The following is a 103,919-nucleotide window of genomic DNA, read 5'->3' as shown; positions in this document are numbered from 1 at the left end:
AGGCAAGAGGAACTCTGTGAGTTCAAAGCCAACCCTGTCTACATAGTAAGTTCCAGGCAGGCCAGAGCCACAATAGTGAGAGCCTGACTCAAAATAAAACAAAAGGGCCCATATCTGGGGAATAATCTCTTTATTCTTTATTAGAAGAGATTGCTATTGGAGAGGGGGATTTAATAAGGAGCTCCTACTAAGGAGAGGAGCCAGTGTGGGGCATTAGTAGTAACTGGGACCCCAGAGACTTAAAGGTGCCCTTAGCTACTAGAGTTGTATCCCAGAAGCACGGGCTAGGTGTGAGCCTTTCGAGGAAGGCAGTAGAGTCTGGTTGGCTTCCAGCTTAAAAGTAGACAACATGATATAGTTAGGGCACTCACCCCTGCTTGCTCTCATTGCTCCTTCCAAGTGGACAGATCATTGCACAGCCCCGGGACCATCTACCTACAGGGTTACCCTAGTCCCAAGCCATGTCCATGGCAGAAACAGCTGCTGACACAGCAGAGGAGGCTGAGTCAGAGGCGTGTGGCTGAACCCCAAACACTGAGAGGTATTCGTGACTCTTTGTCTCTGGCCTAGGGAAGAGTTTGTCCCTGGAAAATACTGATGTCAGCCTATGAGAGGCCAGGGACCTTTGTAATATGTTGAGACTCAGAGTCATCTGAGAAATTTGTCTCAGACCTGAATTCTTCCGGCTCCATGCTCATTCCTCTGCTGGCCCTAAGAACACAAATGCCTTCTGGGGGGGGTCTGGAAAGTCCCATGCAGGGTTTTGGATAGAAAGGCAGTCCAAAGTTGGTTCCCAAGTCTGATGGGGGTGTATAAAGATGGAAGTCCAGGAAACAGAAGAGGTCTCAGGATTCCCCCTCCATTAGGATACAGGCTGGGGAGAGAAGACTTTAAGATAACCCCGGCTCATGTTCCCGAGAGGTTGCAGCAGAGCCAAGAGGATGGTCACAGTTTTATCATTCAAACTGTCATCAGGAGGCCACCGCAGCCCTTCCTTCAGGCAGTACTGAGGCCTCAAAGTGTTGGAGAAGGAAACCACATGGCTCAGGTGTACGGCTCCTCAGCATCTGCACAAAGGGCTCCATACGACAGAGACATCTGAACATCCATGTGCACTCCTGTACTAGTCACAGCAGCAAGAACATGGGACCAGCCTCAATGTCCGTCAGCAGAGGGATGGATAATGAAAATGCGTCATATATACAAGATGGAATTTCACACAGACATCAAGAAAAGTGAAATTTGCAGAAAACTGGTCGGAACTAGAAATAATTTATATTGTCAAATGACCCCGGCTCAAGTGGACAAAAATTCTCTGTCCTCTGTCCTATGTGACTCCTGTATAATAAGAATGCAGGAGCAGATGTAGGCTATGAAAGTAGTCAGGAGACCACGAGAGAGGAGCCGTGGGTGCTGAGAGGGGAAGGCAAAAGTCACACATGACAAGAGAAGGGAAGGGAGGCTACTGAGGAAGGTATGGGCATGTGGGGAGGGTGTGGAGGAAGCTGGGGGAGAAACAACAAAACAAATTCTGTTTGAAAATGAAACTTAACACTTTGTGAGCTAATAAACAAGTTTTTAATTAAAAAAACAAAAACAAAAACCAAACCAGGGCCGGGCGTGGTGGCGCAAGCCTTTAATCCCAGCTCTCCGGAGGCAGAGGCAGGCTGATCACTCTGAGTTCAAGGCCAGCCTGGTCTACAAAGTGAGTCCAGGATAGCCAAGGCTAACATAGAGAGACCCTGTCTCAAAAAACAAAAAATTAAAAAAATATAAATAAATAAAACCAAACCACCATCCCCCTTACTCCTCTCCACCTGAGGCAGTCAGGAACGCTGGCCCCTAGCCCTGGTGCAGGAGGTGCAGATGAGCTGGCCCTGAGGGCCTGAGGGCATGAAAGCCAGAGGACTGACCCTACCACCACCACAGCAGCATTGGGCAGGCGATAACCAGGACAGTGCTGGAGACCTCGCCCTGGTGGTGCAGGTGGCCGATTCAGGAGAGCCGAGCAGCTCAGCTACCATCCAGGCCCAGATCCAGAGCTTTGAGTTGGCCAACCCCAAAATCTACATCACCTGTGAACTGTTGACACACATAAAAGGGCCATCCCTGCTAATTCAAAGCTTGGGGATCACCAGGATTAGGGCAACAACAGGGTAACTGGGAAGAGTCTTGGTGAGGTGTGACAGAAGCCAGAGGCCTCAAACCAGACTGACTCACTGCAATGAACCTTTGCAAGCAAAGATGTGTGGACAGAGGGGTGTACTGTGGGACACGCTGTGACACACTACAGCTTCCACGATGAGATGTTCTCTATGCTTTGTTTTGTTTGTTTTTATTTTATTTTTTTTATTCTCTTGGCGGGGGGAGGTTGCGAGGGCAGAGGATGGAGACAAAGGGTCAGGCAGATGAGTGGGACTGGGGTGCGTGATGTGAAACTCACGTATACAAAAGTTGAAAAAAAAAATAAAGCCAAATGTTTCTCCTCAGTGTTTGAGACTTCAATAGGTCTAATTCTCGAGATGCCTCCTATAGGAATTTCTCTTTATAAGGAGTCAGGTTTCCCATGTAAAAAGAGAAATCGAAGGTAGGCATGGTTCTGATTGAGTGACACATCTGTCTCTAGGGAAACAGGTCTAGAAATACCTTCTGAGGGTGGGGCTAATGTCTGCCTTACAGATACGTATGTAGCTATGGAGGTAGAGCTAGGATCATAGTGAGGCCCTGAGAGTGGGCACCGAGTTCTTTGCCCCCTTTCTTTTTCTTTGCAGTACTGAGGATTGAACCTAGGACATTGTGAATGCTGGGCAAGTGCTCTACCACTAAACTATACTCCTACACTCCTTTTTGAGACAGGGTCCTTGCTAAGGAAGGCCTTAAACCCATGATCCTTCTGCCTGGTATGCTGAGTACCTGGGGTTACAGGCATGTAATCCTTGACAGCCCCAGCTTGCTGGCACCTGGACCCTGCGTGGTACCCTATGTGGCCCTGACCAGGCAGCTTGCTCTCTCTTCTGGAACTTAAAGTAACAAAGGGTTCTGCTCATGTCTGCCCAATGTCTTTGTTGTGTCCACCATCAAAAGACGCTTTAAGCTCTATAAGACAATTGACCGACGCTGTGGGCAAGATGTCACAGGATGGTGTGACTATGACCGCTGACTTGCACGGTGCCATCGGGGACAGCTCTTGGCTCCTAACTGGGTCCAGACCACTGTGACAGGGCTGTTGAAAGACTACAGCCTCCACTACAGCCTGCTGGCCAGCTGCTGGTTTGGCCAATGATTTCTAAGTCTTTCATCAGTGTGGGCATGTCCAAAGGGAGCGGCACTGATTGGCTGAACTCCAAGACCAGTTTGGGGGGTTGGGCACCTCAGGGCCAGTTCACAAGGCATGTTCTGAGCCAGGCCTTCTGGAATGCTTCAAAGTTAGCACTTCTGTGACTAGCAGAACCCTGGCTGCTTTCAGGGATCCCATGAGAAAAAGGTATTGTTATCCTGGATGGCAGAAAAACCGTACCTGGCATTCTTGTCATTGTTGCTGTGCATGGGAGCTGACAGCCTACTGTGACTGGCAGCCATGGTGTGACTGGCCCTGCAGAGACCAGAAGGAGTGAGCGCTTCCACTAGTCAAAGGAGAAAGAACAGAAATGGCTTCAGGCCTAGTGGAGCCTCCTAAAATGAGCAGGGAGCAGGTATTTGGGTGAGAGACTGTAATAAAGGCTTTGTCTTTATTTTATTTCCCACCCTGAGACAAGAGGCACAAACACTTGATAACAATATAAGCCCTGGGGCGCTGTGAGCCCAGTTAATGCCAACGTCATTTTCCACATCTTCTCTTTTCTTTTCTTATCTTTCTTTCTTTCTTTTTTTGTTGTGTTATTTTTTGTTTGTTTTTTGAGACAGGGTTTCTCTGTGTAGCCTTTGGCTGTCCTGGACTCATGCTGTAGACCAGGCTGGCCTCAAACTCACAGGGATCTATCTGCCTCTGCCTCCCGAGTGCTGGGATTAAAGGCGTGCGCCACCACCGCCCGGCCTTCTTTGTTTTTTTATATGTGTGTGTATGTATACACACAGTAGGTAGGCATGGTATATATGTGTGCATGCCTGTATACAAATGTGTGCCCAAGCATGCACATACAGAGGCCCCAAAAGTTAACCCCTCATATCCTTTTCCTGTTGCTCTCCACTTCATTTTTTAAGACAGGGTCTCTCGTTGAACCTGGAGCTCACCATTTCAGCCGCACGGGCTGACAAGGTGATTCACTTGTCTCTGCACTGCCCCCCAATACAAGGGTTACAGTACGTGCTGCCACTCTTACTGGTAGCCACTTTACTGCCACTTTTCCTGGGTGCTGGAGATACACACTTTCCTCTGCCAGCACTTCACCCACTGAGCCATGTTCCCACATCTTGAAGTATACTTGTGCCAGGCACAAAGGGTGCTCAACACATTTTACCTTGTTATCCCACAAACAGCCTGTGGGAGGGGGATTACTACATCCATTGCATAGAAAAAGAAACGGAAAAAAGAAAAAGAAAAAGAAACAACAACACCGAGACATCGGGTATTTGTCTAAGTAGTACAGTGAGTTACTAGCCACCTGAGTCCTGAGTTTACTCTGTAACATGAAGATGCTTGAGGGTCTCTAAACAAATGAATATCTTTTTTGGACTGAACATAGAACAGGCAAGGGCAGTGGCTGTGGGAAAATGGTGGCTCAGCCTTCTTCCTTGTGAGGAGAAAGCCTAAGGCAAGAAGGTTATAACCATGCATGGCCCAAAGGAGTCCAAAAACCAAAGAGCAAGGTGTGCTTGCCAGCTGGGGCCTCTGGGACCACAGAGTGCCTGCCCCACCCCATCTCAGACCATGCTTCCTGTACCACAGAGGCTGGGGACATGTGAGGATGGGAGAAAGAGGTATGTATCTCTGACAGCAAGGTCTGCCACCCATATCCAGCCAGTCCTGCGGTGGGCAAGAACTCTCAGGCAGGACAAAGGACACACCAAGCTCAGCAGGCTGCAAGTGGAGAGTGCCTTCCTCTGACCCTTATGACACAAGAGAGAGAAGCGGGGGGGGGGGGGAGAGAGAATGGGGAATGTACTGTTCAGAGGACCTGAGTTCAAGTCCCAGCATCCATGGTCTAGCTGCTTACAGTCACATGTAACCTGTAGCTCCAGGGCATGGGACACGCTCTTCTGGTCTCCTTGGTTGCCTGCACCCATGTTTCTTCCTTCCTCCCTTCCTTTCTTCCTCTTTCTTTCTTTTCTTTCGTTATCAGAGTCAGACTAGGTTGACCTTGAACTCTTGATCCTCCTGTCTCAGTCTCCCAAATGCTGGGAGTACACCAGGCTCAGCCAAAAATAAGTGGGTTAAGCTATATAGAGAGGTGTACAATTAAATTCCTCTTTTAACTCCCCAAAGATCTTCTGAGGCCAGTGAGATAAAGGTGCTTACAGCCAAGCCTAAGGACCTGAGTTCAATCCCCATGCCCCACATGGAAGAAGAGACCCAACTACACACACACACACACACACACACACACAGAGAGAGAGAGAGAGAGAGAGAGAGAGAGAGAGAGAGAGAGAGAGAGAGAGAGAGAGAGAGAGAGGCACTCACAAGCATGATTATGCATGCATGAACACACAATAAATAACAATGTAACAAAGCATTTTCTCCAACATGGAGTAGGAGGGATTTGTGACCTCCAACCCCTAACTAAAGAGCTATGGATGCTTGATGGCTTCTAGGGACAGAGGGAGGGAGGGAGGGAGGAAGGGAAGGAGGGAGAGTTTTCTCTGAGGGTGTGGCTGGGTCCTGTTAGGTCAGCCACTCTCTGGTGGATAGCCCCATACCTCAGAGCATCTGAGCAGCACAAATTGGAGTTGATGGGTGACTTTAAAGGACACAAAGTTGAACAGGGTTGAGAGATGAAGATGGATCTGAGAAGAGTTAGGTAGAGGAGTTGTGGGTAAACATGATCAAAATATGTTGCTACATTTCTCAAAAAATTTATTTTCAAAAACTTTAAAGATTTACTATATTTCTTACAAAAGAAACAAAAAACAAAAAAAAAAGCAGGTTTTCCTGTATCCTGTTGTACCATCTCATTGACGATGGATGCTCATTGGGCTGCTTCTGCTTTTAACATGGTGTCCCCAGTCCAGACACAGAATTCCTTTATCTGGTGACTGTCCTATACGGAGCAGATTGGACTCAGGCTCCAGATAGGGAGCAACTGATTGAGGAAGAATGGGATGGGGTGGGGGTGGGGGGCAAGAGAGAGGGGAGCTAATACATCCCAGAGAACCTAGTAAGGCCAGGATTCTGGACTCTTTGTCTGTTTGTTTGTTTGTTTGGGAGAGGTAGTGATTTGGGAACTGTGGTGGGTTCTGGGATGTTGAGACAGAGGTAGGGGGTGGCTCTGAGTCACACTTGTGACTTCACTTGCCTTCACTCAGGCAAGCTCCCCAGGCAGGTTGGGCTGGCCAGTTGAAGGGCTTCTGTCACCCTCCTGGGCTGGGTTTGTTCCTGACACACCGCTGAGGAGCAGCACCTCTCTCTGGTAGGGCAGTGCTAAGGTCCCTCCCTTCCTTTAGAGAATCGGTTGTTCTGAATCATAGGCCAACACCCCAGGGCAGGCAAAAACTATTTCTTCCTCTTCCTTGGGCCTCACAGACGACTAAGGTATGCAGCACTGTGCCAAGGGTGCAGGTCTGAGGATTCATCAGGAGCTGGCTGTGGAGCCTGAGCATCCCTGGCCTTCCCAAAGCCCACCTGCATGCCGAGATTTTTCTCCCTACTTCCCTCATGCCCTTCTGTCAGGGCACCTGGGTTTCGAGTAAGTGCCCATTGCCCTGGACCAGGCTCCCAGCTAAGCACATGGTCTGTGCACTCTCTGTGCAGCAGTTTGTCAGCTTAGCTTGCCCGAGGCTTCATCCTGCTTCCTGATCTCATGATGTTCCTGACCTCCAGGGTCCTAGGCCAAATTCAGGGACCTCTGTGTCAGTGTCATCTGTTCCTCCCTCCCTTTCTTTCTTCTTTTTCTTTTTCCTTTCCTTCCTTCCTTCCCTCCCCCATGTCTTCTTTCCTTTTCTTCAGAGCCTCAGACAGCCCAGGCTGGTCCCACATTCACTATGCCTGAGAATGATAATAGAATGACCTTGAACGTCTGACCCTCCAGCCTCTGCCTCCTAAGTGCTGGGATCAAAGGCATAGGCTATTATATACCTAGTTCATATAGTGCTAGGAATTGAACCCAGGGCTTCCTGTATGCTAGCCAAAAGCTCAACCAACTGAGCTACCTCCCCATCATGCCCCTGCCAATATCTCAATGTCTTTAGTTCTATTCCAAGTGCATCAGCATTGGCCAGACATTCCCTTGACACCACTCTGTTCCCTCAGAGGAGTCCACACTGGCCATGGTAAAGGGTCTCAAGATGAACCCACATACACATATGCTGATGGGAGTGTGATGGATGGCCTCACCATCTGTCTCAGTTAAGGTCTCTATTGCTGCGAAGAGACACCATGACCACGGCCACTCTTATAAAGGAAAACATTTCACTGGGGCTGGCTGACACTTTCAGAGGGTTAGTCCGTCATCATCACGGCGGGAAGCATGACAGCGCACAGGGAAACATGGTGCTGGAAAAGGACTGAGAGCTCTACATCTGGATCCTCAACAGTAGGAAGAGAAATGCCGCAATGGGTCTGGCTTGAGCGGCTGAGACCACAAAGCCCACCCCCAGTGACACATTTCCTCCAACAAAGCCACGCCTACTCCAACAAGGCCACACCTCTAAATAGTGCTACTCCCTATGAGCCTACATTGAAACCACCATATCATCATCATCATCACCCCAGTTTCCACAGCCACCTCCCTATCCAGCCTGGCTCCCTGGGCTCCAATAGCTTAAATACAGCAGCACATGGGGAATTTGCTTGAGGCTGATTGAATGGACTTGTCACTCTATGGGTGTGAAATGTTGGGGGAACTACCCTCAGCTCTGTGTGAGTTCTAGAAAACAATCTGTAGAAATGAAAATAGTTGCTCCCATCTGGAAGAATCGGGGTGGGGGAGACAGTCAAATGCTCTTTTTCTATTTCTGTAAGTATAAATATAATTTCTTTTTCCTCTTTCAAAAAAAAGCAGGAATGCTAAAAAAAAAGGAATCCACAGCTGGAGAACGTCCACTGCCACAGTCAGTGGCGGGATGTACAGTCCTTCATGAAGGACATACACCGTGTGTGTGACTTCCTTGCCAATCCCAGGGCAGGGTGGCCATTGGAGGTAGACTCAGATAAAAGTGTGAGCATGAGGAAAAAACAAAACAAAACCAACCAAGGCTTGGATCACTCTAGATACACCTGCTGCTACCTTTTAGCGTTTACCCAGCAAGTGTCTTGCCTGCCTGCTGAGAATGTTCTGTATTACAGTGGTGATCTGAGGACTATTGCAAATGCTCTCTCAATAAAAGGGCCCCATCCCAAGCCTGGCCAGTCCCAGGCCTGCCTGGCGGGCATTCCCAGGACTCACAGGCCCAGTCTTGATGAGGTTTTGACCAACTTTGGCTGCCCAGCAGAGATGTACCTGGGGTCCCTGCCTAGGGCAGAGGGGGTGGGCTCTGTCTGGGGGTTGAACAGATGATGCACATGTCTTCCCTCTTCTCCCAACCCTGGTTCTTTTCTGCTCTGTCACAGAGCCTCGTGCGGCCGCCAAGGATCAAAGACTTTCCCCTCATGCTCCCCTGTCAGCATCAGTTTTCCAGAACTCGTGTTCTGTAACGCCCCAGATGCCCGTGGCTGGGTGTGTATATCCTGCCTGCTCCCCACCAATTGCACCTGCCTCATTTTATGAGCTCTGAGCCCTATAATGTAAGGTACTGTTCTATTCCCAAAAGGCGGCGGGGGCTTGCAGCATTTGGCTCCCAGGTAGAGAAAGAATTCATTCCCCTACTTGGTGAGCTGTTTGTTTACCTACTTCTTCCCAGGAGCTGCCCAAACCTGGGTCTGAAAAGGTTCTGCTAACAGATGCTCTTGGGGCTCCCTGCGCTCTGCACCCCACACTAAACACTACTACATTATGTGTCTGACTGATAGCTATCTCCTGCACCCCATGACAAGCTTAAAAAGGTTGAGGTCAGCGGGGCGGTGGTGGGGCACGCCTTTAGTCCCAGCACTCGGAAGGCAGAGGCAGGTGGATCAATGTGAGTTCGAGGCCAGCCTGGTCTACAAAGTGAGTCCAGGACAGCCAAGGCTACACAGAGAAACCCTGTCTCGAAAAACCAAAAAAAAAAGGCAGAGGTCTACCTTGCTCCTAAGGCACCCTGTTGGGCAGCACCAATGCAGGGCAGGCCCAGAGATTCCATTATAGGAGACTCAGAAACAGGACCTTCACTGTGCAGGCAACCTTCAACTCAATCCAATTGTTGGACTGTTCAGCCACCTGTACCATTTGCTACGACCTGAGTGCTTGTCCCTTCCCCCACTTGCACGGTGAAGGTTGATCCCCAAGGGGACAGTAACAAGAGGTAAAGTATAAACTAACTCAGACACCACCCTTAATGGCTTGCTCTACAGTGGCCAGGAAGTGCTTTGTAAGTGCAAAGAAGGCTGTAGCCAGGTCCCTGTCACCTTGCACTTCCTATACCTTTTGGAGTGCTACTCACTCAAGGAACAGGGGCCTTTACTCAAACACCCCCCTCCCTCCCTCTATGCTGATTCTGACTCCACCAGACAATGCCCTGCCTTAGGAGCCTGGCAATGACCACCTTGGTGTTGGAGGACCATGTCTCTCTGGTCCTAGAAGACATGATACCAAACAAGGCAAGGCAAAGAAGAAGAAAAGCATACTGAAAGCCTTTGGCCTTGGAGGAAGCCGAGCACACAGCATCCACTGAGCCTGTCAAAGGATATAGCTTTCCAAGAACCAAGCACCACTTTCACTCTTCAAATTGTGGGGTTTGTGCAACAGGCCCAGAAGCAATAGAGACAGAGCCTTCTAGCTCCAAGAAGCCTAGTCACCTGTCATGTGGCTAGGGCACATTATCACACACTATCAGCCTGGGTGGTAGGCTAATAGCAGAAAAAAAAAATGGCTCTGGATATTATGAAACATGAACCTGGCCAAGTGTCTACTGCAGCACTGGGTGATCAGAGGGCCTTGTAATTCCAGTTTCCTGTTGTGAGCTGCCTTGTAATGCCAAAGCAGCTGTGACAGCCTTTAAGCTATCCACCCAGCAGGGGCCCTTAACCTTCACACCCTGCAACAAAAGCGGTAGCTGTGGGCAACTGTTGATAAGGGAAATCCTTTGGGGAAAGGGCTCACTGAAGGCCCCCCAAAGGCCCCCCCAAGACCCCACTCTAATCTCAGGCCTGCAAACAGCTTCTCTATCCATAGTGGGGATGGTGGTCTTCCAACTTCCTTGAGCTCCCAGATGGAAAATGAAAGATCCAGAGCCCCCATTGGTGGAGCACTTGTTCACAGTCTGAGATGACCACCAAGGTGGGGGTGGTCTTCTGGGAGCATCAGTAGGTCTTAACCAAGTGCCTGAAGCTTTACAGGACGGAGCCAGTCTGGTTTAAAGCTGAAGTCCACCGCTCAGCGTGGACTCAGACAGCTGCATACCCCTTCTGAGCCTGTGACACCATCGGTAAACCAGAAGTTACTTTCCTCTAGACCCCGAAACCAAATTGTACCTGCTATTGTTTGTTGGTTGTTCCTGCTCCACAGACACTTCCCTGAACATGTCCCTCTCCCCAGACCTGTTCCCTCCCAACTTCTCACAAAAGGGAGGTGACCTCTTCCTGGCTCATGCCACACAACTATTCTAACGCCTCAATTTCTGCTTCGGAGAAAGATGCCTTAGGTCGCCATATAGTTTGACAAGAACCCCAGATCCCCCCTAGACCCTCCTGGTTCTAGGAAGACTTGAGGGCCACTGCAGTGGATTGCTGACTGACTAGAGCTGAGCTTTCATGTCTTTCTAGATCCTCCAACTATGGCCCCTGGAGTTTTATAAATATGAATCACCTGGATCACCAGCAAGCGGCCCAGTGCAGCCTGGGAAAGCTCTGCTGAGAGTAAAGACATTGCCAGGGGACAGTCTAGCACTTCCTTTGTTGTTAGGCTCAAACTAACCTGAGGCCCTCTGTTTGAATCATTGGGCTAAAGATTTGGGCAGTCTGTATTAAGAAAGAAAATGGTAGGTGGGTATGGGTAGAGTAGGTCAGGTGAGCATTAAGCTCCAGGAAAGATGAGAGGGTCACCAAGTCCTCCCTCAGCACTCAGAGACTTCCCCCTCATCCTATGGGGACCGGAACTGAGGAACTTTCCCAAGTGTAGCGAGGACTTAGCAACCAAAGTTTGAAATAAACCAATCAAGACCCTCAAAGTTAGACAAACACCTTGTGCGGTCAGCACGTTTGTAGGTTTTTCTGGTTAGTATGCACTTCTTTAGATACTGCTAAACAGCTTCGACTGGATTTGCTAGCTGGTCATCTTATTCTATCCAGCAGGTGGTGGCTTTCCGTGGCCAGCTTGCTTGGCTTGTCTTCACTACAGATTCCTTAGGAGGAACAGTCACACTCTCTCAGGATCCATCAGGGCTAACAAGTTGTAAGTTGTTCAGGGTGCGGGAATTGGGGGAAGAGGCCAGTATGTTTAGAGATCTTTGGGGGACCTGGGACCTGGGGACTTGGAGGGGGCACCCACTCACAGGCAACCAAAGCTGACAGTATGGAGAGGCTCACAATAGAACAGATGGTCTTCCTACTTCAAACCTCTTGTTTTTTCCCATAAGCAGTTGCTCCAACCAGCTCATGGGCATGGAGTTTTGCTTTTGAAAAATATGTTCAGAAATGTACTTCTTGTAGAAAACGGGAAAGAAAGAAAGAAAAAAAAAACTGTGCAGAGGGTGCAGAGTATTGGCAGCTGGGGTAGGGTGGAGTCAATCAAGTTCAGAATCTGAGCTGGAGGTTGAGAGAGCCCGTTCCCCTCACAGCCAGGGCCAGAGTTTAGCTTTAGCATGTATAAAGAAAGGGTAAGCATTGCCATGACATGAATGGCAGTTACCTGGGTGTGCTACTTGCTTAAAATTAAAGGCAAAAATAAAACGTAAAATTGTGGTACAGGAAGAGGAAAACCCCACAAACAACTTGGCAGTCAAAGAGTCAAAGACACAGAACGGGGCGATGTCTGCCCCATCCGCAGAATTGCGGGAATCTTCCCTGGTAATGTCTGTCTCATGGATGTTACTTGTCCCTACACTATCACCAGGCAGTCTCCCAGGCTCGCTGCCCTAAGAGTTGCCTCCTTCCTTCCTGCAGGCATGTAGCCCCCAGACAAATTTTGCAGTTGCCCCTATAACTCCCAGCCTGCAGCTGAGCTCAAAACCGGGAATGTATCCTCCGCGAGCCTGCATGAGAAGGTTGCACACATTAACGCAACCAGCGGAAAGCTGAAGAGCTAGTTAGAGTTAAAAGGAATGGAGTGCCAAAGTGGGGAGGTTTTGGATAGGTTATTGGTGAATAGTGATCACCTGCGTTGCCTGCAACACAGGGAAGTGCCATGCCAAAGCCGCTTCATCTACTCCCGGCAGGCAAGTGGCACCCAGGAGTGGAACAGGAAAGATCAAACTCCCAACCCAGTCCTGCAGAACCCAGAGAACACCCCGTTGGGTTTCAGGGCGGCGCCCGCGGCGACTCAGCGGTGTCCCCGGGGCCAGTGGACACGGGCGGGGCGGGTGGCCGGAGCTCCGCCCTCCTCTGGCCCTGGCTTTTCAGCTTTTAACGCGCGCGCGAGGGCGCCCGGGCTACTGGGCTCTGCGGAGCGAGCGAGTGGTCATCGCAGAGCCAGAGGCGTGGGTATCCAGTCCCAAGGCCGACGCCAGCTCGCAGGCATGGCCCCCGCAGCGGCTTCGGGTGGCAGCACCCTGCCCAGTGGCTTCTCCGTCTTCGTCACCTTCCCTGACTTGCTCTTCGTCTTTGAGTTTGTGAGTAATAGCGCGCCCTGCGCTGGGAAAGGGACGGGGTAGGTTGAGTCGCTCGCTCCCTCGGGGGCGGGGGGCGCTCTGCACCGCTGTTCCGGGCCCCACCAGGAGCATGGAGGGGACCAAATAGACAAAGTTCTCCCCATCTCTCAGTGGTTTGTTCCTTTCTAAAATAGCGGACCAACCTCCCATGCAGGTGCAAAGAAGTTTCTTCCCAGAACTTTGCTACATCCCAGCTCAGCTTCCTTACCTGGCTTTTCCCATTGAGTGTCCTGAATAAACAAACCCAACCAACGAACTCCCTCCATGCTGCCGACAGAGATTGGGAGATCAAGAGAAACCAGACTCTTAAGGCCTGGAAAGGGAATTTCTCCGTGGTGAATTTGATCAAGGAATAAGAAAAATAGTGTTTGTTCGGCTGTGGTCTTGGTGCCCTGTGCGAGGGGAGGGAGGAGCCCAGGAAGACAGGTGAATTCCGTCTCCCGCCCTGGCTGACCTTGGGCTGACTCGGCTTCTGGTCTGAGTTCTCCCTCTCCAGCCACCCCAGTAGCTTCCAGAAAGTTTCCTATTGTGAGCTCCTGGTAAAGTGTTACAAGGCTTCAGTTCGCTTTCTGCTTTCAAGTCCCCAGGGTCTTCTAGCACTTGCCTGGATGGGAGGGTGTTTGTTTATTCCTTGTGTGTGTGTGTGTGTGTGTGTGTGTGTGTGTGTGTGTGTGTGTGTGTGTGTTAAACATTTCCTGTGCTCCTACCATGAAGATGTCTTTGTGTGGAACACTGGCTTGGAAAAGAGAATGTAGAAGGTGATTTTAACAACTGGATCCTGGTTTCTAACTGCATGGTTGGGAAGGAGGTGGACGCCAAAGACAGTAGGCTTCCTTGTCCAGGATGTCACTGAAATTGAGAGGAGTGTTGAGTCTAACCCAAACATGGGTGTTTCTGAAGTGACTTCACACCTCAGGCCAAGGCTATGGAGGTAACATTTATAAGAAACGCTACACACCACCAAGCCAAGCCTCACCACTTATAAATTAGAGCACCCAGGCCCATAGCTGGGTTGGACTTGTCCAAGGTCATCCAGGTCTTCAGCAAGCATTCCAGTCTCCATGAGTCCCTTCTATGTTCAGGGTTGCCAGCCAAACCCTGGAGCAGTGCCAAGGAATGTATTTTGACCCAGGCATCTGGACCGGATGAGAAAGCACCCACTGGGTGCTCACGGGGTTCTTTCCTTCTCATCCCTTAGCTTATGTTTGCCCAAGATTGGGTTTCTAAAAACAAGCAGATGCTGTCCAGGACTGGGGAGTAAGTAATGGGTGACTCGTCAGAATTTTACAAAGAGGAACTTAGAAAGGCCTGATCAAAAGACAGCATGTCAGCCTGAGGTGTGATGGGGTGAGGCTGTTTTGGGAAAACAAAACAAAACAAAACTCTTGGTCTCTAGTAACTGCTGTTGACCGTTGGACACTTCTTTGCAAAGACTCCGGTTGTAGCCTTACCCCCACTAGTGTGCTCTCCAGCCTTCTATGGGGTAGCAGGGATTTCTAGAGTTCCCCCCTTGACCAGAATTCTTCCCTTTCACTTGTTTTAGAAAGGGTATCTCTTCCTCCTCAACCACTGCTCCTGTGTCTACCCACAACCTCCCCCATCTTTCTCAAGAAACCCTCTATATCTCGCGTGCCATCTTTGACTCTTTCCTCCTCTGTAGATTAGGGCTGGATTCATGCCTGGGAGAGAAAGGAGAAAGCAGACACAGTGCTGGAAGTGCGCCTCAGCATAGATTGTACAAATTATGTATTAAGTGCTTTGACAGAGAGCTGGCAAATTAAAAGGCTGGAAGAAGCACTGACCACCCCAGGGATGTTTACTTAAACTGTAGAATATTCTAAGTCAACACCCAAAACACAAGTATAAGGTGGGCAAATGGCTTGAACAGACCTTTCTTCAAGGAGGACACATAAAAGGGCAGTAAACAGAAGAAATGATGCTCGCTGAGTTAGTCACCCAGGGAAGGAAATCGAAACCACATTGAGGTATCACCTCCCTCTATTAGAATGACTATTAGTTTTAAAACAGGTCCAGCAGCAAAGACTACAACAAAACTTTAAAACAACCACCCCCTCAATGGAATATAACAATCTGGGATATAGAAAAACTGTAAGTCTGCATCCTGCCGTTAAGGGTGTAAAGACGTTCAACTAGTCCAGAGGGCAGTTTGCCGGTTTCTTCACAGTTTCCTTATGGCCCAGCAATTTCACCCCAGGAATACTACCATAGATAGAATTCAACATAGAAATTCAAATGAGACTGAGTACACACATACCCACAGCAGTGCTGAATATGGTCCTGGACAGGAGAAAACAGTGGAAAGAGCCACCAGACAGGCAAATATGACAAATACAGTGTCACCTTTCCCTACAGTGGAATTCTGTCTGGACATAGGAAGCGCTGATCCATGCTGTCAAGGTGGCAGGCCCGGGGCAGTCTATGCTCAGTGGAGGCAGGCATGCCGTATGGTTCCATATACATAAAGCTCCCCAAATTGTAAAATCATGGAGACCGAATGCAGACTGGTGATCTGCCAGAGACTAAAGGTAACAGAACTGGGGGGAGCAGTTGCTCAGTGGGTGTAGGGTTTCCTTTTAGGGTGATGACGTGTTTTTTAAATAGTTAAAGGTGATGGTTGTAGGACACCATAAACCTGCAGGATGCCACTGGCCTTATCAACTTTAGGTGTTTGGTTTTGTGACCCATGAATTTCACCTCAATTTTTATAAAACAAAAATATCAGGACATTTTCAAATAGAATAGAAAAGTATACACCACCCGTACCAAGCATCCATATAAATTGCTGCCCAATTTTCTCAATCTTTTTTTCTCTCACTTGCTTCTGGGTATTAAGGAGCTACAGCGAAGTCTCCATCTTCAGGAAGACCAGAGGCTAAACATGTTTATCCCTTCAGCCTTCTTCAGATGCCACTGAGTACGGGTGGAACCATGAGCGCGTACTGTTTTGTGGTTTTTATGCTTGTGACAATCGCGCTGCAGTGGGTGTGCCCTTCTGCAGCTCCCAGCATGGTTTGAGATTTATACCCTGTTACTGTTTTGCCAATTGTTTTTTCCATTGTTGGCTATTTTGGCTGTTTCCAGATTGTTACTTTTAGCGGCTGCAGATCACCTCACCGGGAACATTCTTGTAATTCTTTTTGTTGTTGTTGTTTTTTGTTTGTTTGTTTTGTTTTTTGTTTTTCGAGACAGAGTCTCTCTGTGTTAGCCTTGGCTGTCCTGGGCTAGCTTTGTAGACCAGCCTGGCCTCGAACTCACAGTGATCCACCTGCCTCTGCCTCCTGAGTGTTGGGATTAAAGGCGTGCGCCACCACGCCTGGCTCATTCTTGTAATTCTTGCTGGAAATTTCTCTTTGAATGAGTGGAAATTTGGCTGCCGAGTCACGGAGCACGAACATCTCTGTTTCTCTTTTGTCACCACCCTGCTGTCCCAAAGGATCATTCTAATTGACATATCCCAACAACAGATTTCCTAGGAAACTTATCCACTCTCTAAGATAAAGACTCAACACCCACTCAAGTCTCTCCCAAGGCCCCTTTTCACTAGATGGACCCCCGAATTGTACACAAGATTCAGGCTAAACCTGGGCCTTCTGCGCGCTCACCAGTAGCATATGAAAGTCTCCATTGTTCCTTGTCCCTGTCACTCTCGGTAACATCAGCCTTTGTGATTTTCTACTCACTCTGCGGGTGTAAAATAGCTGATTATTTTTCAGATCTGTAGCTTGAGTGGACGATGAGTCAGGGCTCAGTTTCCCATGCCTGAACTCTCAATAGCCTGGGAGATGCAGATGTCCAGGGCCAGCAGGCCTGAGCTGCCCCATTCCCCAGACAGGAGAGGACAGAAAACGACTGTAACTCCGAGTAGGACTGGCATCCTTACTCTGCCTCAGTGTCCCTACCCCAGAGCCCCTGATCCCTGTAAGATCCTCCAGGGATGTGAAAAGTGAGCCCAGTTCAGTAGGGGACCACATCTTTTTTGAAAACTCCTAGAGCCACAGGCAGTGGGTAGAAAGATGAAACCCTATATAGACCCAGGGGTGAAATGCTCAAAAGTTTACCTCTTCAACACCTCAACCCAGGACATTGCTTCTGGTCTCCCGTGCAGCAAAGTTCCTGCCCAATAAGAGGCTTTTCCTTTTCTAGCCATAATAACTGTTTCCTCCTCCTCTTCCTCCTCCTCCTCTCCTTTCCCCTCCTCCTTCCCTCGTTTCTAAGCCAGATGCTTCATGGCACTCAGGCCACCATTGCTGTGAAAGAAAGGAAACACAATGCTCTTAATGCTTAGATGCGCCAAACCTGGCAGAGGCAATCTCTGCCACAAAGTTCTGGGACAGTATCCCACCATTGCTGCCCTTACAAAACAATGACAGGTGTGCTAGAAATGCCGTCATCACCCCACCTACCCCCTCCCTAAGAGGTGGGTTGGCTTCAAGAATGGACAAAACTTCCTGGGGAAGAGTGTGCCAGGAGCCTGGTGTGATGGTCCATACCTGTAATCGCAATCAGGAGCCATGTATTTGTGGTCAGCCTGGGCTACATAGTCATGGCCTGTCTTTTAAAAGAGGGTACTAAGAGCTGGGCATGGTGGCACACACCTTTAATCCCAGCATTTGGGAGGCAGAGGCAGGTGGATCTCTGTGAGTTCAAGGCTAGTCTGGTCTACAAAGTGAATCCAGGACAGTCAAGGCTACACAGAGAAACCCTGTCTCAAAAAAGGGGGATACTAGGAATTCCAAAAGTGGCTGTTTATATGCCCCTGCACACCTCAGAAGTGTGGGGAAAGAAGAGGGTTGATCCCTGGTGACAATTGGTGTTTGTTGAGTGCATGTTTAGGGTTGGAGGCAGGATGAGGGTGCCACCCAGGATTCACTTGTGTTGACTCCTACATTGAGCTGGACCTGGTAATTATTAAAATGATGGCTTTTTTGGCTCTCAGAATAAAGAGGAGCTTTTATTGTCTGAAAATGACTAAACAGGTCCTAGTTTTTCACCTGGCTGAGGAAGAGCCAGCCCCACACGGAGTCATGATTGGCTCTTGAGACAATGGAGCAGGTTTCTGAGTGTATCAAGTGTGCCAGAGCAAAGGGGATGTAGAATCACAGACCCCGAATTTGTAGGTCCTGGTAGAAGCTGAGGCCTAGAGAGGGAGCCACTTGCCTGGGTGGGGTGGTGGGATGGGGGGTGGGGGTGAACTGTTTTCTTACAACAAAGGTGTTTGGGGACAGGTAACTCCACCCAATTGGCAGCTCTCTCAGCCATCAGGGACAGCTCAAAGTCACTGGGTAGCTGGTGGCCGAGACACCACCACTACATAAAAATATATTCTATAGATTCTTAGTCACTGCATCCAAGAACAAGAAGAAGCCCTTCACAGACCACTGACTCAGTGGGCGTGGCCATATGTAATCCAGGCCACCCAGTAAGACCTTCTTCAGAGAGCACAGAACAATAGGTATTTGTCAGTGAGAGGCAGGAGTAAGGTTCCCAGGTGTCCCGAGGCTCTCACAGGTTCACAGCATGGACACTCTCTGTTCCAGGAGAAATTTCTCTGGTGTCACTAGTGAGTGGGGACTGGTCTTACTTGAGCAGCTCAGGACACAAGTGCCAGGACTCCACCAGGCTGTGTAGTGGTGTGTGTCCTGGGTTGTGGGGTCCTCTCTGAGCTCTTTAGAGGGGAGTGCTTCCAAACTCTGCCCCAGCATTCTGCTCCTCTCCTCTAAAGGCAGAATTATAGAGGTCTGGGAAGAGGTGTTCTTGGCTTTGAGAAGTGACTTTTCCAGTTTTTCAAGGGCCAGTGGCCTGCTTTGATCAGGAGCTGGTAACTCTGAGCCAGGCAGGGCCATTTCACTACACATCACCTGCACCTTGGAGCAAAGGCAACTTCCCTGCCTGAGAGCCTCCAGCGGGGGGGGGGGGGCAAGGAGAGGGGAGATGGAAGACCCACAAAATGAAATGCTGGAAGGGAAGGAATAGAGGTCAGCTTGCTGCTGCAGGGTGTTTTTGTGCCTGTATCTCTAGAACAAGTGGAGAGACCTCGGTGCTGCTTTCCTGAGAATGTGTGCACTTAAGAGCTGAGATGGGCACTGGACCAGGCACCAGCCAGTCCTGCATCCCAGCCCTGAGCTAGATGGAGCCAGAGGTTGAGTCTTGATGAATTTGGTACTTTTTTTTGACAGGAGACTGTGGTTAAGAGCTCTCCAGCACAGCCAGCCTCACTCTTCCTCCTGAAAGCTCACATTATCTGTCCCTGAGTCTGGCATGACTTGAGACCTGCAATCCTAAAGGAAGGTGCTAATAGAATGCTCTAGTAGCTGTCTCTTATGGGTCACTAAATATGAAGCCAAAGGTAAAGGCACCCTCATCATTGAAGCAAAGCACCATGGGGGGGTATGGCTGACCCCTTCCCATGGGCTAATATTAATCCCAAGACTAAGGAACAAATAGCAGGTCCCAGATGGTCTCTAAACCATAAGTCTTGGGTCCTTCTATATGCTGTAGGAAGGCTTAGTTGCCCATTAACTTCTGGCTGGGTACCAACAGTGGCATTTCCCAGGGTTATCACCTCATCTCTGCCTCACTGCCTCAGGCTCTGTGTGTAGTTTTCTACCCTTTTCTGGACAAAATAACTCCGCTGTGGACCACAAGAGTACACCAAGGTCCTCGGGCCTGCAGAATGTCACAAAAGCCTTGTCATGAGTTATGACAGGTCCATATACTTGGGCAGAGGAGAGAACACATGGGACATGGCCAAGAGGAGGGCAGGAAGCAGGACATGTCCCTGTGAAACTCTTGGCTCAACTTCCAAGGAGACCCCTGAAGGCCAAGGAACAGGTTTCAGAGAGTGGGCACCTCCGAGAAGGGCCAAAGATGACATCCTCCACCTCAAAGAGAGGATAGGGTGGACCACAGAAGAGGGCACGCTGGCCCTGGATGCTGTTCCTTCCTTTGTTATTGGGTATTAAATAAATACAAAACCTTGTTATTCTTTTCCTGAAAAGGAACAGAGCTGATTGCCACCCATTGTCGCAGTGGCAGGAGGCGCTGACATGAGTTGCCTCCCAAGTCACCTCCTCTGCCATTCCCTTCCTATCAAGAGCCTAACCCAGCTGAGAGCCAATGAGGACCAAGGGGACTAGTATTTCCCTTGGTACTAATAGTCCCATGGCCATGGCCAAAGCCCATGCTGGCCACAGGGCTGATTTCATGGTAGACTTAGTGAGAATCCACGGGCAAATGCCAGATTCATTTCTGTTACTGTGACAAAATACGCTAACAAAAAACAACTTACAGTTACGTTTCCCAGTTACATTTCATCACTGTGGGAAAGTCAAAACAGAACCACAAATTTGCTTGGCCCCTTATATCCAGAGTAAAGAGCAAGAGAAATGAATCTACATATACTCACTTGTTTGCCTGCCTGGGCTCAATCCCCCCTCGATACTTTCTGCCCAGGTGATTCTAGGTTGTGTCAAGTTGACAAAGCGAACTGTCATAGCATCATTAGGCCAATTTAACATAGTGTGAAGGCCACAGCATGTATTTACACAAACTAAGAGGATCATGACATCACCAGGTGGTAAAATCTTACAGAATTACTCATGTACGTGTCTGTCATTGACCACAATGTCATTATGCCCTATAGAATGTATACACATAATTCTTAAACAAATGATATAGTTACAAACCAATAGCTACTAAATACCGTTACTATTAATTGGCTAATAATTCAACTCCTGTTCTGGGATCGACTGGTTATCCTGTACCCATGGAGGACAGTCATGGAGGGGATCTAACCAACCCTCAAAGTCTTCTCTGGCTGTTTCAAGACTTGGCAGGGTAGAATGAAGCTACAAGACAGATGGGCTATGAAGGACATTGATTTGTATCCCCTAGTCGCTGTGTCCTGCACAGATGCTTTCTGTGGGGCTTAGCCAGCGTCTCTTTTCCCATCAGGATTCAGCAACTGAGCTAGCAACTCCCTCTAGCCAGCTTGATGAAGCAGCTAAGGAAAAGTGGGTGTGGTGGCAACTGTCTCCTGCCTTTTGTTCTGGAGGCTGGGTGCTGCCTCAGCTGCTCTTGGCACTGCTCGGCTAGCCTTTGCCAAAAATAGGTGGGGAAAGCTTCTTTGGGGAGACTCTAAACATGACACAAATTGCTGTATCACCCTACAGGCATAAGAACTGATCTCCAGTGAGAATGGAATTAACCTTTTCCCAAGTGCGTGACAGTGTACACACTGTCTGGAAGGCCACAGGTACAGGGAGGGGCACACGGAAGTATGTTGTCACATTCCTAAATGTCTGTCCTGAAGGTGTGTGGTGATGACAAGTTGGGCTTAGTAAGACTAGTAAGCCTGGCAGGAAGAGAAGGAATCCACCCAGTTCTTGGGTCTCAGGCTTTCCAAAACCAGCCGCATAGCTCAATGGGGTGAGGTGAGGGTATGTGGAAATGTTCCCTTTTCAGGAGTAGCCCTTCAGGCTTACCTGTCTCCCTCACCTGGAAGCCCACCCTTTCCTGGTTCTCAGCTATGTTCTGTGTGCATATGTGGCTTGTTCTTAGACTGAGCCCAAAGACTGGGCACGCGACAAGACTTACCGAAAGTAGGATTTGTTCTCAGCTGGTCAGAAGGGGATGGTGGCTGCTCCTAGCTAGCTAGCATTTACAGATCATAAGACCATCTTGACTTTAAGGGCAAATGAAAGGAGAAACTGATGGTGGCCACCAAGTCCCAAGAGTGTGCTGGGACTCCAATGGGTGTTTTCTGGGTCACATTTTTTTGTGTGCTCACTGGGATACTAACTTGCTTGTTGATGCCTGCCAATACCTTCAGTTTTCTTGTGCTAAAGCCACTCCTTTCTGGTCTACTGTTTCCACCAACTTTGTCTTTTACAGGTGGCTTGTCTTTTTTTTTTTTTTTTTTTTCCAGAAACTCTTTGCTCTGTTTATCTTGTTGGGCACAGCCAGTGGGTGTAGGTGTGGTACAAAAGTTTCCATCCAAATGAGACCATGCATGTGGAATTCACCTACGCTGGCCAGTCCTGGGGGAGCTTTCGTTCATTCAGTGACTGGCAGCACACCCAGCTGGGGAAGAAGCTGTGAGTTAAGTCAGACATATTTCCCTAGACAGGTAGAATGAACTGGACAGAGGACTTCCCTAATACTAGAGGGTGGAGGGACTGTAGACCAGAAGAGGGCTTTTCCCACTTTTCCCCTACCCTGTTGATATCAACTGAGGTCCTGACTTCATCCAAGCAGACCAAAGGGTCCCTAAGCCCTGCTCTTCCCTTCAGATGAACTAGAAGGACCTTGCCACTCACTGCCTAACCTCCTCACAGGGGATGACGGCACAATGAATTCTTTTGGAGTAAAAGAGCCACTGATATAGGTAGACTGAGGCAGGCATCTCTCCTTACATGCCCAGTGCTCATTCTAACAGACCCAGAAGTCAGACTCCCAAAAAGCCAGTACTCCCAGACATGGACCCCTCTGACCTCCTCCTTTGTAGCCTGTCCATAGGGGAGGGGTCAGTATAAGGGTACTGTGTAAGTTACTGGCTTCTGCCTTTCCTGGGTGAAGCCTTTTCTGATCACCTCACACTTTCACTAGCTGCCTGTCTGCACTGGAAGACCCAGAACTGCTCTCATGAAAGACAGGACTGCAAAGGGGATGGTGAGATGGTTTCCGTGTGTGTGTGTGTGTGTGTGTGTGTGTGTGTGTGTGTGTGTATGTGCGCGTGCGTGTGTGTGTGTATATGTGTGCATGCATGTGTATGTGTGTGCATGCATGTGTATGTGCGTGTGTGTGCGCGTGTGTGCGTGTGCGTGCGTGTGTGTGTGTGTGTGTGTGTGTGTGTGTGTGTGTGTGTGTGTGTGTGTGTGTATTCAGTGCTAGGGATCCAGATCAGGGCCTTTTTCATGCTAGGCATGAACACTGCTGCACTCCCATCCCCTGGTATGTGTCTTTAATAAGGCCTGGCTCCCTGGGTGTGCCTGCCACAGTATTGACATGGTCACTCTTGGCACCTGTTCAGCACATGGGTGACAACTGGAGAGTAAAGGAAGGCTTCCCTCTGATTCACTAGGAGCTCCATTTCTGTCAACCCAGGAGGTGGAGCTGACATCTTGGAGAACTTCCCTGGGTTTGCTTCTTCTCTGCCAGCCTCACCTCTCAGAACAGAAAAGGAGGTTTCAGGCTCCACCCAAACTTTTTTTTTTTTAAGGCAAACCCAAGGGACCATGAGAAGGCTGAAGTGTTTAGTGGTCAAAGGCATTGCCCTGACTTCTCTCCCTTCCTCTCTCTCTCTCTCTCTCTCTCTCTCTCTCTCTCTCTCTCTCTCTCTCTCTCTCTCTCCATATCATTATCCCAAAACCTGATTCTCTGTGTCACCTTGACTACACAAGCACCATGGTGCCATCTCCCTCCTTGGCAGTAGCTCATCTTTAATCTGCTCCTCTACAGGTGTGTGCATGTGTGCACACAAACACACATGTTCACACATGCACTCACATACGTGAACTCATGTGGACGTACATAAGGCACAGATACACTGCTATACATATACACACACACACACACACACACACATGCATGCACAGAACAATAATGACCCCTGACCTCTGGCCCACAGAAATGATTCTTTTAGACATCCGTCCTTACATAGGTGCAGCTTGCTGGAGCACACAGTGACTGCACTGTTCAAGTCACAACTACGAATAAAATCCTGGTGTCAGTACTATTGCCGTAATGAAGCAGCATGATCAAAAGCAGCTTGTGAAGGAAACGGTTTGCTTGGCTTTTACATCCCAAGTCCCTGTTCACTGAGGGAAGCCAAGGCAGGAACTCAAACTGGGCAGAAACAAAAAAGGGATGAGCTGATGCAGAGGCTGTGGGGAGACTGTTGCCTACTGCCTTGCTCCTTGTGGCTTATAACACCCGGGACCACCAGCCCAGGGATGTCCCCTATCAACCAATAGTTTTATAAATACCTCATAGGCTTGCCTGTTACAGCCAGATCTTTTGTTTTGTTTTGTTTTGTTTTGTTTTGTTTTTCAAGACAGGGTTTCTCTGGGCAGCCTTGGCTGTCCTAGACTCACTTTGTAGACCAGGCTGGCCTCGAACTCACAGCGATCTGCCTGCCTCTGCCTCCCAAGTGCTGGGATTAAAGGTGTGCGCCACCACTGCCCGGCCTACAGCCAGGTCTTATAGGGATATTTTCTCAATTGAGGTTCACTCCTGTTAGATGACTCTAGCGTCTGTCAAGTCGACATAAAACTCACCAGCACACCCAGTGTTGACATAACTCTTGGCTACTCAAAGCTTCTGCATGCATGTGGCCAGCAAACAGTTGGGGCTGCTGTTCCTGGTGGCCTCAGGACAGCCTTCATGGGTATGGAGCCTGGCAGCCCGCCCAGAAGCCTGGGTGTGCCAACTGGCACCTCTCATCCGATGAGGCCATCTTCTTTGTCCCTCCCAGGGAATAAAGGCAACCCTAGTATTCGGTGCCCAGCCTATGTTCTGTGGCCCATGTCCTTACGTCCCAAAGCACAAAACCCCTGGTCACGCTTACTATAAGGGAGCTGTTGGGAGCCCCGAGGCCCGGCTCAAGGGGTTGGCATGTGGCTTCTTCCTTGGCACGTTCCCCTGGCAGACTTTCTGACAGCATATAGCAGTGCCCTAGGGAAACAGCCAGAGAATTAGAACAAATCCCTGGCGTCAACCTCAGCCGCCCAATCCCTGCCGTTGGATGAACTGGGATAAATCTGCTCTTTCAGCTCCACAAGGGATGGAAACTCGAGATGAATCTCAGGAATGTCCTGGGGAATTCCTTTCTTCTTTTACAAGTGAGCTCATTGTTAGAAAGATGGCCTTCCCATCTTTATACACTTTACATTTCCTTAGGCACAAACATTTTATAATACAACCTTCAGTGAGGGGACACCATGATATTTTCTTTTTTAATGCTTATATGGTCACCTTTTTTTTTTTTTTTTAAAGACAAGATCTTATGTATCACAGGCCAGCTTACAACTGCTATGTAACTAAGGAAGACCCTGGACTCCTGATGATCCTCCTGCCTCTGCCTCTGCTGTGTGGGGGATTGTAGGTGTGTGCCACCAGGCATGGTTCATGAGGGGCTAGGGCTGGAACCCAGGACTTCATACATGCTAGGCGAGCCCTCTATCAACTGAGCTACATACCCAGTTCTTGAGGCAACTTCTAGCTCCAGTAATCCCTGACTATATCCTAGTGGGTGGGCAGCCTGGTTCTACCTGACAAGACCCTGTCTCAAAACAAAAAACGAAATCATTGTAATTGATTAATTAGTTAACTCTAGCTCCCAGCAAGTTTGCAAGTGAGCAGTAATACCCACGGAAAGCACGGGCCGTTTGAATTTTTAACGTGTCCACAGGTGAGACTGCTTTATTCCAAAATAGGAGATCTCCACCGATACCAGCTCTTTTTATGGGTATTGTTGTTACCATTTCATAGATAAAGGGGTAGGAACGCTAAGCAGCTTCCCAGGGGTACCAGATAGCTCCGCCTATACGTGGCAAAGCTATGATTCAAACTCTGGAATTCTAGCCTAAAGTCTGTCCCCTTGCCCACTCTGGTCTGCTTCCCATAGGTGACTCATAGGACCAAGCAGGAGGCCAGGGAGTTGGTCCCGAGGCTACAGTGCTTATCACCTAAGCGCTTGAGATCAACCTCCAGAACCTGTGATGGAAGAAGAGAACCAACTCCCAAAGGTTTCCCTCGGACCGCCGACTGTGCCACCACACACACATAATAGTAATAAAGAGAAATAAAATTAAAAAGTGGGGGTCATAGGAAAGCTCCCCCAGAGACTGTCTATCTCCTGAGGAAACAAACCATTTTTCACATTTGATTGACTAAACGGTGGCTACAAACCCTTTCAAAATGTTTGTAAACATTTTGCTGCTTCTCCAACCCAATATTCTTTTGTTTTTGTTTTTTGTTTTGTTTTGTTTTGTTTTTTGGTTTTTCGAGACAGGGTTTCTCTACTCACTTTGTAAACCAGGCTGGCCTCGAAGTCACAGCGATCCATCTGCCTCTGCCTCCCAAGTGCTGGGATTAAAGGCGTGCACCACTACACCTGGCCAGCCCAATATTCTTACATAGGCACAGCCCGCCTCTGCCGGCAGCCAGTGGCTGGACACTGGAGTTTAGAAAACAACCAGCAATAAGCTGGTCTCGTCCACAAAGCAAGACAGTGATGGAAACATGAAGGCAGAAAAAAAGAAAGTTCCCAGTGGTATTTTGGCATCAAGAGGTCAGACAGAAGCAAGATGGGGGTTCTCGCTGCCTGTGCTGGAAACCCTGCGGGACACTGCACTGTATCTTCTGCGTTGTCAGGAGCAAGCAGAATACCACCTTAAGCCTCATGTTATGAAAACATGTCCCCAGCCTTTGGCGAAGAGCCTAGGTCCTCTGTTTCTTGTCCTACAGTTCTGCCTCTCTCCAGTTGATTCTGATCCTGGGCCTGCACCTGGATGCTGCTGTTGGGTTTTTAAAGGCGTCCCAGCTAATCTGATGCCTAGTCACCGCTTAGGACCTTAGAGCACAAATCCAGGGTCTACCCCTGACTTTCCATCTCGGAGCACTGGGCCCCAGAGGGACTGGTCAATCCATGTAGCTCCCAGGACAGCAACTTGGAGAGGTTTATTTGAGACCTCTGTTGGCAGCTACTCAGCTGTCTCTGTTGATGGAATTGAGGTGGGGTGGGGGATGGACCCCTGGATCACGCCTCTACCTCATTGTATAATGTTTTTGTTGTTGTTGTTGTTGTTTTTTTTTAATAATCACCTCTGTGTGTTAGAAACCTGAAAGCTGAAAGATACCTAGAGTTTTTGTTACAAAGGGAAACGCTTTTGAACCCTCACCTACCCTCATGCTCTTGACAAATATTTGGCCAGTAGGGTCCTGAAGCCAGGCCTGAGAGGATTGCTCACTGCCCGGGAGTGTCTTATCTCTCGGGTGTGGGTGCCCTACCTGCTCTCTCTGTTTGTCCTCTGTACAACCTCAAGGTGGAGTGGGGTACAAACAGGCTTGGGTCCCTGTGATTCATGACTCTCAGCTCCCCATGGCTCACCTTCCCCCAGCCCAGCTTCTGCCACCCCTGCTCCCATAGGGTGCCTGGGTTCCCCACCCTCTGGAGCCCTGAAAAACTGCTGCAACATTCTCTCGTGTGGTGTAGTCTCTCTCAGCATATCCTGGGCTCATGTCCACCGTAACCAGCTAAGTCCACCTCTCCCTTTAAGACACTATGGAAGCCATGCTCCAGGCCACCCACCTCACCTGCTCAGAGCTAGCTATCAGCCTTCATTTAAGCCAGAAAAAAACTAGTCTAAACTATGTCCAGTTCAGATGCAGGGTCTTCCCCCCCCCCAAAATTTTTTTAAATTATAAATTGTGAGTCAGGGTCTTACTCTATAGTTCAGTCTGGCCTCTAAACTCACAGAAGCCTCCTTAAGCTTTCTGAGTGCTGGGCTTTCAGGTATCCACCACCATGGCTGGATTTCCCAAACATTTAAAAATCTACAATTGATTAAATCCACGGATGTGGAAGCCTTCACTCCGCACAGCTGCCACAGCTGTCAGTGAGGAGTCGCTGCACTGAAATTGACGTGAGCAAAGGGCCACTCTCCAAATTCAAAGTCCCGGGTGAAGCCAAGTTTCATAGACACTGCCTGGGATACACTCTCTCCTGGAGCTGGGAGGCTTCTTAGGCACCCCCTACCCCACCCCCGTATCCCTTCTCATGCTGCAGATTCCTCCCTACTCTCACCCTCCCCGCCCCATCCTGGGACAAAACAGCCGTGCAGCGAGGGGCACAGGAAAAACCTATTAGTTGCCAGACAGGAAGGCAGAAGCCAGGTCTTGTAATGATGTCTTCAAACTTACCAGCCCCCAATCTGAAGTGTAACAAAAACAGGGAGCAGAGGGAAGAATGTCCTTAGGTGTCCAGTGAATCCTGGTGGTGGTTGATAAGTTTACAGATGCCATCAGGACCACTCGTCCTAGGAGCCAATGGCTCTGATACCTCACAAGGGACTGGTAGGGACTGTGCTAATACAGCTGTTTTCCAGGGATCCCCTGGAAGAGAAGTATTCACCCGGAAGCCATGATGCTAAATATAAGGATAAATGGCTACTGATTGTAGAGTTTTGAGTTTATGAAAGTAATCTAAAGTTGGCAACAGTGATGGTAGTTTGAGTGTATGAATCTATTAAACTCCCATTGAAGTGATTTTCTGAACTCTCCTGAGTTCACGTATGAGTTACATCTCATTAACGATGTTGTACAGAGAGCTGGGGTTGATGGCTCAAGTCTGTCATCCCAGCACTCGGGGAGTGGAGACAGGATGGTTGACATGAGTTAGAAGCCAACTGAAGTTACATAGTTCCAGGCTAGCCTGGGCTACAGTGAGAGATACAGTCTCAAAAATGGAGCAGAGAAAAAGAAAGAAAGGGAGGGAAGACTTTTTTTCCAGTACCTTCCTGTGAAACTTACTGCTATTTACACGTTTCAAAGGGTGGAGGGGACACCTAATTTTCAAAAGTGCCACTTTACTAGGTGACATACCCAGAGGCAGGTCCTGAGGACTGTCAGGGGCTGGAGGTTGGACTCGGGTACAGAATGGGTTTTGTTCTCTGGACAATTGTGGACAAGGGCACCAATTGGACTCCAAGAATCCATCAATCTCTCTCTTTATCTTTGTATCGATCTGTCTCTGTGAGTCTGTGTGTGCATGTATGTGCATGCAGGTGTATGCGCATGTGTGCACGCATGCGTGCTTGTGTGTGTGTGCGCGCGTGCGTGTTTCCACATCCAGGCACAGGGAGCGGAAACCAGAGCTCAGTCTCCAGCAGAGTGATGAAAGCCCTCACTCAAGCAGCCTGAATCAGCCAGGCATCCACCAGAAGCTCAATGCCAGCTCAGAGCTGGCATCTAGGAAGACCTTGGCAGCCCTGTGTGATTTCACTCTGACTTGCCTGTTGCCCCGCCCTTGACTTCTGATCACAATTCCTGTATGTGGCCCCATCAGGGAAAACAGAGTTGAAAGGGATGATTTAAGGTGTATAAAATATAAGCCATACTTCTGCAGACCTGAAAGCCACTTCAAAGTCCACCATTGGTGGGTGCCCATGCACACTAGCTTAACTTAATCACTTTACAGTTTGCCCTAAAAGAAATGATATAGCCACGGTAAGCGTAAAACATAGGTCACCTAGTCCACTTTTGCTGGCTGTGCTGAGAAGTTCTGAATGTCCCACCCACTCAGCCCTTTGGCAGGAGTCAGGAGAAAGGATTGGACAGAAAGAGATTTGCATTCTTCTGTGGCACCTAATTTTCTTCAAGGCCACGCCTGTGAGGCACCCATAAACACTTCGGGCTCACAGGATCCCACAAAGACGCCGCAGAGTAGCGTTTGCACATACACAGGTGACCTAAGCTCTTCTGTGATGGTTGACACAGCCATTTAGCTAGCCTGGATGAAGAATGGCTTTATGGAAGATGGCTGGGTGGGAGGTGGGGGATGGGTTTTCCTGGTACCCTTCAGCGAGCCAGCTTCTGTGATCAAGGCCAACTTCACTCCCAAAACCACCTGATCAGACAAAGTGCTTTTTACCTCTAGCAGTCTGAGAGTTCAAGGAGCCTGTGACCTTTCCACTCCAGTTTCAACATCAACAGTCAGCGAACTTTCTATACTTGGGGGATCTAAGACATCAAATCTGGGAGTAAAAATGCCAATAAAATAGTGTAGCTAGAAAGTTTACCCGTTGATAACCTAGGAAAAAAAACCTTCTTCATTGCTACAATCTCAGTTAATTCTTGTGAAGTGTTTAAGGTAATGTGTGTGTGATACAATGTTTATTAAATTAAAGAAATGAAAATTATACTTAAAAAATGAAACAAAGTAAGGCAGCAGGTGACACTGGAGTTCTGGACTGTGACACTGGAGGATAAAAGAGATGTTTTTGCTAGCCTCATGTCCACCCTTTGTTCCCTTTCCGTGCATCTACAACCCCAGGATCCCTGAGCTATGGCTACGGCTAGGGCTGGGAGCTGGGGGTGGACCCCTTGGAGAGCTGTGGCTGTGTGCTGTTGCAATACTTTCTGTCTCCTCTCTGCAGATCTTTGGGGGCCTGGTATGGATCCTGATCGCCTCCTCCCTGGTGCCCTTTCCCCTGATCCAGGGCTGGGTGATGTTCGTGTCTGTGTTCTGCTTCGTGGCCACCACGTCCCTGATGATCATGTATGTCATTGGTACTCACGGTGGTGAGACTTCCTGGATCACACTGGTGAGTGCTGGCCCGCGGACCGTGTGTACGGATGGGGAGGAGGGTGGTGTTGAAACCCCATCCACAGAAGACTGCTTTTCCAAACCTGGATGGGGGTTCCCTGGAAACATTTTTGGGCACAATCCAAAGCTGAGTTGTCTTGGCCTTGGTTCAGACTCTCCGTAGCAGTAAAGGAATCCTGCATTGAGGAGGCAGGACCTGTGTGTTTGCTGCAGATTCTCCTGGGTGCTTTCTCTTTTATCTGCAATTGCCTTTTCTTTTTTTTTTTTTTTAAGATTTATTTATTTATGTATTTTATATATGTGGGTACTTCGTATGCATGTGCCTCTGCACATCAGAAGACAGCATCAGACAGTTGTGAGCTGTCATGTGGGTGCTGGGAATTGAACTCAGGACCTTTGGAAGAGCAATGAGTGCTCTTAACCATGGAGCCATCTCTCCAGCCCCTGCAATTGCCTTTTCAAGCACTCCCAGAACCCAGGAGGGCTATTGTCACCCAGAGAAGCAGAGTCCCAAAGGCTAGACCTAAGCTGATCGCTCCATGGTGGCCAGACCATGTTTTCTGCCTGGCTCCGCGGCGAGTCCTGTCTATGCATGCTTTCCTGAAGACTTGGGCACCAAAAATGGCCTATGTTCTTTCTTTTGTAGTAAATTCTGCTTTGAGGCCCCGGAGACAGGCCTCAAATAAACATAAGGGGACTTGCTTATTATTAACTAAGAAAGGTTCAGGCCACTTGGCTAGGCCTCTACTTTGCCATGGCCTTTCTACATGAATTTTTGAAATCCCTTCTAAATCACAAGCACACGGAGCTTTGTTTTGGTTCCTTTTTTTTTTTTTTTTTTCCTTTGAAATAGACCGGAAACCAAAATAAATAAATAGGACCAACACAACAAAAGAAAAACAATGGAAATGACCCAGGCTTCTCTCTCCCCTGACTGGACTGGACAAAGAGCCTACATCCAAGCTGGGACTATAACCACGTGTAATTGATCTTGGGGTCCAGAAACAGCTTCTTTGCACCTGCTACCCTGCATTTGTTATGCTTCTTGTGGCTATGGCGAGGCACCTGACATAGAGCAGTTTACAGAAGGGCTCGTTGGGGGTGGGTCACAGTTTGTGGGTTCAGTCATCATGGTAGGGAAGGGTTCACTGCAGAAAGGATGGGCACAGCTAGCTCTCTCTTCCTCATTCAGTCTGGCACCCCAGCCTATGGGATGGTACCATGTTCATATTCAGCCTGAGTCATCAATGACAGTTAAGCCTCTGTGGAAACACCTTCAAAGACATACCCTTAGGTGTCTAATCCTGTTAACAATGAAGAGTAATCTGCATAAACCCCACCCCCACCCCTAGTAGTTAGTTTCTCAGGGAAAACAGCATCTTCTTCCACTAAAGGAATCACTATGGCATCTGCCCAGGGAAAGGAAATTAGACTCCTCAGCCATCAAAACCTCTGAGAGAAGCTGGTAGACTTAGATGGTATGGGTGCGGTTCAAAGGGAGGAGTCGGGGTGGGGGGGGAGGAGATGGGAGCAGGTGATTCAAGGGCTTTGTCTCTGTGTCTGTGTTGGGGTGTCTCTTCCTTTTCGGTCTCTGACCCAGCCCTTCCCACCCACAGGATGCAGCCTACCACTGTGTGGCTGCCCTATTTTACCTCAGTGCCTCAGTTCTGGAAGCCCTGGCCACCATCTCAATGTATGATGGCATCACCTACAAGCATTACCATGAAAACATCGCTGCAGTGGTAAGTTCGAGGCAGCCCTGCGTGTGCAGTACACAGGGCAAGCAGCTCTCCCTGCCTGCTGCAGGCAGAGGCTCCAGGTGGAGGGTCACCCAACCAACCCACTGAAGTCAGACCTCCTTCCTTGTTTGTGAAGCAGTGAGGCCCTTATGAAGGGACAGAATGGGTCATGGTATCTCAGGGCTTCATGCTCCCAGGTTCAGTGGGCACAGGTGGCTGGCTGTGCATGGGCAGACATCTGAGGGTTGATGGCTGCTGAGTGGTCATATCTGACCCTCACAAAAGACCTATGAGGCCAGTGTTACTGTTACACTCATCCCACAGATGGAGAGGCAGCCTGGATTCATTCCCAAGATTAGCATGTGTCAAAGCCAGGGTCTTGGCCACCCATGCTGGCTTTGAGTACCATTTTCAGGCAGTGGGTTTGGCCACTTGGGCCTCATACCCTCCTTGAGTGTTGTCCACTGAGACATGCAGTCAAGACCAGGGGCGCTAAGGACAGCATGGGTTTTCTTTTTAATGGACTAGATCTAAATGACAAGGAGTGAGAGATCATGTTGTTTCAGAAAGATGGTTTTTTTTTTTTCTGAGTGGTACCCTTGGAAGGATGTATTGACTGAAGCACTTACTCAGAGTCCTCAATTTAAAACTTATTTCTAACTATAGATTGTATCAAAATATAAGGAACAAAAATTAGAAATAGGAGCTGAGCTGGGTGTGGTGGCGTACCCTTGTAATCCCAGCACTAGGGGAGGCAGAGGCAGGTGGATCTCTGTGAGTTTGAGGCCAGTCTGGTCTACAAAGTGAGTTCAGAACAGCCAAGGCTACATAGAGAGACCATGCAAAAAAAAAAAAAAAAAAAGAAAAAGAAAAAGAAAAAGAAAAAAAAAGAAAACCAGTGCTCCCCAGATTTCTAGAAGTTGACATCATACAAATCCCAAAGTGGAAATGAGCTGACAAGATGATGGAAGCTCAGCACAGAGGCTGCATGCAGTCTACAGGCATGGGTGTTGGACAACAGGCTTCTTCCTGGATCTAGCTAGACAGTGTCCTTATGGGACACTGTAACTCTGGAGAAGCCGCATGTCCCCTTAAGCAACTCCCATGAACCCGGCCACCTTGAGGTTCTTGTTTCTACCCTCTTCAATGGTGTCCTATGCCATGGAACACTTCCCCACAGGGAGTTTCTGAACAGCAGCATAGCCAGGCAGCATCTGGCTTGTGCCTTCTTCCTCTTTGAGGTTGGTGATTCAGGCTCTCTGCATCCTTCTATAAGGATTGATGCATCTGCCTGCTGGAGGGGCACCTCAGATCTCCCCTTTGCCAACCCAGAAGCCTTCTGAGTTCACAGACACCAAAGCGCTTGACAATAACCCCTCTAAAATTATTTAGGACAACAGTGTAGTGTAGATTAGAAGTGGTTCGGCTCAGTACATGATGGAGGAATGCAGGTGGATGGAAATAAAATCCCTGCCTGTTGAGCAGGTAGAAAGCTACCTGCTCTATCACATCCAGACTTTCCAACCTCTCTCTCTCTGACTTTATATTAAAAAGCAGTATTCATCCAGACAAGTGCACAGGTTCAAGCAGATGTAATGATGAATTTTCAGAAGATAAATGGAGCCAGAGAGGTGGCCCAGCAGCTGAGAAAGAGTACTGGGCCCACACATTCCCAGTGTGGACGTCTTAGACCACAACTACCTACAACCCAAGGTCCAGAGGATTCAGCGCCATCTTCTGGCTCCCATGGGCACTGCACTCACATGCACATACCCACTTACACAAACAGATATTTTATTTTCAATAAACTAGTTTTTAAAGAAGCAGGACATAAGCCTTAAGATATATATCAGTGTTAGAGCATTTGTCTGGATCATGCAAGGCCTTGAATTCACTCCCCAGCACTGCTACAGAGAGAGAGAGAGAGAGAGAGAGAGACAGACAGACAGACAGACAGACAGACAGACAGACAGACAGACACAGACACACACACACAGACACACACACACACACACAGACAGAGCACGCACCAAGTTCAGTTTTGCCTGTTTCTTGAAGTGGAATTAGGCAAGGTTCATTCTTTTATGCCTGCCCCCCCCCCCTCTCTTTCTCTCTCTCTCAACCTTATATATGTTAGAGTCATCCAAGTGCCTGGCTGTAGATGTAGCCTGCTTATTATGTTGCTGTATAGAATTCCACTGTGGGCCCCCTTCACAAAATCCACTGATCCACTCCAAAGATGATTCTGCCCTGATTTTTTTTTTTTTTTTTTTTTTTTTTATTTTGCTTGGATAGACATGCAGATGTCCAGCCAGGGTTGGGCATTCTAGAGTCAAAAATCAGAACGTTCTCATTTGGCAGGTACACTAGGCTGGAACCAATAAAGTGATGTGTGAACCAGGTTTAAAGCAGAGCTATTCCTGGTCACAATATCCTCTGGATTGGTACATGGGGAGGTGGCATCATTCTTACTCAAGAATTAACATCTGATCTTGGAGCCTCTCCACATGCCAACCAGCCTGCCTGGTCCTAATGAGAACCTGTTTCAGGAGCCCAGCCTCTTCACTCTGTCCTTTGGTGGCAGTGAGTAGAGCTTCTTTGCCAGAAAACTCTCTGGGGTTGACAAAGGAGGTTTTTTGGAGACATCTATGGCTCACTGTAGTGGGCAGTCGTAGCAGAAGTTCATAGGAAGGGTTTCTGAAGGTCAGGCTACCTCAGCATGTCCTGAACTCTAAATATCCCTCAGATGCTATATTTTTTTTAAATCTCATTTGCAAACTAAATTTTTACTTGCTGTCCCTTCGAGAACTCCTGAGGCGCTTCTGACTGAGGTTCTCCTTGGACCTGGATGTCCTGATGGGGACAGGTGACTTGGGTGGTTAAGAGTTCCCAGTTCTCAGCTTTGTTACTAACTCGGGTTGCACATTGCCTCTGGCCCATGCTGGTGGAGCATTCACCCATGCCCGAGCGCCACAGCTGCTGTTTATGAGAATTTCCAAGACTCACAGAAGCGTGGCTGCCCTAAATGTTGCACCTGAGCTGGAAACTCTTGACCCCTTGCCTGAGGAAGGTCACAAAACCAGGTGCAAATATTAGCTTTGGGGTTGTCAAGCCTTTAGGGAGGTCAGCCACCCAGAGTAGAGTGATGGGGGCATAGAGTAACCAAGTGAGTGAGCCCAGCAAGTGACTGGTGACCGCCCAGGGACTATGATCCCACTGTCAGAGTGGCGGGCTGCACCGTCTCGGCAGCTTCTCAGTACACCACGTCCTGTTGATAGAAGCGAGGTGTCCCTCGTCCTCTGCCTTGCTCTCTGCTTCCCATGCAGCCTGGTTACCTCACCTCTACCTGGGAAATGAAGAATCCAGAATTTATAGAAAGGGTCTGAGAGATGGAAAGATGTCCCAGTGGTTAAGAGAGCTTGGTATATAAGCACGAGCTCAGATTCCAGAACCCATGTGACAAGCTGGACATCCTTAAAATACTGTAAAACCCTAGCGGTCAGTGGGCAGAGACAGGAGGATGGGTAGCAAGCACTCAATAGCCATCAATGAGCTGTAAACTGCAAGCACCAGGTTCAAAGAGAGATCCTGCCAAACCTGTGACTCTTATAGAGGAAAACATCTGATGCCCTCCTCTGGCCTACACATGCGACAGACAGACAGACAGACAGACAGACAGACAGACAGACACACACACACACACACACATTTTTTTTTTTTTAAAGATAAAGGGTCTGCTCATGTACAGACAGCACAGGGGACTTAACCAGAGGCAGTAAACTCAGGCGTTCATTGTATCTGGGGATACAATGGGATCACAGCTTGGAAAGACTGGTCTTGGTCTCACTGATGTGGAGAGGGAAGTTTGCCAGTGTCACTGACACCCAGCTGTGATGCTTTTATTACAGGGGACTTTGATATCACCAGTAAGGTCAGATAAGGGTAGTTTGCACACCAAGACTACAGGCTAGACTACCTGGGAATCTGGGCTCATCATGTATACCAGGAAGCGGTGGCAGTCTACGCACCCTGAATCTATCCTCCCGTGCCACGTGATAGCTCTCATAGCCCCACTGACCCCCCTCCCCATGACCTCACACTAATGACCTTCCCTCTGGTTCCAGGTGTTTGCCTACGTGGCCACGGTGCTCTATGTGGTCCACGCCGTGTTCTCCTTAATCAGATGGAAGTCTTCATAGGACGGTACATCGGGACCTGGAAACCCAGATGGCATTAACCCATCAGCCCACCTTCCCCATTAACTTCCCAGAACACAGACTCGATGGTGGAGAAAAGAAAACAAGCCAAAAAGCAAACAAAACAAAAACAACAAAGGGAAGCCATGTTCCATTTCTCTTGGGTGTCATGTTTACCTTGTGTCAAGGGTTTAGAGCTGGCTGTGTGTAATCTCCCGCTGAGGGAGGAAGGAGCTGTCTTGCCAGGGGCCCTCCTTCTGCCCTTGACAGGGACAGTGGGTGGGAACTGGGAGCCTTGATCTGAAGAGATGACGATTTCCCCTTGACCCTTGGAGCATGTTCTAGGAACTGCCTCTTGGAATTTTCCACGGACGCTTTTGAGCTCGCGTCCCCTGGCATGTCTTAGCCTTTGTGGATAGTCAGGATGTCACGGGCACTGGAATTCACCCAACAGAGGTCTCCAGATGTTCATGGTAAAAGAAGCACCATTTGAGATACTTCATTAAACGTCTTTATGTCTCATGCTCCAGGGTCCGGAGTTGGAGGGGCTGTGTATCATTCTCAGGGATCAGGGTCACCTTCCTGTCAACTTCCTTCCTGCAGAATCCTTTGGCTTAACCTGAATCTCAAGGGACAATTCAGATGTGTGTGCTGGGCCACTCTTTCCCAGAGTGACTCACTGAAGACCCCACCCTCACCCCACCCTCACAAACAGCATCCCAGAAGCCTCTGCCTTTCTCTTTGAAGACATGGTAGTCTGTTAAAACTGACTTTTCTCAAGCTCTGAGAAAACTAGGTGTGGGCGTTCCCTCCCACAGAGATAGGGGAGCTGAAGGCAGAGTGAGGGGAGGGACAATGGCTGTTTCTGGCTGCCACCTTCCAGGTGAGGGACATCTGACCTGAAAAGAGAAAGTATAATTAGGAAGGATATGAGGAACCTGGGAAGTCAGACTTTCTGCCAGGAGATGTCACCTTGACCCCACAGCTTAAGGAAGTGAGTGACATCCTAAAGATGAAGCCCCAAAGGCAGAGATTTCCTGCCAGCCTCCAGGACAGCCAAGGGTCTAACCTCAGCCAGATTTAACTAGCTGATGTTTTATTCTCCAACAAAGTAGGAGATGAGCCCTACAACTAAATTGGATTTGAGGATTTTTCTACCTTGGTTCTGTGAATGCTGGGTGAAGCACTCTAGTGCTAAATCCCATCTTCGGCCCCAAATGGGGTCTCAATGGCACATCCAGGAGGACGTTTGTTATCTCAGCATCACTGGTACCCAAATCTGCCATTTTCCCACTTAACACAGCCAAAATTTTATAGTTAAACACAAGGTAAAGATTAGGTTGGGGATTTGTTCTTAAAAAATTAAAAAGATAAACTAAGAGATGAAAGGAAGTTCATGGCAATGTTTAATAAAATCTGAGAGTGAGTGAGTGTTGACGGGGGTGGTTTTATATTCTCAACAAAACTGTGCCATAACATTACACTAACCAGAAACTCAACGTGAATGAGGATCACTTTTTGACAAGAGGGAAAGAAAGATAAAGGAAGGAAGGAATGAGGGCTAAAATGAATTTCCCAAGGGTTTCTCAATGTTTCTGATTTTTAATCATTAAAAGAAAATTTCATACACTCTTTCTCTCTCTCTCTCTTTTGTTGCACAAATACTTGTAACTAAAAAACAAAAACAAAACAAAACAAAACACTCAGATTAAAGACCATTAGGATGGATTCCACAGCTCCCATCCTTTCTGTCCCGAGTCTGTTAAGCTTTGCAGGTTTTCTTTTGTAACCGTTTATTTATTCTTTGACAATTTCATACAATGCATCTTGATCCTACCGGTCCGGAGTCCTCCTTTCCATTCCCAACACATCCCTGCCCACCTTCACGCTCCTCCCACCCCTGTTTTAACACATTGAGTCCAGTTGGTGCTGCCTGATGGAATGTTGACTGATCTTGCCGGCTGGCTCTGGTGTTAGGTCTTAACCAGAGCTGCAGTGAGTTTGCGAGTACAAAAACCATGCCACATTCATAACAGCCCTCCTCCCTGTCCTCATCCTCTGCGTCTTACGGCTCCCCGGGTCCCCATCGTCCTGTCTTCTGTTTCCTGAGCCTTGGGGTGGCCGGGTGGCATGGTGTTGGCTTAGATGTCCCATTTGAGGCTAGGCACCCAGCAGTCACTTATTCTCAGTTCTTTGACCAGTTAAGAAAGGGTTCCTGCATTAACATGCTACCAACTTCCTAAGTTCCCAACTTCATTTCCCATTTCAATCACAAATGCCCTGTTGGAACTCTAATGAGGTGAGCGTGTTTTCACCTCCTGCAGATCCCCACCACCCAACCTATTTTCTGGCCATTCTGCCAAGGATTGCAGTATGTACAATGGTCTGCTGATGGCAGCCATACCTGCAGGGGTCTTCCCTTCTGGGAATCTACCATACCTAAGAGGAACAAGATGGAGAAGAGCCAAACAAGTTAGGTACACAGGACAGGTGGCAGCCAAGCACCTGAGTGTGGCTCCATTCCCTCCACAGTGATGAAGTGTCTAGCACACAAAGCTCCTTGATTTCCCCAGCACTCTATGTTTGATTGGGAAACTACAAATTGTTTACATTCTGGGAAATACCCGATATTTTCCTAAGCAAAAACCAACATTCTTGCTTGGCCTTAGGCTAGGTACCCACATCCCACTTCCCACCTGCATAGCAATCTTGCTGGTTATCTTTGGAGCTCTTGCCTGGGGCCAGGTATCCCTGAAAGCACCTTTCATACATAAATATGGTCTCCAGCCACCCTCCTGGTAGCCACAGGTTCTTGACGGCCTCTATATTATTCCACAGGTGAGGATCCCAAGACTCTAACAGTGGTTGGTGGTGGCAGAGGTATCTGACCCAGCCCCCCTGGTTCCTGGGCTCTGAGCTTGACTCCTCTCCTAGGACACAAAGACCTACTCTTATGCAGGGAAGCAGAGGCCTGTAGTGGCCAGAGGCCTGTAGTGGGGGATGAAGCTGGGCTTTAGGAACAATGCCAGACCATTAGTAGGGTCCAAAGCAAGGGACATGGATGGGCACAGGTCATGGACTCAACTTCTTAAGAAATCTGGTTGTTCTGAGCTGCGGCAGCACCCCAACCATGGCTTACATGTCTCCTAGGTTCCCTTTGCAGCCCACAGAGCCAAAAGCTGGTCCAGTCCAGTGGACTCTGTGCAAAGGAGATGAAGAACTGGGTATTCTTAAAGAATAAAAAGCCAAAACCGTGGGACTAGGGGTGTAACTCAGCTGGTAGAGTGTTTGCCAGACATGTTTGAAGCCCTGGGTCTGTCTCCCTCAGCAGCACCACATAACCAATGTATGGGGGTGCACTCAGAGACAGAGGCAGTGTAGTACCCAGATCGTGAGACCCTTGAAAAGACCACCAGGAAGCGATACCAATACAACACACACAGGTCCTGTATTATGGGTTCGAGCTCGGACCACAATCCTTTCTGACACAACAGGATAGGAGAATGGCACAGAGCTTCAAGGGTAATGGGTTTATAAAAGGAAAAAAACCATAAGCAGGGGTTGTGGGTCACAGACATGTCAACCTTTAAGCAGGTTAGGTGGAGGTTGGATCTCAAGGGAAAGTTGTGGGTCACAGGAATGGTGACCTTTAGGCAGGTTGGGTGGAGGTTGGGTCTCAAGGGAAAGTTGTGGGTCACAGGAATGGTGACCTTTAGGCAGGTTGGGTGGAGGCTAGATCTCAAGGGGAAGTTATGGGTCACCTAGAGGACAAGTTCTCACAGAACATACAGACCACAGCATTACTTACAGAACATGGCATTAGTTTGGTCCTTCCAGCAGGAACATCAGAAGTTTATAGGGAATTTAAGGGCAGCCTGGGATACTTGAGCCCTGCCCCCCAAATCTAACAGGACCAGGGAAGTGGGTTTGTGGGTAAAAGCTCTTGCCAAAGGCCTAACAACCTGAGTTCCTCTCCTGAAACACAGGTAAAAAGGCCGAAGCAGTGGCCACAGCTGTAATTTCAGCACACATATGGAAAGATGGGAAGAGGAAGAGATGGAGCTCGAGGGCCAGCAAGACTGCAGCTCCTAGTGCAGCCCCAGAAACAGCAAGAAACCCTGCCTCAGCAAGGTAGAAGGCGAGAACCATCTCCCACACAGCGTGTGCCTGAACATGCGCACAGGAGTCTGCATACACACACACACACACACACACACACACACACACACACACACACACGTAATTTTAAAAACACTCCACCATCACAAAGATTAAACAAAATCTCCTCCTGTGGCCCTTAGGAAAGATTAAGAAGCAGCCAGTTGACAGATTACAACAAACCAGAGTCCCCACTGGGTTATGGACCAAATGTGGGTCCAGCTGAAAGAAGGGCCACTCCCCTCCACCTCAAGTGAGAGGCCATGGAACAGCTAGGCTGAGGGACCACTGCTCAGCCTCCTCCTCCTCCCCTGGTTGGCCCCCATGAGCTCACAGGAACATTCAGTGTTTGGCAGGTACCAAAAAGACCCATAAATACGACTGCATGAGTGAGCAGGGTCCGGCTCTGGGCAGCTTTAGCCAACTTATCTCCGTGCAGTCTGCTGTCCAGAACCTCAAGAAATGACACTCTGTGGTGGCCACATGCAAATTGGCAGGGGCCTCCGGGATACACTTGGACATTTGGGGCAGCTCTGTGAAATTCTCTGGCATGACCTGGACTTGAGTTTGAGGTGATGAGTTAGTGCCCTCCCCCCCACCCCCGCCTCTTGCCTTTGGTAGCCCCAGAGACAATTCTACAGGGCTGGTGACTAGGAATGGCCAATATGGGGAAGGTTGGCCACCAGGGCCAGGCCCACACCAAAAGGCAACATGTGTCAAATCCATCTGGGACATTGGTGTTCCACCTGTGACTTCTCTGCCTTTGTTTCTCTTTCTGGTGAACTTCCCTGATGGGGGCAGGGTATGTAGGAGGGGCTTCCTCACATATAGCCCCTTTCCCCTGGAGGCCAACCTCTGACATCTCATTCTGCACATAGTAGGCCCAATCAGACCAGCCTGTCAGAGACCACTTCATAGGAGCTGAGTTTGGGCACCTCTCAGGAATCAGCCTGTCTTTGCACAGCAACCCCAGTGGGAGGGTTGAGGTCCTCCCCGCACGGGCCTTAAAGAGACAGCAAAGGGTTCACACTGCCAGCCGTGGGCTGAAGCAAGCATGCCTTCGGGGCTACACAAGGGCTTGTTGTTCCCAGAATCAATTGGGGCCACTGTAGGGTCACAATGGAGGTCTTTCAAAGAGACAAAGCGCCTCTGGCCTAAGTGTCCCTGCACACGTGGGCATCTGCCCAGAATGTTGAAAATAGCACAATTTGAAAAAACAGATTTAAAGTGTACAGTCTAGTGGCCTTTGTTCTGTGTCTACCATGTGCAGTGGCCTTTGTTCCGTGTCCACCACACACAGTGATGGTGAATAAGAGCCGGGGTGCTGGAGGCAGACACCGGGGCTCCCAGCTGGACCCTCTCTCCTCTGTCATAGGTAGGTAACTGGGTATACGCACAGTGCCAGGCTCACTGGAGGACCACGGAGAGGTCTGATTTGTGCACAGATGCCCAAACAGGAACAACTGCTTGTGCTTGGGGGATGCCAAGGATGCTGGGAGCCTTTTACTTCTACACTTGGTCTCAATCGCAGGCACACCAGCTTGTGTCCTTTCTGTTACTGTAATGAAATACCCAAGACAATCAACTGCATGAACGAGAAAGTTTGTCTTGTCAGTGCACGATGGCCTTTTGGCCCTGTTTCTTGGGGCTATGGTGGCACAGTACATGATGGCCCCAGCACATGGCAGGATAGTCTTCCCAGGGGCACAGTCTCAGTGCCTTCTTTCCACTTGGCTTCACCTCCAGAAGCCTCTACTGCCTCCCTACACACAAGAGGCTGCTGACCAAGCCTTTGACATGTGGCTTTTGGGAGACAGTCAAGATCCATATCATTCAGATAAGAAATCTGAGGCATAGAGAGATCAAATTACTTGTCTGTGGTCACACCACAAGAAGGCTTTCCCGAGACAGTGATCTGTCATGCCTAATGTCTCATCACAAGAGGGTCCCCTTTTTTTCTGGAAGCTAGGGCCCCAGATGCATCACACCTATGATAGATTTTTCCTATGCCCCTCATAGAGGAGGTATATGAGGACCATCAAGTAAACAGGAATCCAGCCCCCCTAGTAGGAAAGTCTCGGATGAGAGAACTAGACCCCTCTCTTGGTTGTGGAGTCTCAGAAGCTTCTAGGGGCCTGAATTATTTCAGAGAAAAATAAAGCCTGTCTCTACCAAGAAGCAGATCCTGTAGGCTGCCCACAGGGCCAGGGCAGGCACGCCAGGCAGGCTCCACAAGAGACTGAATAGATGTGACTAGATTTTGTGACACAGAAAGCCAGTGAAGGGACGTGGCTAAGAGGGTAAGTCCTGTGCTGGCCCAAGAATGTGGACTCCCTCTCACCTCAGGTCCCTGTCTGCAGAGTTGGAATATCAGTTCTGCCCCATGAGGTGTCAGGAGGATTTGAGCACTTAGTTCAGGTAAGACCCGAGAGACCAAGGAAGGCTCAGTACATATTTGATGCAAAATATGAAGGAAAAAGTCTGGAAGTTTCCAGCTGGACATATGACAATTATTTGCCTTGGTAGCCATGTTCTTTGTTTGTTTGTTTGTTTGTTTGTTTGTTTGTTTGTTTTGTGAGGCAAGGTTTCTCTGTGGAACAGCCCTGGCTGTCCTGGACTCACTTTCTAGACCAGGCTGGGCTCGAACTCACATCAGTCTGCCTGCCTCTGCCTCCCGAGTGCTGGGATTACAGGCATGTGCCACCCGGTAGCCATGTTCTTAATATCCTGCCATATAATCATTGCCTCCTGTCTCAGAAAACCATATCATGTACTATAGTTCCACCTCGCACAACCAAATCAACCCCCTGGAAAAGATGCTGCTCCTACCAAAACCCTCTGGCCAGCTGGGGCAGTAGCTTGCTACTCCCAGTAGCACCAAATGGGCCTGGAAGGACTGAGGGATCTACCAGGTCCAAGGACTGGTTGTGGCAGGCATAGGAGAAAATGAATTGACTCAAGGGCCTTTCCTGTGACTCACTCCCCTGCCCAGAGCAGGGAAGAACTAGTCTGTGAGAAGGGTACAGGTGGACAAGCAGCATATTTCCACAGATTTCTCACATCTAAAATTAGGACTGGGGCCTCCAGTCTCAGCCAGTGCCCCACCTGGGACAAATAATGACAAGAATGCACTCTGAGACAGCATGCTCAGCCATGCTAGCCCTGGTCTGATGCTGTGATACGACCCGCCCTGCCCTTTACCCAACTTCTCTGAGCTGAGCACAATGTGCTTACAGGCTAAGTGTGCCAGCTCTGAGTGGGTGAGGGGAGTTGTCTCTCACAGGGTACTCTGCCACACTCTGACAAAGCCCTTTTCTGTAACAGAAAAGGTAAGGGTCCTGGCCTGTCTTCACTACAAGGTGTGGGGAAGCAGAAATCTGGGTGGGCAGAGAGAGCTAGCCATTGGTCAGTTCAGACCCTTCCTGCCCTAGCAGCATGTGGTCTCCTCTTGTGTATGAATGGGGAGGTTCCCACAGCATTATTCATAAGGCGGGAGTTAAGAATGTTCCCTGCCGTCTCTGTTGTCACCTGGTGATAACCCCGAGATTTGGCCCAGAACAATCCACACAGGCAGGAGAGTCACACAGACCAAGGATGCTTTGTGTCTACTCCTCACTCTGGGCCCCCGGCCAGGCTGGATCCCGGGTTTAGCTGCCCTGGTTCCTTTTGTGGTTTAAAGGGTCTACTGCCCCCAAGGACTCTTGTGGTTTAGCTGGAGATCCTTAAAATTTTTTTTACAAGAGAGTCTCTCATCTTGCTGCATGGGATGGTACGTTTGGAGATGTCCACAGTTCACATTGTCCTTTTTTATTTTATGTGTCTGGCGTTTTGCCCGCATGCATCCCTGTGTATCAAATGTGTGCCTGGTGCCCGCTGCAGAGGTCTGAAGAGGGCTTTGGCTCCCCTGAGACTGGAGTGACACACCACTGAAAGCCAAAATCTGGGTGCCTGGAGTCAAATCCAGGTCCTCCCACAAGAACCATCGCTCAGACCCCAGTTCATTCCTCTCCATTTTGTTGCCCAGGCTCCTGTTGTATACATATTCCTTAGGTGATCTGTTTATCTCTCAATAGACTGGAGTTAGTGCATCTCAACTATTCTGAAGAAAGCTGCTGACAAGAACCATGTAAAACTCTGTTGTCAGAAAGAGGGGTGTTTTCTTTATTCTTGGGTGTCTGGCTGGGTCATATTGAGATTCATAGGAAACCACCAAAATGGTTCCCACCAGAAAGGTATGAGCATTCCAATTCCTCCCTGTCCTCATCGACATTGCTATTGTCAATATTTTCTAGTGTTATCCTTTTTCATATCTGCAATGTGGTATCCTATTGAGATTTTAACATGTTTTTGTCAGTGACTGTTAACGCTGATGATTGATTTCCTATGCTATTATTGACCTTTTATGTATGCATATGTGTGTGTCTATGTATGTACAGATGTGCATGTATATTTGGTGTGCATGTGTGCTCATATGTGCTCATGGGTGTGGAAACCAGAGGACAACTCCAAGTGTTGTTCCTCAGTTATATTTACCTTTCCTTTGAGATAGAGTCTATCACGGGTTTGAAAGCTAACAAGTAGGCAGAGCTGGTTGCCCAGCAAGCCCCATGGGTCTGTCTGTCTCTGCGTTCTCAACATCATGATTGTACACACATGACACTACATGCAATTCTGCGTTGTTAAATGTGAGTTCTGGGGATCAAGCTCAGGCCCTCATACTTGCAAGGCAAGCACTTTACTGAACTGACTCTTGGCTCTAGTGACCATTGTTACAGCACAGTCTGGTGCTTTGTATTCTAATGTTAGTTATTTTGCTCCCCCAAACCTTCTTGCTGTCTTCTATGATCAGTCACTCACGTACCTCAAATGTTGCAGTGTAACCTTGCCTCCAAAGAATCCCTGTTGGACTAAATAAAAGGCCTACAACCTGGGCAGGGCAAGGTGGGGTGGGCGTGGCCAAGGGTCGAAGGCTTGGAGGAGAGAAGAGGGTCATGGGAATGGGAAAAGCAGGAGAGAAGGGAGGAGAGTCAGTCACCATGAATAGTGGGCCCCGAGGAATTTACTCTGATGATTGGTGTTGGAGAGAAGAAAACCAGATAAAAAGAATAAGCAAGTATTTATGGAAGTGTGGATAGGAAGTAGCCCAGATAGAAATGATTAAAAGCAATTGCATGGGATGTGGAGCTGGGAGGTAACAAAGTGGTTTAGGGAGTTGATGCCTGCCAAGCCGTAAGTGAAATAAGGCATATTAATATCTATCAGGTATCTGTGTGGGTATGATAGTGGGATAAGTATAATCACTGTAATAATTATATAGATTAATATTATAAGTTAATAAACCTATCTCTACATATTGGTGCCCAGTGAGAGGTGCCAATTGTTAGAGATTGGTGGCCTGTCTCCTGGTGAAGAAAGAGTTAAACCTCAGGGAGGCTTTTAGGCCATAAAAATAAAGACGCCAAAACCTTTTATGAGGAGAGCCTGAAAGGATTAACTAAGGATTCTAGGGAAGAGCTCAGGGGCTGCCCCTCCTGGAAGGGTTGGCCGGCTCTGGCTCTGCTCCCAGAAGTCTTGGCAGTAATTCCTTGAAAACTTCTTGATAAAGTTAAACAGTTATTGGTTCAAGGAGAGGGAAGGCTTATAGTTATCTTCTTTCTTGTTCATGAAATTTTCTCCCTTGACTGATTCCCAGAACGTATTTAGTCTAATAGGTATGGGAGCCAAGTTTGTTATTGGTAATATTAATGAATAACTAATGTTACACGCCAAGCCAGAAATATGCTACTTTAGAATGGTATAAAAGCTGTGCTTAAGAAATAAACCGTTGCAGCTGGGTGTGGTGGCGCACGCCTTTAATCCCAGCACTTGGGAGGCAAAGGCAGGTGGATCACTGTGAGTTCAAGGCCAGCCTGGTCTACAAAGCGAGTCCAGGACAGCCAAGGCTACACAGAGAAACCCTGTCTTGAAAAAAAAAAAAAAAAAAGAAATAAACCGTTGCTATTTGCCACCAGAGCAGTAGTCCACCCGTTTCTTAAGGCTACTTGCCATCAGAGCAGTAGTCTGCCTGTTTCTTAAGACGTTCGCGGAGCTGGTCTCCGTCACTTTTAAATATTTCAAAGCTTAGGCCTTAGCTGGGCAGACTCTCAACTAGCTCTTCTAAGTTAATCTGTCCACCTTTCCCCATGCAGCCACATGGTCAGCTATCCTCCCAGACCCACAATCACATCTGTCTCCCTCTGTGTCTCCTGGCAAAAAGGGACCTTCCTCTTTCCTCTTCCCAGAGTTCCTTTCTCTGTACCAGTAAGTCCCACCTTCTACTTCCTGCTCAGCTATAGGCTGTCAGCCACTTTTATTATTTAATCAGGGACAATTTGGGAGGCAAGGTTCACACATCATCCTGACTACAAGGGAATCTGCCCATAGGACAACAAGAATCCAGGGGGGCAAGCAACCAACACTTGAACGCAGACCATTTTTATATCTTTTTAAAAGTGGAATGTGCCTTCAAATTTATTACATATTTTCTATTTGGAGATGATGACTGATATAGATAGATAGATAGATAGATAGATAGATAGATAGATAGATAGATGTAAATGACAGATTGATAGATGATTGATTGATAACTGATAGTTGATTAATTGACAGATGATAAAAGACAGACAATATATATTTTTGTTACAGAGTTATGTCCTATGAAATGACTGGCTACTGAACTGTTCTTAGAGTAAATATAGGATTTTGTTCCTTTGAACCTATGGTCACATTTTTATCACTTAATAAATCTATACATTTGTTTAAGTGCATTTCTGTTTAGAGACTACTTATTAATATAGCTTAATGTTTTAGTCAGCATTCTCTAGAGGAACAGAACCAAGAAGGTGTGTGTGTGTGTGTGTGTGTGTACATGTATACATATATTTCAGAATTTATTAAGCTAGCTTTAAAATAGCAATGATAGCCGATACTTAGCCCTTGTAGTTAGTCAACAGTCAAGAGTAGTCCTGGAATAACTGTCTCTCACAGAAGGAACAACAGCCAGCAGCCACTCAGTCCACAATGTGAAGTACCCATATAGCCCTAATCTGATGCCAAAATCCCAGAAGGTTCCTGGAGAACCCCTGCTCCCAAGTCCACAATGAAAGTTTGGAAACGCTGGTTCTGTTCTCAGTAAGAGACTTGGCAGCGGCAGCCACATGGGCAGGGCAAATCAACTCTGCAGGACAACAAGGAGGCCAGGCCCGCTGAAAACAAGGTAAACTTAATTCTGGAACACCCTTTCTACCAGGACTGCTCCCAAAAGGAGCCACCCACAATAAGAGTGAGCCTTCCCATGCTAATCAAGGTGATCCGGACAAAACTTTAGGTGAGGCTTCCCACTCAGGTGATTCTAATTTGTGGGAAGTTGACGTTAAAACCAACCATGAAAAAAAAAAAGAAAAACAAAACCAATCATGATGCTTCATAAGTCATTGAGACTGAACTCATGGCTAATAGCACTATAACTTTATGGATGAAGTTATAAACACAGATTTTTTTTTTAACATAATGCACATCACAGCTTTCTTGCACTTAGGAACACTGGACAGCACTTCCTCATTGTGCTGGGTGCATTTTATTTATTTATTTATTTTACAGATATTATATGAGGTTTATTAAGGGAGCATGGGGGTGGGGGGAGAAAGGAAGGGGGGAGAGGTACCCCAGAGAGAGAGAAAGAATAGAGCAAGTAGAGGGGGGAGAGAGATAAGAGAGGAAAGAGAGAGCATGAGAGAGGTGGAGGGGGGTAGAGGGAGAGTGAGAGTAGACGCTGGGTGCAGTTTAAATGTCAAAGTCACCAACAAAAAGCACACGATGTGAAAGGGTGTGTATGTGTGTCACTGAGCAGTCCACAAGAAAAGATACTTATTTCAGTTTGAGAGCTACACCGAGAAACCAGAGTGCTGCCTTGTGGTAGCTGTCCCTCCACACAAGTCCACAAGTGACTGTATTCAGTATTATAAACACATTTCTGTTCACCATACTGGGAAATATCCAATCGTTAACTGATGAGTCTTACTAACGTTGCATATAGGACACAAGACCCAAGCTCAACATAGGATCCTTGCCAGATACACAGTTCCCCAAAGATCTAGAACTCATCGTGTGGCCAGGCTAAGCTCAGGATCACTCATCTCTTGCCACAGTGTCACCCTCCTGCTGCTGCCCTTCCCCCAAGTATGCCCCACCCTTTGATTTTTATGTTACAAGTATACCATTACCATCTGTGTTTTTTCCCTCTGTCCTCTTAAGATCTCTTCTTCCCCTTTCATGGTCCCTTTTCTAGTTTCATGACCTACACCCAACACACACACACACACACACACACACACACACACACACACACGGAAACTAAATCTTGCATGTGAGAGAAAATATATAGTATTTGTCTTTCTCAGTCTGGCTTATTTCACTTAATACAGTGATTTCCAAATCTTTTCTATGTTTCCTTCACAGTAAAGCAAAGAGTCAACAAAATAAAAACAGCCTACAAAATGGGAGAAGACGGGAGTATAATATTTAGAATATATGTATTTAAAACTGCAAACATCAAACACTGAAAAATGCTTCCAATCAAAAAATGGGCTAATGGCTTTTCGCCAAGATGGCGCCGAAAGCGAAGAAGGAAGCTCCCGCCCCTCCCAAAGCCGAAGCCAAAGCGAAGGCCTTGAAAGCCAAGAAGGCAGTGCTGAAAGGCGTCCACAGCCACAAGAAGAAGAAGATCCGCACGTCACCCACTTTCCGGTGGCCCAAGACCCTGCGGCTCCGGAGGCAGCCCAAATACCCTCGAAAGAGCGCACCCAGGAGGAACAAGCTTGACCACTAGGCCATCATCAAATTCCCCCTGACCACCGAGTCAGCCATGAAGAAGATAGAGGACAACAACACACTCGTGTTCATTGTGGACGTCAAGGCCAACAAGCACCAGATCAAACAGGCCGTGAAGAAACTGTACGACATTGATGTCGCCAAAGTCAACACCCTGATAAGGCCTGATGGAGAGAAGAAGGCGTATGTTCAACTGGCTCCTGATTAGGATGCTCTGGATGTTGCCAACAAGATTGGGATCATCTAAACTGAGTCCAGCTGGCTAATTCTAAATACACACTTTTTTCACCATAAAAAAAAAAAAAAAAAATGGGCTAATGAACTAGAAAATCTCAAAAGAAGCAAAACAAATGTCTGATAAATGCTTGAGGGAAGAAAAAGGTGTTCAACATGTTTTGCTATCAGGAAATGTAAATAAAAGCTGTCTTGAGAGTCCATCTCACCCCAGTCAGAATGGCATTTATCAAGAAAACAACTAACAACAAGTCCTGGTAAAGATATAGGGAAAGAGAAACACTTAGCCACTGCTAATGGAATGGGGGCAAGTGCAACCACTATGGAAATCACTACAGAAGTTCTCTCATGAGTTGAAAATAGAACTACCATATGTGTTAATATATATGTATGTATGTATGTATGCATAGAACTCTGAAGTATACTGGAAGGACTCTAAGCAACACATCTCAGGAATCCTTGCACATTCATGATAGGAGCTGTGCTGCTCACAAAACTAAAACATGAAACCAGACTAGATGCCCATAAACACATGAATGGATACAGAAAATGTGGTTTGTGTGTACAATGAAATTTTATTCAGCCACAAAGAAAACTGAAACCACAATGTTTGTTTTCTTCTGTGGTGTTAAAGCCAGATTTTCATTCTCAAGATCTCCGCTTAGCCATAGTGTATTTACTGTGTCGAATTCAGCTTTTAAGCATTTTGCTTAAAGATGTCCATGTAGGTATTTACAAGGGTGGTAATTAGTTTTCTTGTCGTGTCGTTTACCTCGCTTGCTAGAACCACAGGATGAACTGGGCAGTTTTCCTTCTGTTTCTTTCTTTTTCTTTTTTTTTTTTTTTTTTTTTTTTTTTTTTTTTTGCCAATAACACGGTACCATATGCTGGATATATTATAAAGAGAAAAAAAAAGGTTTATTTGGGCTCATGGTTCTAATTCAAGGTTGATGGCCTTCTGACTGGAATCCCTGAGTTGGCACAGGACATTATACAGCAAGAGACCTAACCAAATTGGCTTTTATAGTGGGTCCATTCTCAAATAATCCAATAGTTGATTGCTCTACTCGCATGAATGCATTATTCCATTCATGACGGCAGAGCCGTGTGGTCTCTTAAAGCTTCCAACCCTCAGTGTTGCCTGTGGGGAGTCTTGGAGGAAACAGCAGTCTCCAACTCAGAGCATTGCCTCCTTTCCTTCTTTGTTTTACTGAGACAATCTCATACATCCCAGGCTGGCCTCAACCTGACGATGGAATTGAACTGATCCTCTTGCCCTTACCTCCCAAGTGCAAGGATCGCAGGCAGGTAGTGCTGCGGCTGGCCTGATGTGGCCTTTGGAGTGTGTCCAGGGGTTTGTGGCTGCTGAGCAAGCCGTCCTCCAACTGAGCTACATCCTCGCCTCCTTTTAACCAGGTTGTTTGTTGTTGTCAGTTTCAAGTAGTCCCTGTGCCTCTGGATAGCAATCTCTTAGTAAGTGTGATTTTTGAGTGTTTTTCCCCACTACATAGGTTGGATCTTACGCTGTGGATACTGTTTTCACAAATAACTTCCGTTTCAATGAAGCCGCCTGTGCTCTGGGGTCACACCCACCCCTCACCCAGTGTCGTGAATGTTTTTGCAGTCATGGGGATTTCTCGGAGAACCTTGCACATGCTAGGCTGGTGCTCTGTCTTTGAGCTACATTTTAGCCGCACTTAAAGGAAATGCTTGTGCATAGGGTTGGTTAAGATGTGGCTTCACTCTTCTGCATGTTTACGTCCAGTTTCCCCAACACTGTTTGCTGAAAACATAGTTATTTCCCTCATTTAAGTGGCCTTGGGCACTTAGTCCAAAAAAGGCTTTGGCCAAATACGCAAGGATCGGTAGGCTCTCTGCTCTACCTCATGGCTTGTATGGCCTTGTGCAGACATCATGTGTTGTGATTGCTGTAGCTTTGAGGTAAGTTACGAAATCAGTAAGCTTGAGTCCTTCCAAGGTGCTCCTCTGTTCTCTATCAGTGGCTAGTTTTGTATAAACTTTAGGAAGAGTTTTTACATATGAAACACTTGTTATTGGTAGTTTGCTAGAAACAGCACAGAATCTGTGACCATTTGGAGTGCTGACATCATGACAATGTTGGGACTCAGTCCACAAGCACAGGCTTGTTTTGTCTGTTTACAGCTTAACTCCCCATCGGCTGTGCTTTGTAGTTTTCACTGTGTGTGTGTTTCATTTCCTTAAAGTAAGCGTTTTCTATATTGCTGATATTGTCAACAGTACTTTTTTCCTTTCCAGATGATTTTTTATCAGTATATAAGAACTCGGAAAGGCAGGCGGATCTTCATGAGTTCAAGGCCAGCCTGGTCTACAAAGTGAGTCCAGAACAGCCAAGGCTACACAGAGCAACCCTGTCTCCAAAAAAAAAAAAAAAAAAAAAGAACTTGGTGGATTAGGATGAAATACTTGGTATCTTACTATCTGTCAAATTCTTGTAATCTAATAGTGTGTGTGTGTACATGTGCATGCACACATGCATATACACATATTTGTGCATGTAAGTGTGTGTGTGCATATGTGTTTATGTCTGTGTTTGTTTGTTTATGTGTATGTGTGTGGTCATTAGAGTTTTTATAAGTTTGAGATCTGATCATCCCCAAAGATAATTTTATTTCTTCCTTTTCAACTTAAATCTGTCTTGGTTTTTGGCATTTGATTTGTTTGTTTGTTTTTGTCTAGTTATTTTGCCAAAGACTGTAGTACTGTGTTGAATAGAAGTGGGCACCCTTACCCATTCCTAATCTCTGAGGAAAAGCTTTCGGCAGTCAGGGATTGGTTTCAGTCTGCAGCTTCTCCCCTCGGCTTCAGCTCCTCTTACTACTTCTTCGCATGGAGGCCTCTCCATACACACACCCCTGGTGCCTTTTGTATCCAAATGTCTTCTGAGGACTCCAGTCACCTTGGATTAGAGCCTATCCTAAGGGCCTCATTTAAGCTTAATCACTTTTTTTTTTTTTTTTTTTTTTTTTTTTTTGGTTTTTTGAGACAGGTTTCTCTGTGTAGCCTTGGCTGTCCTGGACTCACTTTGTAGACCAGGCTGGCCTCGAACTCACAGTGATCCACCTGCCTCTGCCTCCTGAGTGCTGGGATTAAAGGCGTGCGCCACCACGCCCAGCTCTTAATCACTTCTTTAAAAGATTTATTTTCCACTACAGTCACACTCAGAAATATTGGGGCTATGCCTTCAGCTCTGAAGTTGGGAAATAGTCCACAGCAATTATTACATGTGTGCATGAAAGGGATGACAGGAAAGTGGGTCCACTGAGAGCCCTGAGAGGAAACACTGAGGCACAACTACATTTTTTTTTTCTGGGAACAAATTAAATCCAGGGTACGCCTTGTGGTGGCAAAGCTTCTCAGGGTAGATGGAGTAGAATGTTTCCTCTCCTTGGCTGTGCTGGCCCACCTTCTTTATTTCCAGGTCACAGACACTCTTCTAGCCTTTCCAGCAATACCACAATAAATCTTTTATGTTTATTGTCAGTCTGATAGCCTGGCCTTAACCAGTCAGGTGACCAGTTCTTCAGTTGTCTGGTCTGCTGGTCTGAGGGATGAGCCGAGTTAGGCTGTGCCCCAGACTGGTGCCATTTGCTCTAAGGAAGCACCTAGAAAGCTGCAAGCCAACCAGGTCCTCAGAGCCTGGCTCCGGATGGCAGCCAAATCCCTGGGCATTGACATCGAGGACCACCAAGCCACCCGCTGTGGAGTTAAGGACATTCAGGCTTGGGAAGAAAAGGATGCTGGCAGAGGTGGAGACCCCTAGTTGGCCTTCATCTCCCACTGTCTTGCAGCTGCTTCTTGTAGACGGCAAAGACATCTAAGCCTATCTTCACCCAGAAACCTAGACAAGAGATTAGTGAACTGCAGCAGGTTCCAACAGACTAGTAGCCTGGGTTTTGTTTGCTTTATTATTTTAAATTTTTATTTATTTCCTTATCTAACTAAAGGATTGGGATTTGGATCTCATGCATGCTGGACCAGTACCCTACTGAGGAGTTGTATTTGCAGCCAATGTGATGGGCTTGGAATGTGCCACGATTTATTTGGAGCTTGGGCTTTGGATGTGTATATGGAATTGACATACAGTTTTGTGTATGTGTGTGTGTGTGTGTGTGTGTGTTGCCCAGACAAAATAACAACAAGAACAAGAACAACAACAACAACAACAAAAACAATAATAATAATAATAATAATAATAATAATAATGATAATAATAATGATAATAATAATAATAACAGCTCTGAGCTCTTTGGTCCAGTTTCCCAGAGGCAGAGTGGGAAATCTGTCTTATATGTGTGTGTATATATGTGTGTGAATGTGTTCAAGTGTGTACGTGTGTTCAGGTGTGCACCTGTACACTTGTGCATGTGCATCTGGAATCCAGAGGACAACCTCTAGTGTTGTTCCTCGGGCACCGTTCCTCTTTTACTATTACTTGTTTGTTCATAGACAGGGTCTCTCGCTGGTCCAGAACTTACCAAAAGAGCCAGCCCAGGTGACCAGGGAGCCCCATGACTCTACCTTCCCAGTCTTGGAGTTGCAAATGCATGCCGCCATGTTTGGGCTTTTTATTTTAGGTCTGGGAAGGCAGCTCTGTTCCTCCGCAAGCTCTTTGGTGATTGAGCTCCCTCCAGCCTGAAATCTGTACTTTTAAGAAGGCTCTCGAGGGTTCTTACGGAAGTCAGGTTTGAGACCAAAATGTCAAGGATCCTAGAAGATCCTGGCCTCAGACTCAACGTCCTAAAACAGAGGGCTCATGGGAAATCTCAGAGATGTCCTGAGCACCATGGGCCTTAAATGACTGACCTAGTGCTGCCCCTGGTCAAGATAAAGCAGGAATGTGTGTGTCTCAATGCACATATCCTGGATCAGTCCTCACCGGGGAGCTGGTGCTCTCTGATTTGAAAAATCAGTGGCTTCCCCAGGCAGCGGAGGGTTACTCCTTTAATGCCAGCACTTGGGAGGTAGAGGTTTGAGATCAGCCTGGTCTATAGGCCAGCTAGGACTACACAAAGAAACTCTATCTCAAAAAACTCAAAATAATCTGGGTGTGGTGGTGCACACCTTTAATCCCAGCACTTGGGAGGCAGAGGCAGATGCAGGCAAATCTCTGAGTTCCAGGATAGCCTGGTCTACAAAGTGAGTCCAGGACAGCCAAGGCTACACAAAGAAACCCTGTCTTGAAAACCAAAACAAACAAACATACAAATAAAAATCCAAAACAAAACCAAAACTAAACAAAAACAAAACCCTGTGGCTTATATACTGACAGCCCTTGAGAATGGATCTGAGCCCCCTACCCCAGCCCAGTTCAAGGGCCCATATACACTATAATCCCATTTTCAAATATATCTATGATGCACACATTCAAAGCATTGCTGAAGTCAGAGCAACATTTAGATTTTGATTTCCTTCCTCACCAGTCACTAGAAGTGTACCTGTTATCATTATGTGTCACAGGTAGAAGGCCAACTATTTTATAAAAAAAAAAAAAAAAAAAAAAATTAAATTGGGGGTGGGGTGGGATAGGGTTTCTTATAGCCTAGGCTGACCTCAAACTTACTATGTAGTCGTGGATGACCTTGAACATCTGACCCTCCTGCCTCTACCTCCCAAGCACTGGGATTACAGGCATGTACCGCTATGCTGGTGGTACTGAGGATTGAACCCAGAGTTTCCTGCATGCCATAGAAGTAACTGAGCTACAGCACCAGCCATGTTTTTACAGCTTTTAAACAAACATTTTCACATGTGGACGAGCAGGGAATTCTCGGAGTAAGCGCCTTCCCGGAGCAGCAGTAGTTAGTGGCCACTGGCCTGACCGCTGGGCAGGCAGTCACCCCATTCCTCCCACCCCACTTTGGTGACCAGCTGTCTTGGGTGCTCTCCAGGACTTGTGTCATCTCATCATCTCAGAGGAGAGGACAGAATGAGCCTTTGGGCCACAGAAAAGCTTGGGGGTAGGGGTGAGAGTACCACAGTCACCATCTTCAATGAGTCTCTTACCACTAATTGCCATTTGAGGCTGGCTTCTAGTCTAGAAGACTCTTAGCCTGTCCAACATTGAGTGCAAGACTCTGCATGTCCATGGCCTTAAAGGATCTAGTCAAAATAGTCACCCCAAGTCCCTCATGGCTGTCTACTGAGAATAGACTTTGTCCCTAGGAGTCTTTATTGCACAAGAAGTCCAAACCACACAAAGACCTTGAGAAAACACAGGGCCTGCAGTGTAGTTGGGGAGTAAAAGACTGTTTTCTGAGCTAAGCATCTTTTCTAAACCCCACTCTTCTCAGCTGAGAGCTTCTACTTGGTCCAGAGTAAATGTAGTCATTTGATAAAGAAACGCTACCTTCTCAAGAACACTTCAGAGGCTCTGAATTCCTTGTTTGCGTTCTCTGATCTACTGCTCTCTGAAGTTTTACATGGTAGCAAGGGCAAGCAATTCCTCAGTGTTCACTTTGTCAGGAAGAAGAGGGGGGGGACCGGGTGAACCTGTCAGATCCAAAGGAAACTCCACTTCCCTAAGGTTTGGTGGTTAGACAAAGCCACATTCCTCAGGGACCTGTGAGGCTGGTTCCTGTCTACCTAATCACTGGCAGAGGGGACAAATGGTTCCCATTAGTATAAGAAAGCACATTGGCCTCTAGGCTCCCTCAGTGTCACAAGAACCAGGTACACATTTCAGAGGCCATGCTGCCATCCTAGCTCTTCTTACAATTGCAGGTTAGAGGGGCTATCTTGATCTCCAGGAGTTCAGGCTGGGCTTAAGGGAGTGCGGTGGAATCCCTATTGGGTCTGGACAGCAAAAACTTATCCCAACTTTGCTTTTATATATGCACTATTTTCTTTTTTTATTTTTGGTTTTTCAAGACAGGGTTTCTCTGTGTAGCCTCGCTGTCCTGGACTCACTTTGTAGACCAGGCTGGCCTCAAACCCACAGCGATCCACTTGCCTCTGCCTCCCGAGTGCTGGGATTAAAGGCATGCGCCACCACGCCCGGCTTGCACTATTCTTTTTAAAGATTATTTTTGTTATTTTTCAAGTGAGTGTGTGTGTGTTCACATGTGTGTTAACTACAGGTGTTCATGGAGGCCAGAGGTTACAGCTCTTCCTGGAAGCTGGAGTTGCTGGCAGTTGTGAACCATCCAATCTGCATGTTGGGAACCCAAACTGTCCTGTTGTATCTGTACTATTATCTTTTAAGATTTTAAAAAATATTGTGTGTGTTAAATGTTGGTATAATGTTCTTGTGGGCTGTGTACAGTTTACCCTTGTTCATTCAAATGCTGGTTTCTCCACCCTACTCTCTGGATCAATCCGGACATGTTTTTGTAAACATGTCACCATTTGTTCTCTGTGTTGTCAATAAAAGCAAACTAGCCAGTGCTGAGCAATAACAGAGCATAGGGTGGGCCATCCTGATCTAGTGAAGGGAGGAGAAAGAGAAGAAAGGGAGGATGGAGCCACCAGGTGAGATCAGGAAACATCAAGAGAAATGGACTGGGACTAGGAGACGATTTAAAAGCAAGTATAATGTGGGAAATCTGAACGGAAAGAAACTATACTAGCATGGAGGATTATGATGGAGCAATTATTGCACAGCATTGTGCTATAGGCTAATTAAATAGACACTGGTCTCTCTGTGTGATTATTTGGTTATAAAACTGGTTAAGGAGTAATCGCTGATTTCACTAAAATAATAATTCAATATTAAATATTAGTAATTATTCAACAGTTAACTGTAGGTGTCATGGAGGCCAGAAGCTACCAATCCTCTTGGAAGCTGGAGTTACAGGTGGTTGTGAGTCATCCAATCTGGATGCCGGAAACTCAACTGTGGTCCCCAGCTGCTCCAGAAGAGCAGTCTGCTTTTAACCACTAGTCATCTTTCCAACTCACCCACACTATTCTTAACTAAAGAACTTTCTAGCTTACTTACTGATGGGGGAGTACTCTCCAACAAGGGACAGCTAGCTTACTTTCAGGGACTCCCCATGCGGAAGACTGCCTTCAGCTAAGAGCTTCAGTTTGGGGGCTGGAGAGGTGGCTCAGTGCTTAAGAGCACTAGTTGCTCTCCCAGAGGTCCTGAGTTCAGTTCCCAGCAACCACATGGTGGCTCACAACCATCTAGAATAGGATTTGATGCCCTCTTCTGTAATGCAGATGTACAGGAAGACAGAACAGAAATAAATAAATCTTTAAAAAAAAAAAGAGCTTCAGTTTACTCAGGCCCATCCCTTCCACCCCGGCCCTGTGCATGGAGTTGGTCACCCCAGGCAGAGTCCTGTAACTTTGCAGCATGCTCTTTAAAATTTTTTAAATAACAATGAAATATAAGATATGAAATATGTGCCACACAACAGATTATATGAAGTTTAGTATATGAGCATGGGGAGAGAAGGGGCACCAGAGAGAGAGAGAGACAGAGAGACAGAGAGACAGAGAGAGACAGAGGAAAAAAGGAAGAGACAGAAGGAAAGGAAGAGAGCAAGAGGGAGAGGTAGATTGGTTCATCCTTTTATAATGCTGGGTAGGGCCTCAGTGGCAGGTAGGCAATGACATCATCACAGGTTGCTAGGCAGACTGGGGCAGAATCCTAACACTCTTAGTGTGTTACTCATTCCATCTATCTCTTAGCTTTGTAGATATGTAAACTGAGGACCCAGAAGAAGCAAGAGCAGCCTGGGCCACGTAGTCCTGTTTTTATTATTCATTCATGGACTCCTGTGGGCAGAATTTTGACTCATCATTGAGGAAGAAATGTATTTTCTTTCAGTCCTTGAATCAATCGCAGGTCTCTCTGTGTTTAAAAACTGTCCAGAGCTTTGACACCACCCAAGTCTCTTGCCTACTTTGTACCTGGGCGTGAATTGGAAGTTTATGGCTTTACTGACTCCCACAGTGTTTAAAGATCAGTCACCTCGGAGCTCCAGCCTTGGCCGCCCATGGTGTGTTTGGCTGTTCAGGAACTGCCTCCTCTGTCCTCTGCAGACACCATGTCTGCCAGGTCTCAGGGCCTCATGGAAGGAACTTCCTGGTGCCTGGCCGGCTGGAAGGCCTGCTGTGGTGTCAGTCAGGGACACAGCTTGCTAGGTTGGTTCTGCTCAGGCCTGAGGGCTTTAGGTCCCTACAGAGCTGCCCCAGCTAAGGGCTTGCCATGTAGCTGCTGCCACAGGCTTTCAGGGCTCACAGAATCATGTCACCCTGGGCCCAGGGGCCCCAGAGATGGCCTCTCTGATCCTCGGGGACAGCCTGGGAGAGGTCCTATGGATCCTACGAGGAGGAGGTGGAGGAAGTGGGAGGAGGAGGAGGGGAGAGGGAAGAGGAGGAGCAGAGCTTCTGGACAGCAAGGCTGCATCTTCCTAAGGTGAACCTAACCACCCACCCCAGCCTAGGTGCCATTAGCAGCCCAAATTGGAGTGCACCTGCCTGACTGTCCAACTGTCCTAAGAACTGTCCCCGCTGGGTGCCTACTTCCAGCAATGACAGGAGGTGGGGGGGGGGGGGGACCCGCAGGTGGTGCAGGGAGCTCAAGGCTGCCTATCCCAGCTTCATTTGCTGTTCTGAGCCTCTACAGAGCCACTTAGAGCTAGCACAGGAGCATAATGTGACCACAGACACACACACATACACCTGCACCGGCACCCTCACTCAAGACCCTGAGGATTTTATTCCTTCCTTTCCCTGGAAACCCAGTGAGCTTCTTCTGTCTTCTCTGCACCTCTCTCTGCGACCCCACCTCATCTCCCACAGAAACAAACAAAAAACCCTAGCTGAAGGAATTCACCCTGCCTTCTTGGGCAAACTGGCCTCAGGAGCTGGCTCTGGGGGCCAGGTGCCACGGCAGCCTCTAACCGGCTGTTACTTTGAGCCAATTCATTTAATCTAGGAATCGCAGCACTCAATAGTTTTTCGTTTACATATACAAAGGGACTGCAACACTATAACACATGTTAAATGCTCAAGAAATGTCAACCTTTCTGTGCCCATAGTTAAAGCTGCATAACTTACAGTGGGTGATAAGCCCCTCCCCAAAGAGTATTTTATGGTCCAAAGGAGGGCCCTATTCCACATCAATGTGATAGCCAATCTCTGAGGGGCAGGGATCAGGTTTTATGCTAAGAAAAAGGCTGAGTGCCTCTGCTTGCACTGGCTGCCACATTATAGCTGGTGACACTGCTGGGTGGCTGACATCCAGCTACTCCCCAATAATCCCAGACTGAGGCACCTCCTGCCTCTGCCAGGCTCTCCACTCTCACTCCAGTCAGTTCTGGATTTTTTTTTCCCCTTTGAAACAATGGGCTGCTGTTGAGTTGTTGGTGCCTCACAGGCCAGAGCTATGAGGAGCTCCAACTCCCTACTTTGCCATTGATGCCTGCCTCACACGCTCACCTGTGCTGCCCTGGCAGGGAATGTGGGGTTCATGTATCACACTTGCAGTGCTGTCATTACTCACTCTTAGAAAGCTAAACTGGGTCTAGGGGTAGAAAGAGGAACTTGGCAACTTGACTAATGCCACACAAGCAGACTGATGGACTCGAGTCATCCCACAGCCCTGATTTCAATTTGGGTTTGTAATAAACCCGATGGATGCCCAGCATGGTGGTACACATCTTTAATCCCAGCACTCAGTAGACAGAGGCAGGAAAGGATCTCTGAGAGTTCTAGGCCAGCCTCATCCACGTAGCAAGTCCCAGGCCAGACAAGCTTGCATAGTGAGCCTCTGTCTGAAATAAATAATCCAATTAAATAAATAAACCTGTTTGAACCTGGTGATCTGTGGCTGGAAGATGCCAAAGACACACCCACACCCCATGAAGAAAGCGCATGCGATTCTCTTACCACAGCATTTGCTAAGGCAAAGTGGACGTTTAAAGGAAATTGGCACCCAGCATTTGAAAGAACAACTCCCCTCTAGCCGACAGGTGCTCCAAACAGTGGGAATTTCTACGCGGCAGCCGCCCTAAAGGGAACAGAACTATGAGGAACTCTGCCCTCTGGTGGTTGTGCCTATCTTTTAAAAAACAAATGGAGTTGAAGTAATAGAGGAAAGACCACCCCTCTACTCCATGGCCCATCATAGCTGGCTAAGAGCGTCAGGAGACCCCCCCCCCCAACATCTGTCTGAGTGCCACAGCTGCCCAGGTGCGGACACTTGGGCACTAAGGCAATCAATCAGACCTCCACAGCAACCGCAAACTCCAGCTCCCAGTGCTGCCTTTGACAGCTTGCAGCCATAATGGATTGGACCCACCCCACCATCAAATATAGGAGCTGTCCCTTTAAGGGCCAGGTATCTATTCCTATTGGAAGAAGCTCAAAAAAACCCAACTGGCACAGAAGGCGTGCAAAACCTTCCATAGCAGTTGTCCCCAGATGGAACCTCTGGCTTGCCACCTCCCACCCCACACCTCATGATTGAGGTAAATTCCAATTCCTCTCTCCTTCCAACCCTGCTCAGAAAGCCTCTTAACCAGGGGTGGGGGGGGGGGGGTTGGGGAGGGGGGGAAGAAAAAGAAAGAAAAAGAAACAAAAACAAAAAACTCAAAAATTCAGCCCCACATTCCTAACAGCTGCCCCAATGGCCCTCTCCTGAGGTGGGGGCAGTTCCCAGACTCTCCTATTCTCTTCAGGGGAAGCCTAAAGATGTCAGAGTCTGGCTCCAGAGGCTGAAGATGCTCCTGTGACACTCACTCCTCAGCCAGGCCTGCAGGACCTTGCGGGGGAAGGGGGGGGGGACCCTTGTTCTACCACTTCACCTGCAAGCAGGATGCGGAGCCCCAGACTTCCAGCGGCCAGGACCTGTGCTCTGCTGACTGGCGCTCTGCTGACTGGCTCTGCAAAGCATTGCTCTCCGCTGGCATGCTCCTTACCCAGTTCAGCATGCCCAGCTCCCAGCAACAGTGACAGGTACACTGAAAGCAAAAGCAGTCTGAACACAGCAGGGCTGAGACATAGCAGAAATGGGATGTCAGAGTACCAGCTCAGGGATGTTTATTAATGCAACTAAGACTAATATGCTAAGGGAAAACAGACAATACTGAAGAGCAGATGGTAATGTAAACAGGGGGAGAGTCTATGAAAGAATCAAAAACCATGTTGGGGGCGGGGAAGGTGGAAACATACTAGGGTGCCCTTCAGTGGCAGAGCTTTAGCCACCTTGTCCAGGATCCTGGGCTCTATCCATGGAACTGCAAGGGGTGGAGGGGCGGTGTATGTTAGTAAGTTAGTGTACTGGCACACCATATAATCACAACACTTAGCAGGAGGATGCGGCCAGCGCTGGCCACGTGGGGAGTTAGAGGCCAACCTGGACTACATAAACCCCTGTGTCGGAGTCACTGTTCTATTGCTGTGATGAGCCACCATGACCAAGGCAACTCTTATGAAAGAAAGCATTTACCTGGGGGCTTGTTTACCGTTTCAGAGGGTTAGCTCATTATTACTGTGGCAGGAAGCACGGCACTAGGCAAGCAAGCATCAGCTGAAAGCTTTACATACTGATCCACAGGCAGGAGTGATGGAGTCGGCCTGGTGTGGGGTTTTGAAACCTCGAAGCCCATCCCCCTCCCACGTGACACGCCTCCCCCAACAAGGCCACACCTCCTAATCCTTCCCAAACAGTAGTTTACTAACAGACCCAACATTCAAATGAGCCCACAGGGCTATTCTCACTCCAACCACCACGCCTTCTCAAGATACGAGTGAACAAATACGAAACACCCAAGATGCTGCAAGAGAAACAGGGCATCTTTGGTGGGCTCATTGCTAGACTGAACCCAACCAGGACCTCTAGTTGGAGGCTACGTGAAGAGAAACTTCCAAAGCAGGAAAGACGGAGGATGAAGATAAGAACTGTAAGGCCCACAGCCAGCACGTCACAGTCAAACTGCTGAAGACTGGAGGAAAAGGGGAAAGCAGACCTCAAAGCTGGCAGGAAAACGTGCTCGTATAGAGGAGCAGAAATTAGAATATACCCAACTTCTCAGAGAGAGAGAAAATCATCCAAGAGTGGGAAAGAAAAGTTAAAAAAAAAAAAAAAAGCCTTACATTGTTCTTAGTTGATTTAACAGATGTCTATTCAAAACCGTAATAATAAGAGTGACTCGGCGAGCGCTCCTCAGATGTATTGGCCTGAACGGCAGCAGGGGCGGGGGGAAGAGGGGCAGGAACTGGACCCTCCATTACTAGAAGGTACCTGACTAAACTAGCTTTTCTCAAGCAAGACAGTGCTGCCGAGGGGAGCCCTGGATTAGTTGTAAATATAGAGAGGAAACCCGAGTGCTACTATTAAAACCAAAAAGAAGGCCGGGTGTGGTGGCACACGCCTTTACTCCCAGCACTTGGAAGGTAGAGGCAGGTGGATCACTGTGAGTTCGAGGCCAGCCTAGTCTACAAAGCGAGTCCAGGACAGCCAAGGCTACACAGAGAAACCCTGTCTTGAAAAACCAATAAATAAATAAATAATAAAAACAAAAAGAAAAAAGTATAATTGATATTGGCAGATGCTGATTTCACTACATCACAACCACATTATGCCAATGACCTAAAAACACCAATTAAAGGTGAGTAAGGCAAGTCAATCAAACATAAAAATGAAAGGCTTCCCCAAGAACAAAACAAACTATGAGACAACTGTATGTTCTATCTAATAGATTTGTAACTAGAATACACAAAGAACAATTACAGCTTATAATAAAAACACAAATAACCCGTTTTTTTTTAACGGGCAAAGGATCTGAATGGGCATTTCACCCGAAACACACACCAACACCTACGGCAATACGGACACGCAACACCATTAGCCTTTCGGGGCACGTGAGGGAAGGTGACAGTGGACACCACTTCAGACACACCAGACTATACCTGAAGACCAACACACACAGCTGAGCGGGAGGAAAGAGCCTGGTACAATAGTTTTAGACCATGAACGGCATGTGCCATGGTGGGGGGACTGGCAGTGACTCAGTGAGGCAGGCTACTCAACATTTCTGTAAAACGTGGTTGAAACACTCGCTGTGGGATGACTCCATAGTAAACATTGCCTTTAGCTGTCCAGCAATGACTGTTGTGCACATCACTACCAACAGGGTCTATCAGCTGTCCCCTGCTTAACTTACACTACTAGTGTAAATAGTGAATTGCTCCTGATATTTGCAAGTAATGTTCCATCACTGATGTGCCCATCACATATACTATGTGATCAATAAATCAAATCTATAATTATTTATTTGCAAACAAAGAAGGTTAGACTTTCCTTAAAAAAAAAAAAAAGGCAGCCTATCAAGGTGAGAAATAGAGTCTCTTCCGGTGCTGGACGGCACGAGGCACTGGCTGGGCCAACTGGGGATGCTCAGGTAGCCGGCCTCTTTAAACCAGACCACACAGAGCGCTTCATTCCCTGCATGGCCTTCACTTCTTGCCAGTCCAGTTTGGTGTCAGGAACCTCAGGCTCTGGCTCTGGCTCCTTACTCAAGGCTCCCTGTGGGGAGGCGACCACAATAGGGAGAGGACCACATTCCTCCCGGAATTCCACCACATGGAGACTCTTCTTATCCGCCAGGTGTTGATGGGTTTCCTGGAAAAGAGCAAGTGGAAAACAGATGCTTAGAGCTGTGAAGGCCATCTGAAACTCAAAGGGTCAGGGTTCTGACAAGAGGAGGGAAGACAGAATGGGGATGTACAGTAACTCTTTCTTTTGATTTAGGGAATGTGTGCAGCTAGACTGAGAGGGTGTGTCCCACATCTACCTCAGCCCAATAGCAACAACCAAACTCAGATGGAAGAAGACTCACCTGCCTAGGTCACACGGACACCAGAGGGCCTCACAGTCACAAACCTTCCCCTCCGTAAGGGGTAAAGGACTGTGACCCAGGCCCCACTGGATAGCAACTCAGATACTCTTTGCTTCCATGGCTGCCCCAGTCAGTCAATCCACTCAAGTAACTTTTAAATAAATGCCTCATGGACTGCTTCAAGTGTAAACGTCAGCATTTTGGAAAGTCAGTAATCACCTTTTTCTACGTAAATACGTACTTGGTCTAGCTCCCTCCACTATGTGGAAAGGCCAACTGAAGAGAGCAAGCCCACCTGCTAGTTTAATTCTATTGTTGGGTTTGGTGAAGCACAGTCAGTCCTTGTGTTACCCACACAGGGTTCATACTGACCTGACCTAGCTGGAACTATAGCCATTAATAAGAAGGATGTATTTCCTAAGAGGTGAGAGCCTGGGCTGTCTAACTAGGCCCTGGACTGGCTTAGAATCCCTCCACTCTACTTGGAGATGTACCGAGAAGGCCACCAAGAGCACAGTCTGGAACACAAACCAGCGCTTCTGCCTTTCTATGCAGGAGTTACCTGGCGGGCGAGGCCATGGAAGAGGCCCCGGGTGAGGTTCATCATATTCATGGACCCAGTGACCCTCGCATACATGTCCTTGATGCCAATGAGGCGGCAAATGGTGATAATGGCCCTGTGGCAGCGGAGGCCATAACCTGGAAGATCAAAACGAATCATTCAACAACTCTCCTACAGCAAGTGACGCTCACTCTGCTAGTTTTCAAATGGCTCTGGCCTCTGCATTTACAGAATAAATGTGTCTAAACCAACACTCTCCCACAACCAAAAAAATAAAAGACAATGCTAGTCACAAACAGAAGCCATGTGATTTATATTTTCCTAATGGACGAATTAAAGTTGTTTTCAGGACAATGCATTTTTAGCAATCTATTTTACTAATCCAACAGATCCAAATAATTAACATTTCAAAAGGCACTTCCCATAATGAGAGTCCTTACATTCCTTTTTCATATGAAGTGTGGTGTATATTTGATCTGAGTGATCTCAACAGCCACAAAGTAAGTACACAATCACCCCCTGGCTGGCAGCCATTCTGTGGAACAAAGTGGTCGAATCAGGCATCTGAGTGAATAATTACAGCTGAGAAGCAGAAGCCAAGTTCTGATGCATGAATATGCTGCTGTGTTTTGTTTTGCTTGTGGGAGGTGATGATGTTCTACCTCATAGCTCTAGCAGAATTGTATTAGAAGCTTTGACATAAAATTTTAAATGTTTTAACTACTCACATCCAAACTTTTAGAGATTTCTATAACTAGGGTTATATGAAACTGTTTTTTCCTTGTAGAAGTGCAGGTGAGATGTGAATGAGATGTGTCAGAATCTATGGAGACTACCACAGCCCAGTGACAGTCACAGTCTGTCAGAATTTGTAGAGACTACCACAGCCCAGTGACAGTCACAGTCTGTCAGAATCTGTGCAGACTACCACAGCCCGGTGACAGTCACAGTCTGTCAGAATCTGTGCAGACTACCACAGCCCAGTGACAGTCACAGTCTGTCAGAATCTGTGCAGACTACCACAGCCCAGTGACAGTCACAGTCTGTCAGAATCTGTGCAGACTACCACAGCCCAGTGACAGTCACAGTCTGTCAGAATCTGTGCAGACTACCAAAGCCCGGTGACAGTCACAGTCACTACCACAAACTCCGCCTGCTTCTCTAAAAGGCAGGAAGAGCCATTTCCAAATGCCCAGTGCTTCAACAGAGACCTCACAGAAGATGGGCACTGGGTGTAGAGGAGGGCTGGGGACATGGCTTAGTGGCTGTGCTGGCTAGCTTTGTGTCAACTTGACTCACGCTGGAGTCATCAGAGTGAAGGGAGGCTCAGATGAAAAAAATGCCCCCATAAGATGAAGAAATGTGAACAAAAGAGAGCAGGGGACCGGCTGCTGCAGCTTCCCAGCTTTAGCTTTCCCCAACAGGGAGCTAGGTACCTCTGGGTTGTTTCTTCATCCTGATCTGTGTCCTTTTAAATCTTAACGAAATATCATGGAATACTGGAGGTAAAAACACAAACACAAGAATGGTCAGGTGAGAGGTTTAACAGCTCTGCAACATCACAAAGCAACACATCCTGCCCCAACAGCAGCATGCAGTGGCCAATGATGGACACATGCTGGCCTCCCAAGACAGATCTGTTTTCACATTTCATGCATTTGTAAGAATGCATGAATAGAGTAACAGAGAAACACAAAACTGTATCTTGCCACATAATTCTGTAACGGATGTATTCCTGCAGATGTCAGAAGAAACGCCCCATACTTACTTGTGTGGCCTTCATATCGTTCTATATAATGCAAATAATGAATCGCTTTGTTCTTTGCCTTAAAAAAAAAGAAAGAAAAGAAAAGAAAAAGAAGAAGAAGAAAAAGATTTTGTTAGGTAGGCAGGAGTGGTGGCACACACCTTTAATCCCATCACTTAGGAGGCAGAGTCAGGCAGATTTCTGAGTTTGAGGCCAGCCTGGTCTACAAAGTGAGCTTCAAAACAGCCAAGGCTACACAGAGAGACCGCTTAAGTCAGGGCTTTATTCTGTATTCTGTTCAAACTCAAAATCCCCTCCCTCGAGGTAGAGGCAGGAGGATCGCTGTGAGTTCAAGGCCAGCCTAGTCTACAAAGCCAGTCTAGGACAGCCAAGGCTACACAGAGAAACCCCGTCTCAAAAAATCCCCTCTCTCAGCCCCTCAACTGCTGGAATCTCAGAGGTATACTATCATGTCTGCCTTTTTGTTGGAGTTCAGAAACATCTTTTATAAAATATTTTATTACAAGCCATTCCACCTACATGAAAATATTAGACTTAAAACAACAATCCATAAGCATAATTTCACTGTTCCACTTAGTGAACTTCTGAGTCCCTCTGAATAGCCTGTTGGAACATAAGGCCCTCCTCCCCCACCCCTCCACCGCCCCAGCCCCCCAACCCCCGCAGCAATGACAGGTCTATAACAGGCACATGAGATATGGCTTCTTAGGAGATAATCACCCTTTGACAGCAAGCCTGAGAAAGTTCTAGAACACATTGTTATTTTCTTATGGTTTTCATGTTGTCTAACGCACAGCTCATTATCTTTAGCTACATGTGGTAGCACACATGCGTGAACTTGCGGTACTGTGCAGGAGTATCTGATGGTCATAGCAGGACGCGTCTCACACAAACGGAAAGATAACGCACATACCTTTCTGAAAGCATCTGCCCGGTTAGCAGCTTTTCCAACAGCAAAACCTTTCAAAGAAAAAGCAAGGATGTGGAAACGGAAACAGGCTTGCACTCAACATGCTTACCACTCCAGTTCTCATTTTGGCTCCTACTGTGCTTCTAAGTACTTTATTCCCCAGCACCCACAGAGAAGCTGCTCCCACAACCAGCGAGCACAGAGCCGCAGGGCTTCACCGTCTGCTTTGAGCATTTTACTTTTGAGTATGTTGGTAAAACTCAACACTCAATGCAACACATTGCCTTTAATAAACTGCTACTGAAGTGAACTGAGCCTGGGTTACTCATTCCTTTATTTACTTTGGTTTTCCAAGACAGGGTTTCTCTGTGTAGTCCTGGCTGTCGTGGAACTCACTCTACAAACTCAGAGATCCTCCTGCCTCTGCCTGCCAAGTGCTGGGATTAAAGGCGTGCACCATACCTGGCTCTGAGCTATTAATGCATTTATTTTATGCAATTTTTATGTGTGTGTGTATGTGTGAGAGTGTATGTCTGTGCACTACATGCATGCAGGAGCCCAAGGAGGTCAGAGGAGGTGTCAAATCCCCGGAACTGGAGTTACAAATGGTTGTAAACTGCCATGCGGGCCCTGGGAACCAAACACCAGTCTTCTGAAAGAGCAGGTGCTCTTAACCCCTGTGCTTTCTTGACAGCCCCTGCACTCAAGTTTTATAACTAAATATGTTCTAAGTTAGTAGGCAATGGTTTTGAGCACCTTTGGAAAGAGATTAAAGCAAGCAGCAGGTGAAAAGTGCACTGCTCCAGAGTGACAACACACTTTCACTGGGACTGCCAAGCAGAATTTAGGTTTTATTTTAGCCAGAGATAAGATGAGGGGTTCTTCAACCTGTGATCATTTTAAATAAAGATATTCATAGGTTCCTGGAAAGCTCCTGGCATCTGCTGTCACTGTCAATTATTGCATGTGAAGACTTAACTTTGTAAGTTACACAAAGGGAAACATCATCTATAAGACACAAGCCATGCAGGACACCTGAGACCCAGGACAAAGGAATGTAAGCTCTAATTATCAGATAACTGAACCACACAAAACCATGGATATCCTAGAGGAAAATATAAGCAGACTTATTGATAATCTTCAGAGACTCCTTAAGCAAAGCATAAAACTGCAAGTGATCGAAGAGTGACAGGTGTGAGAGAAAACTAAAACTCAGTCAAAGCAGCTGAAAGGCTGCATGGCTCTGATACAAACTTCTGCTAATCAGTTAGGAAAACAACCACTACCTTATAAACACTGGGCCAAACACATGAACTGACAAAGCTCAAAAAGAAAATGGCATGGTCAATAAACATGCAAAATTGTGCCCACTTTCTAAGGAAAGATATGCAAATAAAACATGCTCACAGCATGCTGTCAATCACCGAAGTTTGACAGTTTCAGGGGCAGCGGTGCGAAGGGAAGCAGGGAGGCAGTGATCTGGTGATCCTTATCAACACATAAAAGGCAGCAACTTTACTGCAAAAAGTCTCCCCTATTCCTATACCAGCAAAAGTTTAAGAAACATGATATTGGGCTGGGTGTGGTGGTGCACGCCTGTAATCCCAGTGCTCCAGAGGTAGAGGCAAGGTGGATCTCTGTGAGTTCAAGGCCAGCCTGGTCTACAAAGAAAGTCCAGAACAGCCAAGGCTACACAATGAAACCCCATCTCAAACAAACAAACAAAAAACCCAAAAAACAACCAAAAAAAAAGGTATATCTACTGTTTTTTTTTGTTACATGGTTTGCACCTTGGGTCTGTGAGCCCAAATCATTAGAGGTTTAATCAGTAGGAAAGATGAGGCCAGCACCATGGACTCTCGGGTTTTCAGCAAGGCCAGGCCAAGCTCAGCTTCCACCACCAGCCCATTCACCTGCAGCCCCATTTCCGTTCCCCACTGCAACCAGGACACGGACCGACTTCTTTCTTCCCTCTTTTGCTGTCATATTGAAAACGTTTCTTACCTAAAAGACAAAATGTCTCATCAATACTACCTTAGGAAAATTCTGAAGGAGACTATCAGTGCTGCCTGCCTGCCCCAGTTACACTCATGGCGTGGGCACCACACCTTCCAGTGCAGCAAGGCAGACTTTCTCCGAAGAAAGGCTTGCAAAGCTGCCCTGGGCCATGTCCTCAGGAATAAATGGAAATAAGACTTTCTCTTCCTGTTTCACAGGTTTACTGGGAGATTCAACTGCGATGTTTAAAGGAATTTGAAACTTACACAGCTCAGAATGGCCTCCTTTAATGTGTCACAGGGAAGAAACATTTTGGAGTAACATGGAACGGTTCATCTCATCAGTGAGTGTAAGAGACAGAGCAGTAACAGGGATGTCCACTTAGCTACACACGGAGAAACTCAGCACATAGAAATAATTGCACAAGACTGGGTATGAGCTGGCTAAGGATTAGGCTTAATGGGAAACAGAAAGACTAGAAATGCCTGCTTATGATGCACTACAAAAAAAATCTGCAGGTGCTTTGTTAGGTTGGTGTAATCTGACCCATTTCAAAGGCCAAGAGCAATAAAACTGTGAAGTACACCACTTACAGGGTAGCTATTCCTGTGGCCCATGGTGCTCCTTTACTATAAAAAGGAATCAGCCGGGCGTGGTGGTGCACGCCTTTAATCCCAGCACTTGGGAGGCAGAGGCAGGCGGATCGCTGTGAGTTCAAGGCCAGCCTGGTCTACAAAGTGAGTCCAGGATGGCCAAGGCTACACAGAGAAACCCTGTCTCAAAAAAACAAACAAAACAAAACAAAAAAAACTATAAAAAGGAATCAAAGGAAAAGGGAGATTACATCTCCTCTTGTGGATAATCATACAGAAAACTGTGAACATAATAGAAGTTAGCTTTCAAAACCCACAATCTTAGATAGCAACCCAAACACCGATGGACACACTGTGACTGGCAGAAGGACATACTCAACACAGTTCCAGTTCTGGTGACTGCTTCCCTGCCGATGCACAGAGAGTGTGACGGCGGTGACTAACCTAGAGGGTGCTCTGGAAATTCATGTGATCAGGGATTCAGTTTCAAGTGCTGGAAGAGCCCAGAGCTCAATCCCCAGGAAAACTAGACAACCACCCTCACGCCAGGCTTTCTGCCAGCGGCTCTGTGCCACCTCATCTGAGTCCCTCAAACTGAGTGCCGGATGCAACGAGTTTTTAACTCAGGGATAAACTGCTAACCTTCTTGAGCTTTAGGATGGAGCAATGTACACAAAAGCTCCAAATCTGTAATTAAACAACCATGGACCTGAGGGGAGACAGGACAGCCAATACTAAGTAACTTAACAGGAAGTCTCGTCATTTCCTTACCCTGATGAGCTCTGCATCTGAGACTGCCACCACCAAAAGCTTTCCTTCCCAGTCCTTTTGTCCCAGCCCCACTCCTCACAAGCCAACCTCTCCAGAGGTGTGGCAGGATGCTTAGTTCCATGGGCCTACCTCAAGAATCCTGGTATCAAAGTCTTCATATGTTTCTACACAAAGAAAGAAAAAGCATATAGTAAATTAGTTTGCAGTATTAATACATCAAAGTATTTTCTCTGTGTAGTCTTGGCTGGCCTCGAACTCAGAGTTCCACCTGCCTCTGTCTCCCAAAGTGCTGGGATTACAGGCTTGTGCCACCACACCCAGTCAAAGCATTTTTCAACATAGGCACCATCACAGGTATTTTTCTTTGGTGGAGGTGTTAATGAGGATTGAACCCAGGGCCTCATGCTTGTTAGACAAGCATTGTATCAATGAACTACATCTCCAGCCCATCACAGACTCTAGTGTTAAAAAGTCTTGGGTCCTCTGGTATTCCTCTCAAAGCCACGTCCTGGTCCCTCACCCTCAATAAACTGTTCCAGCTTTGGATTCATGAACTGGATCACCCTCACCCAACTTGCCAGCGCTCTGCCTCATCAGCTCTAAACCTTGGATCGCCATCTGCCATTGGGTCACTTTCCAAACTCCCCAACCTTCTCCCCCACTCTGCCCCTGAATCCGCGCAGCTCTCTGGGTACACCCTGACTAGTGTGCATGGCTGCAGGGAAGTCAAGGCTCCGCACACTTAACCACTTGAAACCTGCCTCTCGTTCTACCAAGACACCGGCTACTAGGTGGTCTTTTACCTCACTCTCCATACTCTTGATTTTTAACTTTTTGAATTTTTTATTCTTTGACATTTTTACATGTGTGTAATGTTACTTTGATCAGAATCACCCTCCCTCTCCTCTCTCCTCCTCTCCCACTCACCCTGAAATCCTTCTTCCCGACACATCTCTCCTACTTTCATGTCTTTTGTTTCCTTTAAAAAATGAAACAAGGGGCTGGAGAGATGGGTCAGCGGTTAGGAGCACTCACTGCTCTTCTGAAGGTCTTGAGTTCAATTCCCAGCATCCACATGGCAGCTCACAACTGTCTATATCTCTAGTTCCAAAGGATCTGGCACCCTCACACCAACGCACATAAAATTAAATTTAATTAATTATTAAAAAAAAAAAAACACACCACTGAGTTTAGTTGGGGTTATTGCTTAACTTCTTCTTCTTTTTTTTTTTTTTTAAAGATTTATTTATTTATTTATTTAGTATACAGTGTTCTGGCCTGCATGCCAGAAAAGGGAACCTGATCTCATTACAGATGGTTATGAGCCACTATGTGGTTGCTGGGAATTGAACTCATAAACTTTGGAAGAGCAGGTGCTCTTAACCTCTGAGCCATCTCTCCAGCTCTGCTTAACTTCTTATTATAGAAAATTTCTATCCACACTTCTTGGCCCTGCTCCCTATGATACAGTTTGGACTATAATGTGGGAAATAATTCAAAGATACTCAAACCCTTTATAGGAAAAAGAAAAACCAGGCAAGTAAATAAAACTATTTCAAAAAACACCCTCGCACTGTCACAAAGGCAAGTAAGTGGGGAACGTGGCTACCTCCATTGGGTCCTGGGTCTGGGGGGCCAATACTGACTCCTCCCCATGTGTTTCCACTCCAACCGCGCTCCCGTTTAACTTTTATCTTCCTCTTCCGGTCCCACTCTTCTCTCTGCTGGGCCATGTCGGCCTCCACCTTCTCCTGCTCTTCTCTGCTTCTCTGGCCAATGTTCTGGACGACGCCACTTCTCATAAGAGGCACATTCAGGCCAGGCCACAGGAAACCAGAGCGCCCTGCAGATTTAAAAATAAGTAACAATTTGAAGATTCATTTTCCCAGTATCAAAATGGCAAGCAAGGTATGAACTGACGCTCGAGGCTGGTGGCACAAGCCTGTAGCCCCAGCACTCTGGGAGACAGAGGCAGGTAGAACTCTGAGTTTGAGGCCAGCCAAGACTACACAGAGAAAATACTTTCATGCGTTAATACTGCACTATTTGGACATGTAAAATCGATCCTTTGAGCACAAGGAGGCATCACACAGGTGGCTGGGGGCAGGCCGTGGTGCTCCAGCCCATGGCTCAGAGGACAAGAGATCCCTTTCAAGGTCTTCCCAGCACCCAGTGACACCCTGGATTCTAAATTGGCATGAGCAGAGAGCCAAGCAACAGATTATGCTTTAGCAACAGGAAGAAAGTGAGATCTGGGTATGGCGACTCACACTCTCAGAAAGCTGAGGCAGGAGAATTGCCACAAGCTCAAGGCCTGCCTGGGCCGCAGTGTGAGAATGTCTCATAAACAAAATAAAAATAAATGAAAAGAGAGAAAAATAAGAGGCATTTATATAAAAGTATTAAAAATATTAGAGAAAACAAAATGGGATGAGAGAGGCAATAGGACTCCAGGCAGTGAAAGGAGCCATTCACTGCTCTATACAAGACTTGCATTGGTTTGATTGGTTGGTTGGTTGGTTTTTCGAGACAGGGTCTGTGTTAGCCTTGGCTGTCCTGGACTCACTCTGTAGACCAGGCTGGCCCAAAACTCACAGCGATCCGCCTGCCTCTGCCTCCTGAGTACTGGGATTAAAGGTGTGCGCCACCACACCCGCTTGCACTTTTTTTTTTCAACTGACAAGATATACATGTGATTTTGTAATACTAAAACACAAAGGTCAGCACATTAGCTGGCAGCTCTGGCACACACCTCTAATTTAGTTCCAGGGAGACTAAGGCAGGAGGATCATGAGTTCCAGTCCATTCTGGGATACACAAAACAGGAGATTAGATGTTTTAAATGTAAGTTTACCTTCACCAATGATCTGGCCCCTGTTCAAATCCTTCTTCTTCTTTCTCTTTGTTCTTTTGCCTCTGCCTTTTCTTGCCCCAGCGCCAGTCTCCGCTAATGCGCCTTTCCAGAGTTCTTCCGCAGTCACTGCAATGAAACAGGGTTGTCATCATTGTTTTAAATTCTGCATTTTTAAAGCAATGAAATAGGGTTTCCTATTGAATAAAATGGCCAGAAGAAACCACTTCATGTATGCCCTTGTGATGACATTAGATAAATGACAAAAGTCACCCAGTTCCATTTGGAAAGCCCAAGAGGAGACATTGCTATTACTCTTCACAGAAGACAGCTGACACCTGAGCCTTCCAGCAGGCCTGTTTGCCTGACATCTCGTCAGCTGTGACTCAGGTTGTTTCCCTGTCCTCTTGCCTCCACAATAACTTCTCTGCTGGAGTAAATAAGTATCCTTCTGTCATAGTTCCATCTCTGTTGCTGCGGTAAACCACTCTGATCAAAAGCACCTTAGGAGAGGAGTGCCTGTGTGTGGCTCACAGTCCCATGAAAAGAGAAGTTTCTCGTTCTACTTACGTTTGGTGAAGAAGCTGTACGGTCTACACTGTTGGCCCACCCAGGTGCTGGGGGAGGAGATGCAGCACTGTGTTTGCAGTGCATGGCTCAAGCTGCTCAGGCAATGGCTGTATCTTCTTCCACTTGGTGACAAAGAGCCTACAGGCAAGTAGAATAAAACTTGGTGTTAGATGCCCCAGGGCTGTAGAGAAACACTGCTAGCACCAAATAAATATTAATAAAAATCAGTTACTATGGGCTGTTGAGGTGGTTGGGCAGGTAAAGGCACTCACTGCCAAGCCTGACAACCTCTCTGACAGCAGGGACACAGGTGGTGAAAGGAGAGAGCCAACTCCTACAAATTGTCCTCTGACTTCCACACATGTGGTAGAACGAGAGTATTAACACACTCACACACACACACACACACACACGCTTAAAAATATTTAAGTCAAAATCTTGACTTTTTAAATATTTACTTATTTATTTATTATGTACACAGTGTTCTGATTACATGTACCCCTGCACACAAGAAGAGGGCACCAGATCTCATCATAGATGGTGTGAGCCACCATGTAGTTGCTGGAATTGAACTCAGGAAGTTTGGAAGAGCAGACAGTGCTCTTAACCTCTGAGCCATCTCTCCAGCCCAAAATCTTGACCTTTTAAAAACTGTGTTTTGGGGCTGGAGAGATGGCTCAGCAGTTAAGAGCATGTCCTGCTCTCGAAAAGAACCCAGGTTTGGTTTCCAGCATCCATTTCATATGTCTCACAACCACCTATAACTCTGCTCCGGGGCAAACTATGCTTTGGCTTCCTTAGGCACCTGCACACATATGTACATACTCAGTCCCCACCCCGGACCTGACACATAAACATAACTAAAAAAAATCTATTTTTTAAAAAAATCAAAATTTGAGATATCTTCAAAACAAAATAACTTTAATGCCTGTACTAGTTAGAGAAGCCGTTTTTTCCTCCACACAATGGATGTGGCATCTAGCTGCACAGCCTACAGTGGGAAAACAGCGCCCTCTGCTGTGTGCATCCAGGGACTGTGCAATGCTTCCCGAATGTGTGTGTGTGTGCGCGCGCGCGCATCTTACACAACCCAGAGGCACACATAAGAAACTAACTACAGCTGCCTCTGGGGAAGAAAGCAGAAGCATGCATAAGAGGACGCGAAAGCTTCGGCAGTACCCAGATGGCCACCCTCACGCCCTTCCCTACCCCGTAACAAAACTACTCTATAGTAGATAAACCTTCACAGAATGGAGAGGCAGCAGAACCTTACCGTGGCTGAGAGCTGTCTTCACTGCCAAAAACGAAGCTGCTGCTGCGGGAAAGGTGTTTAAAGAGAGTGGCCTAGACAGGAAGTGACCTGTAAATTGGGAGGAAAAGAGTTTTGTTTTGTTTTGTTTTTTGGTTTTTCGAGACAGGGTTTCTCTGTGTAGCCTTGGCCATCCTGGACTTACTTTGTAGACCAGGCTGGCCTCGAACTCACAGCAATCCGCCTGCCTCTGCCTCCTGAGTGCTGGGAAAGGAGTATTTATTTAAAGATACTTTTCTACATGAAAAGGAGTCCTCTAGACAGCAATGCCCGTAAGATGCTGACACTTACAGAGAGAAGGGTTAAGACCTATGGGCACCAAGTCTTCAAACACTGGCACTTAAAGCTCAATAGTAGAACACTTGTCTACCACACAGAAGGTCATATCAGGTGTATCCAACCAACCTTGGCGTCTTAACATGACAAAGACTTCTAATCTACAAAATTCATGGTAAGAACCACACAATCAAATTATACACACACACACACACACACACACACACACACACACACACACACAGTGGAATTTAAATTTAGAATATGGCTGCTCGGGCAAGAGATCACTTGCAAAGACCTCCTAGGTCTGTGTGATCTTCCTGGAATACAAAGACACCTTTAATCCCAGGAGGGAGAAACAAGCAGATCTCTGAGTTGAAGGCCAGCCTGGAATAGAGCAAGTTTCAGGTAAAGAAAAGTTTAGGTCCAGGTGTGGTGGCACACACCCTTAATCCCAGCATTTAACAGACAGAGGCATGCAGATATATGAATTCTGTTCAGGAGTTTTTGTTTGTTTTTGAGACAGGCTTTCTCTGTGTAGCCCCGGCTGTCCTGGACTTCCTTTGTAGACCAGGCTGGTCTCAAACTCACAAAGATTCGGCTGCCTCTGCCTCCCAAGTGCTGGGATAAAAGATGTGCACCACTGTTCAGGAGTTTGGTTGAATGAGTGGGTTGAGAGGCAGTGCAGTGGTGTTGCGTTCATGGAACTCAGAGGCAGTTTTTACCAGGAGAGTTTTACAGAGAGAGGTTAAAGAGAGAACAAGCTAGACATGGGTGAAGACAGAAGGAGCCAGATTAGACATATTGCCAAAATTAGAATGAGGCCAAGCAGAGCAATTCAATCAGAGGCTGAGAGAGAAGCTAGATTGAATCAGTCAGCTTGGAGAGGAGTTTGAGCCAGAACAGCTGAGTTGAACCAGCCAGCCAGAGTTCAGAAAGAACTAGGAAGAGTGAGCTTATTCAGCAGTGAGTCTCAGAGGCTGAAAAGATTCTAGACCTAGGTTAACTTGTATGGAAGCTAGAAGCCTCCCGGACAAGGGCTACGTTAGCAGGCGGAGGGAGTAAGCCTTTTGAGATGACAATTATATCAGGTGAATAAAAGTTACTTTTTAACACACACACACACACACTCACTCACACACACAAAGAGACAAAATATTTGAACTAACATTTCTTTAAGAACAAACACAAATGGCTAATAAGCACATCAAAACAAGCTCATTAGGAATCAAAACCACAAAATTATTACACTGTCACACCACTAGTTTGGCTATCTGAAGAGAACAGATAATAACAAGTGCTGGCAAAGAGAACTTGAAACTCCTACACAGTGCTGTAAAACGGTACAGCTACCTGGCAGTTCCCTAGTTAAACATGGAGCTACTATGTATTACTTCAACCAGCAATTCCACTCTCAGGAAATACACACAAGAGAAGATGGATATGGATGGGCACAGACAAAAACACAGCACTCAAATGTTTTAACATCAGTCCTAACAGCCAAAAGATGGAAACAGCTCAAATGTTCATCTGCCAATGAATGGATAAACAAATGTGGTATAGTGACACAAGAATATTATTAGGTCATAAGCAACATGGGACTAGTATGTCATAGCATGGGCAAATCCTGACAACACTGCATTATTTGTAGAAGCCAGCCACACAGACCAGATATCTTTTGATTTTTCTTTTTTCTTTTTTTTAAATGTCAGGAACAGGCAAGCTACAAACAGATGGGAAATAGATCAGTCTGCCTAGTGTTGAGGGCTAGTGAGAGATGGGGGTGGGGGAGAACAGATAAGAAGTACCTTTTTTTAAAAAAATGACTTATTTTTATTTTACATACACTGGTGTTCTGCCTGCTTGTATGTGTGTGATGTTGTCAGAGCCCCTGGGACTGGGGTTAATAGATAGTTGTAAGCTGCCAAGTGAGTACTGGGACTTGAACCCGGGTCCTTTGGAAGAGCAGCCAGAGCTCTTAACTGCTGAGCCAACTCTCCAGCTCCCCAGAAAAGTACAGTTTTTCTTTTGAGTGATGAAAATGTCCTAAAACTGTGATGTGCCATCTACAAAACATACTAAATAATAATAATGATGATGATGATAATAAAAAAACAACTAAAGTGTATACTTCAGATAGATGAATTTTATGGTACTGATTTATATGTCAATAACGCTGCTACCCAAAAGAAAAAAAGGGAGAGGAATGGGGGTGGGGTGGAGAGACAGGACTTGAAGCAAAGCATTATGGGTGCAAATTTTTAAATCTTACTCTATGTGCAAGTTTCTCATCTCCTTGGGTTGATTCCCTCATCTATAAAACAAGCATCCCGAGGTAGCATCTGGTAGTAAACAACTGTAACTCTAGCGTTTAGGAGCTTGTCAACTGGGAGAGCAAAGTGAGACCTCGTCTCAAAACCAAAAAGGCAGGTGGGAGTGGTAGGGGTGGTTTGAGAATACGACGGAATCACCAAGGCACTGTGAGAAGGAAATGGAGGAGTGAAATCATAAACAGCTTAATTCATTCCTGGCACACGGGCAAGCGCTTGTGGTAGAAAGCTACACCTCAGTATTCAACAGACGCCTTAAGGAGATGGGTTCAATGCCGACAAAGCTAACGAAGGTTCGAGTCGCATACCCCACCAAGCTGATTTCAGATCAAATGTTTGCCAACAAAATGACCTTTCAGGACCTGGACTGTGGGCCTAATAAAACAGCGCCCTGCCAACGCGAAGCCATCCCTACAGGCTGACGCTATGCTAGGGATCCGCACACAACTGAGAAGGGCGGGGGAAGACAGCGACAGGCCAAGTATATTCGGGCAAACGAATCGGCCCAGATGCTAAAATGACAGCCAGTTAATCTAACAGACTCAGCAAGAGGGCGAGCCTTTTAGTTTTGGGTTTCGCGGGCGGCACTCAGACTCGAAGCCGCGATTGACATCACCCTATGAACCACAGGGGGTGCGTGCTGCACCCCTCCTCTTCACCGAGTGAGCCCGATCAGTTTCTCAGGCTGAAAGCACAGTGCCCACTTCACTCCCAATGACCCAGAGAGGGAGCGACGGCGCGCAAGGTCACACAGCGGGTCCAACCGGAATGGGAGGCCCGGATCAGGGGCCCAGTGACTTCTCGCGTCCCTCGAGGCAGAACAGCACAGACCCTAGGGAAAGCCCCCAGCTCGCGCACGGTTACGGTCCAGGTCCCAGCGCTCACCTGCCGGCACGCTACACAACGCAGGGAGACAGCCCGCAGCTCGCACGGCCGCCGCCATGCTGGAGCGGGAGCAGCTCGCAGCCTGCCTCTGGGACCGCCTTCCCCACTGCCTGTCGCAACCGGCTGCGACCGCGCCACTTCATTCATCAGCTCAAGGCAGTGTGCTGAGACTCCGAGGGCTACCGGTCATCTTATGTGGGGGGTCAGGAAACTGTCCACATGGACCACGGAGGAAACTGAGTCAGGCTCAGCCACAAACAGCTTCTCAGGGGTCCTCGCGCTAGGACCCCAGGCAGGGGCGGAGAGAGGGCGGGGCTCGCTCTTGATTTTTATTTTTTTTATTTTTTTATTTTTATTTATTTATTTATTTATTTGTTTGTTTATTTATTTATTTTTTCTGGTAGTAGCTGGCGTGTCCTGGGAAAGAGTCTGGGAACAGCAGGAAAGATCCAGAAGGTGAATGAGACAAAGTTTGGGAAGTTCGTACCTAACTCCTATAAAACCCTAAAGTGTATTAAACATCACCTTGGATTTCAGAAACATTCGACACGCTCATGTTCCAGCCTTAGGCCATGGGATTTTCCTCACTTGTCATGGCTTTTGCGCTATCCCTGCTTGCCTAAGTGAGTCACATATGATGGTCCTGGACTCTCCCTCTGAAACGGTAAGCCCCCAATAAACTATTTCTCTTGCTGCCCTGGTCATGGTGTTTGTCACGGCAATAGTTACACAGGGGGTTTTCTTCTTTAGCTTCTTCGGAATATCATTTAAGGCGTCCACCTTTCCTGAGAGCAGTGGTTGTCAGGCAGGCTGTAAGTATTCGCTACCTAATGTCTTGGCCATGGTCTGAAAATCCCTGGAGACTCCGGAGAGTTCAAGATGGAGGATAATTGCTTGTGAGAATGCCTTGGCTACTTCCAAGCCTTTAGAGCCCCCTGTAGCAGATTAGGCAACGCTGGAGAGTTTTTGGATGGTGTGCATGAGAGACAAAACCTGTGGCCAGTATTGGACGGAACTGCTCTTGGAGTTCAGTAAACCTCTTTCCTTCCAAATAGCAGCACAAGTGAGTAACATCAGGAAGGCGTGTGTTTACTCAGTACAAGAATTTACCTCTTTGCCAGTTTAGGTTGTATTTAAGAGAGCATATATAGGGGGAGGAGGCCTCCCTCAATCACAGACATAGGGGAGGGGAGAAGGGGGGAAGTGGGAGGGAGGGAGGAATAGGAGGATACAAGGGATGGGCTAACAATTGAGATGTAATATGAATAAATTAATAAAAAAATAAAAATAAAAAAAGCCTGGTGTTGGAGGGGTCTACCTGATAGCCAAAGAGATCAAGTTTTTAGGAAGGGGGTTGTACAGACAGAGATGGGATAGCAAAAAGTCACTCTCAGTCCCTGGAAATACTGGGGTCATCTTGGGTTTCAGGGTCCAGTTTTTCAGATAGGTATGCTAGGGACCATCTGTGACCGTCCAGTGGCCAAATGAGGTTTTGCTTTTGGTAGTGTGTAGTTGAAATAGCCTGTCCCTCTTGGGGAGCCCAGTGCTGGGGCTTGCTTAAGCCTATCAAAAGAAGGTTCTTTGGTCCCTTGATTACAAAGGTTTGGGACTCTCATTTAGTTTCTGGCAGACTAGCCTGCCTGTTTTCTTAAATTCTGCTATCCATATCCTGCAGTGCCCAATTAGCAGCAGAAAAGTCTCAGAGAGGGGGCAAATCCAGATATCCTGGGGCCAAATGAAGATTCAGTAATTGGCTTTGTTTGTTTGTTTGCTTCACAAATTGAGTCTTTTCCTAGGAATTTTGCATTCTTTTTGAGCTACAAAGAGGCCAGGGAGTTGGTGCACATCTCACAGCCCAGTGCTTTGGAGGCAGAGGGCAGGTGGAACTGAGTTTAGGCCTGCCAGGACTACATATAGAGGTCCTGTCTCAACACACACACACACACACACACACACACACACACACACACTGGACTGAGCTAAAAGTTTAAAGCCCGTTTAGCTTGTTGTTTGGCTCCTTTGAAGCAGCAGGTCATCTTCATACAGGATTATGGTTCCAGACTTGAGTGTAAATTCCCCAAGGTGCCACCCAATCCAGGGTCTGACTAAAATAGCAAAATAGTGGGAACTTTCTTCTTCTTCTTCTTCTTCTTCTTCTTCTTCTTCTTCTTCTTCTTCTTCTTCTTCTTCATCTTCTTCCTTCTAATTCCTCCTCCTTCCTCCTTTTTTTTTTCCCAGACAAGGTTTCTCTGTGTAGCTTTGGCTATCCTGGAACTCACTCTGTAGACCATGCTGGCCTTGATCTCAGAGATCCGCCTGCCTCTGCCTCTGCCTCCCAAGTGCTGTGCTGGGATTGCAGGCGTTAGCCACCTTGCCTGGCTTGTCTAAGAATTCTTGATGGAAGACTGTAACGGGTATGTGTCTGGGTTCATGCATCTGGGATAGTCCACAGAAAGGCGGCTAAGAACCAGGAATCCTGGCACAGTGGCAAATCAGAAATCCGACTTGTCCCTCCTCCCAGCTGCACTGCTCAGGTCCGCCTTCTCCAGACAGCTGTTCTCCCTCCAGGTTTAGTAACCCACGCATAGCCTGGCCCCATCCGTTTCAGCACCACAGATCTGGAGTGCAACCTCAAGCAGGATTTATACGTCATCTTGTGGCGCGCCGGCTGTGGAGACTTCTGGGAAATGAAGTCCATACGAAGGCAGCACATTGATTGGAGCTCAGAGGCAGAAGATCTTTGCACAGGCGCACTGCCTTCCCGACCGGAGGCGGTCAGGCGTTCGCAGGTTCCCAGCTCTCTTGTCAGAGGTGAGGGCTGCGGGTCTAGGTATTCAAGCTGCCGAGTGAACGCAGTGACGGAGAGAAGCGGGGGGATTCTGGAGACTTGGGGGAGGGTTAGTGGGCGTGGCCTGGAGCGGCCAAATTCCGCGAGAGCCGCCGACGGAGAATCGTCGGGTCCTGTGTGCATGGGTTCCGTGGGGGCACAGGCATGGACACCGCTACCAGTGTCCTTGTGGGGTACGTCCACTGTGTGCCAGATCCTGTGCTCTCAAGTTGGAGGTCCCAGTCTTTCCTCTGGCTGCTGCTTCTTCTTTCCATAATAGGTGTTTCATGAATGTGCTTAGTACCCTGAGTCTTGCGGCATCCACTCCACTCTCACCGGGCTCCCCAGAAAACGTCTCATGTTACATCTTTCACCTCCGCCCCCCACCCCCGCTTCCTCCCCCGATCTTGGGCTGGAATATTCTGGCTTGAGCATAGGATGTTCGTGGAGGATACCGGGTTTGAGTTGAAGAAAACTCCAAAGAAAGTGGCAAATGGCTTTAGGCAAATTTAAGATGCTTTCGACTGGAATGCACTGTCAAGGAATAGTGGGAAATAAGGTTGAAGGAACTATACTGAGGCCAGACAAGATCCCGCGTATTAAACACAACAGGGTTAAGACCCACCAAGCAAGGTATTTTGTAGGTTTTAAATGAGATCAACACAAATAAAAATTAGAGGAGCAGTTCTAGAGGTAGCATTCTCACCATCATGAAAGTCGAACTATCACAGCTGAAAACCAACCACCAGTAACCAGTGATGACCAGTTGTCTATTACTCCACTGAGGTTGTCTGCAGTTCCCTAGTGTTCTTTACGTTTGAGATAATAATCTTTGTAGTTTTACCCGGTGGTGAGCCAGGAGTCCTCCTGCCTCAGCCTTCCAAGTGCTGGCATGTAACAGGTGGATGTCACCACACATCTGTTTTTCCATGAAGCTTCGGCCATGCATATCACGCATACCAAGATGCTGAGATGTGTTACGGGGTTTTCTATTTTAGTCTCAAGACTTGCTACACTTTGTGGCTATCTTTCAGTGAAAGTAAACATCGAATTAAAAGCTTCCAGGCAGCCTTTTTCCAATTCTGCCTCTGTCTTTTACAAAGCCTGAATGACTTAACTGCTATGAAATTGTACCTCTCTTATTGATGTGTGAGGATGGAATTAAGTTATCCTTATAAGAAGCACTTAGCATAGAGCCCATGAGAGCAAGGGTTCAACAGTACTAGTTAGGATGATGTTTAGTAGTGCCCCGTTGTGTGTCTGTCCTCTAGACAATAAACTATTTAATCAAGTTTTCTGTTGTAGATACCTAGGAGAGTTCAAATTTTAGTTGCGTTATCTAAAGATTAAAACGAATGATTTGTGTAATACACCTAGGAGATTGGCTGGCAGAAAACCTTCAACAGAGATGATATGTTGACGATGGCTAATTAAAAGCTTTGTAACTATTCTCTCATGTTTCTAGAGTAAATTCTAGAAGAGAATTGGCCAGTCTGAGAATGTCTGTGTTTGAAGGCCCTTGCTACTAGTCCCAGTGATCTTCCTGAGGTACATATTCTAATGAGGACACAGCTAGGCTAGAATATCCTTCCCAAGACACCTTTTGATGTAGTTTGCCCTCTGCTGGTTTCTCCAGGTGCATCTTTTCTCTGGGGTTGCTCATGACTAAGACTCCTCCTAATTTCAGTAGTAGTCCTTTATGTGATAAAGATCTGCCTCTCGCTTATTCAAGACGTGGGGTTTTCTCTGCCTATAATGTTGCTCCTCCCTCACATCAAAACCACAGATTCCAGTTGTGTCTAGAAAGCTGCAGCATTTCTCCCTCAGTCCTTCCTGCCAGGCTGAGGGAGTGCTGAGACTGCAGACATGCACCGCCACACCTACCAGTCGTTAGACTCTTCACTGTGAGAAGATGAGCTCCATTGAGCTAACTTAAGCCAAGGGAGGTGGAAGAGGATAAGACTCTTCTGGAACTCCACAGCCACGTAAAGCTGCAGCTGGAGCTCACCTCCTTGTCTCACCTAGAAGCACCCATGAACGCCAGTGTTTCACCACTAATGTGAGGCACAGCCACTGGTTCTGCACCCTGATGACTCTGCACCCCTGGTCCCTGTGACTCCTTCTGTGCCTCCTGATAGCATTTTGACTCATCACCAGCATATTGTCCCAACATCACAAAGGATGTCATCTTTTCATACCAGATCTTATCTGCCATAGTTTTTGTCAACTAAATACAAACTTAGACATACTTGGGAAGAGAGAATCTCAATTGAGTTCCGTCCATCAGCCTGTGAGCATGTTTGTGTGGGACATTTTCTTTTTCTTTTTCTTTTTCTTTTCTTTCTTTCTTTTTCAAGACAGGGTTTCTCTTGTAGCCCTGGCTATCCTGGACTCACTTTGTAGACCAGGCTGGCCTCAAACTCACAGAAGATACACCTGCCTCTGCCTCTTGAGTGCTGGGATTAAAGGCATGCGGTGGGACATTTTCTCGATTGCCAATTGATATGGAAGGGCCTAGACCACTGTGGACAATGCCACCCCCAGAAGGTAGGCCTGGGCTGTATAAGAAAGTAGCTGAGAAAGCTAGTAAGCGGTGTTCCTCTGTGATCGCTGCTTCAGTGTCTGTCTCTGGCCTTCTGTCTAGGCTTCCCTTGGTTATGTAATCTATAAGCCGTACACACCCTTTCTTCCCTGAGTTGCTTTTGGCCAGTGTTTCATCAAAGCAAGAGAAAACAATCGAGGAGGTCCCTACTAGACCCTGCTAGTTAGTCACTAATTGCCCACAATATGATCAGTGTGGTTCTAAAGTAAGATGAGGAGTCTTAGAGTATCAAAGATGATGTTTCATCAGCAGAGCCGTAAATGGGGTGCTCCTCCTCTGAAGGGGTTACAGGTTTTATTTGTCTTATCCATATGGTCATTTCTAAAGTTGCTTATGGCTTTTGCTCAGTACACACTCGGGGCACTATTAAATGTGAATATATAAATCCTACTGTGTTCTGGCTCCTGGGAACAGAACTCTGCCCTGAAGATCATGGTATAGGAGACCCTGCGCTGTGGTTCTCGTATCCGTAGCTTTTGTTCTAACTCTGAAACGAGCACGGCATTGCCTTGATAACTCCTTGTAAGCTGATGGGTATAAAGGTGGCTACATTGCTCACTCGTATATGGAGGGGCCTTACCACACAGGTCAGAAGACCCCACAACTGCTCATTCTCATACCTTCTCTCCTCCCACACTTTTTCCTCACTAGGACTCTCTCCTTCCCTACCGGAACAGCAAAGGAGGGAATGGCTGCTGCGTCTCCACCTACCAGGTGTCAGGTGAGTAGACTTGTTTTTATTTCTGAAATACTGTTATGAGTTGCCAAAATGTAGTCACTTTCTTTATCCTGAGTGTCTTCCTTCACAACCCTCCACCCCGAGGCCCTTTGAAAGGCTCCAAAGTAAGATGGCCTTGAGCATCTTGGTCGGTTCTGAGCCTGCCAGCCTATCACCAAGCACAATACAGTTCCGCCCGGAGGATTCTAGGGTCCTTTCTGAGTTCTTTCCTGACTGTCCTTTTGGTACAGCCAGTCATGGGCTGAGAGTCAGCCCCCACACATCAGGGAGTGCTGGGTTAGGCTGGAGTGTGTGGTCCATGCTGTAGAGCGCTGAAAGTTAGACCCTGCCTCAAGAAAAACAAAACACTCAGCAAGAAAGAAAAGGGTTGTAACGGAGAGTGTGGTTATGCTTTCAGGCATCAGTGACATTTGAAGATGTGGCTGTGACTTTCACAGATGAAGAGTGGAGGTGTCTGGTCCCCATGCAGAGGTCACTCTATAAGGCAGTGATGCTGGAAAACTATGAGAGCATCATCTCACTGGGTAAGGAGGCTTCCTGTGAGGAGGAGTCAGAACTTGTCCCGGACCAGTGCCGTCACATGGCCTGAGGATCGCTACCTCTTCAAGCCCCACCAGAGTTCAGAGCCACCCAACAAACAAAACAGCCAAAGGAGGTGGCTTTAGGTGCATAGCTGGTGAAGCCAGCCCTGGGCAGATGGCTTCCCTGATGTTACCAGCACTGGGCAGCCACAGGCCTCCCTGTTCAGCAACAGAAGGCAGTCTGGAAGGTAGAGTAGAGCATATGGGTTTATGTAGGGATCTGGCTTTCTGGAGGCAGCAAGCAGAAGAGTTAATATGTCCAGGTCTCTAACATGCCAGCAGGTAATATCCTCAGTTCCATCTGGTAGAACAAGGAGCCATCTTGGTGGGAGGAGATGTAGATCCTTTCACGGAAGCCAGAGGGAGAAGGTACGGCCTTCTTCCTGTGAACCTGTAAATCGGAGTGGGTTATCAGGGATGTGCTTGATTCTGAATGTTTGTTTCAATGGCAATCTTAGATGCCTGTAAAAGGTACTGTGTAGTTATGCTGCTGTGACAAGGGGGACATTAAGAGCTGTTGCTGATGTCAGCTGTTGGTGAAGCCCCCATAGGTAATAAGGAACTCTCAGAAGCTTCTAGAATAAGAGTCTGAAGCCAAGCACAGTGGTGTGTACCACTTGGCCACTTGGCCACTCTGGAAGCAGGAGTCCACAGGTGCAGAAACAAGCTAAAACAGCAGACAACAGTCAAATTCACATTGCAGACTTTTTTTTTTTTTTTTGGTTTTTCGAGACAGGGTTTCTCTGTGTAGCCTTGGCCATCCTGGACTCACTTTGTAGGCCAGGCTGGCCTCAAACTCACAGTGATCCGCCTGCCTCGGCCTCCCAAGTGCTGGGATTAAAGGCATGCGCCACCACGCCCAGCTACATTGCAGACTTATATTTAAAAAGCAAATACTGGACTGAGGATGTAGCTAAGTGTTTTCCTGGCATGTGCAAGGCTTTGTGTTTAATACCTACAAACGTACACATATGCTTCCAGATTAGCTTAAACAGGCCAAGTCATATCCCGAAGAGAACAGAATGTTGAGTTGACATTGAGGAAGACCCTGAGCTTTTGGAAGAGTGAAATATTAGACAGTATGTAATTCCTGAGGTCAGAGCCTGGAAGCCACAGAAGGGATGAGAGTGACCATGCTGTCAGAGGACAAACAGCACACAGTACACAGATGCTTCTCGGGCCTGGGGGTGGTGGGTGGTGGGGAGCACCTGCTTCCTGGGGGAAGCCTGGGTACAGGGAGCATGGAGCTCAGGCGTTTCCAGGAGTAGGATCTAACTTGGTTCATATGGCTATGGATATGATTGCTTCTAGAAATTGATCCAGGGAATGTAATAGGATTACCAGTTCATACAGCACACCAGGAGACATTTACCACACTATTATACTCAAATAGTAAAACATTAAAACCAGTTAAATGTCTGCTGGTAGGGTTCCACTAAATTATTTATCCATACAATACACTGTAGCTATAGCCATTAAGACATTGTAGAAAATCTGTGCTAATTAAAATTAATGCTTTAAATGTATTACATTAAAAGAGCTTCAAAAAAAAAAAAAAAAAAGCTTCAATTTAACAGTAGCATTTCATTATTGAGTTTTTAAATTCTTACAACATCTTATTGTGTTTTTCTTTCCTTATTTGAGGGGGGCATGCATGTGCTACAGCATGTGTGTGGAGGTCAGAGGGGCATGCATGTGCTGTTACAGCATGTGTGTGGAGGTCAGAGGGGCATGCATGTGCTACAGCATGTGTGTGGAGGTCAGAGGGGCATGCATGTGCTACAGCATGTGTGTGGAGGTCAGAGGGGCATGCATGTGCTACAGCATGTGTGTGGAGGTCAGAGGGGCATGCATGTGCTACAGCATGTGTGTGGAGGTCAGAGGGGCATGCATGTGCTGTTACAGCATGTGTGTGGAGGTCAGAGGGGCATGCATGTGCTACAGCATGTGTGTGGAGGTCAGAGGGGCATGCATGTGCTGTTACAGCATGTGTGTGGAGGTCAGAGGGGCATGCATGTGCTACAGCATATGTGTGGAGGTCAGAGGGGCATGCATGTGCTACAGCATGTGTGTGGAGGTCAGAGGGGCATGTATGTGCTGTTACAGCATATGTGTGGAGGTCAGAGGGGCATGCATGTGCTGTTACAGCATGTGTGTGGAGGTCAGAGGGGCATGCATGTGCTGTTACAGCATGTGTGTGGAGGTCAGAGGGGCATGCATGTGCTGTTACAGCATATGTGTGGAGGTCAGAGGGGCATGCATGTGCTGTTACAGCATGTGTGTGGAGGTCAGAGGGGCATGCATGTGCTGTTACAGCATATGTGTGGAGGTCAGAGGGGCATGCATGTGCTGTTACAGCATGTGTGTGGAGGTCAGAGGGGCATGCATGTGCTGTTACAGCATGTGTGTGGAGGTCAGAGGGGCATGCATGTGCTACAGCATGTGTGTGGAGGTCAGGGGACAACCTGAGGAAATTGGTTCTCTCTTTTTACCATGAGGACTCTAGGGGGCACCCGGTTTAGCAGGTGTGGAATACCCCCTAAATCATCTCACCAGCCCCTCATTATCCAGTCTTTAAGAGAGTCACAAAAAAAAAAAAAAAAAAAAGAGAGAGAGAGTCACATATAAGTTCTTTCAGTATCAAAATGAAAAGAAGGAAAGAAAATTAATAGAAAGCATGAAAGGTAATTTTTCTTTTTACTTGTACTTAACTCTGATTTTCCTCCAGTGAACACAACTGGCTTTTTTCAACAAAAGCATTTTACCAAATATGAGCAAACAAACAAAATTGAGGTCCTTCCTTAGGCTTTTTCAGTCAAGATTTTAAAAAACAAAACAAAAAAAACCTCACCTCTTGGTGCCGGGCAGTGGTGGCGCACGCCTTTAATCCCAGCACTTGGGAGGCAGAGGCAGGCGGATCGCTGTGAGTTCGAGGCCAGCCTGGTGTACAAAGTAAGTCTAGGACAGTCAAGGCTACACAGAGAGACCCCTGTCTCGAAAAACCAAAAAACAAAACAAAACAACAACAACAACAACAACAACAAAAAACTCACCTCTTGAGCCAAAGGCCTCTATCCTGCCAGTGTCTGCATGAAAAGCCTGCATTTGCTGCCTGTGAGGTGAGGTGGCTTTTGTGAGCACTACCCTGGTGCCTGCTGTTTGTTCCTTTCAGGAGGCTCAGCCCTGACTGTCCCTCAGGATTCTTTGATCTGTGCTCTGCATTTCTGGAAGAGTCTAGACTTAGAGCCAAGATGAAGTTTTGGAAGGCTAAGCATTTCCATCACAGCCACCCCCGGCTTTACTTTTTCTCCACAAACAGGGCTTCCTGTTCCTCGACCTGATACGATTCTTCAGCTGAAGAGAAGGGGTGAGCCATGGATGCAGGGTCTTCCTGACTCTGAGGAGAAAGAGTGGCCAGAGGGCATCTCTCTAGGTAACCAGGTTTGAAGAGGGTGGGCGGGGTTTTGTTTCCTTCTGTTATTTGGGTATGGGAGGGATGTTAGGAAGATTACCTTTATCAAATTCAGGTTGTCTGTGTGTGTGTTTGTTTACCCATTACTCATCAGTTCTCCTTTCCCTTCTACACAATAAAGTGTTATCTATCTGAGCTGGCTGGTGGCACACAGCTTTAATTCCAGCACTCTGTCTGGAGACAGAGACAGGCAGATCGCTGTGAGTTCCAAGCCAGCCTGGTCTACAAAATTCAGGACAGCCAGGCCTCTGTTATATAGAGAAACTCTGTCTCAAAAAAAAACCAAAAGACAAACAAAAGTGTTCACCAACTTGTTTCTCAGAACTGCAACCTTGCCTGTATATACTTCTGATATTTTCCTTTTGTTTTGTTTTTGATTTTTATTTGTTTGTCTGTTTGTTTTCCAAGACAAGGTTTCTCTGTATAGCTCTGGCTGTTCTATCCTGAAACTCACTCTGTAGATCAGGCTGGTCTCCAACTCACAGAGGTCTGCCTGCCTCTGCCTCCTAAGTGCTGGGATTAAAGGCATGCTTCATCCATTTTTTTGTTTGTTTGTTTGTTTGTTTGTTTTTTAAGATTTATTTATTTTACATATATGAGTGCTTTATCTGCAAGTATACCGTATACCTGCATGCCAGGAGATGGCATCAGATCCCAGTATATATGGTCATGATCCACCATGTGGTTGCTGGAGATTAAACTCAGGACCTCTGGAAGAGCGGACAGTGCTCTTAACCACTGAGCCAGCTCTCCAGCCCCACTTCTGATATTTTTATTGGTCACCCAGCTCTCTGCTCAGCCTACCCTAATTAAGCTATCGGCCCTGCTCCCAGGTCCAGTGTCCTGTAATCTGAGAAGTCTGCCATCAAATTTCTTTCCTGCCTTTGCCTTTCCCAGAGTGTAAGACTGTCTGGGAAGGGACCTGTGCTGTGACCAAGCATTACCTTTACATCTGTCATAGCAGCTCTCCTCTGTCATGTCTCCTGGTCCCTGCAATGTATCTGTGTTTTCTCTTTGTTGCAGGCTGGGAGACTAAGCCTAGAATCCTAGGTGCTTCGGAAGGAACCCTGAGAGAAAGCTATAGAAAGCGAAGTTCTCTATGCTCTAAGCATGAAGTTCAAATATTAGCAGGTACATTAGAACCAGAGAAGAAAAGTCCCAAAGCAGAGACTTGCAAGAAACTCCTTTCTTTGGATAAAAGCTTGCAGCAAAGGTCAGCACCATCCAAAAAAGCCCTCACTAAACATCAAGATCAGGAATGTCGTGACTGTGGGAAGACCTTTTTTGACCACTCCTCACTCGTCCGCCACCAGAGGACTCACACTGGAGAGAAGCCCTATGACTGTCCTGAGTGTGGAAAGGCCTTCAGCCACAGGAGCAGTCTCAGTAGACATCTGATGTTCCACACAGGAGAGAGCCCATATGAGTGCAATGCGTGTGGCAAAGCCTTCTTCGACCGGTCATCCCTAACTGTGCACCAGAGGATTCACACAGGAGAGAAGCCTTTTAAATGCAGCGAGTGTGGCAAAGCCTTCTTCGACCGGTCATCCCTTACTCGCCACCAGAGAATCCATACTGGAGAGAGTCCCTATAAATGTCAGCAGTGCGGGAAAGCCTTCAGCCAGAAGAGCATTCTCACTCGTCACCTGCTGATCCACACTGGCAGGAAGCCTCATGAGTGCTGCGAGTGTGGGAAGGCGTTCTATGGTGTCACATCCCTGAACAGACACCAGAAGGTCCATACTGGGGAACCACGCTATCAGTGCAACGAGTGTGGCAAAGCTTTCTTTGACCGCTCTTCTCTTACACAGCACCAGAAGATACACACTGGAGACAAGCCGTATGAGTGCAACGAGTGTGGGAAAGCCTTCAGCCAGCGGTGCCGGCTCACACGACACCAGAGAGTTCATACAGGGGAGAAACCCTTTGAGTGCAGTGTGTGCGGCAAAGAGTTCAGCTCCAAGTCCTCAGTTATTCAACACCAGAGGCGGTATGCCAAACAAGGCATAGACTGAGCAGAAGTCAGCGCTAGACAAAGGGCTTTCCTACAAACTTAGTAGGTCTCCCTGTCACCTACAAATCCAGCATTTGCTACTCTGGCCACTGTCTTCCTGTCCCACCACCTCTGCTCCAGTGTCTTAAGTAAACAGTATACCTACTGTGCTGCAGAACACAGTAATGTGGAGCACAGAAGCTAAAATGTGAAGCTCCAGATTCTAAATTGTGGACAGAGGCTGGGTGTAGCTCAGTGGTAGAATGCCGCCTAGCATGCATGAGGCCGCGCAGTATGATTGCCCAGCACTGCAGAAAGAAGCTGGAGAGAGATTGTCAGACAACAGGATAGATGTTAGGAGGGGATACTTTGTGAGACTAGTTCTCCAGAAGTTTCTATAGATTGTAATCCTTGTGAAGCGTTTGGAGCATAGGCCTTGTTTCCTGGTGCCCTGGCATTTAACACTCCTGGTCCTGGTGTAGTAGTACTTACTGAGCACTTGGGGCCAACACTCAGCTGTGAGTTTTCAGAAGGGCCAGGTTAACTGATCCTCGCTAGGTCTATGAAGCAGGTCCTGTTGCTGTCTAAATTTCACAGATGAGCACACTGAAGTTTAGAAATATTAATATACTGTAGGTGACACAAGGTGAAGCCAGGTGTCTTAGTGACTTTTCTGTCATGCAGAGACATAACAGCCAAGACAACGTATAAAAGAAGCATTTACAGCACCTGCCTTCAGTTTCAGAGGGTGAGTCTGTGACCATGGTGACAGGGAGCGTGGCAGCAGATAGGCAGGCACAGTGCTGGAGCAGGAGCTGAGAGCTTACATCTGATCCACAAGTAGTAGGCCAAGAGATGGGGACAGACAGACACACACACACAGGTCTCAGCACAGGCTTTTGAAATTTTAAAGCTCACCCCCCAGTGACATAACCTCCTCTGTTGGGATAATCTGATGTATTTTGATGCTAATTACTGCTTGCTGTCTGACCCACCTTTTGCTTAATAAAAGGCCATTCCACCTGGTCAGGGCAGGAGATAGGTGGGGCTTAGAGAGAAAGGAATTCTGGGAAGAAAAGGAGACCGCCACCAGAAGGAGAGAGACCTGAAGCGAAAAGAAGAAGGCCGCCATGGGTTAGCTGGAGGAGAAGCACATGGCCCGTGGCGTGGATGGAGAATCCAGCCCAGATAAAAATCATGAGCAAGTATTTGGGATTATGGATGGGAGGTAGCTTGATAGAAGTTACTGGAAACAGAGGGCATGGAAGTGAGGCAGGGATCCCCACTATGGGAGGTAGTTTAGAGGATTGATAGCTACCCTGCCCCAGGTTAACTAAGGCTATCTTCAAATATAACAAGTGTCTGTGTCTTAATTGATTGCTATCCGAGCCTACAGATAATACATGTAATTTTAAAAACAATACTCCTCCAACAAAGCCACACTTCCTAATCCTTTCTAAACACTACCAACTAGGAAGCAAACATTCAAATAAGTATTGCCTGCGGGGGCATTCTCATTCGAACCACCAACGTACTCCACTCAAGGACAAGAGCAGCTGATCCTTACGCTGAGAAATAGGTGTGTTTGCGTCTGAATTTCACAGACAGAGCACACTGAAGTACAGAGGAGACACAAGGTGAAGCCAGGTCCTCAGGGTGGGGCTGCCTTCAGCCAGTCTACTATAGTAAAACACTCTTAAGTTTTGTCTTACAGTTTATATACCTGAAGTGTCTTCTCAACTGGATTATAAACACTTGGAGGTGTCATCTCATAGGTCTCTCTGTCTTTCAGGTTGCCCTGCAAATATTAGGTGATCGATAAATGTTTCAATGAATATCAAGGTCTCTCTGTTCAAAACCTGCTTGGGTCCACCTCCTTTCTGTCTGAGTCTTCACAATCCAGCCTCTAATAACCCAGCAGTTAGTCTTCTATTCATGTTCTATTTCCTCCTTCTTCACTGCTCAAGAGATACATGCTAAGCCATGGTAGAGTAACACCAAGGCCTCCTAAATAAAGACCTGTGTCTCTCATCTCGTAGACATCAGTCTGTCCATTCAGACTGTACCGTTTGGGCCCTGCCCATCACCATGAATAAGGAAGGGAAAGGGAAAGGCTATTTTTGTCAGCTAGGGGCCATTCTGATGACTTCCTGAGCCAAAAGTCTACTGAAGGCTACAACACAAACCGGCACCTTGATACTTGGATGACACTAGAAGCCACTATAAGAATGACATTTGGCACATAACTTAGCTCAGTCTTTCCTCATGACCCCTTTCTGCCCATTATTCCAGACTCAGTAGCTCTCTGTTGAATAAAATATCTCTGGATATTTAAAATCTTCCTTAATACACTCCCCCATTACCACACTTTAGACCTTGAGTACCCAAATGCATCTGTTTTCCAGGGGAAGCCCTGTATTTTGTTGTATTAAAATCAGGTATGAGGCAACCTTCACTTTGGGAGTCCATGTTCCTTTTTGCAAGATAAGGCCTGGGAAAGGGCTTGTGTATCCCAGCAGACCAAGGTGGGTTTTTCTTGACCTGAGAGGAAGCTGAATTGCCAAACAATCCTCTCCCATAAATAAACATAAATTCATTTCAGCTTCTTTTGAAGCAGAAAACTGTCAGGGAATACATTTTATGTGTGTATTTTATATAACTTATACAGCTTGAAGAAAAATTTCACAGGATCTGGGTGCAGATAATACCTAATGTTTCATAATGTCCAGAAAAATTAAAGGGTACTACTGACACACATCTGTTGACAGAGTTCTGAGTCTTTCCTCAAAATAAATTGAGTGTCTAGTATTCTATTTGTCTAAGCCACTCTGCCATAGCCAGTGAAATGAGACTGGGACAAATCCACATCTAATATACTTTTGGGAAAAGTGACTGAAGACAGTAGGGAGGTCAATTTGTAACTTCTTTTGTAAAGTTGATCTGCACTACTGGCAGCAACTGCAGTGTCTGGTGCTTATAAGACTACCATCAGCTTAGGCTACTGATCAGTGAATTTACAACCTATGGTCACTAGCTATGCAGACCCCTTAGTCTTTGCTTTGTTCTTTCCCCTTTAGAGCCTACAGCCATCTACCACTGACACCAAGGGCAGCTTTTACATGGACTTCCCAGTGTGGCCACACCTAAACCATGTGTTTTTCCTTCATGCTATTACATTTGTTTGTTTTTTATAGTAAGCAGCCAGGCCTGGTTTACTGAGATTTTCCTAAAGTTCAGCTAAGACTCCTTCTGGACTAACTGGTAACACTTCTACTTCTGTGCTATGTTTACGTGCATGAACCCTGACAACTTGTTTGTGGTCCAGCCAGCAAGGAAGTCATAAGAAACTCTCCTAAGAAGCACTTTTGTTCACAGCCCACTGGCAGGAAGAAATAAAATGAACTTTTTACCTAAGAAGCTTTAGGTCTAACTAAGATTTAAGCATTATATTGGAGAAAGGACAATTTGACATTGTGGCTTGTTCCAAGACATGGGTAGATCAATTTTTCTGTTCTATAAATACAAACTGGTTATCAAATTGGCTAATTTCCTGTGGGAAGATATGTGAAGATACACTAGCTGGATATTCACAAATCTACAGGATCCCAGAGCTCACGTAGGTAGTCTGACGATCATGTTAAAGTGAGAAATTTAGACTATCATTCATTTAAAAAAAAAAAAAAAAGTACTTTATTAACCAGTGACCAAGAACAGGCTCTTGTCCCCAAAGAGCTCTTGGCACTGAAGTTTGGGTATACAGCGTTTATTAGACAAAAACCACAATGATATCCTTGTCAGGTACAGGTCAGGGGAACCATAACATTTGTTTTGGTAGAACAATCAGTTGTTTGGGTTACACATCTGGGCCACAGTCCAGGTCAAAGAAAAGTCTTGAACGTATTGATGAGTCTGGGCTATTCAGAGATTCATCATGACCATAAATAAATTTTAATAAGAGGCTTTTTATTTTAGATACTGATGTCTGAGCAGTCCCTCCAGCCCACAGAAACAGGGTTAGAGCCTACTATCCTGCTATAACAGCAAAATTTACAAGATCAGTGAATTTAAGAATAGTCCGATAGCTGGGGGAAAAGGGAAGTGGGTTGCTATGGTACAGCCTGTGTAAGTTAGGGACTTACATGTTAGAGGCTTGATTGACTGACCGATTGATTGGTGATTGATCTTTAGTGTCTCAAGCATAGTAACTTTAAAACTTTAATGTCCTGGGGGTGGGGGCGGTAAAAAACAAAACAAAACTTTAATGTCCTGTTAGCCTTCACATTGACAAGGGAAAAGTGACATTCCGGGGGGTAGGGGCTGAAAAGTGCCTGAGCAGACACAAAATGGAGTCAGGATAAGATCAGGACAGGAAGGTGTTACCTTGGCCCACAATTATGGTTGATAGTAAGTAATATCAGATCACTAACACTCATTGGAACTGGCCCATTTCTGTGTTGAGGTAACTTGTGGGGTTGAATTCCACATTTCCTTACTCAGAACAGCCTGGCATAAGCATCGTTAATTACTTCATGTAAACCAAGGTAAATCTCTGGTCTAGCTACAACAGGCCTGTCACTGACACGACCTAAATAAACCCTCTCCAGCTCCACTTGCTTTGAGTTCATTTTAGTAGTCATTAATTTGGGGAGTGGAGAAGTAGACCACCCCAAATTTATCACCACCTTGGTGCCTGTCATATGCTTCTGAACATAAGCCTCTCTATATAATAAGCCTTGCAATCCCCTGATAAGATAGATGGTCTTCGTTGTCCATAGCTTCCACGTTCCTTTTATTTTTTTATCAGCTTTCCAAATAAACTTGTCTCCCCTCTCCCCAACACACACACACACACACACACACACACACACACACACACACCACACACACACACAGAGCTCCTTGAATTACTAGCTTTTTTAAGGAGGGGGCAACTTAAATGATCAACACAAGCTAGTTATTGACAACCACACTAATTAAGCCAATTAAAAGTTTTGAGTCCTTTTATTAACGGCCAGAACCAAGAGTGAGCCTGTGCCTCTGAAAAATGGGAAGCCTCCATGGGTAAGGCGTGCGATCCTTCAGGATACAGTCACCCAGGGTGAAGGTCCTACGGTACACGGCTGAGTACATAACGCCTGCATCGAGGGACAGGAAGCCAAGCGCGAGCCACGTGCATCGGCCGCCATCTGAAATCGAGAGGGCTCAGGAGTGGAAGAAGGTGCCGCGAGGTCCTCTGGGAAGCCGTGTGAGGAGCTGAGGTGCGATGTGCAGAGGACTCTGGGAGTTGTAGTTCAGTTGAGCAGCCAGCTGGAGCGGCTCGGCCCCGGGTCCGAGGTACCCTTATAGCCGATGAGAGGGGATGAGAGGGCGGCTTAGCATGGAGTGCTGAGCCTAGGCCCCTCCCGAGCTTGTGGACCGCAGTGAAGGCCTTTAGGTGTATTCTAGCAGAACCCTCACGCGCTTCCCTGGAGGGTGGCTGAGCGCGGACAGTGAGGCAATCTCCGTGGAGCCCGGGTCCGAGGTGAGGCGCTGCGATTGAAACGAGGTTGTCAGTGGCTTCCTGCTTCTGGGTCCCACATTGGGGTTCTGAGGGAAAGCCATTGGTTAGCACAGTGATAGTCCCCCTAAAACCAGTTGCTTTCACAGTTTCGCTTCTGACACTGATTTGCTTTTTGTCCCTGTGGGAACTCCGTAAGGAAAGAGACTAACTCATTTTGGCAGATAGGAAAAGCTGGGGTTTGAAGTCTCAGGTTTTAGAATCCTGTTTGTTTGGTTTTGGAGTTTTAATTGTTTTTAGTTTTTAAATGCTTTAGATGTTTTCTCATAAAACCCATTACTGTTCTGAGAAAGTAGGTATTGCATTTGAAAAGCCAGTTGTCCAAAAGAATAAAACAAATTTCTTCTTCATCCCCTGAGCCTGGAGTACGACAGAAATGAAATCACTAATTGAGGCACGGATCTGTGCACAGAGATCTTTATTATTTTGACTAAGCAGATGAAAAGGAAGCGTGTATTTATATCATGTGTTGGTGTTCTCAGAGGAGAAGTCCACTTGTAGTGTAAGTGCACGAGTGTAACTGAGGTAGAAATTCACACTAGCTATCTTGTATCTGGGATGTTTTAGGACTTGACCCTGGGTTGGCTTTTAGGCAAGGTAGCTAGTGCCTGGCGCCTGGCCCAGCTATGATGGCTCCTGGCCTCCACTTGTAGGCTCACTTTTGTGTGTGGGGGGGGAGGGTTGTTTTTTTGTTTCTTTGTTTGGTTGGTTTTGGTTTTTTGAGACAGGGTTTCTCTGTGTAGCCTTGGATGTCCTAGACTCTCTTTGTAGACCAGGCTGGCCTCAAACTCACAGCGATCCACCTGCCCCTGCCTCCCGAATGCTGGGATTAAGGGCATGCACCACCATGCCCGGCGGCGGAGGCTCACTTTCTGAGGATTCAAACCTTCCCAGTGCTGGAAAACCAAAAGAAAATGGCATAAACAATGTGTTCTTGACTCCCGGGACACAGGTAAGCCTACATTTCTCCTTTTCTCAGCATGGATATGTTTTCTTCTATTCTTAAATTTGCTCTGCCTTATTTCCTGGACCAATAGGGTCATCCTGAGAGACCAATGAGTGACACACCTTACGGGCAACATGCCTCCCTTAGACAGAACTTTCCTTCCCAGTGTTGCTTTGTGACCACCACTTTCCTGCACGCGTTCTAGCCACTCACTACGATAAATGGCCTTGTGAGTTGCAAAGTGCTAACAGCCACATGCCCTGTCTCATGACGTTTGCTGAAGCAGGAGAATATGGATACGTTAAATAGACAGCATGAAGGAGCAAGTTTATAAATATGTATTTTAGATGCAGAAAATGATTGTCTCTGACAAGTTATTAGTGGCCTTGGAAGACTGACCATCAGCTAGGCTATTTGAAAAGGGTTTAAGATAAAAGTTCATTTTGAAAAACCAAGGAGGCTAATTGATAGTTGGAAAGTAGAATACAGGGATATTCCAAGAGAGAGTAGCTTTGGTTAGGGGGAAGGTGTCTGTAAGTGATTGGCGAGGTCAAAGGGTGTGTGTCACTGTGGGATGAGTCAAAGTCTAATGACTCAGACCAGAGCACAGGAAAATCTATAATGGCTCTTTACTTACGTAGTAAGCCACACAGGCTACGTAAAGATTTTTATAGGCAAAAAAAGAAAAGAAAAAAGAAAAAGAAACAGGCCATAAACGATTGGAAAGACATAATTAGTAAAGGTATCGTTGTAGACTCTTGAAGACTGACAGTCCTTTTGTATAGGTGCTGGCACAGCTTGCCCATATCATACCCAGCTGCTGGGAAATATCACCCCAGGCAGATAGTTGCTGAGTTCAGAGGTCTGGAGAGAAAGAGAGGCTTAGTAGTCAGCAGTACTTGCTATTCTTGCAGAGAACCTGGATTTGGGTCCCAGCATCCATATGGCAGCCTACATCTTTGTCCGTAACTCCAGTTCCAGAGCTGACATCCTTTTCTGGCTGCCTCAGGCACCAGGCATATATGTGGTGCACATACCTACATGCTATCAAAATACTCATACATAAAATAAAAATAAATTTAAAAAAAGAAAGCAATGAGACCGTCAGACATTAATCTTAAAGCCCTTTGTATTCATGTCAGGGCTCTCTGAGGAGGAAGCCTAAGTGAGATCTGAAGTGTGGGGAGCAGTCCAATAACAGAAAGGATGGAGCAGGGAGACAGCACTCAGGAATAGGAAGCAGCATGGGTCCAGAAGCAAAAGGCAACAGGACACATTTCCAACAGCTAAGCGGCAGCCACCCATGGAGAGGTGAGAAGAATGAATGTAGAAAGAAGAGTCGATGGGGAGCCCGGGCCTGGTCATCAGTGCTTTGTGAAGAATGACGAGAGCATTTGGGGGAACTTCATGATAATTTGAGTTTGAATAAATCCACATTCTGTGGCACATGCGGCAAACGTGTTGATTTTTAACATACGATGGACTGGAAATGAAAACTAAAGAGAAAGGCCGCTTTCTCTTTTGTGAACTCCCTGTGGTTTTTGCTGTTGTTTTGGTTTGTTTTTTGTTTTGTTTTGTTTTGTTTTGTTTTAAGATTTATTTATTATGTATACAGTCTTCTGCAAGCATGCATGCATTCTGTGTGCCAGAAGAGGGCACCAAGTTTCATTTCACTGTATATGGCTATAAAAGAGAATCTAGTGCTCTTAACCTCTGAGCCATCTCTCCAGCCCAAACCTCTTTGTTTTAAAGATTTATTTATTTATTTACTTATTATGTATACAGTGCTTTGCCTGCATGTACACCTGCAGGCCAGAAGAGGGCATCAGATCACGTTATAGATGGTTGTGAGCCACCATGTGGTTGCTGGAAATTGAACTCAGGACCTCTGAGGAGCAGCCTGTGCTCTTACCCACTGAGCCACCTCCCCAGGGCTCCCCACCCCTGTGTTTTAAAGAACCATATGCCAAAGAAATTGTGATACTTTTGTCCTTTCCCTTGAATTGATCGTAAGCAATTCTGCAGTTCTATAATTCAATAATATATAAACTAGAAACTTGTCGCCTTCAGGTTCTGCATTTTCAGGCGCTGCCTGCAGGTGGCATGAGTTGTGATGAGAAATGACAAAGTACAAGTCTGTAGAGCACAACCAGCTGACGGACCTTAGTGGTGAAAGGGACGTCAGTCGTTTTGTCTCCTCTTCCCGTCATCCTGTCAGGTTGGTTCTTTCTGAGAGGTCTCCAGTGGCAGGCCACTGGTAAGCGCTGGTGTACTTGGCTTTTCAGGAGTTGCTGATCTGAATAATGGCTGAGGCTCTCCCCCAGTGGCCTAAGAAGCACAGGAATCTGGTTTTGCTGGGTAAGGATGGTGGCCCTCTCCCTGGGAGTTAGCCTGGCTGGTGCCTCGCTTTCTGGGGTCCTTGGAGCTCTGAGGCTCTTAGTTCCAAAGATTCTTAATCTTTGTCAGGCCCGACAAAGTTCCTGCTTTTTGTTTCTGGCTGGTTTGACCGCTCTTAGAATTAGGAATGGGCTTGAAACACCTCTGCATTCCTTAGTTAAGGATATCAAGGCAGAATTCTAGTAAAGACAGTTCTTAAGAAAATAGATCTCTCTTTTTTTGTTGTTTGTTTGTTTGTTTGTTTGTTTGTTTGGTTTTTCGAGACTGAGTTTCTCTGTATAACAGCTCTGGCTATCCTGGAACTCCCTCTGTAGTCCAGGCTGGCCTCAAACTCATGGAGATCCACCTGCCTCTGCCTCCCAAGTGCTGGGATTAAAGACGTGCGCCACCACGCCCGGCTCTAGATCTCATTTTTATATTGAGGTAAAAACAAGTGACTTCATGGTTCTGAACTCAAAAACAAAAAACAAAATAAAAAAAAACCCTGCTGGCTAATTTTATGTAAACTCAACACAAGCTGGAGTTATCTGAAAGGAAGGAACCTCAACTGAAAAAATGCACATGAATGCAAGTGCCTGTGAAGGTCTGAGGTGTCAGATCACCCTGGAGCTGGCGTTACAGGCAGTTGTAAGCCTCGTGATGGGTGCTGGGACTCAAACTCAGGTCCTCAGGTAGAGCAGTGTGTGCTCTTAACCACTGAGCCACTCTGAGAGGAGGGCCCAGCCCATTGTGGGTGATGCCATCCCTGGCCTGGTGGTCCTGGGTTCTACAAGAAAGCAGACTGAGCAAAGCCATGGGGAATAAACCAGAAAGCAGCACTCCTCCATGGTCTCTGCATTAGCTTCTGCCTCCAGGTTCAAGCCCTGTTTGTGTTCTTGTCCTGATTTCTTCAGTGTGGAAGTGTATGTCAAATAAACCCTTTCAACTGCTGCTGCTGCTGCTGGTGTAGTATAGCTTTCAGCCCAGATTTTGGGGAGGCAGAAACAGGTGGATCTCTGAGTTTGAGGCCAGCCTGGCCTACAGAGTGAGTTCCAGGACATCCAGGGCTACACAGAAAAGCCCTGTCTTGGGAAAAATAAAATAAAACAAACTCCTTCCTCCCCAAGTTGCTTTGGTCATGGTGTTTCATCACAGCAATAGTGACTCTAACTGGGATAAACCCCACATCCACTTTTCTATCCTCTTCTAAGGACTGTTGAAGAAATCCAGAGCTGACCCCTCCTCCCTCTCCCTTTCTACTCTCCTCCCCCCCCACCACCACCCCTACCCTACCTCACACAAATCTTCCCTTAAGACCAGGGAGCCATGAGCACGCTCGGTACCAGACTCCTTTTCTTTCTGTGTGAACAGGGCTTCCAATTGCCAAGCCTGAGGTGGTCTCTCAGTTGGAGCATAGGGAAGAACTACAGAAGGATGTCTCAAAAGCAGCCGGTCCAGGTGAGTGACTCTTGGGGACAGTGGGGATGTAACTGAGATAGATGGTTGTGTAAGTGCCTGTGGAGGTGCCCATCCATGTTGCCTCTACCCATGGAAATGCCCACGTGGAGACCCGGGTCTCCTGTGCCGCCCTCTAGCCCTGTGGAGATGATTTGATATAACGCCAGAATTGGATTGGAATGGACAAATATATTGTACCCTTTTAAATCAAACAATACGAAAGCGATGGATATCTTAATGTTTCTAGTAACTTGCTTTGCGAGGGGTCTCTGCAAACACCGCGGCCAGCAGAGTGTCTGTCCATGAGAGATAAGAAGGCAGCAGGGTTCAACACAATTCAGTACCTGGTTTATCTCAAACTTCGAGATTCTGACCCTGAGTATATTTATTTTAGGGATATTTAAGCGCAACACAATTTGGTGAAAAAAAATTCTTGGTGACAATTAACTCACCCCTGTGTGTACAATCAAGCGTAAGGCATGACTCCATTAAAACTCTTTGTCAAATACTTGCAACATCTTCTGTAAAAATGGGTTTTGTAGATTGACTGAGAAAAGCAAGCTCATGAGAAGGGTCTAGAAGCTCTGATATGGTCTTGAACACATGGACAGTGCAGAGGCCACCAGGCTGTTAACCATCTCTTCCCCCTCCCCCCCTCACCCCCCCTAAACCCCCCCACCACCTTCTGGGGCAGGGGTGGAGCTTGGGGGACAGGCCATACACCTCTCCCTTTGAAGAGACAACCCTGTGTGTTTAACACTCCCGGCTTCCCTAGAGCTACCAGTGAGCACAGAGTCTGCTGTCTCCTGTGTATTGCTTGACTGTCTTTTCTTCCATGCTATTTTATATGTACAGCATAACGTTTTCCTTTTTCCATCATAGTCCACTGAGTGTGGTTGATTTCCGAGTTTTCTCTCTGTAAGCGGAAGTAGCATGGCAGAGTGGTTCAGGGTATAGATTTGAAACCAGCCTTCTAGGTTCAAAACTGGTCTTAGCTACTTAGCATTTCTGTGACCTCCGAAAAGTGGGCTGCCTTCTTTTGTGAGTCACGTTTCCCAGCTATAAAACTATAGCTCTTAAGTCATTGTGGTGAGGCTCAAATAGAATAGTTCAAGAAAATTAGAATACCATCTCCCTTTATGCTAAGTCAATGAATGCTATTGATTAACTATGGCATTTTTAATGATTTCATGGATTTTTAAAAATGATGTCATGTTTCTTCTGTCAAAATGAATTGTTGCAATAGATGGCCAGCAAATTCTATTTCTTTGGTCCTATCCTTGTGTAAATGAAGACGCATTGTTTTCCTGGGTTCTTCAGTGAGTTGCTCACTCTTCCAACTACATTTCTCTAACTCTTACAAGATCTTCCTAGTCTACATGCTCAAACTTTTTGATTTCTCTTGACTCCTTAACTGAAGACAGGCGTGTCTCAGTATCCTCCACTAGCCATGTCTTCTCTACAGATACTGAGATCTTCAGTTCTTCATTTCCATTTGCTGGACACCCGTGTGCTTTTGCTATCTTTCTACCTGTATGTCCTTTAAAATTCTAGGCACTTTGCTGAGTATGGCATGCAATTTATACCATTTTGTGACATGGCTGGATACTAAGTAGTGTCTGTATTCGTCTGTTTTGTATTGGTATGTGTGTGTTCAAGTCTGTTCTGTGATGGTATACATGATCAAGTCTGTTCTGTGTTGGTATATATGTGCTGGAGTGTTGTAGTTAATTTAGAAATATGGACTATTAACTGTTTATTATTAGGCTGTAATTACTACAGTGGTATTTTCTAACCTGCTATTAATCAATAAAAACACAGACACCTGTTATATTTTAAAATAGTCTTGCTTCACCTAGGGCAGAGCAGATATTAATCCCCTAAACTACCTTCCGTATCTCCCTGCCCCTATCCCATGCCACCTTCATTTAATAATTTCTATGGAGCTACCTCCCATCCATAATCCCAAATACTTGCTAATATTCTTCATCTGGGCCAAATCATCCATGCTGGCCTGTGCTTCTTCTCCACCTCACCCATGGTGGTGGCTTCCTTCCTTCTCCTCTTCCTCTCTTATCTCCTTCCCAGAATCCTCTTCTGGTCTCAGACTGCTTCCTTTCCCAAGAACCTCTCTGTC

The 103,919-nt window shown here is 47.0% G+C and overlaps 4 protein-coding genes and 1 pseudogene across 4 annotated transcripts in view; 4 read left to right on the top strand and 1 right to left on the bottom strand.

Annotated features, from left to right (window-relative positions):
* Nucleotides 1-12,782: 12,782 nt before the first annotated feature.
* On the top strand, nt 12,783-36,429 carry Mal (mal, T cell differentiation protein). Its single transcript, XM_051144585.1, has 4 exons — nt 12,783-12,993; nt 30,210-30,377; nt 31,996-32,121; nt 36,243-36,429. Exons 1-4 carry the CDS (start codon nt 12,901-12,903, stop codon nt 36,315-36,317), a joined length of 462 nt encoding a protein of 153 aa, XP_051000542.1. The 5' UTR covers nt 12,783-12,900; the 3' UTR covers nt 36,318-36,429.
* A 12,681-nt stretch (nt 36,430-49,110) lies between these two features.
* Nucleotides 49,111-49,602, top strand: LOC127188628 (60S ribosomal protein L23a-like; annotated as a pseudogene).
* A 14,314-nt stretch (nt 49,603-63,916) lies between these two features.
* Mrps5 (mitochondrial ribosomal protein S5) lies at nt 63,917-79,414 on the bottom strand. Its single transcript, XM_051144584.1, has 12 exons — nt 79,232-79,414; nt 75,705-75,791; nt 74,432-74,569; nt 73,865-73,990; nt 72,620-72,853; nt 71,140-71,174; nt 69,562-69,652; nt 67,652-67,698; nt 66,739-66,796; nt 66,407-66,469; nt 64,971-65,107; nt 63,917-64,191 (listed from the first exon to the last, which is right to left on the bottom strand). The coding sequence occupies exons 1-12, from the start codon at nt 79,287-79,289 to the stop codon at nt 63,967-63,969; spliced, it is 1,299 nt and encodes a 432-aa protein (XP_051000541.1). The 5' UTR covers nt 79,290-79,414; the 3' UTR covers nt 63,917-63,966.
* Nucleotides 79,415-85,697: 6,283 nt separating this feature from the next.
* On the top strand, nt 85,698-91,618 carry Znf2 (zinc finger protein 2). The gene is made up of 3 exons (XM_051144917.1): nt 85,698-85,702; nt 85,778-85,923; nt 90,476-91,618. The coding sequence occupies exons 1-3, from the start codon at nt 85,698-85,700 to the stop codon at nt 91,465-91,467; spliced, it is 1,143 nt and encodes a 380-aa protein (XP_051000874.1). The 3' UTR covers nt 91,468-91,618.
* A 7,574-nt stretch (nt 91,619-99,192) lies between these two features.
* The window catches only part of Znf892 (zinc finger protein 892), a 9,019-nt gene continuing 4,292 nt past the window's right edge, over nt 99,193-103,919 (top strand). The window contains exon 1 of the mRNA XM_051144916.1: nt 99,193-99,259. Coding sequence (XP_051000873.1) covers nt 99,193-99,259 — 67 coding nt within the window. The remainder of the gene's footprint in view (nt 99,260-103,919) is intronic.

The sequence above is a fragment of the Acomys russatus genome, chromosome 4 (assembly GCF_903995435.1).
Source record: "Acomys russatus chromosome 4, mAcoRus1.1, whole genome shotgun sequence".
Taxonomy (NCBI): domain Eukaryota; kingdom Metazoa; phylum Chordata; class Mammalia; order Rodentia; family Muridae; genus Acomys; species Acomys russatus.
This window is presented reverse-complemented; position numbering and strand designations above follow the sequence as displayed.

What these genes read in the sequence shown, in the direction of transcription:
- Mal (XM_051144585.1), top strand. Translation starts at nt 12,901, where the DNA reads ATGGCCCCCGCAGCGGCTTCGGGTGGCAGCACCCTGCCCAGTGGCTTC. An exon ending in TGCTCTTCGTCTTTGAGTTT is followed by an intron (nt 12,994 to 30,209) that starts GTGAGTAATAGC and finishes TCCTCTCTGCAG; the next exon opens with ATCTTTGGGGGCCTGGTATG. An exon ending in ATGAAAACATCGCTGCAGTG is followed by an intron (nt 32,122 to 36,242) that starts GTAAGTTCGAGG and finishes CTCTGGTTCCAG; the next exon opens with GTGTTTGCCTACGTGGCCAC.
- Znf2 (XM_051144917.1), top strand. An exon ending in TGAGAGCATCATCTCACTGG is followed by an intron (nt 85,924 to 90,475) that starts GTAAGGAGGCTT and finishes TCTTTGTTGCAG; the next exon opens with GCTGGGAGACTAAGCCTAGA.
- Mrps5 (XM_051144584.1), bottom strand. Translation starts at nt 79,289, where the DNA reads ATGGCGGCGGCCGTGCGAGCTGCGGGCTGTCTCCCTGCGTTGTGTAGC. An exon ending in GAAGACAGCTCTCAGCCACG is followed by an intron (nt 74,570 to 75,704) that starts GTAAGGTTCTGC and finishes ACTTGCCTGTAG; the next exon opens with GCTCTTTGTCACCAAGTGGA. An exon ending in GGGCAGATGCTTTCAGAAAG is followed by an intron (nt 66,797 to 67,651) that starts GTATGTGCGTTA and finishes TTTTTTTTTAAG; the next exon opens with GCAAAGAACAAAGCGATTCA.